We start from the raw sequence: 144,179 nt of genomic DNA on the forward strand, positions 1-144,179 counted from the left end.
TTGTCATGGCTGTGACAGCAGTCTCTGGTATGTGTTGATACTGTCTGTATTATACTAATATTACAGCTGGAGCCAATGATTGCCCACATGCTCTAGTCCTTCAGGCAGTTGTTTAGACACAGCATGCGTATGTCATCTGTGATGTCCATCACTTAACTAATCAGCAGAAAGGGCCTAGTAGACACATCTGATGTACTGAACTGATCAATGGACCTGAGATATATGTCATGTCACACATTTCAACAAAGTGAGATGCCACATGTATCATACACTGGTCTACCCATTTGGTGATATAGCTGTTCATGGCCTCATATGACAATGTTGATTGAATGTCTCAGTGTGGATTTCTGTCAAATGCCTTGACCTTGTCAAGTTCCACAAGATGATATTGTTGACATCATGCATGCCCTCGATGACCTCTTTGAGGACATCTATCAGATGTAATGGACCTGATGTAGCAGTAACAACTCACACAGCTCTGTTGCACACACACCTGGAATATTACTAGTTTACATGTAGAGGATCTCCATAATGACATGTTAGTCTACCTCACAGTTGAGGAGAGTCAGGATGTCCCTATACATGCATGCATCAGGTGCTGTCTCTTCAACTCAGGTGAATACATGTTGGTGTACACCCTTGTATGGAAGGGAACATAGGCCATGTGGAGGGTGTGGTGAGCTGTGTATTCAACCGTATTAGGAAGGTGTATGTGCTGGGTCTACCATAGGTGATTGGTGATATTGTCACAGCACATGGATTCCATGTGATAGGCATGAATGGAGGTAAGACTGTGTATACTGCTTATTGTGATCTGACCTACAGTTTTGACACAAGCACAGACGCAGGTATCATTAAGGAAACCCCCAAGCTGAGGACTAAACCTTACATCAGTTGATGGTTAAACAACTGGTTCACTGACACACTACAGCATGTGAAAGTTGGTGAATCAACCTGTACCAGCAGAGGTGTCATTATTAGCAAACCCCAGGGACCTGTACTTGGCCCTTCACTGTTTGAACCATATTTCTCGACAGTCCAGGCTAAAATATATGGCCCTTGGCTTACCAGGTTTGCTGATTCTTGCATATTGTGTATTGTCATTTTCTCCTTAACATGATGACAGTGTATTGTAGTATTTAACTGTATAACAACTATTACCTGTATGTTAGTAGTCTAGTAATCTCCTGGAGCTTATCTCCCCGGGACTCTACTGAAAATGGATATAAATCCAGTTAGACTATCCCGGTCAACAAATGTAAAATAAAAATAAATAAAAATAAATAAAATCACTGAGTCCACCAATGGTGATGGCATAGTACAGGAGGCACTAACACACACAACTGAATGGTGACAAAGGTACATGATGTACAAATAAATGCAGAAATGCTTGTTTGTAATGTTGTCCATCTGAAAAGTGAAGTTCCATGTCAATTGCAGCATTGACAACCATCATGCTATGCAAAAACCCAGTGATGCAAGCACTGGGAACACATTTAGTTTGCCAGTCTGAACTTTGACCTGAAGTGTTCACACTTGTATTGAAAGCCTATGTTGTGCACACCATAAGTCATGCCATCATACTGAGATGTTAGGATTTTAAGATAGCACTGTAGTCAAACCTCATTACAGCACTAATATAGTATAATGTCCAATTTTACAAGTCATCACCAGATACATATAGCAGCTAGCGAAACCACAGGGCTTTTTCAGCAAGATAACACAGAGCCTACACACCATGCCATGATGTATGTGGAGAGATTAAAAGGCATGTCACTGTAAACTTTTTTGTATACAATGAGGTGACTTCTGCTGGCCCCTAGGTCAGTCTCTGACCCTGCCCTGGTGGGAGTACTGCATATCCAAAAATGTGATATAGCTGATGATAGCAATAGTGTCTATTAAGGCGAAGATGACAGTGTCCCACATGCTGGTGTAAAATGCTCTATGTAATGTCAAGCAACAGCTCACACACACAATTGACTGGAGTGAGAATAGAACCCCTACCTATCTAAGTACACAGGCTACAGAACACAGTAATTGATGAAAGTGACACAGCACAAGTCTGATTTAAACATCAGTGCAGGTGAACGTATAGTAGATGACATCAGCAGGCCATGTGGGAGACAAGAGGTCTATATGAAATGGATGTGTAGGCATGAGCAAGTATCAAAATACTGGCAATCCATGTAATTGGAGAAGTAACTGTAGGATATTCCCGTCTCCTCTTCTGTCTAGATGCATACACACACACACACACACACACACACACACACACACACACACACACACACACACACACACACACACACGCACACACTCTACTGCAGTGAGAACAAAACCCCTACCTAACCACATAGACTACAGAACACAGTATGTTGCATAAGTGACACAGCACAAGTCTGATTTATACAAGACTGCAGATGAACTTATAGCAGATGACATCATCAGGCCATGTGGGGGACAACAGGTTGTAAGGCATGCATAGGCACATAACTTCATAGGTTCATATGTGGCTACTAGCCTAATAGTACTACAGTGTTTAGAAGTGCAGTTGTGTACAAATACAAGTACCCTTACTGATTATAGTTGGATGGTCGTTTTTAGCAGAACATGTTTGTGAGCAGCACCAACTGGCCCTCTCCATGAGGGACATATGTGGCAGCCCACAGGTGTTCTGTTTATGTCACAGGCTAATTTGTGAATGCCGTGGCAAATTATAGTTGCCCCATTTGAATTGAAGATGCCCACCATATCCAGAAGTGCAGGGTCTGAGACTGCTCTGCAGGGCAGCCATACATCACCTCTCAGCAGCCTGCATGCTACTGAGTACAGTGACAGGTTATGTCAGTATTTCCATGTATGTCATATTTGTATGCCTGGGAGTCTCCCAGGCACAGTCCTGTGATCTCTCCAATTGCTGCAGGTGTCTGTTGAACTAGAGAGAGATGTGAACATTGGACTCCATTAAAGGTGTGATAAGGATGGAGTATATCAGAGGTATGACTACCTCAATCTTGGATGTGATGTCCATATGTATGATGTCTACAATGCTGATTGTGTGTGTCACTACTATGGGCACATAGTGATGAAAGTGTAGATTGCTATCAACATGTGTGCCTAAGTCTCACAACGCTGCTTTTGAGATGAGGGGGGTGCTATGTATATCATAATTAGCAGGAGTGCATCACTAACAAAGTTGACAAAGAGTCATTATATACTTAAAATTCAGTCAATGAGTTTGTACCAATCATCAGTCTGGGACAGCCCCAACTGTAATATATTACCGTAATTGGGGAACTCTATATGTGTGTGTCCAGTTAACAGTTATCTGCAGACTTGGTAAACCACGCACCATCTATTGTTGCCTGTACTTCCAGGAAGTACCTCCCAAACAGTTGTGGGGCCAGCACAGATCACTGTGGTATTCCATTGGTGAGTGTGCTAGTGGTGGAGGTGCAGACCCAACTTTGAGAGTGTGCATTCTGTTGTTGAACCAGTTGGTTACCCATCTAGTACTGTATGCCCTAATTCCCAGATGAGAGATCTTCACTATGAGAAATGACTGGGGGATACTGTCAAAGGCCATGAATAACTCAGCATAGGCAGTATGTCCTGTTATCACTCATCCAGGTCTTTGTGATCAGTATCCAAGAAGTCCCCAAGGGTCAATAAGCAAGATCTACTTTTGGCAAAAACAAAATGGGAAGGGCCATGTCTGCTGAAGGTCTTCTCTGTCCCTCTGGATATGATCTATGTTGATTCCTGCAGTAGCCTTGCAGATAAGGCTTTTTAGGTGTATGGGTCAGTAGCTGTAGTTCTGCATGTTACCAGAATGATGTGCATTGCATAGCATGCAACACTTGATATTACATTTTGCAGTGTGGTTGATATATGTGTTGAAAAAGTACTGAGACCCCAGGGTTGTAGTGCTTTATGGGGTGCTGACACATAGATGTATTTTAAATATATGACTTACAGTTAGATAGGGGCGTCAGTTTCTAATGTTTCTACATGTAATTTCATGTCATACAAAGGAAATTGACAGTAAACAGCAGAAATACACCATAATATATACATTTACATGGTGCATTGAGCAGCACGTCTGTGCAACAGTGCACACGCATGCAAGATACACATGTTTGTGTGTGGCTAAGCAGTGTGTAAATGTGAGATGCAGTACTAAAGTCTGACAATTAGTATTGAGTCTAGAAAATACACCTGCTGCTTAACCCACTCTGTGGCAGTACATGTTTCTGGGACAATGGTTCTAGGTTCAAATACAGGTGTATCTAATACTTTAAAATACTTTCTATTACAGATTGTTAATGGAATGACATGAATTGTTCATACAAGATGTGTTGCTGAGTGTTGGCATACCACAGTGGGGTTAAGCAGCCTTGTCTGGGGGGGAACCACATCTATTTGCCACCATTCACCATTGGTGTGCAATGCGCACCTCCATGTAAACATGGAGCCCAAAAAGGGAAGGGATCCATTGCTTCTCTAGCATTGCTAAAGTCTGAAAGGCCAGATGGCACAGGGTTTGAATACAGCGGTATCTATCACTTTAAGTACTTTCCTATTACTACCAGTGCTGATTGGTGCATGATGAGCACCATTGCATGAAAACACATTAAAGAAAAGAAAAAGGGGAAGAAAGGACAATGGTGAAATGGGGAGCAAGCAGGGGAAGAACAAATAGAAAGCTCTGCAGGAATGTGCAGGAGGTAGGTAGGAAACAACCATAGCTATCCAATTCTTCAACAGAAAAATTGATAGTGGATGCAGAATATTAGGTGAATTTACACTGTTGCCTCCAGAAAGAGGCAGGTGACCAAAACACAATCAAATTGTATAGACAATTGGAATGAATAAAGTGTGTTAAAAAGACACGTGTGAAATGGAAAATGGAAAGCTATGTATGGGTCAATTTTTTTTTTTTTTTTTTTTTTTGTGGAACAGGTGCCCATTTTCTTTTTTTTTTTTTTTTTTTTTTTTTGGGGCAGAGAGAAAGAGAGAGAGAGAGACAGAGAGAGGAATGTTGGGGAAAGTACATAGGTATGTCTGGGTATGGTAAGTTGGGTAGGTGAGAAAGCAATTGTAGGCTGACAAGACAATAAAAACAAAATTAGGTATCCTTGCAGTCAAAAAACCAAAGAATAACACCGATCACCACTTAAAACAATAATACACTGCTTTATTAAAAATGATTAAGCGCTTTTGTCCATGCAAATATAGACATCATCAGAATCAAACTAATTAGAGAAGGGATAGACTTATATACACAACCAGGAAGTCAATTGCAAACAATTAAACAATAAATTTTGAACTCATAAATATAAAGGGACAAAATCATTCACTATAAAAAAATTGCTAAAATAATCTCCATATAAAACATTATAAAACCTTCATAAAAATACAACTATAGTAAATATATAAATCTTGAAACTAAAATATGTTGAAGGGAAATGTTGTCATTGATACCTGGGGGATGTGAGGCATTCAACAAAAGTTGGCACTTAATTTCTTTTTCTTCCAAAAGAACCTTAAATTCACCCCCTCTGTGATGCTTATTTATTTGTTATAAAATAGCAAATTAAAAGCCTACACAACTAGGGCTATTAATAAGGTGTTTAGCCAGGGCATTATTTGCATTTTGCTTGTTAATCTGTTACAAATGCTCATAAATTCTACTCAGAAGAACTCTATCAGTTTTCCCACATAAAATGCTGGTCAATCAGAGCATTTGGCTAAATATACCACGTTCTTGGATAAACAATTACAGTTTTTAAAAAACACCCTAGTTCTGGTAATTCCCCAGGATTCACCAAACTTCTGTGCAGGAATAGCCTATTCCTGCATGGAAGGGACTACATGGGAGCAGCATGACAGTGCTCCATGCATATGCATGAAGGCACGCTGTCATGCTGCAATACATACACGGAAATGTGCACAAGTGCAGGGGGCATGTCTGAGAGAAGTGCACACCAGAATTGCTGTACGGCAATGTAAAAAGAGCAAGATCGCTCTTTTCACAGAATGTAAACCCCCAACAGGAGAACTCCCCAGAGAATGTCCAGATTCCTGCCATATACGGCCATGAAATAAATAAGTGGCCACTGCCAAAGTAGTGGGATATCATTAAAGAATGAAGTTAGAAAAATAATGACAGAACTAAGTTTTAGACAGCATACCCTTCAGAAAATGCATGTGAACACAAAACCTGTTATTCTAAGAACTGTCTAAGTTTGTAAGAGCAATATTTAAAAAGTGTCCGTTTTTTTTTTTTTTTTTTTTTCACATCATCAGGAAAGTTTAAGCATAGCTGCGTGGGTGTGACCATTGCTTAGCTATGCTTAGGCCAGCTTAAATGACCTAAGAAGTTAAATAGCAATAGACAGCCACCATAAACAGTAATGAAATAGTGTAGTGCTTAGAACATATGTTTCACATGTAGTCAGTTAGGGTTCTAGCTCCACTGCAGTCAACTCTATTTTGCATGTGAAATCACCACAAATGTAATATTTTAGTATATTTATTTAGTAAGTAACTTATATTTCCCAACCAGAGCAGTGTATTAGGGCCAGATGTGAGGTGTCAGTGTACTGAAGTTGTGAATCCCCCCCACATAAACACAAGTGTCCCATACATGCAGTTAAACAAAATGTAATATGTCAGAAAAGCACATAGGGGGATGTTATGGAAGGTCATCATACATATCATAAGCTAGGCTAAATGATGAATGAAACCCACCATCATGATAGTCCAAAAAAATGAAAGGTAAATAATGCTATGTTATGCTCAGCTAAGCTGAGACACTGTAAGCATTGCTGAAATGTAAATGCTAAGCAGTAAGTACTATAGCTAAGTATATGTGTGCACTGGTAAGCTGTGCTCAGCACCTGCCCCTTTAAGCACTGCCAACCTTAGCTAAGCAGGTTTGCCCATAGCTTAGCTTAGCGCTGCATATTCAAAACCATCCAATCAAGACAAAGGGTGGGAAATCGGTCATATTTAAACCCCACAGGTGGGAATACAGCTCATAATTGGTTGCAGCTTCCCACTGTAGGCAGTATGGCAGGTGTTGGAGAGGTCATGCGCATTTGGGTGCCGTGCTGGGGCATACAGGAGTCCAAGGTCATGGTAGGACTCCTGGTAAAAAAAACACGATGTGAGACTGCTGCAGGACCAGTACCAGGGCTCTCAATATAAACCGGAAGCCTGAGACTGTCTCGCCCATGATCTCACCAGTGACACTGGTATCCCCCAGACTGGTGAGCAGGTCTGACACCACTATGATGACTTGAAGTGGAGGAAGAGGGAGCCCTTGGATGAGTGGGTCCAAGAAGCAAGACAGAGTGATGTCCCAGCAGTGTATAAGTATTCATAGCAATAACTGTTTACCAAAGTCCAGCCTGTGTATGTGATGGATAGGTATGCCTAAATGTTTCTCTATTTCCACTCCAGCTGTGGCTGAGCAGGCTATGAATCAGGAAGCCCATGTCAGTAGGTTGCAAAGGCTGTGTCATGAGGCTGGTGAGAAACAATCCAGCTTGTACTAGTCATACCAAATAAATATAAAGGAGTAAAATGTCACCTGGCACTATACAAAATGTGTGTGGTTTGTACTGAATATACCAGACAATATGACAGTAATAGTCCCATAAAGGTCATATTTAAATAAAACTGTAACTGCCTGGCAATAAAGTTCTAAATCCTGTACTGGTTGTGTTTACTCAGGTATTGTATGGCTTGACATGTTGCATTCACCAAGATCTGATATCTGAATAGTAATGTTGTGGCAACCACTGTTACCCACACTGTGCTACATAAAAAATATGTCTAGGAATATCTGTATAAGAATGTTGTAATTACAAGGTCAGATTGTACAACCAAGAGAGACTTAGATAGAAAACACTGAAAAAAAAGTGACAGCAGTTTCTCAATAGCTCACTCTGATGAAACACAAATTGTTGTATTTTTAGCAGACACAGCCATGGTTCGAATCCTGGGAGTGGTAGTAAGCTGTATGCATAATTTTAACTAGGAATCAGGAAATATGTGTAGAAACAGTCAGGTAGTGTTAACAAACATTCCCCCCACAGGTCTAGCAGGTAAGAGAAGTAGAACATACCTGTAAGACGGTTGAAGTATACACTGTGTACAAACATACCACTATCCAAACCAAAGCCATACGGTATTGTAATAATACCTGTAGAGTAATGATTAGAGCAATGGTCATTAAAGTTGTGAGTACTGCAATGATATACAAGTTGTTAATTGAGATCCCCCCATCATATCTGCAACAATAATCTAAACACACAAATCAATGGGTATGTTTTACACCAAATCTACTGTTGGGACATATGTCCTATTGTTCAACAAATATTGAAATGTGTTTCTATTAATGTTCCATGTTGAAACACTATCATTGGTGCCCTGTCGCTATCATCGTAAGCTGCATGCCGTTATAATGGCCACTGTGGTTCCATATATGAATGTGTTCTGTTTGCTATGCAACTGTTCTGTAGTTTTGGGTTAATGGGAATATCTATGCATGCTGTATAACTAATCCTGGATTGTGTTGACTATTACTAATCCACATATGTTCTAAAACTGCAACACCATAGCACGTTTGGGAAGGCCGGTTCCAGCAGACCCACCTCTCCCACCTCATCTGGCCATGGCACCAGGCCACAGCATGTCTAGGACCCACCCTGAGACCTCCTTGTCTGCTGGTCCTGCACCACCTTCATGTGGAACTGCCTCAGGGGATGGGGCTCATCCCCCACTGGGAGCTGGCATGGACAGGATACTGTCACCCAAAGCCAGGTCCAGGGATTGGTGCGTAGGGAGCTCCAAAAGGAGTTTGAAGATCAGGTACACCAGCTAGAGGACCACGTGGTACAATTAGAGGGTTAGCCTGCCCCTCCTGCTCAGCCCCCAGCACATCCACTTTTAGGGCCATGAAGGTGCAGTGGTGACTGCCCATGGGTGGGGACCTCAGTCCCAATGTTTCCATTTGGGGGGTCATGGGCTTCTGATTTCCAAACACCCCTCGCTATCCAAGTTGTTTACTTCCCACATGTGTCATATACTGCCCGTGTATGTTGTCTTGTCAGTCTTGTCTGTCTTCCTACCCAATCTACTTCCCCAAATGTGCATACTATCTTTCCCCAACATCCCACTCTCACCTTAAAAAAAGGGCAATTTGTTCCCAAACAAAATCTCGCCCCATATATAGCTGTCCATTTCACACGTGTCCATGTAATCTGGTCTAATTGGCATCACAACACATTATTGTTATCCTCACCCCTCTCTCAGGGATTTGAGTATCCAAATTTATCTCCAAATTCAGTATATATGCACAGCTGTTGCTGCAGAACCAATAGACAGCTATGGACCTTCCCTACACCCATCTTGCACATCCCTAGCTATCTGTTATATTGTTTTACCCTCTTCATGCCCCCTTTTTCACGACTTTCCTATCGCCCCTTTTTTCTTTTCCTTTTAAGAAATTAGCACCGGGGTAAGTGGGAGTAAGCAGTAGTAAGCAGGACTAAGCCTGTTTGCACAGTGCTAAGCTCTGCGTACACAGATTAAGCACTTTTAAAGGCTAACTGTCTGTAAGCATATTTAACCAGAAGTTAGCATTGCTCGCCACTGCGCAAACCCACTTACAACTGCTTAAAAGTGCCTTAATCACTCTGTATCCAACAGCCCTTGTTCTGCCCAGCAACAAAATGATCAGCCTTTGTAAGCTTTGAACCCAGAACCCTGGGCACGCACCATAGCCATAGCAAGTTACCACTAAGCCATCTGAGCTGTAGCCTAGAGGGATGATTTCTCCAACATAGCATGTAGAACAGTCAGTCTGTCATAGGGAATGTGCAGTGTGGAAGCACTAAACATTCAAATGATATATTTACACACGCACACACACACACACTTATATATATATATATATATATATATATATATATATATATATATATATATATATATATATATATATATATATATATATATATATATATATATATATATATATATATATATATATATATATATATATATATATATAAATATATATATATATATATATATATATATATTATATATACACATACATATATAAATATATAAATACTTATAGATATAGATAGAGTATATATAGAGAGTGCACAGGATATCAAACAGGCATCATTCCTACAGTTACCACCTTCTCAAAAGGCCAGAGTCTCTGATTCTTTCCTAGAAATGAGAATTATTGCATTATGACATATACATACACTCAATGCAAAGGACATAACACCACACCTTTTGCATAAATATAAATGTTTATTTGTGTACAATTTACATTGTGTATGACATTTCGTATAGCATGTAGGTGTTTGAAATACAAAATAACTGATTAATGCAACTATCAAAGTAAACATATGATACATTAATGTTCAAAATACAAGATACTCTGCTATCTTGGGCAAAGCCTTCATGAAGTACAACAGTAAAAACTTACACATGCCTTGAAGACAATAATCAATCAACATTTAAGTACAGATTTAGTTCAACAGCCTCTGATTATACTCTGTAGATAACCCCCCTAGAGGTAAAAGTATCAAGTGTTACAATGTAAATGGATCCTTTACATAACAATGTTTAACTTCAAGCTGTACTATCACACTGACAAACAGAACTGTGTGCAAAACAGTAAGCTCTAACCCACCACTGCCCCCATGATGAAATGTATGAAAATGTACAGCATATAACTTTATGTTTCTGAATAGTAATATTCCTCATATGTTCTAACAGCCTAAGTTGAAGACATTTAATACCCCTCCCACATAAATATCTTACAAGGGCATATAACAGCATCATATATACACTGACCTCCTGAGTGTATAGGGTCACACATGTTGTCCAGCTCTAGCCCTCATATATATATATATATATATATATATATATATATATATATATATATATGGCCCCTATCCCACAACATGTGTGGGAGTCCACACCATCACTGGAATGATAGCAGGAATGTCAGCACTAAATAATGATAGACATTATACTTATCAACCTCTTACTGCAAGACTTCTGGACAAAGCCTGATATATAAGTGGAGGACAGAGGACAAAACACAGGGCCATTGTTGAAATAGTGCTGTAGTAAACTGTAAAAGTTGCTGGTGTTACAGGATTAATTGCAAGATACCTTTTCTGAGGAATGTGATGTCAGAAACTCAAATGGATGTTGGCATGTACTGATAGCAAGCAAAAGAGACAATGCCACTGATTTGTCAAGGAGAACACCTGTGTGGGGAACAGACAAAACATAACAGCCAAACCTCTGGCAATCATGTGGATAGCTCCACAGTTGAGAGCTATGCAGACAGACTGTATTCCATACAAAACTAGCATGTACACACAAACCTTGTAAATCAATCAGTATTCAAAGCATATAACAGCAATACTCACACTCTTTTCCTATGTCTGGAACCTTATACAAACATGTAGTTGGCCTGCGTCCACAAGTCTTGTTGTAAGAGGTATTCCTACCTACTGTCTGTAACACTGCTGCCCCCCACACATGAAGAATGTCTTCCATGCAGGCAAGGTAAAGGGACAACGCTTACATGATATAGTAATTTATATTAGTGAGTTGCTATGACATTGGCTATTGGAAGAACTACACAGTTGCCTGCATGCAATTAGCAAGTGGGGAATACCAACTGGTGCAGAGGCCATCACCTGATTAGGAGCATCACCTGCAAAAACCATGCTGCAACCTATTCAAACCAGCTTGATCCCCATAGTGGAGAGAGAGAGGAAAAAAAGAAAGAAAGAAGAAACAAACATAATACTAAAAAAGAAAAAAAACAAACAAAAAAGGAATACATCAACAGGAACACAGTAGAAAACATAATACTACAATAGGTATGTGAAACATGTAAACATGTAATTGAATGTAGTACTCAGTCTGTAATAATGGGAGAGATGAATTTGAAAGATTTATATGTGTCATCAAGACTTGCTGTAATGATGTCCTGCTGAACAACTGCTACGGACATAGCATCTGGCTCTCTCTGCAGTGGGCCATACCTGTCAACTGTGCAGATCTTCACAAAAAGTCAAGATTTACCCATCATAGTGTTTGGTCTGTTCCTCCTAACATCTATATGAGTCTGGCAAATAGCTGGAAATGGAAGTCATTACGTAATGACAAACACTTGAGATCCAGACCCCACCACCATCAAAACAGTCATGGTAATGCAAAATGTATTATGCTACAAAATTCATAGGTTTGTAACAGGCATATTTAAGATCTGTCCATATATATCCCCCTAATGTAAGACTTTGTCCACATGTTATGCTCCAAGAGGTGGATAGGTCGGGTCACAGCTAAGGAGCCTGACTCACCCTGTGAAAGCACAGCTCACATATGGCAACCACTACAATGTCTGTCAAAGAGTCGCGACTGTACCACTGCTAGGCCAGTTAATGGGATGTTGCCCATATCCATATGTTACCTGTGAATGAGTATTATACATGTTTGTATTGTAAATCTGAGATACCTATATAGAGCATGTGCATAGTAAAGTACTGTTGCAGATGTGTGTGTTAAACTGCATGTGATATATTGAATTAATAACATTAAACTGTACAGTGTTCTGCTGGACAATATTCACAGTTGCGACTGATATATGCAGTTACATACACATATACTCGTGTTATGTCAGCAATATTGATTTCCCTGTTGTCACCCATTGATGTGGACCATTGCCCAGAAGGCCTGGTATAACAGGTTGAGACATATGACTGAGCTGCAAGACTGTATATACAGTGTGCTATACTGACATAGAACACTAATGTATACCAGGTATCCCTTGAGCATGTGTATGTATATGTATGTTCAGCTGAAAGGCACAAAAGTAATAACATGGGTCACACAGTCTGGAAAATAGGTTGTGAATGTTGCACATGTGTATAATATCAGTGTCACTGCATACAACAAAATAAAATGTGTACAGCTACTGATTGTTGCAATGCCATGACACTGATATTGGTACTACAATAGGCATGATTATCAGGTAGTAATCAGAGATGTGTACAACTGTGTTATGACCCACTGTCCATGCTTACCATTAACAGCTATATCAACACCCATATACACTGGATATCCAAAGTGTACACACCCCTGTTGGAATGCCAGGATTGTGTGTTGTATGCCAGTGAGACCACCACAGAAAGTCATTTCAAAATGCTTCTCACCTCAAATGTGACCGATAACCTGTACAATTCCATTGAAAAGGAAACAAAGCTGTTTCATGGAAGGTGAGCAGCCATTGCCAAGTGAAGATGTGACATGATGTTAGAGTACAAACCAAGACAAATGGATGTTGTAATCATCTCAGCAGGTGTATACACAATATATCAGTTTAATGGTGTGCACACACATTTACCTGGCTTACTGTACTGAGTATTAGTTCCCATACGTGTCTACAGGTCAAATTGTTATGTTTTCTATTGAATTGAGCAAGCTATAGGTCATATTATAGGTGGGGATTGTGTTGACATGAGCTTTTGTGGGGTCATGTTTCAATTTTACAACTACCAGGCATTGTAACAGGGGTGTGTACACTTTAGATCCACTGTAGCTATATGGAATCAGCAGTACCTGACCTGTACAACCAGCCTCCACCAATGATAGAGTAATCCCCCTTGGTGGACAGCAGCAATACACAAAGCACATAATAAGTTGCTATAGTGGCTGTACAGGGACACATAGGTGCAGACTACAACTTGGAAGCAAGTCCATCTCTATCTGAGCAAGCATGTAGGTTCACAGATGACTTCCTTTAAGGCTGAGTATGACTATAAATGTGACATATCCACACCACCAAGGCCAATTGCAACAATGTCTCCACATATGTAGTCAGTCTCAGAGGCAGTAACACAATTCAACCTGTACTGGGGTAAAGCACACCTCATGCACACATGCCATGAATACAGGCAACCTGCATCAGACAGTTAGGAGGGAACAGTGCCACTCTGTCCACAACATTTGTGCAGGGGGATATGCACATAATCCACACCTCTTCCCACATCAATGGTGAGCATGTACATAATGTCGATTGATGGCAACAATAGCAAGTCTCCATGGGGCATGAGAACATCACAGTCTGCCTCCTACATGAACCCAGGCATGTGCTCACAGCTCCAACACACACTACAGTCAAACAACATAGACTTGTCAACATCCACACACCATCCACATGGAAGATGGCAACTATCATCCTTCTACACAGAAATGAATGGAGATTAGTGGATTATGCCATTAAGTGTACAACATTGGGGTAACTAAACAGGTCAGGGCCAGGAGTGTAATGCAAGATGCCAAAGCCATGATAGCTTACAGTGTTATGGTATAGTGTGGATGAGTTGCAAGCAATATGTGCAAGTGGACAACCATATGAAGTCCTGTTGCCATTTATCCTGTTTATGTCTTCCAGGTAATATGCAACCTCGAGGGCTCCCTTCCTTCACCGACATGGAGAATGAGACCATTATACAACATCTCATACAACATCAAAGCATCTTATTCAGCCACAGGGTCCAAGATCTGCAGGAGAGGAACCCCCCTGTGGAATGAGCTCATCCACAGGGTAAATGATGTCGGACTGCACAACCAAAATAATTGGCAAGTGCGGCATCATTGCACAGACCTCATCCACCATGCCCGTCAGCATGCTGCTGCCATTGTGAGAGACCAGCTAGCCACAGATGGGGGTCAGACCATCCATCCCCCACTGACACATGCTGAGAGGCTCCTCGCCAGCCTTGGAGCACCCGCCCGCCAGACACGCCAACAAGCTGAAGACAGCATTGTGGAGGTGGGTGCCACCCACACAATAGATGAGGAGCATGCAGGTGAGGCTACAGTGCAAATTACTAGAACACTGTTGCTTATCCATTTGCATCTGTAATGTATCTACATGCATATGTCAGATAGAATAGTCTGTTGATGGTGTGTAGTAATGCACAGATATGCATAATCCCTAGTGTTGGGGTTTGTACTGTTGATGTGCTGATATGCTGCTTCCACCCTGTACCAAAGCCACAGGTGTGGCTACTGACATTACCTCTCTCACACAACTATTTAGGTCCCTCTGGTATACAAGTGGGACAGCAGCATGTAGCTGGTAAGTATGGCGTTGTTATGTTCAGGTTTGTCAATGCACCGGCCATGTTAAGGCCATGTTATTTGTCATGCACACATTTAACTACCCATAATGCTTGCTGTACATGTTCATTTATGTTATTTTTAACTGCACTGCATCACAGTGGTCACCATGATGGCATATCTGAAAGGTATGTGTGAGTATTGCAGTATACCACACAACCTGTCAGTGCCAGATGTGTGGACAGAGATAAACAAAATGGTGGGACAAATGGCCTACAGTAGGGACATGTATTAAACATTACCCTTATACAGTGGATACAGCAGTGTATACACCAATATTACAATGGCAACTGCTCCTGATATATACAACAGCAGACCACAATAACACATTCCACACCTTTTACAACCTGTAATGTGATCCTAACATGAACAATGAATGTGTAATATAGAAACTTAGGAAAACAAATATGGGGAATACAAACCTTACAAAACAATGGAAGCATATGTGTGTGCACACTCCAAATAACATATTGTGGAGGCAGCTTGTGATGTACTGACAGCATTAACTCTTCTTTAGTACACACCTGCCATCAAGTACAGGGCCTCAATGTCACACCAAGTAATGGTCTGCAGTCCAATAAGTATGTCCATGACATTTGCCCAGTTGCCTGCAACACAGGCAGCCATGGCTTGCACACATCTTTACAAACCATGAAATGGATCCCATATCTGAGAGGTAGCAATCAGGAGTGAGAAAAGTAACCTTACCTCACCATTGCATATACCATGGCAAACAGTGCAGACAGTCATCTATGGATGTATGTGATATGGGACAACAGTGATGTAGAAAATAAACAGATGCCCATCCAAACCAGATGACAACACATGCTGCAAACTGGTCATGGGCACTTCCCAGAGACATGCAGCAACACTAAGGGAGTTGCAGGAATGTCTACCAAGTACTGCTTGTGCAGTACATGTGTTGACAATCGCCTGGATTCAGCATAAGTGTGGCCTATGGGTTAGGGTAATCAGACAAAAGATTTGTCCCACATTAAACATCATCCAGGGCTCTGTACAGGTAACATAAGCATAAAATCAAGTATCCCAAAGGCATGTGTTGCAATGTGTGATGGTGTCATGAGACCAAGGCTCAAACCTACAGACAGTATCCATAAAGATATGTGTGGTGTACAAACAACACCTCACTCCACCTCATGGCCACCATCCTCACCATTTAGCTTGCTGGTGCCAGGGTTGCTGCTCATTAGCTGGTATTAGGCCGGTAGACATGGTGGTTGGAATTTAGAACACTGCAAACTAACACTCATGTGTGGCCCATAGTTGTCAGGCATCTGCAATAAGGCTGAGGATGGGGAGGGGTGTCAACTTGGAACACAACAGTGAACTGAAGCATACATCCAAAGCTAGCTAAGAATGTCTGTATCTGAACACAGTCAGGTTTATGAATTGTTCCAGATGTAACCCAAACTCTACAGCAGTAGTGAAGCCACTGTGTGATGTCCAAGGGCTGTGCACATGAGCTGACCTTGCAATCTGGCAGAGTTGGGGGACATTTGTACAGCAAACAGACCACATAATGCCAAGTGAAGAAGGGCCATGCTTGTATACCTCTTCCAAAAATAGTGACTAATGTAGTTCACTTAACAGGTGCTTCAACAAATCATTGTGTTAAGAGTATACACACTTATACAACCCACATAGTGTATGGATCTCATTCAGCATCTCCACGACTAACACATTTGTTTGATACTGCATTGGCTTGCACAGGTCATATGTCACATATCAGGTGTGTGTAATGTTAACAAATGCAGTATTGTGGGCCCATTGCATATCATAGAAGAGCCTGGTATGTCAGCAAGGGTGGTACACTCCTCATATACACATTAAGCTTTGAAGGTTGTCGGTGTAACTGGATATTATTGCACATACATGCACTGCTGATGATGAGCTCTGCAAATCAAAGGTCAGGCATAAACGATTGACATCAGTCCACATATCATCCCAGTTATGTGTCAGACAAACACATAAGGGCTGTGAGCAACAGAGCAAACATAACTGCCAGACATCTACACATTCAGCAATGGTCTGTATACATGTGAGGTATGTTGCACAGTAAATGCCGGTGTGCTGTACAGGTGCACAGCAATAATGTGTACATGGGTGCATTGTGTTCCAGGGGAAGGGGCATCATCTACTAGCACAAGTCATGCATCACAGAGATGTATAATGTTGGTAACAAGGATGACGAATGGCTGAAGTGCATGCTGTTGAGTGCCATATGTCATGCATGTTGACTGTTGGGTAATGTGAGGTCTGCGATGTACCTTTGTGCCACCTCACCTGTAAGTGTGTGTGTGTGTGTGTGTGTGTGTGTGTGTGTGTGTGTGTGTGTGTGTGTGTGTGTGTATGGGTGTGTAGAAGTAAGCCATAATGTACAGGTCTTAATTTATTTTATTTTATTTATTTATTTATTTTATTTTACATTTGTTAACCGGGATGGTCCGACTGGATACTTGTCCATTTTCAGCGGAGTCCCGGGGAGAAAAGCTCCAAGTTACCTATACAAATTACAAAATTACAAATAGTAGGAACATAGGCCTAAGTTATAGGCATTACAAAATAGATAATCCAGTAAATTGAGGTTACATACAAGCTTATTGTAGACATAGTACATGCATCCATCCATGAGGCCTGAGGCATACTTTTCAATTAAATGTCATAGTTAAGATAACATATTACCTTGGATTTAAGAAATTTTTATTTACACAAGTTTAATTTACATTTCTTGTTTGCCCCTCGCAGGTGGCGAGGTGGGTCAGGGTCCCTCCTGCAGGCAAACTGATGTTAGTGTCCATAAAGACTCTAACAATGATGATAGGCATAGTGAGGCACAGGCAGGGTTGTCAGGGGCTGAATCTGTGCCATTGGTTGGCATCCCACTTTTATCCACCACATCCCCACACACAGTCACAATGCCCACACATACCCCATCACCAGTGACCATAGATGAGGGACAGTTGGCAGGTGGTGACATGGGACAAAAAAATGTGGTGACTATGGCAAGTGTATCTGTACACAGCAGCCATAGCCAGATGACTAGTGAGGTTTCACACAGGCAGATGTACAGGGGTGCCATAGGAAGGCTGCTGGACATCATGCCCCTGGCAGAAGTGCCAAAGCAGGTGTCACCAGACACATGTTTTGGCCCATTATGGAGGCACAGGCACATATGGAATGTTACACCAGAAATAGTCTGAGGCTCCAGAGGGCTACTCTTCCGGCTGTATGTGACTACAAAGACAAAAATGTATATACCAAAAAACTGCAAAGGAAAGGCTCAAAGCACACAACAATACAGCAACAAAGAAGCAGAGCCAGACCACCACTACTGTGCAGGATGACAACAATAATACTCCAATAAAATACAAAGAATCTTTAATGAAGAGCTCAAAGTAAGTGCATTCACAACCTCTGTGATCGCTTCATCAGACTACATCAAAACCAGCAATTGCTCTGCTTAAATGCATGTGTCAATTAACACCATATACATTAATCAAATCATTAAAAGGACAGTACATAAAAACGATGTATAATAAACAATGTATAGAAATAATATTATATAAAAAGTGTATAAAGCATGTTAAATAGCTAATAACTGCCTTGACTACATCTGTGATCATGCAGATGCCCGCTGTTAATTTGCAGAGGTCATGGATAGACAGTAGCATGAGATGGTGGGAAGCTGGCCTGTGGTGTCTGTGGTAGAGCATGTGGTGGAATTAGGGTGTCAGCCATATGGACGTAGGTCAACAACACCAAAAGGTGGGGGTCTACGTGGATGTGCAACACCTCATGGCTGCTCTTGTAGTGGCAGTACCAGCACCAGCACTGTAGGGGGGTGCTGTCAACACCACAATGCAGCAGGCCACATGCAAGTGGTCCTTGCCAGTCCCAAAATGGACGGGGATCCAACGGACAACTGTCATCATCAGGGGAGAGTACCATATATTTGCCTCTACCTGGTGGTGCCCATGCAACCCCTGGCAGGCACAGTTCCCGTGTCCGTGGACAGACACGGTGAACTTTTCACCCTGCCATGTATGGTCCACAGCTGTACAACATATCTCTGTATAGAACTGTGTGCATATATACACACACACACACACACACACACACACACACACACACACACACACACACACACACACACACACACACATCACCAACACAGCTAGTGCACCTCCATACCTACACACACTTCACATCTGCACAGGCCATTTAATAAAGAACCCCCTGACCCACACATAGGATGTCAACCAAATGGCTCAGCCTAGGGCTCTGGCAAACCCACACCACACCCTGTGCATATGATGATACTTGTGCCACATCCCTGTCATCCATACCATTGATGCAGGGACATGCTAACATGGTTCTGATACAGAGGGTGAATGTACTAAATTTTAGCAATATACTGCTGTTTAATGTGTTATCAGCTGCAATATTTAATGCTTACATGTTAGTGTGTGTGTAGCTGTCCACCCATGATGCATTATAGCTGCTATTAACACTGATTGATTGTGGTCTCAATAATGTATTCTATTTGTGTTCTAGGTGTCTGTGTGTCAGGAGGACATTGATCTGCTGTTCTTTCCTACAAGGGGTGTGGTACTGTGGTAACACATTGAATGTGTCATACCCCGGGTACAGCTGAATACAAGTAACATGTCTGTATAACAGTTACTGCATGTGCTACATGGCTGATAGGTATGAGGGGTGTATAAAGGTGAATGCATGGTTGCAGATGTATGCAGAACTTCTACAGTGGACAATGGTAAGTGTACTGGGTGGTACACACCAAATGTTTGTGAATAACAGACACAAAGAGGCTTTTGTGTTGATGTAATACACAGAGTATACTGTTCACACGGATGTACTTCATTTTGCCGAGAACTCATTTTGGCATATGTAAGTCCACCAAAACCAAATTGCCAAAACATCACATTAGTAAATAATCATTCCGCCACATTTAATGTTATTGAAAATGGTACTGGCAGTGTATATGTCCTTTTCCCCAGTGTAGTGCAATCCTGGAGGTGGTACACATAGGTGTGCTGCGGCACAGAACCACACATAGTGTGATTAACAACTACTTAAGCTCTTAACATGAACTGTACAGTATAACAGCACAGTAAGCGGGGGGATACACACAACAATAACCCCAAATGTGGGTGGCTGTGCTCACAACAACCACACCCAACAATATATACCGACTCCAGTATTGCTGTACAGCTGTACAGTGGGGAAGAGGCATTTACACATCCACTACTAGTTTTGATGGAATGCATTTCCACAAGATGATTGTTTTGAAATGTTACCTTTTGCCAGTTAGTTCTCGGACAACTGATCTCCTGGGAAATATATTTTCTGCAAACTGAAGTAGATCCCTTCACAAACACACACACTTACCTGGCATCACTGAGATTGCAACCCCTTCATAGGTACGTCTTGCTACTAATGTGTTTGGCCTTAATTGCACACACCACAGAGCTTGTAGGGTGAGGTGTGTCCCGAGCTTCATGTAAAGTGAACAACAGCACCAGGCCTTGTACAGTCTGGTAATAGGGATGTACTAGGTGTTAATGGACAATAAATAGTATAACATACTGCCATATACACATTGACAAACACATGCAGTCACAGACACATTTGGAAGTCCTGGATTTAGCAGTTCTGACTACCTTGTCAGTGAGTCCATACTGTTACAGAGTTCTTGCACACAGCACATGCATCATTGGGCTGAAGAGTGTCATCAGTTACCTGTATGGTTGATGGTGAGAGCAGTCCTCATACAGTGGACCTTAGGACATGTACTGGGGGTACCATGGTGTAAAGACAGTATTCCATGCACCCGCACCTCACATTGGATATTGTACCAACTGAAACCCGTGATAATGCTCTAACATACCCACAACCACACATTTACCAGGAATGCAATACAAACCCTTCTCTATCTAATTATTGCTATTACAGGGATGTGCATTTATTGCGCACACCACAGGAATAGTAGGGTGAGGGTTTTGTCATGGGGTGTCCTAATGTTAGCAACATCACCATCCCTTATAATATATGGCAAGGCTTAGTGTATTTGGAGAATGTGGCCTCAGAATGCTAACTCCTAGTAATATGCATGCACACACATACACACACACACACACACACACACACACACACACACACACACACACACACACACACACACACACACACACACACACACACACACACACACACACACACACACACACACACACACACACACACACACACACACACACACACACACATGTCAGGACTCAGAGGGTAATCTATGCCTATCTACCCATTTGTTGAACACTGTTATGCTGGTACTGAAAGCTACAGGTAGCCCATAGGGTGAAGAGTGTCACAAGGTACATTCAATGTGAATTACAGCAGCAGCCTTTTCGAAGTATAGTGATGGTGGGTGTAGTGGGTGAGAAGGCCCTCAGAGTATTTTCAACTACAAGTTTATAAACACACAAACCCTGTTATATTCAGAACTACACACTGACACATTTGTCAGTACTGAGGACCATAGGTGCAGGTGTTCCTAGGTGTGTACCAGGCTAATGTCCATGGAGAGATGAGAAGAGTAGGGCATGTGAGTACACTGGTATCATGCCACCTGACATTTGTCAGCAGGACATTGATCAATTAATGCCACTTGTGTGATCCTCAGCATGACAGTCACATTCAACATCCACTCATCTGGCTTTCTCTTGAAGAGTGCCAGTGAGGTGCTAAAATTGACATGTATATAACATATATTGCATAACATGGCCAGTGTCTGGATTAGGGACCTGTACTCAAACATGTTCTGTTGACTGTGGTAGTCTGGTTGATGTATCCATGGCATGTGGTGTGTACAGAGTGGGGTTTCCTAGCTGTGGCATTCATAACACAACTGGACAGATATGTCAGTGTCAGTCAATCATCGATTGCCTGTAAGCAGCCAAGATGAATACCTGACATCTGCACATCTGTACAGAGGACAGACAAAAAGTAGATAGCCAACAGGTTATCCATTAGGATGAATGTTGTGAAAGACAGACGTCTGAAACAGAGAGGTATGCCATTACTACATATCAGCAGTCCTCAATGATATGTCCTAAAAATATAGTAGTCTACAGTTAATCACAACATATCAGATCATTATCCAATAGGAGATACATAAAAGCATACAAGTCAAGCACCAAGAACACGATAGTCAGTACTCAGATCCCAGCTTTGCATGCAAGGGTATATGGTTCGACTACTACAATCTGCAATCAACTCTTATTTGGAAAGGCACTGTTAAAGGTAGTCACGTAATGAGACAATACATGCACGTGTGACTGCATATGACTTGGGATACTACCCAAGTATGTAACACATACAAAGAGAAAAGATTGTGGTACTACCCATGTGTACTCAGGTGTCCCATACGTATACTCACACCCCTTGCTACTGCAATGACATCACATAGAAGCATGTTATGTACATGGAATTAGATACACTTATTAAAGATGTTATTACCCTGCTATTTGATCAGAATGGAATGTGATCATTGGTTACTAGGGCTGGGCTTTGCTTAGCAGGTTTAGGCATTGCTTAAATGTAAATAGTATGCAGATTTGCACACTGGTAAGGAAAGCCTACATGGTGTAAGTGTGCAGCCATTTAACTGTACATTAGCAGCGCTGACCATTGTGCAAATCCACTTAAAGCTGCTTTAAAGTGCCTTAATCACCTTGACTCCATCAGCTCTTGTTCTGCCCAGCAACAAAATGAATAACCCATGCAGGACTTGAACCCAGGATCCTGTACACTATAGTAACAGCACTTGCCACTAAACCAGCAGAACTGCAAGAATGTCTCTTGTTTTTCAAATATATCATTCAGTACACGTACTGAATAGTCGTGAGCAACTGCTTTGATTACTACAATTGTCCACTACTTGTTAGTGGAAATAGTATGGTATCAGTCATGTGTTCACATCTAAATATACACATATCAGATAAATACATCTGAGAAGGAATATACAATACTCATCTTCACACATAAAAAGGATATATATATATATATATATATATATATATATATATATATATATATATATATCTATATAGTTATACATGCACACATAAATATTTATATATATATATATATATATATATATATATATATATATATATATATGTATTTGTATATGTATAACATTTATTAAATTTATTTTGGTGAACTAGTGGATGTCAGGGCTATTTGGATTTTATTATGACACAGTCTACTGTTTTAGAGAATGGCTCTACGAATCGATCTTTGCATGGCTTACTTCTAAGGAAGAATCCACTAATGGAACTTCTGAATTTAGCGGACGCTGCAAGAGTAAGTCACACAAATAAGACGTCTGAAAGGGATGACTTTTGTACTATGATTCAGACCTTGGAGAACAAAGTTAAAGTTTTAAAAGGCTGCAATGGCATTGTTTTAGTTTCCATGCATATTTGGACTTGGGTATTGTGCCAGGGGGGTTGCGGGTTTTAAATATGCCCCCTTATGGCAATACATACCCTGAATTGTTGAAACAATGGCAGGAATTAAATATAATCCTAGGCCTGGACTACATGCACCTTATGAATGATTTTTTCACTTCTAAGGAGAGTGAACTGTGTGTGGAAATTAGTACTTTAGAGAAGCAACTTGGGAATTCATCTGTATTCAATAAGAATATATCCCTATTTGATGCTATGCTAGGGAGATTAAATGACTATGATAAGCAGTTGGAGAACACTAAAAGGAAGATGTTACAGCATGATATTAATGATTTTAGTAGTAGTCATATTTTTTATTGGCCAGAACGTTCACTGAATAATAATTCTGCTTCTACTAATTTTCAAAACATGAGAGGCTTGATGTATGATTTAGACACTTTCAAGCTGCTAAACAATCAGCAGTCATCTTTAGTAGGAAGTGGATCCCTAGTGGAGCGTCTGTCTTCTGAAAACCAATTAGAAGGGGGCAGAGATGTTGTAGAAATGCCCCTGATGGTATCACAATCAGGAGAGCCTTCGGTGAAACCTGTGACAGATTCACAAATATCCCTAATGAAAGAAAATCTACAAAATAAGAGTGCAACGAGTAGTTCAAGTTCTTCACCTTCTTTTTTAGAAGAGAATCAGTGTGTGAGGACCAACTTAACCAAAAAAAATGCCAACTCAGGGATGCGACACATCAAGACAGCATTCCAAGTCTCGAGGCAGGGTGAGGAATGGTCCAGCAACCAGGAGCAGGACTGCCAAGTTACAGTAAGTGCTCCTGATCATCAAAATGTTTTTAATATGACTCCAGAATGCTCTTTAATTGTACACTTATCAGATTATTGACTTTCTGATGCTGAGACATCTTTATTGTCTCGAGGGATCAAATTTGTACCTGCGGCAACTGATGATTTAGTGAATACTATCATGGACTTAAACCTCTTGTCATGCAATTTGAATTTAAAGAACATTTTTAAGGACAGTAAGACTTCTGTAAATAGTCAACTTAAAAGAAGTAGTACGTTTATTCCTATTAGTGACCCTGTTAACGCATTTACTAATATATGTGAGAAACAAATCCATGATTTTTATAATAAGGGTGTATTTAAGAAGTCATATAACTTAACTACTGAAGAGTCAGATGCTCTCAAGTCATTGCAAAGTAATGATGAAATAATGATTAGGAGGCAGACAAAGGGGAGCTATTGTGCTAATGAATACATGTGAATATTTGCAAACTATGAATGAATTGCTTTTAGATAAACTTTTAAACTGATCAGTAGTAAAGAAGTGGATGACATGATTAGTAGAATCAATATGTCTATCTATGATTTACAAATAATGAATGACACAGATATTGACACTTTTCATTTCTTGAGTGTTCCATGCCCAACCATTCCTGTGTTATATGGTCTCCCTAAAATACACAAATCCCTCCATAGACCACTGATGAGGTTTATAGTCTCTGGGAGGAGATGAGTGACAGTGCCGTTATCAGTCTACCTACAGGATACACTAAAAAGTTTCTTGTAATATATACCTAGATATGTAAAAGATACTGGTGACTTTTTAAGCCAGTTACATGGTCGGTATACTAACAACACCCATGGCTGTTTCCTGTTAGTCACTTTGGATGTAAAATCCCTTTTTACAGTCATTCCCAATAGGTATGGCTTTGAATGTGTAAGGGAAATTTTGCAGGAATATGGTTGTTGCTCTGCCAGATGAATTGAAACTCTCTGTGAATTATTAGAACTGGTATTGGAGAATAATATCTTTGCCTTTAATAAACAGGTATACCATCAGATATCAGGAACAGCTATGGGAACTGCAGTGGCCAATACATATGCCAATTTAGCATTAGGTAAATGGGAACAAGTGTATATATATATATATATATATATATATATATATATATATATATATATATATATATATATATATATATAGTGAAACTAATGTGCATGCATCTAACATTTTATTTTACAAATGTTTGGTGGATGATATTTTTTTGATTTGACATGGCAGTGATGAAGAATTGCATAACTTCTTTATTTGTTTGAATAATACAGTTGAATTTTTAAAATTTGAAATGACCTTTTCTGGTTCTTATATAAATTTCTTGGATGTTAGGCTGCAACTGACAAATTCTGGATTAGAAACTTGTATATATAAAAAAGATGTTCAAGTGAATAAGTATTTACATAAGAGCAGCATGCATGCAAGGATAACTTTTAAAGGTATTGTTAAAAGTCAATACCTATGGGCTAGTAAGCTGAATACGAAAATGGATGTCTGTGAGCTACAAATGCAGGAAATGACAAATCATTGTTTAGAAAGAGGTTATAATCTTGATAAGCTAGAAACAGTAAGTAATGATTTGACACAACTGAGAGATACAAGGACCAGACCTTATTTTTCTAATCATGAGGGTGCCTCTTTTGCTACTCATGATTTGGGTTCCACTCAACCCTTGAGGTACCTGATGACTTTTAGTAGGGCTAGTGAACCAGTGGAAATGATTATTAGAAGTAATTGGGTCATTCTAAAGGCCATACCTGGCCATGAAAAATGGCTCCCAAATAGGCCTCTATTTACATATTGTAATAGTGATAATTTGAAAAAACTTTTATGTGATAAGGATTTTACGCTTAACAATAAATGTGTTCCTGTGTTTAATAGAAAAGGAACTTTTCCGTGTCACAACTGCTCATGTTGCTCCAGCGTTAATCAAGCCACTGAATTTATCCATCCCACTAGTAGTAGGAAATATACCTTTAGTTGTACTGCCACATGTAATACATCTTCTATTATATATCTGGCCAATTGCCAGAAATGTGCAAGCTTCTATATTGGAAAATCCATGAGAAGGCTACGGGATAGGAGTATAGAAAATAGGTCAGATATACATAGGGGAATTCTTACAAACTCGTTGGCCCAACATATCCAAGAAAATGATGAGACTCATCAATTTTATTTTAGGGTTATACGCATCATATATCAAAATCTGAGACGTGGTGATGTAGGGAATAGAGTGGATACAAAGGAGTACGAATGGATTGCCTGTCTACAAGCAAACAAATATCCAGGCTTAAATAAAGAAGTTACATTAAAGCCAGTTTTGAAAATAAAACAGCAAAAAGTGAAAGAAGTCTATTGATATATCATAAAATACAACTGTATCCACTGTTCTTTTAAATAAATGTAAAGATGTGTATATAATTTTAAATAACTGTGGTCTTTTTTTTAAAAAGACTTAATTGCTGCATTTTAATTGACTATTATTTGATAGGTTTGACTGTGTCATGAGATGTATTAATTATTTGTATTTAAGACTACTGTTTTTAAATGATTTTTGTAAGACACTGAAGAAGGATAGTATCTCCGAAAGCTTTGTTGTTTCATTAAAGTACCTGACGTTGTGGAGCTCTGCTTGTTTTTTATTCCTGAAGCTGTTTATTCTGCAGCTCTATACTTTACCATTTTTGTTCACCTTCTTCGGAGATATGTATAACATATGCCCATAACATGTAGTGGAGTCATACCTCAGCACCATAACTCTCAACCTCTTAGTGCAAGGGAACATACTGTACATATTGCAGTTATAAATGTAGAATGTTGCTACAGTAACAGGGGTTGTGTCAACATACATGTTGTGAAGGAAGGCTCTCCTGAACCTGATATGTATGCCATCAGTTACTGACAGACATCATAAACTCATCATAGTGAAGTACCACACAGATAACAGTAATGATCCTGTGGAATAGAGTAGATATATGAGCAATAAATGAGGACAGTCTGAAACAATCTGGTCAGTCGAGAGGTGTACACAAAACACCTTAGTGCAAGAAATGTGGACCAAGCTTGACAAAGGGGATTTTAAAGCCATAAAATTGGGGCTATATCACAAATACTGGAGTAGATAGGCTCACACAGTTGATGTATTCACACCCTCCTGTCTGTCCTAACATATATTAACTGGAGGAGCACAGGTCCCAAGACAACATACTTCCCACTAGTCAGTGACATACATCTTTACAGCATCCCACTGCTTTGTCAGTAATACACAACATGTATGGTGGCCAGGCAACAGCACATCTGACAAATATCTGGACATAGCATCACACTAGGGTATATACACTGAGCTGCTAGGTATGTCACCAAGCCCTCTCTAAACTACAGGCAGACTGCCACAACACTATCCCTATTTTCATTTTTAATTTCTCCAAGTTTTTTGGGTTTCTAATACCATGACAGGAATGGACCCCATTCCTAAGTCAAAGTATGATTAAAGTTCATGAAATTAGCATTGTTTCACTCTTTGATGTTAGCCAAAAGTGCTCCTCGCAGCACCTGCAATGTACCCAGTAATGACTCCTTCTGCAATTCGTACGGTGTTACATGAATTGGTAACATATCTAAATACGACTGTAAATTCTTTTTTATAAGACCAGTTGCTCCTACTACTATTGGAACTGTCTGGGTATCTTTCTTCCACATGGCTCTTGTTACTGCCTGCAGATCGAGGTATTTTATGACTTTGTGTCTCTCTGTACGCAAGACACTGTAGTTACTAGGTGTGGCGATTTCAATGATCAATGCTATTTTGTCTTCTTTTCTTGGACAACTATATCCAGTTTTCTAGCATCTGTCTTTTGGACTGTTGGTATTGGGTGATCCCATGTGATGTAAACTTCATCATTTTCTATGATTTTCTGTGGCTCATGTTTCCAGTCTTTTTCAGCAACTTCGATACCATAATGATTGCACAATCTCTAGTGTAACAATCTCACTACATTATTATGCCTCTCAGTACACAGTCCCTCTGCCATTAGAGAGTCACAACCAGCAATAAGGTGCATGCCTGTTTCCAATTTGGTTTCACAAAACCTACACATGTCTGTTTCTCCCACATGTTCAATGGACTTAGTAAACCAGCATGTACGTAGCCCACTGTCTTGGGCTGCCAATATTAACCTTTCATTTACTGATGTAAATTCACCTCTCCTTAACCATTCCTGTGTTCGTTCTTGATCAACATGAAGCTCTTTCAGACGTTTTCTATACTTGCAACTATATTTATGTTTTTTCCATATTTCTTGCCTTCTCACCTGGTCCTTCACCTTATATTCTTTCTTTTGTTTTTTAGCACATTCAGTTGCTGCCTGGTTTTTATCCACTTCTGGTTTGATTTCCATTCCTGCCTGACGTCGACATGCTTCTGCTAAATTAAGCAGAGATGTCATCTTAGATTTATTCTCCTCATGTTTCAAAACTTTCACCACATTTGGATCTTGTGAGGTCAGTAGATATGTGTGGAGTCCCACGACTACAGACCTACACATGTAATCAATTTCAAGGAGGCCCATCCCTCCTTCAGAACAGGGAATATATAATCTTGGTATACACTGATTTTTAAAAATCATTTGGTGAGTATGGAGCATCCTTCTTGTTTTAATATCCAATCATCTAACACTTTTGGGGGTGAGTCAATCACTCCAAAATTATAAGTTAGGACAGGAAGAGCAAATTGATTTGTAGCTTGGATCTTGTTCCTAGGTGTCAATGCTGTTTTCAGGATTAATTTAAGTCTTCTAAAGTACTCCTTACTAAGCTTTATTCACATTTGTTCATGTTTTATTGCTGGTCCTTCATAAATTCCCAAGTATTTATACACCCTCTCTTGCTCAAGTTCTTTTATATCACATTATTGTCCCAAAATGATGTTTTCCTGGTACTGCAATTTTCCTTTTTTAAAGGTTGCTTTTGCACATTTATCAAGACTAAATGACATTTCAATGGGGAAATACACTTGTAATTGCAAATTTAGCAATCACTACAGGCATGTAACAGCATGGAGTAACAGACACTGTTGTGAAAGTGCATACCCACAACCAATCTCAACACAGTCAAAGTCACATAATGGTAAGCCTAATTAATAGTACAGTATATGGACTGTGTGAACAAAATCCATCATCATATTTGCCACTCACACACTAACCCTACATATACTGGCCCAATTCACCATGTAGTTTGATGCCTGACTGTGGTATGGGATATGTCTCGGTCTGGCCCTACAAACATATAAGCTGATAGGGTACTAGAAACTAGGGCAGTATGCAACGTCAGATAGAACAAGACCAAGAACACTGACATCTATCCCAGTATGTACACAAACCAAGTAACATATTCACAATACACTGCTACACAATACTGCCACTCTGTCAACAATCACCATTAGTACACAGACATCAGTATTGTACAGACTACAACAGAATGCCCAGGTTTTGTCATCAAATATAAGGCTTCCTATACATAACATGTCTGGCAAGCTGATATATCACTGGCTTGATATCAGGAATGATGTCAGTAAATAATGATATACTGTACATATCTACCTCTTACTGCATGGCATATGGACAAAGGGTGACAGACTTGGGGGACAGAGGCACAAACACAGGGTCACTATTGACATATTTTTGTTATAAACTGAGAAAACTGCTGGTGCAACAGGGTTTGTTATGACATGTCTCTTCTGAGGGATATGAAGTCAGTAACACACATGGATGTCACCATTTACTGACTGCAATCATCAGAGTATGCTACTGCATTTATAAAGACAGGCAATGTGTGAGTAATACACCAAATCTGGCCAGTCTGCAGATAGCCCTACAGGTGTGAGTTTTGTCAACTACATAACACTGTCATGCCAGACTTTACATCATGCAGGACAGCCATATCCACACAAACCCTGTTAAACCAACATTACTTCATACGTATAACAGTAATACTTACATTCTGTCCCCATGTCTGGAACATCCCCCTCCAATTTTTTGGCCTGTCTCCACAGTGTTTGTTGTAAGAGGTATTTCCAACTACCCTCTGTGATGATGTTTGTCAGACACCCACATGAAGTCCTACTCACAGTGAAGGAAAAGGGCCAACACCCTCATGAAGTGCTTAGTTATAAGAGTGTGTTTCCATGCAGTTGGCTATAGGAATGATACCACAGCTGTTCCACATGAAATTAGCAAGTGGGGGATTCCAATTCATGCACAGGCCATCAGCTGATCATGAGCATTACCTACAAAAGTCAAGCTGCTGTTTGTGCAGAACAGATGTATTTTTCAATATCTACCAGAGAGGGGGAGAGAGAGAGAGAGACAGAAAGAAAGAAAGAAAGAAAGAAAGAAAGAAAGAAAGAAAGAAAGAAAGAAAGAAAGAAAGAAAGAAAGAAAGAAAGAAAGAAAGAAAGAAAGAGAGAGAAAGAGCGAAGCGTGTTTGTGTATGATCTGTGGGTGGAGAGTGGTCTCTGAGTATTGTAAGGGTTGCCTACATTGTTCACTAATTCATACTGCCACATAGTCATTGCACATGTCAGTAGACATTTATGGCTGTGGATTATCTACACCAACCTCTACAGTGTTTGTAACTGTTGGCCTTGTAATGTGGACATTGGGACATATAGGTCCTCAATATAATAATGTAGCAAAACCCGCACCGCAATGGATCCTGTTTTTATACAATCACACCAATACCCCCTCAGGTTACTAATGACAGACACAGACACAGATACACACACACACACACACACACACACACACACACACACACACACACACACACACACACACACACACAAACACACTTGCCACTACTGAGTTCCGTACCCCTACCGAGCTACGAATTGCTTCAAAAGTGTTATGCATTTATCACAAGCACCATGGAGCTTATATGTTGGAGAGCTGTCAAAAGGAATCTTTGAAGGTGAGTGACATCAGCAGCAGTGCTAAAAGAGGGGTAAGGGGAGAGTAGTAAGTGTGAATGTCCACAAAATCAGGTGTCATCAATGACACACACACTCTCTCACACAAACACAGTTTCACAGTTGCCATCTCTGGGATTAGAGCTCCTACCTAACTGATATGTTTCACTATGGTATTAGACAGTTATCACAAGCGCCACTGAGCTTATATGTTGGAGAGCTGTCCTAAGGTATCTCTGAAGGTGAGTGACAACAGCAGCAGTGCTAAAGGAGGGGTAAGGGAAGAGTAGTAAGTGTGAATCTTCATAAAATCAGGCATCAACAAAGACACTCACACTCTCTTACACAAACACACACTGTTTCACAGTTGCCATGTGTGAGATTAGAACTTCCACCTAACTAGTATGCTAAACTACAGTTTTACACAATTATTTGGGCCACCAATGTACTGCAGTGTATTTGTCACCTTGTCTAGTACTGCCTAGTATGTTGACACCAGTATTTATTATGGATTTCATGCTGCCCATTAGGGGTCCACTACTTGCTGCCATCCCATTCAGCCACCCGATTCCCTTACATGCTCATGTCCATACCACAGATACAACTATCTGAACATCCTACTCCATTCAGTAATTAATAGGAAGGGTGACTTACCTTGTGGCTGGGCAAATATTGAGGATGGCGCTGGAGGGCTGACTATGTCAGATGCACATAGTATACACCCTATACATGGTAAAACAAAGGTAGTTTCATGTTTGGCATCCCTTTTACTGTATGTGCAAGTCAGAGAGAGGTGTCATTCCCTGGGTCCCTTCCATGTAAGTGTATGTCCTATGCATTGCCTCTTTGCCAAGGCCTGGGCATACTGGGCATGCCTCCTTCTGCCTACATGGGCAGGTTCAGGTAGTTCCTCCTCCATGTCACTCTGTGCCTGTGATGGCCTTGGCAATGGTGAGGGGCTGTGTGGCCTTGCTCCATGCTGTTCCTGCTGCAGCTGCTTCTACAGGATCATATTGTGTAGCATGACACATACTATGAACATCTGTGTACATGTAGCTGGAGAGTACTGCAAGGCTCCACCAGATATTTTCAGGCAGTGGAACTGTGACTTAAGCATCCCAAACTCATGCTCCATTATGATTTTGGTTTGTGTGTGTGCCTCATTATGGAGTTCTTGTTCACATGTGTGTGCATTTCTGAGGGGTGTCATCAGCCACGGCTCCAGTGAGTAGCCAGCATCCCTCACTAGGTAGCCATATGGGATACCCCCACTGGCAGATGACTGGCTCAGCTGTGTCATATGCCAGATGTGGGAGTCGTGATAGCTTGCAGGGCTGCCAGCACACACATTCAACATAATGCTCTGGACATCGCATATGACCTGGCAGTTGATGGAGGGGTAGCCCTTACAGTTTATGTAGATCCTACCCTGCTCACCAGGTTGTGCTTTGATGTGTATGTGCATGCAGTCTATAGCACCCACTACCTCAGGGTATTCTGCTATTTGGTGGAAGAGACACATATTTCTGGTCAACGCCTCATGGGTGTTGAAATATATGTGCTCACCGGCATATGCTGACATGGCATCCAGGAACTGATGGAGTACCCTGGTTGCTGATGCCTGTGAGATCCCCATGATATCCCCCGTTGCACTTTGGAAGGTACATATTGCTAGTATTCGTAAGCCTACACATACCTTGGTATCCACTGGGATAGGTTCCCCTCTGTTGGTTCTGTGTGTGAGGCATTGCCTGCACAGCTCAACAATTTGCTGTAGTATGTCCCTGTCCACCCTATAGCACTCCACTATCTCCAGCTCATGTAGCCCCTGGTAGGTGAATCTGGGTCTGTACACTCTTCTCCTCTTCCTCACTGAGAGATGGCCATCAGCATTTACATCCTCACCACCCTCAGCCTCTTGCACATATTGATGTATGAGAGCAACAGCAGCCACTAACATTTTGTTAGTTTTGTCAGGTAAAATTTCCCCGTCTGTGTACACCGGTGGTGTAGAGTTTGTGGGAAAAAGCAGAATGAAAGGTGTTTGCATACTTTATATTAGTGTGCTGGGCTGTTGCCTATGTAATTGGCTGATTCTGATACATTTCACCTGCCAGCTATGCTAGTTCTCCTTGATTTCAATCTTACTGCTGTTTTCCCTTCCCATTGCCTTGCTTGTAAGCTCTGATGCACACGACACATACCCAGTGCTCAGATGTGAACATTGCTGCTATTTCCTGCTTTTTTTTTTTTTTGTTGTTGATATGCATGCTGGTGCATGGTGCACACACCTGCTTAGGCAATGTAAGCACTGCTAGGCAGCCTCAGGCACATCCCCTTCCTTAGCTTTGCTTAGCTAAGGGCAAACACAGGCCACAGAGCTCCAATAAGCTTATAGCATGCATGACACACCCCCTTATGAGGCCATCCACCTCTTATACTTATACAATGGTGTTGCTGCACCTACACGGTTGGGTGCAAACTAATACTGAGAGGAAATCTGTGATTCAGTATCAATCCCCTCATTTACATAAACCAGAATGCTAATTCATGGTTACCACACTCACACTGAGCCTTCCCCCTTAGTAAGCACTATTCCCTGGTATTGGTGTCTTATGCATGCCATTGACTATTATGGCAAAATGCTGATTTGGGTATAAAAGCTTATTTCCCCTTTTTTTCTTATTTTAGTGGCAATCCCATTCGCACACTACTGCTTTACGCTTAAACGGCCGAGATCAGCCAAAAAAAAAAAATAAACTTGTTATTTTATAAAATTGCAACTATTTTTCATGCCAATGGCCATATATTTGGCCATTGGCATACCTATTACATTGAATACATGCTTTCTTTTGAGCTGCCATGCCTCCATTTAGTAATTTGCAGAATTGTATTTGGTTAGTAACCGAATACATTTTTGCAGGTTACACTAATCCTGCACAGATGCCTGCCTGCTTCCTGGATTGCTCATTCACCTCATTTGCATGGTTTTCACCAGCAAATGAGGTAATTAGCATATGGCAGTGGTGCCTGTGTGGGAATAGTGTAGGCGCACTTTTTCATGTCTCAGGGTTTTTTTCTGGATTGCTCGTCATCCATATTGCGTGCAGCAGCTCTGACACTATTCAGGCACTCCATGCAGAGCTTGCTGAATCTGAGGGATTGCCTACAAAACCCACAACTCTTTGTGCCACCCAAATGTGAACTTGACCCTACCTTCGAGGCTCTATCTCTTTCAAAATTTGTCTTTAAATTGGTCCCTGTTTTAAGAATGAAAGAAGGACTAGTGCCTAAAACCTGATAAATACTGGGTTACCTCTTAACATTCTCCAGTTATTCAAAAATATATTCTTTATATCACAAAAATGGGAACCATACTCAATCATAAGTGCTCTCTCATAATTTTTAACATTGTGAGTTATATCACTCTGTACCATACCCAACTAGGGTTTATACTTAATACCCCATTGTGATATAACATAACTCTTCACTTCATTGGCTATAGTAACCGGGTAACCTCTCTTTAAAAACATGTTGCCAATGAGGCCTAGTTCACTTTTAACGTCCTTTAAATGTGAAGTAATTTTTGTGGCCCTAATACACTGTCTTTTGATAATACTTTTTTTCTACTTGAAGGGATGACAATTTTAATATTGTAAATAACAGTTGCTAAAAGTTGGTTTCTATAAATATTCGATTTGAAGCCACACTCAGTATGTGAAATCAAAGTATCCAGATAGTGGATATTGTCCTTACTTATACCATACATAAACTTTAGAAGAAAAGACGTTTGGTTTAAATAATCCATAAATTCCATAATATTCTTTTCCAAACCAGTCCACAAAATAAATATGTCATCTAAAAATCTCACAATACAGTTTAATATATTTAAAAAATTACTTCCAAAAATAAAGTGGATTCCCATTCAAGCATAACTAATTTTGTAATAATGAGGGCGCAAGAGGCCCCCATAGCCACTCCTTTAATTTGTTTGTAATATTCCCCTTCATAAAAAAATAAATAAATAAAATAAAATTGTTTTTCAAAACAAGGGCCAGACGTTCTTGGAAGAAATTTATTTTGTCACCATATAATGTAAAATATGTGGTCATACTGTTAAAAAACTACTCTAAACCATCATTTTAAGGAATAGAAGTAAATAAATCAATAACATCCACTGTGAGGAAAATCAAATCCCTTGGCTACATTAGTTAGACATTCCAGAGAATCCCAGGAATCCACTAATAAATGTTCCACTTTAGAATATATTGGTTTTAAGCATCTATCCACAAATACCCCTAAGGAGTATGTCTTAGATCCCCATCCAGAAACAATAGGATGAAATGCGGGCTTTCAAACATTTTTGCGGATCTTATGGATGACAAAAATGGTAGCTATAACAAGTTTCTTTACTGCTAGAAATGTATTCATCATAAGTTAATCTTTGTTCAAGATAATACTTATACAAAAAGGAATCAATCCTATTAAATGCTATATTGATTTCATTTAATGATACTGGAACATAAGTTCCTACATCCTTTAAAATGTCCATCATAACTTTATAATAATCAAAAGAATCATATAAAATGATCCCACCCTCCCTTGTCAGGCTTCATAATATGGATGGAACAATTGTTCCTTAATTCCTCAAATAACCTCCTTTCATTCTTAGTTAAATTAAACTTGTTCATGCTCTTATTTTTATATATAACCTGTAAGGTATATAAATCATCTATAATAGCCTTTTCTAAAACAGCCAGGGTGGGATGTAGGGGGTTTGACCTTTTTTTTTTTTCTTGAAACCTGAACTATTTGTACTACATTCATCATTTTCTTATCTTTAAAAAAATATGGTCAAGTTCAGTTTCCTTGTTGGTCGGACTTTGGGTACCTTTTCACCTATTTTTATTTGGTAGGGAAACAAGACAAACAAGGCAAGACACAGGGACAGTGATGGACACAAGAAGTCAGTGGACACCACGGATGGGGTAAGGGTCAGGACATACAGGACCCTTGGTTGCCAAGCTGGATGACAATGAGAATCAATTCCTTACCCACTGGACTGTCATGACTGTCACCTCACTCCACCACTAGCTGGAACACTTGATGTCTGCTTCTCCTCCTCTTGGTCCTACTTAAAATGAGAGAGAGCACCCACTATCCAGCATAGCTGTGCACAACAGTACGGTGCACAACCCTATAAACCATCCCTGGCAGTTCAGCATGGGTGATAAACTCATTACCAAAACTGTGACTGCTCCTAGAAGGAACCACTGGCCTATCCTCTAGGGCAGAACTACCTGAGGGTGCAGGTAGTGAAGGGGTAGCAGTGGTGGTGCTGCTACATTAGCTCCCAAACATGCTGGATAACTATGCCGGGGCTGGTGGAGTGGGGTCAGCTGGATCCTGTTAGGCAGGCATACCCCTCTGTGCTGTGGAGCATTTCTTGATGTGGTACATATCGATGACATGGACACATTATGACAACACATAATAAAACAAACAAAAAAAAAACACACACACAAAAAAAAAAACATAGAGAGATAAGGGTTGGGATGAGAGAAAAACAAGAGATGATTACCTTCATATGTAACATACAAGGCATAAATACAATTACTTGACTCTATTATCTTAACCTTTACTCTTAATACTACCACCCCCTAACAAATAATGTATTACTTTTTTAAGACTAGCAGCTCCTAACAGATGCACACTATACTACAGATTGCATCAAGTACTCCTTTACATGTGCATATATTGCACATATGCATGTTCCAACAAATTATAGCAGGGCATATGTGCCACTGGTATAGAGTTTTTACTTTAAACCTTCAAGTTACACATAACTGAAGAATTAACAGTTATTGTATAGTTGGAAAGTGGGGTATTTGAACCCACCACCTCTGACTAATATTATACTCTTGATTTGTGCTACAGACTAATGCATGTATACTTGCTTTTACAGTTGGAATATGTGTGTTCAATTTGATACAACTGTATAAAATACCAAACAAGCTATCTTTGTGCTACAGACTAATGCATGCATCCTTGTTTTTATAGTTGAAATATGCATGCTCAATGTGATATAACTGTATAAAATACAAAACATGCTATGTTTAATGTTTAATGCTACAATAACAGTAGTCTTCTGCTGCATACATACCACATGCCACCCTTATCCTTGCCAATCTAGTGGCAGGTGTCCTAATACTGCACTCCCTTTCTATGGCAACTGTGGAAAAACAGAAATGAACACCATTATGAATACTGGCCTTGCCTATATATAGCTTTTAAGACTTACAAGTACTCTATGTAGTTGATGCACATCTGCGGGATGCCTTGCATCCTATATTCCTTGATCCAGGCATTGAAGGTACCACCCTTCCTCTTCCAGAAGTCACTATAGTGAAGCCTATACTGGTCACCAGTATGGGGGAATACTGGTGGCACTGGTTAGCATGGGCAGAACTATCATAAGCCTCGGACTTAAACTGCGTCCAAGAATAGTCCTCCATAGCAGTCTGGCACTGTGGTGTTTCACTAGGAGTCCAACAAAAATCATGGACTCCTGGACACCCATCTCCAAGCCCTAAATCTCCAACTCTCTCCATGAATGCCTGCATGTCTACCATGGACCAAGAGCAATGGAGACTGATGGTTTCCTGCCAATTTCTAGTTATTGCATTTACTGGGAGTGTGCACACTGTTGGAAAATGTTGCGCATCAGTTACCATCACTCACTGCCAAGCAATGTGTTTGTGCCATGGTAAGCAGTGCACAACAAGGTTATTTGAAGTACAGGCACAAGAAGGTTGAAAAACACTTTTCTGTGTTGCAGTTCATTGCTAAAGCTTGCACATACTGTACTAGAACCCAGGACCAGCTGAACTCCGGCCCTGCAATTTGAACCTGCTGCCACAGGATTAGTTACATGACATTCCCCATGTTAATATTCATTGTTAAGTTCTCATTGTTAACCGCAAGATAATGTCACTTACTGGGTTTGGTCGATGCCCAGTAGTATTAATTGAACGCATCCCTTTTCTATCCTGTCTGCTTCTTGTGTGGTCCAGTTTGAGCACTGCTGGATTTCGTACAAATGAGATAAGCACAGATAAACCTAACATGCAATTTGTTTTCCATTTCCTGTCTTTGTACCGAGCAGAGCAGCATGCAAACAGTGGAACATAAATAACAAAATAAATATAAACAAAATATAAAAAAAAAACAGAGAGAAAAAGATTGAACCCAGTACCATCTGGGCCCCAAAAGGAAAGTATCAATGCATTAACACATGCTGCCACAGGGTCAGTTAAGTAGCAGGTATGTTTCATAGACTCAGTGTTAACTGTCAGAATTTAGCAATGCGGCTCAGGTTTGTGCACTGCTTAGCTATGGGAAAATATGTGTATCTTTGCTAATTGTACTATGCAAAATTACATATTATGAAGTATTGTTGCCCATTTCTTGTGTATGACATGACATTACATGTGGAAACATTAAACAATGAAGGCCCTGTCTTACAATATGTCACATATTTACAATACGCCATGTGTTACCCCCTCCAAGCAGTGCAACCCTGGTGTCTCAATACTTTTTCCACACATATATCACCTATACTACAGCAAGTAATATCAAATGTTGTGTTATATGCAATGCACATCAATCTGGTAACATTCAGAACTACAACTATTCACCCATAAGCCTAACAAGGCTTATCTCCAAGACTAGGGAAGAGATCACATGGATCTTATCCAAAAGTGACTGTCAACACCCTTGAGTCGACCCATGTTGTGTTTGTCAAAGATAGATCTTGCCTATTGAACATCGTGGACTTCTTTGATATTGACCCCAAACACCTGGATGACAGATAACAAGGCATACTGCCTATTTTCAGTTAATCAAGGCCTTTGACAATATCCCCCATTCATGTCTCATTGTGAAATAGTCCCATCTGGGAATTAAGCCATACAGTACTAGCTGGATAACCAACTGGCTCACCAACAGAACACACACTCTCAAAATTGGGGACTGCCCCCCCCAGTCACTTACCAATGGAATACACCATGGATCTGTGCTTGGCCCTAAACTGTGTGCTAACTACTTCCCTGAAGCATATGCAATGGTAGGTGGCATTCAGTTTATCACATTTGCAGATGACTGTTAATTGGACACATAAATATTCCCCTCAATGATAGTAACATATTACAGAAGGGACTGACAACGACAAATGATTGGTACCAAACACACAGACTGAACCTTACAGCAAACAATGCCTCACTGTCCCTTTTGGCAATGAAGTAACCCTGATAATTATGATATACATAGCACCCCTCTCAGCTGAAACACAGTGTTGTGAGATTTGTGAACACATGTTCATAGCAATCTACACTTTCATCACTATGTGTCCATGGTGGTGAGGCACACACTCTGCATTGTGCACATCATACATATGGACATCACATCCAAGACCAGGGTAGTCATACCTCAGCTATACTGTACCCTTATCACCCCAATAATGGAGTACAATGCTCACATCTCTCTATAGCTCAACAGACACCTGCAGCAATTGGGAAGAACACAGGGTTGTGCTTGGGAGACTCCCAGGTCTACAAATATGGCATACATGGAAAGGCTGACATACCTGTCACTGTACTTGGTATCATGTAGGCTGCTGAGAGGTGATCTATGGCTGCCCTGTAGAGCAGTTTCAGACCCTGCCCTTCTGGAAATGATGGCCATCTGCAGTTCAAATAGGACAGCTATAATTTGCCCCAGGGTTCTCAACCTAGGCGATGACATAAACAGCACATGCTGGGGAGACAGATATTTCCCACAGTGATTCACACTCCTCTGTAACAGGTTCACACTATGTGTGAAGCAGTGCTCCTCAATGACCCTATTCAAGCGCAGCCTTCACTACTGATTGGTTGATTGTAAAGTCACCTCTGGGGTGGCACCTATATCCCTCATAGGCAGACCCAATTGCTGCACTCACAAAATTGCTCTGCTAACAATGATCATCTAAATATGATTAATAAGCGTAATTGTGTTTCTACACATAGGCTTTGCTTGCCTTATGTAAACTGACAACCATGTACTCTTAAAACTTACAAATACAATATGTGAGAGATGCAACTATACAATGAATTTAGAATAAATGCTCTCTCAGGCAACAACAAACCAGATATCAAACAGGTTTTCAGCACACACACTTCACCTCCTCAACAAATCAAGTGCACAACACATGACCCCACATAAGCAGTGGTATTCCTTAGAAGCTATCCAAAAGAGCAGAGACCGTGCCATTGCAAACCTTCTGCACACATTACAGTCCCAGGGGAACCCGATAAACATAAAAAAAATATAATTCTGTCACCTATTAAGGCCTTAAGGCAAAACACCTGAAAACCAAATGTCTTGGTCATAGGCACATCAATATTGAGACACACAGATGTCCCCCTTTCAATGTTGTACACGGAGAAAGTCACGATTAGCTGCCTGTCAGGTGCCAGTATCTGCAAAGTCATGCAAGCACTTAAGTTTCTCAACAACAAGCACAGTTACACCTCTGTTGTATTCCACATTGGAGTAAATGACTTCAGACATACCTCACTGGATATATGAAGAGAGATATGACTGAGCTGTCAAATTATGTGTTCCAGACAGTTATATCCATAGCCCTAAGTGGCATTCTACCTTCACCCAGGATGATGCCTCAATACAAACAAAAAAAAAATTTGACTTCAACAATTGGCTTAGCTACTGGTGTCAATCCATTGGGATCCAGTATTTGTCACCTTGGGATGATATGGCCAACAGGCCTCACTCTTTGCCAGGGATGGTCTTCAACTGTCACCCCTTGCCTTTCGGTTTCTGGTAAAGGTACTTGCCTCCCCCACAAGGCCTTTTTAGGTATTGTCATAAGAACAAAATTCCTGACATAAACATATTCTCAAAGGACAAGTTCGAACTTATGCTGCTTAATACTAGGATTCTAAATCAGAAACTACACTCAGTTGAGGCACTACTTGGGAAGATGTCGATGTTTGTGTAGTCACAGAGACATGGTTTAGGGCCACAGAGACTATTCCAGCCATGAAGGCCTATGATGCGTTACATGCATTCAGGCCACAAAATGAATGTGAAAGGACCAAAGGAGGAGGTGTATCCATCTTCATAAAAGACAAATAAACCTCAAGACTGGTTAAGCAGTACAACTTCCTAGAGTTACTCCAAGTCTAAATAACTGTAGGAAAGACCACCCTCCACATCATTGTCACATACAGGTCCACCAACATGAACCATAAAAACCACACAGTGCATTCCTGGACCTACTTTACTCACTCATAATAAAGTCAAACATGCTAGCCATCGGTGACTTTAACTATCCTTCCATCGATTGGGATACATGTATGAGCTCAAACACACTTCCCCTAATGTTCCTGCACTTTGTAAACACAAATGTTCTGGAACAGTAAGTCCACACCCCCACAAGCAGCTCAAATGTACTTGCCCTAGCACTCACCAACATAGGTGATCACTATACCACCTCATGTGTGACACCCTCCCTGGTAAGGTCTGACCATAAATCAGTCACATTCAATGTAACAATCATACCTGACCCTCCCTCAGAATCCAAAAGGTTGAAATGTTTCTCTAAAGCAAACTATAGTAACTAAGCAATGGTATAAATAGTTTTAAAATTCCTGACACCACCGACAGTAAAGACTCCTATAAGGAGGTGTACACAAATAACCTGAATAAACACCTTTACAAATGTGTAGTCTTAGCTGTACCAGAATGGATCAAAACTTGCTCACAAAAAACAAGCTTCTTGGTGAACATCTTGCATAAATAGATTATACAACTAAAGAAATAAACTTATGTACAGGAATTAGAGGGAGCAGTCTCAACAGAAGACCCCCCCCCCATAGCTTGAACAAGCAAATTAGACATCTTGTAAGTCCTCTAAAGCTAATTGTTAAACTAAATTAGCATCCATAGCTATGGATAATCACAAGGCATTCTTTAGCTATGTCTGTAATGTAAAATGGAAAGTCCAGCTTTGCACCAAATTCATAGTTGACATTGCCACTCATACCGAACTTGAGGACACAACCAACTTGTTAGCAGACAGGTTTGGCAAACATTTCACACCCTTGTCTCCACCAGTCATACCCCAAAGCATTCCTGTCACCAGTTCTCTACCTATTATCTTCAAAGTACAGGTCATAACCACACTAGACAAGGATAAAAACACAGCCTCTATGGGGACAGGATAACATCCTAGGCTGTTTGCTAACTAGTGTAAACCCAACTGTCTCACCAACAGAATGCATACAGTCATAGTTGGGAATTCCACCTCTACCAGCAGACCTGTTACCAATGGTGTTCTACAAGGATCTGTGCAGGGCCTCCTACTGTTTGGAATCTATTTCCCAGAAATTCAGGTGATAACAGATGTCCCATGGCTCACCAAGTTCATTGACAATTGCAAACTGTGTGCAATTATTGAATCCCCAGACGATGTCAACATATTACAAAATGGACTGACATACATAAATGATTGTTGCAAAAGCCACAGACTTAAACTTAACCCCAAAAAATGCACTTTTATCCCATTCGTCAATGAAGAAGGCCCTGCATCCCTAACTTCCACCCAGTGGTGAAAGATTTGGAAATGCATGTTGATAGTAGCCTCAACTTTGATCATCATATGCCCACAGTGGTAAGGTAGCCCTTTTATGTTGCAGACCTCATAAGTATAGCATCAAAGACTAAGGATGTTATCAATCCACTGTACTCATCCCTCATCAGACCAATAATAGAGTACAATGCTCCCTTTTCCATATACCTCACCAGACACCTGCAGAGACCTAAGAGGTTGCTCACCAAGATAATCCAGGAACTTCAACACAGGACCTACATGGGCAGACTGAGGGCCCTGGCACTGTGCTCTGTATTGTATAGACTGCTGAGACACAACTTGTGCCTGGCCTACAGAGCACTCTCAAACCCCGCATTAATGGAAATGCTTCACCTCTGAAAATCAAATGGAACAAATCTCATTCACTGTAAGGACCTTAACCTAACCTGCAACATCAATAGGACATGCTGGAGAGACAGATTTGTCTCACAGATATTGCCACTCCTATGGAACAAACTCATAATTTACCTGAAACTAAGTCCCTCAATGACCCTATTTAAGTGTAACTTGGACAATTTTTCTGAGAAATTATAAATTTACCATGGGGTTTCACCTATGTCACTCTTAGACAGTGGCAACCAGTGCTGGTCATGGATACGCAAATATAGACTACATATCTTGGTCTATAACAGAACAATAGTACAGCTTGGCCAGACTTGAAAACACCCTAGGGACATTAGCCTAGTAACCTCCTATGAACCTAGGGCCATTATGGTAGTAGCCTCGTATGACCCTATGATACTATGAACCTATGCAGGAATGCCAACATCTTGTCTCACACATGGCCTACTGATGTCCTGTACTATAAGTTCAGCTGCAGTCTTGCAAAAGTCAGACTTCTGCTATGGTGTTTGTGTTAAGTACTGTGTTGTGAAGTCTGTGTACTTAGGTAGAGATTCTAGTCTCATTGCAATCAAGTGCATGTGTGCATTTATGTGTTTGAGCTCTTGTCTGACATTACAGAGAGCCTTTTAACGCAGCATGTGGGGCACTGTTATTACTATATTCTCAACAGACAATGTTGATGTCACCAGCTATACCAGATTTGGAATATGCAGTCATACCACCAGGGCATGGTCACTGGGTTGGAGGCCAGGCAGACACCACCTCATCCTATACCTGACAATTTACAATGACATGTCTTTTAATCTATCCACATACATCATGGCATGGTTTGTAGGGCATGTGTTATCTTGCTGAGAATGCCCTATGTCTCTCCAACTGCTGCATGTGTCTGTTGAGGAACATGCAAAAGAGAACAGTATACTGTATTATTGTTCTGATGTGATTTGATTACAGTGCTGTCATGCAGTCCTAAGATCTGAATATGATGGCATGACTTATGATGTGCACCATATCTTTATACTGGAAAATCCTTAAAGAGAGAAGTTAGAAAGCAAAGATACATATTGCAGTTTCTGACTTCACGACCCTTACAAGCGCATTCACTATAAAGTTGTGAAATTGTGGTGCTTTCAATTGTATAATTTGCCAAGGCCATTATAAGTCAGAGGTACAATTACCAATTCAACACCACAAATGTAGATATACTATGCACTAACATAGCTATGCACCCTGAGCATCAGACACAAAACTTTTGTATCCGTGAATCCAAAAGATAGAAACAGGTATATGGCACAGTTATCATCACTTGCACAGGGTGTTGTGTGGGGGTGCAGAAGGCCTAGGCTGACACAAAAGTTCAGTGAGTGCATGTGAGTAAGAAAGGGAAGCAGGCAGACTGAACTATGTAATGTGTGTGTGTGGGTGTGTGTGTGTGTGTGTGTGTGTGTGTGTGTGTGTGTGTGTGTGTGTGTGTGTGTGTGTGTGTGTGTGTGTGTGTGTGTGTTCATAGGTTCATAGGTAGGTACTGGGCTATCTGCCTGAAGGCATATATTAGCCCAGCCATATTGTGCGGTATTCACCGCCCCTTTGGTTAGTTCCCTAGGCCCTTGATCTAGCAGCTAGTACCATTGGCCCCTATCTAGTATAGCTGTTGGTATGATCCCTGGTGTGAACTTTCTTTTACCCATCCACTTGTCAAGGTTCCTCTTGAAGAGTAATAGTGAGGGGCTCTGTCTTATGTAGATTGGGACCTTGTTCCATAGCAAGGGAAGTCTTTGTGAAGGGAATCTATCCCTCCAGCATGTTCTATTCATTGTTGTGCTGAGGTTTATATCCTTAGAGCGTGTAGCTTGATGAGATTTTGTTTTGCTAAGATGGAGCATGTTCAACAGTTCTGGGTTGGACATGACTCTGTATGTTAGACAGAGATCGCCTCTGAGAAGGTGGTATGCAACAGAGAAAAGCCTTAGTTTTTTTTAATCGTGCTGCGTAGGGCAACTGTCTGAGGCCAGTAATCCTCTTAGTGAGGTACCTCTGTGGTCTCCCCAGCTGCTGGAGATGCCTAGCCAGGTACATTCCAACTGGTGCATTGTACTCAATAATGGGTCTGATGAGGGAAGAGTAGAGGGGCACCACTACATCCTTAGATCTTGATGCGAACCCTTTTGTGATCAGATGGGTCACATAGAAGGATTTTCTATCCACCTTGGCAACATGGTTATCAAAGGCAAGCTGACTATCTACTTGAGTCCCTAGATCCCTTATTACTTCTTCAGATTTCAGGGGGTTACCTCCTATGTGGTAGTTCGCGGGTACTCTATTTTTTCCAAAGGGTGTTTCTACACATTTTTTAGCATTTAGCTTGAGACCATGGCTTTGACACCATGCATCAGTCTCATTAAGGCCCTTCTGGAGGATATACATGTCAGCCAGAGACTCTATTATAGCACCCAGTTTGCAGTCGTCCTCAAACTTGGTCAGCCACAGCCCTTCAGTGCTTGCCTGTACTTCTGAGAAGTATATGCCAAACAGGAGGGGCCCCAGGACAGAGCCCTGAGGCACACAGCTGATTACCGGTCTGGATTCGGACATAGATCCCGCTAATCTTACTTTGTGGGATCTGTCTGAGAGCCAGTTTGCGATCCATCTTGTGACGTAAGGGTTTATGCCCAGGTTGGTGAGTTTATCAATAATACCCGAATGGGGAATGGTGTCAAATGCTTTAGCAAGGTCAAGGTAAGCTGTGTGTACCTCCTTTCCCTTATCTATAGCCTGAGTAACTGTCTTAAAGAAGTCCACCAGGTTCAAGAGGCATGATCTGTCCTTGACGAAGCCGAACTGTGTGGGGTCAAGTGTTTGGAGGTTCCCAATCTCTCCATTTATGAGTTCCATAATGATTCGCTCCATTGCCTTACAGATCAGACTGGTCAGGCTTATTGGTCGGTAGTTCCCAGGGTCAGTTGTGGGCCCACCCTTGTGCAGCGGAACCACCGTTGCTGTGCGCCACTCTATGGGCACATATCCTGTCGAGAGGCTGAGACTGAACAGGGTATTCAGATGCGGGGTTAATTCATTTTGGAGCTCGAGTATGACACAGCCCGGGACACCATCTGGTCCCATGGAGGCTGTGTTTTTAGCTTTAGATAGAGCCTTATTAGCCAACGTATCAGTAATAATTGGAGTTACACAATCCCCTAGATTAGTAATAGGCCCTGTAGGTGGTGGTGGTGGGGGGGGGGTTTGCACTGAACCTATCAGCCAAGATGTTGGCAACGTCAGTGGGGTCAGTGTATTTTTTTCCATTTTGTACTAGCTCAGAACAGACCTGAGCGTTGCCATTTAGGTTTTTGACGTAACCATAGAAGGCCTTATGGTTAACCTTGGCATCCTTGGTAACCTTCTTTTCGGGAGCCCTCAATTTCTTACTAATGCTGATCAGGGATGATTTTTCTACTTGAGATTTGGCCTTTTTTTGTATAAGTCTCCTCCTTTTATTGTATAGTTTGCTTATGGCCGGGGTCCACCAGACTGGTTTCTTCTTGCTTGAGGAAGGAGTCTTGGTTTTATTTGGGATAGCATGGTCCATGTAATCCTGAAGATGTATATAAAGTGCCTTGGTGTAGGATTCTGCATCCTGGATATCATTATCCTTCTTCAAGGGAATAGTGAAACGTTCCACTTCTGATGCAAGTAGTTTGAAGTTTGCTTTGGAAAGGTTTTTTACAATGTTTTTTTTTGACTGGGGGAGGTGGAGGGGTGAGGACATCCGGGGTTATCAGTTTGTGGTCTGATCTGACCAGAGAGGGAGTGATAACGGGTGTGGTACAATGGGCGCCCATATTTGTGATGACTAAATACAATATGTTGTCCCCTCTAGTGGGAGAACACACCAGTTGTTCAAGGGCATTTGAATTTATAAATTCTATGAACCACTGGGCACCCAGTCTATACCAGGGTAGTTGAAATTACCCAAAATTATGGTGTTGGGTAGGACCTTTATATTTTCCAATGCCTCAAGGAATGCTGAGTGAGCATCTTGGGACATGGTGGGCGATCTATAACAGGCTATGACTTGAAATGTGGTTTTGCCTGCTGATAGTTGTGCATGGATGATCTTTGGGGCATCATGCCATGTCACTAGCCTGGAGATGTGGGTATCCTGTGTGTGTGTATGTGCATGTGTGTGTGTGTGTCTGTCTGTAGCGGTCCTCCAGGTGAAATTGGAGTGTGAGTGTCTACCTGAACACAGCCAACCTCAGTGTTAGTTCTACATCTTGGTATGTCAGACAGGTGTGAGTCGTGCATGATAGAGGTGGGAGTTCATTGTTCTCACCCTGGATTACAAGACCAAACTTTGCTAGGAGTTGCAGTAGCACCTCCACACCTAAGGTCAGATGCAGTGCTGTTACCTGAATGTGACTGATGTCTGCTGGATGAGCTCCCTTCATGGGAATGTCCAGGACCATGACCCCCTGGGGTGGGAGGTTGGCATAAGGGGTGGGAGGTTGGCATAATGGTTAAGGTGTTTGCCTTACAAGCACAAGGTGCAGGGTTTGATTCTCACATTGGTTAATGGCAAAGCTTAAAATGTCCTACAAGGGCAGTTAGCCTAGTACTAAGCTATGAACCTTAGAATCTATGAACCCTGGCCTGCCACACCTGGGTGTGGACAGAGCACTCACTGATAGAGCTGTGGAAGTATTACCACTACAGGAGCATGATCGGGCATGGCCACATTGGCTATCAGCAGATGTTGTTGCTGACCTACACTGACAAGGATGCCATTACCCTCCAGCAGACTTTCCATCACAGACACTCTTCGACCCATCACAGACACCCCCCATTCCTATGTATCGTTTAGCTGATCCATTGAAATGGCAACAAGGCTGAGCCAGTCACACATGTCAGACTGTGCCACATCTACAACCCTGTCTGAGGCACCTTTCTGAATGTGTCTGTGCCTCCATGATGGCCCTAAATATATTTTGAGTGACACAGGAAGAGATACCTTCACCAGGTGGAGGGAGGGACAGAAGGCCCCCTTCGACCACTCTTATCAACCATCCTACATGGTACCTCACCCACACTTTGGCTACAGCCAGAGTCAACATGCACTGAACACACAGTAGCCACACTTCCCTAATCAATGTCTTCACCCTCCACCTGTCCAATAGGTGTGGTCTCAGTGGACTGGGTATGTGTAGGCCTACTTGCTCTGTCTCATGAAAATGCAGAGGATGGCTGGATGTCAACCTCTGTGTCAGATTCAACCTCTGCACCCCTTGACTGCACCTCATTTTCGCCACCATCATTGTCAGAATCTGCTGATACACTGATATCAGGTGGCACAGGGCCCAAACTCCCACTGTCATGATCACCTGTGATTAAAAACCAAGAAAAGCAAGAATAAATTAATACCTGCACTACTATGGAGTAATATATGCTAACAAATTAACAGTGCTGCCACTATTACAGACAGTACAGCAATACACACAACAGGCCTTGAGATCAACTTCACACACTAACATATTTCTTTAAACTGGTCAAGAGTACTGACTTAAAAATGTTTAGCTTACCATCTGCAGAAGACATATTCCTCTGTAGTCCTGATGGCTATAGAAGAAGTTAAGCAAGAGGTAAGGGCAACATCATCACAATTAACAATAACACAGGGGGTAATACATTTACCCCTTAATGGACATATAAAGTACACTTTCATCAAGGACATTGCTAATAACTCCAACCTAAGCTTATAACTGTAACAATCATCACCCCCCCAAAAAAAAAATAAATAAATGTAACACAGAATTATGTTTTTGATTTTAATTGTTTTACTATACAACAGTATTCAACTGTAGAGATACCAACGTTTATATGGAAGCTGTTCCTGGGACATGCTTGCTGTCTGTGAAAGTGTGGCTCCAAAACCCAGGACAGGCTGTACTATAGACTCCTGTGAGCTATCACATTTCTGGATAATGAACAAGAACTGTTCATTGTCTGTTAATGGTTGTCGCCTGGTAGCCATCTGATTATGACCCACAGCAGCTGCTCTCTTCCTTGCAGATGTGATCAGCTCAGTGGTCCTGTGGCACACCTGCCCATATTTTCTGCCGTGGCCACCCACAACATTCAAATCATTCAACAGCTAATGCCATATTTGCATACTGCGTCCCATATCTCCCCATCCCCTTTCCAATTAAAAAAGACCCCTGTTCCCTAAAGGCATCTACTAACAGGAGGTTATCACCATTAGTGAAGGAGGGTCTATGGGGATTTACATGCCTGGGTGGCATAATCATAAGTGTCCTAGAATATAATAGAAGGATAATACACATAAGTATCACATAACTACAAAATAACTGTTTTCAGATGAAACTAAAAAGCAAGACACTCAATAATGCCCACTGGAGAAACATCAAACAGTCTAGAGATGTGAAATATGAACATCAGACAAGATGCAAAACAAGCAGAGTAACAATAGCAATATATCGTTGTGGCATAACAGTAACTCATCTTTTGCCCCCCCCCCAAAAAAAAAAAAAATAACAGTCTATCCTTGTTTCTGGCATAACAGTAAGTCACCTTTACTACCCCTAAAGAACAGACTATCCTTGTTTGTGCCATGATGGAAACTCCACTTTGCACCCCCCAACAAAAAATGGTCTATCCTTGTTTGTACCATGACAGTAACTCCACTTTGGTCCCCCCACAAAAAATAGTCTATCCTTGTTTGTGCCATAACAGTAACTCAGCTTTGCTGTCACTGCCCAAAACAACAAATGGATGACATATTTTGTTAACAAGCCATCTCTGAAATGCTAAAAGTGCTATCAAAGGAACTGTCCCTGAAACTTTTTTACATATTTATCACTGAGCATTACATTTTCACATATTGCCAATCACATATACCTGTGAAAAGGCTTGTCAAACATGCGAATACCATCAGTACACTTGAAAGTAATGCATACAAATGAAAGTGTAAAAGGCTTTGCTTCAGATTTTCTTAAATACATTCCAGCATATGCAGTATGTAGCTGACAAAAAGCAAGCATACATTCTGAAGTTCAGTAATCCTCAATACAGATATATCCTGAAGAACAAGCATTTTTGCAGTCTAGCAAACATATACAAATCTCCTCAACATCAGTTTGGCTAGCTATACATTTGCCTTTTTATAATGGGGCAGATTATTAATGGAGCGCATCTGTCTTTGTGTTTCATAGATGCTAATTACAACATAAGCAGCTAAACTGCATGCTAATCAACCAGTCTGTTGGAGCTATTCAACAAGTTTTAAAGCATCCATGCAGACTCCATTCTGTTTTTTCCTGCAGATTTCAAAACTTTTGGAGGACAGACACAGAAAGTCTACACAGACAGAATGTTAGGGGCTGCTGCTACTTTAATCCATTTGTATCTGCTAGAGGCTGAAGCCAGTGCTGCTCCTGCTGCTGCCAATAGGCCTAGGTTGAGAAGGAGAGGAGTGTTCAGGCCACGTTTAACTTATCACGATCTACATGACTATGAAATTTTAGAGTGCTACAGAGTGGACAGGGACACACTCCAGGAACTCTGCAACCTCTGGCCCCCTCAACACAGAGCCAGAGCCAGCAGAGGGGAACCCATCCCAGTAGAAATTAAGGTCTGTGTTGCCCTTAGAATCTTAACTACAGGTACCGTTCAGCGACCAACAAGGTGCATGCTGGGGGTGTCAAAGTTATCAGCATCCAGTATCCTCCACCAGTTCCTGGATACTATGCTCCAACATGCCAATGAGCACATATATTTTCTCCATAGTTTTGGGGAGAGGGCCAGAAATATGCTACAGTTCTACAAGGTATCACACTACGCTGAAGTACTGGGTGCCAAAGATTGCACTCATGTAGAAATGAAGGCACCACCTGGGGAACAGGGTAGACTCTACATTAACAGAAAGGGCTACCACTCTATCAACTGCCAAGTAATGTGTAATGCAAAGGGAATCATCTTGAACATGTGTGCTGGCAACCCTGGCAGTTACCACAACTCACATATCTGACACACCTCCCAACTGTACCAGATGTTTGCTTGGCGGGATGCAGTTTAAGCAATTGAACCTTGGCTGATGACACCCATCAGAAATGCACACACACCCATGGAAGAAAGCCATAATGAGTCACATGCTCAAACAAGAAATGTCATAGAGCTTGTGTCTGGGCTGCTGAAGTCATGTTTCTGGTGCCTAGATACATCTAGGAGAACCCTGCAGTACAATACTCGGACATGTACCAAATTCTTCACAGTATGTGTCATACTACACAATATAATCCTGAGGAAACAGCTGCAGCAGGATCAGCAAGGGGATGAGCTACACATCCCACCACCAATGCCAATGTCACCACAGCAAGAGTCAGACGTGGAATCAGAGGGGGAACCACCAGCTGCTGTGGGTGCAGCCAGAAATATTTGTGCTCAGTATGCCCTTGCATTGGCTAAGAGACAATGCATAGCACACTCACTCACCACCTAGGGGCCTAAAACATTCCTCCTTCTCACGTACATATAGTAACATACCAGGCAACTCATGCAAGCTTTACCTCCCTATGTATTGGCTGTGTACTGCTTGCATCAGACAGACTCAGCCCTAAGCTAACATTGTGGCAGCTGCTGCATTTACAAGTTAAGTCCTGAACCTGGAGTGTATTGTTTAATAATATTATGGCATATACTTGTATGTCATCACTTGGTACAGTAACCAAGTAACAGGTGGGAGATTTATACAGAAATTACCTTAACATGTGACAGCAGATGCTTATTTGACTTGTATGTGTCCGTTAGTAAGTAGAATGTCTCAGGCATCAATGATTCACACAGTCATACCTCTCCAAAGTACTGATGATCAATGCATGCCCTCAAGTGTAACACCATACATTGTACTGGAAAATTATTAAAGACAGAAGTTAGAAAGTAATGAAGCAAACTGCAGTTTATGACTTCACAACCTTTGTAAGATCAAACAACAAGCAGGATGTAAAACAAAGAGAGTAACAAGAACGACATAGAGCAGTCGGTGCTTGTTTGTGCCATCCAACCTGCCCTTCAGTTGTAGACAATCGTATATCATATTATTTCCAGTTAGTATCCTCACACATTTTAAGGACAATTATATAGAATAACTTACATACTGCATTTCTCAGAATATTGGTCAGATAACTGATGAATGACCAAGAAACACAGAAAGGTAAGACAGAGGTATATTTGCAAGCAATACTCATAACAGAATGTGTGATCACTAAGTGCACTACATCTAAATATAATAAATGTAATAAATGTACAGATAACAGTTTATGGTTTGATATCAGTGTACATTCTGTTGTAGTTGCTTGTGTGAAGAATGACTTCAGTTCTTTGCTGCAAAGCAATTTGAGTTGCAAAGAGGGATAAGACACCCATCCTGTGTTCTGAATGTGCATTGGAGTGAGAGTTCTAATCCAGACCTATGTATAAATATGTCATGTACTAAGATGTTGTATTGTGCATGTCATAGATTGCTTTTCCTCATTTCAGGTATTTCTCCCTTTTTTAGTTTATTTGTTGCTTTTGCCAGTGTCTGTGTAATTTGCCACTTAGTGCAAACGGATATGACTGTGCTTATCTCACAGCAGTGTGCACACTAGACCACCCAGGAAGCAGACAGTACCCAGACAGCCAAAAATAGAAAACAGATGCATTCAATTAATACTACTGGGCATTATGCAAACCTGGCAGTTAGTGAGAACTTAACAATGAATACTAAGATGGAGAATGTCATGTAACTAAACCTGTGGCAGCAGGTGTTAAGTGCAAGGATGGAGTTCAGATGGTCCTGGGTTGTAATATAGTACGTGCAAACTTTGTTTTACTGTTGTGACATTGCAGCTTATAGCAATAAACTCAACATAGACAAGTGCTTTTTCAACCTGCTTGTGGCAACAGGTGCAATTGTAGGACTGCCATACACATGCTCCTGGGTTCGAATAGAGCATATTCCATGCACTTTTAATGCTGTTCCACTTTCCATTATAGTCACTTTCAATTATAACACTTGACATATAGTGTAGCTGATAGTAATTTTTGTATGTATGAGGGCTATTGTGTCAGTTGTTTATTTATTTATTTATGCATTGCCGAATTATTATCAAATGTATGACTGGGTATACTGTGTACTATGTTCCTGTAAGTATATTTCTGATATCTTGACTGGCATGACCTTTACATTTGACTAACACACTTACACAACTGCCTGTATATCAAATTATCTTGAAATTGCATTGCTTGCCACTGTTGCTCATCGCTTACCAATGTGAATTGGTGCTAGGGGGTGTACACCACCGAGCACTGTGTTTTCACAATGGTAAAGCGATATGCAACATTTTCAAACAGTGTGCACACTACCAGTATATTGGGAAATAACTGGAAATTGGACAGAAAACATCAGTTTCCATTGCTGTTGATCTGTGGTAGACATGCCAGGCATTCATGGAGAGGATGTGAGATTTGGGGATTAAAGATGGGATGTTGAGGAGTCCAAGATTTTTGTTGGACTCCTAGTGAAATACCACAGGGCCATACTGGTGCCGTGGGATTATTCTGAGACAGTGGGATTATTCTGAGACCCAGTTTAAGACAGAGGCTTGGGATAGTCTCGCCCGAGCTGTAACCAGTGCCACTGGTATCTCCCGCACTGGTGAAATTTATAGACATCACTACAGTGACCTCCAGAGAAGGAAGAGGGGTACCTTTGATGCTTGGATTGAGGAAATTAGGATGAAGGACATCCCACAGATGTGTAAGTATCAACAACATAGAATACCTGTAAGTCTTAAAACCTGAATATAGGCAAGACCAGTATTCCCAATGATATTCTGTTCTGTTTTGAATTTGTCCACAACTGCCATAGAAAGGGAGTGCAATGTTAGAACCCACGCCACTAGATTGATGAGGAGGAGGGAGGAATGTGGTCTGTATGCAGCAGAAGAGCAGTGTTATTGTAGCATTAAAAGTTAAAGATAGCTTACTTGGTATTTTATACAGTTGTATCAAATTGAGCATGCATATCTCAACTGTAAAAGCAAGTATGCATGCATTAGTCCATAGCACAAACCAAGAGGACAATATTAAAATTTAGTCAGAGGTGGTGAGTTCAAGTACTATACTTTCCAACTATATAATAATTGTTAATTCTTTAATTATGTGTAACTTAAAGGTTTAAAGTAAAAGTACCAAGGGCACACATGCCCTGCTGTAAACTGTAGTCTGAATAATTGGAACACACATGTGTGCAATATATGCACATGTAAAGGAGCACTTGCTGCAATATGTAGTATAGTGTGCATCTGTTAGGAGATGCTAGTCTTAAAAGTAATAAGTTATCTGTTAGGAGGTGGTAGCCTTAAGATTAAAGGTTAAGATAATACAGTCAAATAATTGTATTAATGCATTTTATGTTACATATAAATGTATTAATCTTATCTCTTTTTTCTCTCACCCCAGCCCTTATCTCTCTTTTATTCTTGTTGTTTTATTTTGTTATATGTCATCAAAATAAGTCCATGTCATCCATGTGTACCACATCACAAAATGCTCCACAGCACAGTAGGGTATGCCTGCCTCACAGAATCCACCTGCCACCAGTCCACCACCCCTGTCACTATTGCCCAGCACATTTGAGAGCCAACCTGGCAGCACCATCTCTGCTGCCCCTGCACTACCTGCCCCCCTCAGGTAGTTCTGCCCTGGAGGATAGGCCAGTAGTTCTCTCCAGGAGCAGTGACATGGGTGGTGAGTTTATCACCTGGGCTGAACTGCAAGGGATGGTGCATAGGGTTGTGTACCACACTGTTGGTGCATGCCTAGGCCAGATGGAGAGGCTGCTCTTCCTCATTTTACATAGGATGAGTAGGAGGAGAAAGAGATGCTGATTGCTGTAGCCAGTGGTGGAGTGAGGTGACAGTAATGACAGTCTTGTGGGTGAGGACTCAATTCTCACTGTCAACCAGCTTGATGTCCATGTGTCCTGGATATCCACACCCTCATCCCATCCATGATGTTCACTGACCTCTTGTGTCTTGTCTTGTTTATCTTATCTGTCTGCAATTGCATCATTGCCTACCCAACTTACTAGACCCAGACATACCTACTTCCCTTCCCCAACTACAAAAATGGCACCTTTCTCACAAAAAAATAATCATCCCATACATAGCTCTCCATTTTGCATGTGTCTTCTTGACACACCTGTTTCAATCCAGTTTGCTATATAACTTGATTGTGTTGTGGTCAACCCTCTCTCTGGAGGCGACAGTCCAAATCCCCCTAATATTCTGCACATAGTATCAGTTTTTACTGTTCAAGAAATGGATAGCTATGGTTCTTTCCTACCTCCTGCATGTCTGTCATTCCTGTATTTCTTCTCATTTGTTCTTCCCCCTACTTGCTCCCCATTTCACCACTGTCCTATCTTCTCCATTTTATTTTCTTTAATGCATTTTTATGCAGTGGTGCACATCATGCACCAATGTGCACCAACAGTAATAGGACAGTACTTAAAAGTGTTAAACATAGCTGTATTTGACCCTGTACCATCTGGCCCCAAAATGTAATGTATCCTTGCATTAAGTGTATTAACACCTGCTGCCACAGAAACAGTTAAGTAGTAAGTATATTCCACAGACTCGATACTAAATGTTAGACTTTATCAATGCTGGAGAAGCAATGGATCCCTTCACTTTTTGGGGTCTATGTTTGCGCAGAGATGCACTTCACACACCAAGGGTAGTGGCAGCAAACAGGTGTGGTTAAACCTATGCACTTCTACTTAACACTGCTGCAGTATGCCAACACACAGAAACACATCTCATATAAACAATTCATGTTATTGCATCATCACTCTGCAATGAAAAGTATTTTAAAGTATTAGAAACAACTGCATTTGAACCCAATACCATCTATCCCAAAAAAATAAATACATCAATGCATTAACACATGCTGCCACAGAATCAGTTAAGTAGCAGGTGTATTTCCTAGACTCAATACTTATTGTCAAACTTTAGCAATGCTGACACTAAATGATTAAATGGCATTCCCTTATTTATTAATATTTCTTAAGTTCTCCCTTGCGCCCATCGCGCAATGCCAGGCAAACAAGATAAGCATAGAAAAACTTCCATTCATTCCTCTGTTTCCTGCAATTGCATGAAGTGCAGCATCATACAAACACTGGGAAAAATATAATAAAAAATGACAGATAAAACACAATTTGCCAACAACTGAAGAGGAGGTTGGATGCTAATTAAACATAACCTGTGAATTGTGTACTGCTTACTTGCATTTCCAACCTTGACAGGTGTACATGTAACACTTTGGAAGTCTAATCTGACACACCCACTTGATGTAAGCATTCACAGTTGACACTCAGTAAACACAAACACGGAGGCAGTGCCTGCACTATGCTTACATTCCTACACAGATTCAATTTTTTTGGGATTCAGCAATTTTAATGAGTTCACACCTCATTTACATCTTCACCATGCTGGCAGCTCTGAATCTATACCAAAAGGCAACCATGTAGCTAGGGAAACTGAAGGGGAGCCCATTTCTTTATGTGTTGAACACAGAAGAGAGAATATTACTTTGAGATATATCTGCACAGAGGAGTATTGATTTTTACATGATATGCTTGCATTTCATCAGCTACAGATTGCATATGCAGACATGTAACTATAAATAAATTTTTATATTTATTTGGATTAGCACACACATTTGCACTTTATTTTTCTGCATTACGTACAAGTGTACTGTTCATTTGGGGTGGGGGAGCAAAGCTGCATGTCTGTCATGGCAAAAAAAGGATTATGTTGCTATTGTTACTCTCCTTTTGTTCTATCCAGCCTGTTCTGTACAAATCTCAAAACTTTTAATGCTTATTGTGTCTGCATAGACTCCTTTCCATGGTTGTATTTCAAAAGTTTTAGAATTCACGGGGAATACCAGCACAGAGTCTACAGGGTTGGTTTATAGCTTGTTGAATAGCTCCACTGTGTTAGATTAGTTAATTAGCGTGTTATTCAGCTAATTAGCATGGTGCAGTGTTTACCTTTGTTTGTATGGGGGCCTGCTCTGCTACACGGCACTTACTGGATTTAAAAGTTGTCACGCCTGTATGCAGTGGAAAATGACGGTGTAGGCTTTATTGAATCCTTGTGCTAGTTTCTGAAATTTAGAAGCACTGATATTGAATATATGGATGTAAAAAAGATGGAAAAGAATATCAGTCTGTTTTTGATGTAAAACATGTTATGATGAAAGGAGCATTTGGAATGATGACTGTGACTGGGAAGCAGAGGATAACACTGAAAACTGTACATAATACTATTGCTCACTTAGTTTGTACTGTAAAAAAATTTATAGGGGTTTTACTTTATGAGGCCAGCTTAACTTGTTTTTTGTTTTTTTCTCTTTTTTTTCATTTGGTAGAATTACACTACTTGATAAATGTTTGTCCTTTCAAAAGATGCATTTAATGTGGGGATAAAGAGCATGCAATTAAGTAGTATATATTGAATTGCACTAAAAGTGGCAATGAAGGACATGTTTGATTGTCAAGGGCAGCAGGATCTTTATGCTGCAATGCAAGGGCTGTCAAAAAGTACTCAAATAGGGCCACCTAAAGAAGACACGTGAGGGTTCTTCTGAGATAGAAAAACAAAGCAAAATTAATGTACAAGGCCTATATTGCAGAAAAAACATCTGACAATCATTAAATAATGCTTTAGAAGAATTTGAAGGGAGGTACTAGACAATAGACAGGACCCTGCAGAAAATGAGGAAAGGGGAGCCTTAACACTAAGTATTTTTATAGATTGTTACTTCATAAATATGAATATTCAGCAGAAAAACACAGTCAAGATAATCTAAGGAGAGAAAGGGATATTTGTGAAAATAAAGAGTACAGATATTACTGTAGGCAGATATATTTTTAAAGAAAAAAAAAAGATGTGGTATTACCTGTTTTAGGTGGGTGGTTTAAGAAGCATGAAAATACTCTGGTTTGTTTAATGACACTGAGAAAGAAAGAAAGAGAGAAAGAAGGAACGAAAGAAAGAAAGTGAGAGAAAGAAAGAGAGAAAAATAAAGCGAAAGTAAAAATATGACTATTTTAACAAAATATATGAAGAAGATATATGAATGCAAGGAAAGTAATGAGTTAAGATACTGGCATTTAGAAAAGATAGATGTACATTTAAAAAAATATATATCATCAAGAGAATTTAATTAAATATGCTTGAAATGGGTTCACTTAGTTTTTTTATATTTCAATGGCTGATATGCAAAACATTTATTTTTGATGTCTTGAATCGATAACTCACATCAGTAATTCTTAAGGATTACATAGTATACATTTATATATATATATATATATATATATATATATATATATATTTTTTTTTTTTTTTTATTTAATGGAAAATGGGTGATAAATGGGATGTGAAAAACTCAAGACCCATCACTTTATGTAATACAGATTACAGAATCTAGATGAAGGTTCTACAGGTTAAAATAAGAAAAGGTATTAGGTAATATTTGATGACAGAAGTGTATGGTTTGACAGGTAAAGAAACAAATGAACATTTATTGTTATTTAAGCATGTAGTGTATAAAATACAGACACAAAGTGAATGGGTATTTTTGGTATATGATAAAGCAAAAGTCTTTGATAACATACAGCTAAGGCTATCATGGGAAATATGGCAGAATGGCTTTGGTATTAAGACTTGGGGATTGATACATACTCTGTACAGTAAGTCAGCTGTCTCACTGTTAAAAATGGCTGGGAATGTACTGACATAAACATGTGGAGTGGAGTTAGGCAGGGATGTCCATTCAGCAGAGTTATTTTTGTTAGTGATGAATGCAGTAAATACATGTGGATGTTAAATTTTAGGGGGGGGGGCTTTTTTTTGTGAATGCCTTAAACCTCTTGCATCAGAGGCCTCATGGGATATATGAAAATCACCCTTTAAAGATATCAGGTGTTTCTGCTAAATGGCAATTCTGAATGTCCATGACTTTTTCTTTTACTTTCATTTTTAAGTCTATTTATGGACAATTTCAGGCCATTAAAGCCAAACCCCTCTAGCTGTAGCATGCATGTTTCTGCCTTCTTATGACATCATCAACACAGCATAAGATGAATGTTTGACCTTTGGAAACATAGGGTGGGGTTTGTCTTTAATAGCCTAAAATTATCCACAAATAGACTTAAAAATGAAAGTAAAAGAAAAAGTCATGGACATTCAGAATTGTGAATACCTGACATCTTTAAAGGGTGATTTGCATATATCCCATGAGCCCTCTGATGCAAGAGGTTTAAGGTGTCACACAGTTAGAAGTCCAGCTTTGCTAGATTTTCTTTTTGTGTTTTTTAACCAGTTGGTTATCTGTGTGACCTTTTTACTCTTTGTTTTGTTTTTTTTTTTTTTTTGTGAATGCAGATCATTTAATGTTAGTTTCCCAAAATAAACAGTTATTGACATATCTATTTAAGGGAATGGAAAGCAATTTAGGGAAAGTAGGATTACAAACAAATAAGGGAAATGTAAATGGTTTAGAACAGATAATGGAATGCCAGATATAAAATCTACTGTATCAGAAATAGATGCTTTACATCTTACTTTTGGTGGACAAGAAAATGTTCAGAGACAATGAGAAGATGTGATTTCAGAAATAAAATACACAGCTTTTGGAAACCATTCAAAATGTCATTTAGGAAGAAAGTTTATTTCATAAATGGGGCCCTTAATAGGACTAGCAAGTTACATAACTTTTTTTAGTTTGACTAAGGAAAGAGAAAAAGAAATATCAGATTGTTTTCTTTTTTTTCCCTATGGGGATCCCAATTAATCCTGTCAGGAGAAATACTGTTTCTAATGAAGTAATGAAAGTGGGTTACATTGAATTCCTCCAGGATTTTTTTTAAACATACTTCCAAATGTATTATGTGTTATAAAGCATTAAAAATAGAGACAAAAATTTGTTGGGTACATTTTTTTATTTAACAGAATTTTTTCTTTTTGGGATAGTTATTAAAAAGAAAAGGGGTAAGATTCAATTGGGAAAGAGGAATGTAGGACTTTCAGAACAGGATGCATCAGGGTAAATTAAGTTTGCATGGCTTGCTGGCTGGTAGAAAACTGCAGTATTCAAATAATTATGGAACCTTTCTGTTATAAATATGGATTTATTAAGGGAAAGAAGAAAATGGAATAAGAAAGAGAACAATCAGATATTGAGGGATATCAGAATGCTCTGACTTTTTGTGGTGCATACTTTTACTAAAAGTACCCAATAAACAAAATATGACAAAGGTAATGTCATAGGCAAGGATGTAAAGTAGAAGAAGATGACATGCATTATAAAAATATACACAAGTTCAAAATTGTTGGGGGATGCTACACAAGGAATTACCATTTTTGGAAATAAAATATGTATCAGTAGCTATTATAAGATTTAGAGACCAAGAGGTTCCATGGGACGCATATGTAGAAAAAATAGCTAGATTAAAAATTTCCTGCTATTTGGTTCTTATGGTTACCAAGATGCTGAGAAGTATTACATAATAAAAATGTGTTTTCTGACTGAAGTTTTACGTAAACTAAAATTTCAGTTGTGGACAAAAGAGTGGGGGATGAATTATTCTTTATTGTTCATTTTTTTCCTGTATTTGTTTTTAAGTTTTATAAGCTGGGGTGTCTTTTTTAAAAATTAACAACTGTTATTTATTTATTTATTTTTTGTTTTCAATACAGAATCCTTATTGTACATATTTCATTTTTCCATTGTAAATATGTAAATTGCAGAGTTTTTGTAACTTTTGTATAAAAATTAAAGAACCCTACTCTTTTTGACAAGAACTTTGTGATCTGTAGAATCCACCTGCACTACAACTAACTCAGGCAGATGGGGTCTTGGTTTAACATTTCATCTGAAGGATAGCATCCTCCTTGGTATTCAAAAACTAATCTACCTACCTGGTGCAGTAATAGCACCCACAGCCTTCTGCACAAATGATGGATATGCTGCCTGTTGAACCACTGAGACTGCAACATCTACAGTGACTGATTGAGGAGATTTCGTCAGTGTCCTGTCCAAAAAGTTTCCTTTTCTGGAAAAATTTGCATGATTATTTTTCAGGTGAAATACAAATGCAGTTCAATTATGTTGTACACCTGTATTGCATTACTTATCCTGGAAGGAAGTTATATAACTGCCCTTCTCAGAAACGGAATATAATGCATCGTATTAGTCTGAGATATTCTAGTGGTCATGTAGGCTTATCTGTAGTGACTGTTAACATGGGTTATATCTCTGAAAAATTTGACATTTTTATTTTTTTACGTGTAATATTTATTTATTGCAAAACAAGTGAAAGTTTTCATTTACAAATTCCATGTATGTTCTGCTTTTAGGTACAGAAGTAGTAGATCAGCTGCTTCTCAAATTTCTCAGCACAGCTTTATAATTTCTAGTAGAGATAAACTGATGTAACATTTGCCTGAGTTGTGGTAGATCAGGAAGGTATAAAAGATCCTTTAACAATAATTGGCAGGTTTTCTACAATGTGTTGGCCAAATGTGAGTTAGTTTGTATGAATACCATCTCAGATTTGCCCTGAAAATAGTCCATTCTTACAGGAGTAATCCAGTTATCAACAAATAAATACCTTTTTTCAAGGAAGGCATTGGTAGAGTAGTTAGTATAGTGACTCCATTGTAATTAGCTCTCTAAGCCAGTTGACAGGTAATGTGACTTACATGTGAAATCATCACATCTTCCATGTGTCTGTGGGGACTTTTTCCAGGTGCTATGATTTCCTCCCATCTCCTGACGTTATAAAGTAGATGAATCAATGGCTCCTCCATCTGCTTGTAACTAAGTGGACTTGTGTGTATGTGCATATTCTTGTGAGCGCGCACGCGTGTGTGTGTATGTGTGTGTGTCCATTTTGTGATTGGCCAGCTCCCCATCTAAGGTAAGTTTCTGTTATTTCTAGCCACTGATTGCTGTGACAATTTCATGCCCCCACAGACTCTAAATTGGATTAAGAAGATAACTGGAAAAAAAATAATATTTCATTTTTCTATCCAAACAGTTTATACTCATTAAGCAATCACCTTCATGCATAAATAAACACTGATTTAAGTTCTTAATTTATAACAGCAAATTATAATTATGATTTTATGTAATATGACTTTGCCCTCATTAGAACAATGAAAATATGTAAGTTTGTTGTGAACTGAATCTTAAAACATGTATAATAGGTATGCTGTGAAAATAGAATAACAAGGTAACAACTCTAATATCCAAAACATGTTTTGTGCTTTTGTGTTGTTTATAAATATCAGAAAATGGTAGCTTTTGCACGTTTTATATGCAAACTCTGCAGGCAGAATATTATTTTTTTAGGATTCGCCTCTTTGACTATAAAGAACTCACAGAAAATTTTCACAAAGAAAACCTGTATAACATTTTTTCATGCATTCATTTCCCCATTTCTTCCCACCCATACATACAGTTACATTCGACCTGATAAGTCAAGGATTGATAATTGAGAATTAATAGCATTCTACTCAAAATTTCACCTTCACTCAAAAATAATCACTTTCTGTGTGAGTACACCTCTTAGTATTTATGATCAAAAGGATGGCATTTTCAACAAATTAATGCATTTCTATTTGTTTTATACACACATGAAAGCATACACACACACACACACACACACACACACACACACACACACACACACACACACACACACAAAAAACTAAATTTTTAAGCCAGTTTGATGATCATATTCTCTCACATTCATCCTGTATAAAGGCTAGACCGCTAATGTTTAACTGTGAAGAAATCAAATAAATAATTGAAGCAGCAATGTATTTCTGTTTTTTTTGTCATATACACTTATGATCAAAAGGATGGCATTTTCACCAAATCATTGCATTTCTATTTGTTTTACACACACATGAAAGCATACACACACACACACACACACACACACACACACACACACACACACACACACACACACACACACACACATACACACAAATATACACTTGTTCACACACATACACCACATGCATACATCATCATCACCTTTTTCCCATTTTCTACAAGGGGTTGGGGTATAGTGTCAATTGTCGTAATCTCTCTCACTATTCAATTCCACTCTCCTGTATTTTTCTCTCACACAATCCATCTATTTCTTTGTTGTGTACCTTTGTTTCCTCTTGCCTTTTTCTGTGTCCCAAATCTTCTTCACCAGATTTGTATTCTGCTTTTCACCACTTGTGTCCAAACCACCGTAATCTGTTCTCCTTGACCTTTTCTGCACTTAGAGCTACTTTGACTTTTGCATATGTCCTCATTTCTTCATCTGTCCCACAGTGTGCATTCTACCACCCATTGCAGGTACTTCATCTCCATCACCTCTAGCTTCTTCAACTGCTCTGGCTTTACTGCCCAAGTTTCTGTACCAAACAGTAGTACCAGTCACACCACTGTTTCATACACTTTCATTTTCAGCTTCTTTGACATTCTGTCATATACCACACGACACTGTGCCAGTTCACTGTAACCCATCTAGCTCTAGCTTTGACCTCCTCATATCATGGTCATAGGATCATAGGAAGTTACTAAGTTAATGACCCTAGGGCCCTTACAAGCCTTGCCAAGTTTTACCCTTATTTCCACAATCAGCACCTATCACCCCTGTCCATGAGGGACAAAGGTGGAACCACTAGGATAAATTTACGGTTACCCATCCAATCATCCAGATTGCATTTGAAGAGGGCCAATGAGGTGCTCTGCTTGAATTGAAGTGAGAGTTTGTTCCAAAGTGTGGTAACTTCTGGGTGAGAAATCTGTCCCTCCAACAGGGTCTGTTAATGTCACATACCATTTTAAGGCCATTAGATGGAGTAACCTGTGTACAATTTTGGTCTATATTATATAGATGAAAAATCAATGTGTTGAATGTTCACATGAGCATAAATGCAGAAATTCAAAATCCCCGCTAAATATATATTCCAACTCCAAGATCGCACTACAGTGAGGAAAGGCCAAATATTCCGATCCTCACTGTACTTTGACCCAAAAAAATAAACATCGACTTCCTGCATTTATGCTCATGTGAGCATTCGACATTTTGACTTTTCGTCAATCTAAAATAGACTCTACAGTTTGGACTTATAGATATATAACATTTCCAATAAAGCAGGGTCTAAGCTTGCTTTATATGCAAGACAAAGATTGCCTCTGAGTAGTCTGTATGAAACAGAATAAAGTGACAGTGGTTTCAGATGATCCTCATAGGACAGATGCTGAAGACCTTGAATTTTTCTTGTGAGGAACCTTTGTGGTCTCCCCAGTTGCTGCAGTTGCTTGGAAAGGTACGTACCAAAGGGGGCATTTTACTTAATTATTGGACTGATAAGGGAAGAGTGTATCATCTGCACACAGCAAATTTGTTGACCTATCCCCTCCAACCTGTTTGCCAATATAGTTTGTAACCAGTGTGAGCAGCAGTGGGCTCAGAACTGAAACCTGATAAACATCCACTCCCACTGGGAACCCCTAAGTGAGGTCGAACACTGTTTGCACTTGAGTCATTGGATCCTTGTACATAGACTGCACAAAGTCTACCAATCTTCCTGGGACTTTAAAGTAGCACAGGACTGTCCAAATCAGCTTTCTTGAGACCTTGTCATGTGTTTTTTTACAAGTTTAGGAATGCCCAGTTGGACTCCATCTTTTTCTCTAGTTTATTCTCAAATATCTGTCACATTGCAAGCATCAGGTCAGTTGTGCTGCATCCTGATCTGAATCCAAGCTGTTCATCTCTATTCTTACTTTCTACTACTCTGCATATTCATTTCTTAATCACCCTCTTCAGAACTTTCATGTAGCGTGATAGGAGTTTGATACCTCTGTACTGCCTACAGTTGTGAATGTCCCCTTTATTCTTGAACACTAGCACTAGTATGCTTATTCTCCATTCATCTGGGATACACCTTTCTCTCCACACTGCTATGAGTACTCACAGGAACTGTTTCTCCCCTGTCTCATGCAACATCTTTATCATGGCTGCTGTAACCTCGTGTGAGCCTGCTGCTTTCCCTGACTTCATTTTCCTTAATGTTAGTCTTACTTTTTTCTATGGTGACTCCTTTTCTTCTCTCATCATAGGCTGTGTCTGAGGAAGTACAGCTTCTGTGTGGTTTTCCTCATTCAGAAGCTGCTGGAAGAACTCCTTACATCTGCCTTTGATGCTCTCTGGACTGGTGAGTAGGTTGTTTCTGGCATCCCTTATGACGGGCGTTTAACTGTTATATTTATCTCTCTGTCGTTGTCCTTCTACTGACTCACTTTCCAGAAGCTTGCCTCTAATGTCTTGTTCTTTGTTATTGCAGCTTCTTTCTTAGCCTCTTTGTTAGCTGCTTTGTTAGCTGGTTTTCCTTTCTAGCCTGCTCTGTCTTTACTGTATCCCACTTTTTCCTGTATTTCTTCTTTCTTTTTGATGACTTCCTTGACTTCTGCATTCCACCACCAGCTTTACTTATGTACCTTATTTCCATACCTGGCTCAGCTACATATCTTTTCAGTAGTCCTCAGACATGCTGTTTTGAGGTGCTGCTAATCATCTTCAACTCCACCAATTTCCTCTTCTTGAGATGCTAGAGTCCTCAGAGCTAGAGCTTCAGCTGTAGTGCTTTCTCGCAAGTGAACTTCCGGGTCTTCAGTCTGGTCTCTGTTGACCTTGAGCTTTCTCTTACAACTGCTTCCAGCTGATTATGCCAACTGGTGGATTATGCTGTACACTGACTGTTTCACTGGGGATGACTTTGCAATCACTGATTCTACCACAGTGCCCTTTTCTTGCTAGGAGGAAGTCAATCGGAGTTGCATGTTGACCACTCTTATATGTTAACTTGTGACTGCCTGTTTTTATGAACAATGTGTTGGCTACTATCAAGCTGATTGCTAGACAAAAGTCTAGAATGGCTTCTCCTTTTTTTATTCCTGTTGCCTCACTCATGTGGACCCAGGTAGTCCTCATATCCGGTTCTGTCTGTCCCAATATGTACATTCAGGTTACCCATTATCAACACCAATTTGTGTTTTCCTGCTTTATCTAATAAGTCCTGCAACTGCTGTCTGAATGCACTGTTTTCCTGACTATCACAACCCTGCTGTGAGGCATAGGCTGAGATTATGAATACTGCCCTATCATTCGGCTGGAGTCTGATTGCTATGAGTCTGTCACTAATGCTGATTATACCCTTCACTGCCTTCTGAAGCCTCTCCCTTATTGCAATTCCTATACCATTTTCTAGTCTGTCATCGTCCAGAGTAGTAGACTTTGGATTCCAAGCCAAGTGACTTGCTGAACTGCCCTTACATCTTGTTTTGGTGATACATAAGATGTTCAGACTTCTCTTTAGCATCATGCCATTCACTTCCAAACCTCATCCTGTCAGTGAAGCTGCACTGAGTGTAGCAATTCTTAGTTTATGTTTGGCAGGTCGATTGATTTTACATCCAGATTTCACTCAGCAGAGCTATTCCATGTAACTCAAGCTAGGCAACTGGACACTAGCCAGCCAGTAACTTATTGACCCACAGCAGGCACACACTGGCCAATAGAGGCACATACACCCATCCCAACATTAGCATGAGTCCTTGGCATAGGCTGGAGTAAGCCATGTCCTCATACTGCTTATCACCGGCAACTTTCCATGCCCATTTGTCAACATTAATCAATACGACTGACTCACCTAGAACCATATTTTACACACTTGCTTGGCTAGCGCTGCATTTCCAGAGGTGAGGCTTGAACCTGTGCATGGCAGGCAGGGTTGCCAACATGCATGCATTACTTATAAAAAGCTTCTTTCAATAAATAAAATGCTACCTATCCTCCATATTAGATATTATCTGACTTTGTACACCTCTGCTGACTGACTGTAATGTCTTATCCCCTGGCAAGCGTAACAATTTCTATTTTTTAATATTGGCAACTCATCCCTGACTGTGAAAAAATGAAAAAAAAAATAATGGATTGCTGCAGTTATGATGTGTGATCTTAAGCTTGACTAAAGGATTATTTGGTGTCCTGAAGTACTTTTCTATTTCCATGTCCTGAAGACATGAGCATCAATTCAATTTCACAGTATATTAAGGTATGCTGCAATAAATACTAACAAGCACAAAATTAGTTCTATTTGCTTATTTATTATCTGACCTTAGCTTACATAATAACAGGGCAGGGATTAGCTATCCAGAGTCTCTTTCTATATAACAGCAAAGGAAGTAAGGCAACATAGATTCATAGGTTCATAGGTAGGTACTAGGCTATTGGCCCTAGGGCCTATATAAACCTAGCCAAAATGTACCCTGGTTTTCACCATCCAAGAAAATTATTTTCCTGTGCCACTGTTGAGCAGAGCCACAGAAGTGATCCCCGGGGTGAATTTCCAATCTCCTATCCAATCATCAAGATTTTTCTTGAAGAGTGCTAATGAGGAGCTTTGTTTGATATAGATAGGTAGTTTGTTCCAGAGTATGGGAAGTCTCTGGGATAGGAATCTATCTCTCCAGCATGTTCTGTTTATTGTGGTGACAAGTTTAGGTCCCTAGAGCATGTAGCTCAGAGGGATTGGGATTTCTTTAAGTGGAGCATGTCCAAAAGCTCTGGGTTTGACATAGCTTTGTATGTTAGGCAGAGATCGCCTCTGAGTAGGAGATATGCAACGGAGTAAAGCTCCAGTTTTTTGAGACGGTCTGCGTAGGGCATCTCTTTGAGGCCAGTAATCCCCTTTGTGAGGTATTTCTGCAGCCTTTCCAGTTGTTGTAGATGTCTTGTGAGGTACATACCAAAAGGGGCATTGTACTCTATAATGGGTCTAATGAGTGATGAGTAGAGGGGAACAATGACCTCTTTTTTCCTGGATGAGAAACATTTTGTGATGAGGTGTGCCATGTAGAAGGATTTCCCGACTACTGTGGTGATGTGATTATCAAAGGAGAGACTACTGTTCACCTGTGTCCCAAGGTCTCCTATCACACTTTCGGTGTTAAGTAGACTACCACCTATGTGGTAGTTCATGGGTACAGAGTTTATACCAAAGGGGATGATAATGCACTTTTTGGCATTGAGCTTGAGGCCATGGCTTTGACACCAGACATCTGTCTCAGCAAGGCCCTTTTGTAGGATGTCCACATCTTTTGGAGTTTTGATTATGGCTCCTAGTTTGCAGTCACCTGCAAACTTCATTAGCCAAAGACCTTCTGTGTTAGCCTGTACATCAGAGAAGTAGATACCAAACAGGAGAGGACCCAGGACTGAACCCTGTGGTGCTCCACTTGTCACTGGTCTGAAGTTGGATTTGGAGTCTGCTACTTTCACAGTGTGGGTTTTGTCAGTGAGCCAGCTGGCAACCATCTTGTGACATAGGGATTTATACCTAGTTTAGTGAGTTTATCTATAATTCCAGAGTGGGGGATGGTGTCAAAAGCCTTGGCGAGATCTAGATAGACTGTGTGAACCACCTTACCCTCATCTACAGCTTTGGTGACTGCTTCAAAGAAGTCTATCAGGTTTAGGAGACATGATCTGCCTTTTGCAAACCCAAACTGGGTGGGGTCCTGAGTTTGGAGATTACCAGTGTCATTGTTTATAAGTTCCATGATGATACATTCCAAAGCCTTGCAGACCAGGCTCGTCAGGCTAATGGGGAGGTAGTTTCCGGGGTCCATGGTGGCTCCCCCCTTTTTGGAGTGTGATAACCATCACTGTGCACCATTCAGTGGGCACATAGCCTGAGGTGAGGCTATAATTGAACAAGGTACTTAGGTGGGGTGCCAGTTCGTTCTGTAGTTCATGTAGAATGCAGCCTGGGATGTTGTCAGGTCCCATGGATGCTGTGTTCTTGGCTTTGCAGAGTGTGTTTTTTTCCTGTGCAGCCGTGATTACAGGAACTTTGCATTCTTCCGGTATAGAGATGGGCCCTTTAGGGGATGAGAGGGGGGTAAAGTTAGCCAGGATGTCGGCAATATCAGTTGGTTCTGTATATTTAGTGCCATTGTGCTGTAACTCAGAGCAGATCTGAGTGTTGCCATTGAGATTCTTGACATAGCTATAGAATGCTTTGTGGTTGTCATTAGAGTCAGTGGCTATTTTGTTTTCATAACTAGCTTTGGAGGATTTTATGAGGGATCTCAGCTTCTTACTAAGGCTGACCAGGGAGTTTCTCCAATCATGGTATTTTACTCTTTTTTGCAACAGTTTCTTTCTTCTGTTGTAGAGTTTGTTTATGGCAGGGGACCACTGAATTGGCTTCCTTTATTTTGGAGGATAGCATCTTGGTTCTGTTAGGGATTGCATGATCCATGCACTTGTGTAAGTGCTTATAAAGTGCATTTGTGTAGGATTCAGCAGCCATACCTTTATTGTCCGTCAGCATGGGTGTCGTGAAGTTTGCCACTTCTGTCTTAAGAAGTGTGAAGTTGGCTTTGGAGAAATGTTTTACGGTGGTTTCCCTAATGGGGGTTGGGGGAGGGATGTGGATGTCTAGGGTGATTAGCTTGTGGTTGGATCTGACCAATGAGGAATTGACCTCTGGTGTGGAGCACCGGTTGCCCATGTTGGTAATAACCAGGTCTAGGATATTGCTGCCCCTGGTGGGGGTGTGGATAAGTTGATCCAAGGCATTGGAATTTATGAATTCCAGAAAACGTTGAGCACAAGAGTTGGTACATGAGTAGTCTTCCCATTTAATGGTGGGGTAGTTGAAATCACCCATTATTAGGGTGTTAGGTTGTACCCTAATATTTTCCAGTGTATCAAGAAATGAGGAGTGGGAATCCTGGGGCATGGTGGGGGATCTGTATCAAGCTACAATTTGGATTGTGGTCTAGCCCAGAGTTAGTTGCACTTGGATAATCTCGGATGCATTATGCTGAGCAACTAGCCTGGAGGCGTGGATATCCTTAATGAATATGGACACTCCTCTGCCTTTAGTGTTTTAGTCCAGGTTAGGTGGCCGAAAGGTGTGGTATGAATTATATCCTGGTAATGCAGGGGTACTCTCTGGAGCCTTGAACCAGGTCTCTGTCACTGCACATATGTCAATGTTCTCTGTTTTTAGGAGTGCCTCAAGTGAGTGCATTTTGAGGTTTAGACTTCTAGCATTGAGTAGCAATACCCTCAGATTCTGCTTGCTTGTGCCTGTTACGGTGGTGAATTTGTCATTTGAACCTTGCCTAAAAAAGACACTATAAGGGTGGCTAGAGCCTTAGCCTGTATCCGGAATCCCAGGGGTAACAGGTGCAAGTCATCTCTGGCAAAACATTGTGGTTTTTCGATCATGTCATCCCATGCAGACTGATACTGGACCCCTTTAGAATGACACCAGAAGCTTAGCCAATTGTTGAAGTCAATCATTTGTCCTTGTACTGTGGTATCATTCTGGGTGATGGCAGGATGCTACTCAGGGCTAGGGACATACCTGCCTGGGCTACAAGATCGGACAGTTCCTCCATGTCCCTTTTCATGTAGTCCAGGGAGGTACGTTTCAGGTCATTCACACCAACATGGACAATGACAGAGTCATATTTGTACTTGTTGTGTAGTGACTTGAGTGCATGCATTATGTGGCGGATCCTGGCACCCGACAGGCAGCTGACAGTAACTTTATCCTTGTTTAGCCTGGTGAGTGGAACATCAGTGTGCCTGACTATAGAGTCACCTATGACTAGAGTGTTGGGTATGTTGTTATGCCTTATGGGCTGTGGTTGATATATATATATATATATATATATATATATATATATATATATATATATATATATATATATATATATATATATGTGTGTGTGTGTGTGTGTGTGTGTGTGTGCGTGTGTGTGTGTGCATATATATATATATATATATATATATATATATATATATATATATAGAGAGAGAGAGACTAGATACATGGCAGTGCTAAAGCATATGGTTTACTTTCCCCATTGCAAACATAGCATGACAATTCTGTGAATAGCACATGAGTGCATATTAACTTATGGTGCAGGTTGTTACAGTTGCAGCCCTGACTCACCTGTGAACAGATATGTAGACATATTGTGGTGAATAAGAACTTGTCATATGCATGTCAGTGTTCAACATGGAAATGTGCCTGCAATTCCTAATCTGATACATGATCTACAGACACTCAGACAATTGTCACAGCCCATCTTTTTCAGCAAAGCCACTGTGGGATATTAGGATCTGCATGCTTCATGTCATATGTGTATGTGGCTTCTCATAATATTTCAGTTTCATGAATGGTGAAATGTCTCATCTGTTGCCAGTCTCTTCAACCCATGACAAGACTTGTATACCCGTGAGTTACACATGTCAGCCACTGTGTAAGTGCATAACTGTCCTTAGTGGTCATTACGTCCCAACACTGTCCCATTCTTTCATTTGGTGGCCGCATACCAGTCTGGTACCATGCCACAGTGAGTGGTGAAGGCATCACTATAGTGAACTGCAATGGTAAAACACAGGCCAGCTTCACCAGTAGGAGAGACAGGGGGTAGTAAGAATTTGCAGCCTTATTTTTTGTTGTCTTTTTTGACAGGTTTACAATGTTTATAGGTTCATAGGTAGGTACTAGGCTATCTGCCCAAAGGCATTTATAAGCTTAGCCAGAATGTGTTGGCTTTCGCCGCCCCCTTAGATTAGCTCCCTGTACCTCTGTCCAGCAGAGCCACTGAAGTGATCCCCAGGGTAAACTTTCTGTTTCCCATCCAATTGTCAAGGTTACTTTTGAAGAGTGTTAGCAAGGAGTTCTGCCTAATGTAGGTTGGAATCTTGTTCCATAGCATGGGAAGTCTCTGGGACAAGAATCTATCCCTCCAGCATGTCCTATTTACTGTTGTGGTGAAGTTTAAATCCCTAGAGCATGTGACTTGAGGGGATAAGGTTTTCTTTAGGTGGAGCATGTCCATCAATTCTGGGTTTGACATGGCCTTGTATGTCAGGCAGAGATCACCTCTGAGTAGGCGGTATGCAACTGAGTACAGCTGGAGTTTCTTCAGTCAAGCTGCTTAGGGCATCTGTTTGAGACCAGTGATCATCTTGATGAGGTACTCCTGTGGTCTTTCCAGCTGTTGCTGGTGTCTTGTAAGGTACATCCCAAATGGGACATTGTACTCTATGATGGATCTGATGAGTGATAAGTAGAGGTGCACAATGATCTCTTTTGATCTGGATGTGAAACCTTTTGTGATTAGGTGGGCCACATAGAAGGATTGTCTAACCACTTTGGCAATGTGATTATCAAAGGTGAGATTACTATCTACTTGGGTCCCCAGATCCCTAATTATGTCTTCCATATTTAGGGGACTACCACCTATGTGGTAGTTTATGATTATGCACTTTTTGGCATTTAGCTTGAGGCCATGATTTTGACACCAGGTATCCATCTCAGTGAGACCCTTTTGGAGGATGTCTGTGTCAGCCGGAGAGTCAATTATAGCCCTTAGTATGCAGTTGTCTGCATACTTGGTCAGCCATAGTCCTCCTGTACTTGCCTGTACCTCTGAGAAATATATGCCCAACAGGAGGGGTCCTAGGACTGAGCCCTGGGGAATGCCACTTGTAACCGGTTTAGAGTCGGACCTAGCTCCCGCAACTCTCACCATGTTGGTTCTGTCCGTGAGCCAGTTGGCAACCCATCTTGTGATGTAGGGGTTTATGTTCAGGCTGGTGAGCTTGTCTATAATACCAGAATAGGGAATGGTGTTGAAGGCCTTAGCGAGGTCTAGGTAGGCTGTGTGTACCACCATTCCCTTGTCTATAGCCTTGGTAACTGTCTCAAAGAAGTCCACCAGGTTTAGGAGGCATGATCTGCCCTTAACAAAGCTGAACTGGGTAGAGTCCAGTGTTTGGAGGTTCTCAATGTCTTTGTTAATGAGTTCCATGATAATGCGCTCCATAGCCTTGCAGACCAAGCTAGTCAGGCTTATAGGGCATTAGCTCCCGGGGTCTGTTGTGGCTCCACCTTTGTAGAGTGGAATAACCGTTGCTGTGCGCCACTCTATGGGTACGTAGCCTGTGGAGAGGCTGAGTTTGAACAGTGTGTTTAGGTGAGGGGTTAGTTCGTCTTTGAGCTCATGTAGGATGCAGCCTGAGACACCGTCCAGTCCCATTGATGTTGTGTTTTTGCCTTTGGAGAGGGCTGATTTAACCTGAGTGTCTGTGATTTCAGGGACTCTACATTCTTCTGGTATGGTTATGAGCCCTTTTGGAGGTGAGAGGGGGGTGACGTTTGAGCTAAACCTGTCTGCCAGGATGCACCAACTCCGAGCAGATCTGAGCATTGCCACTTAGATTCTTGACATAGCTAAAGAATGTCTTGTGGTTATCTTTGGAGTCCTTGGCAATTTTTCTTTCAAAGCTCGCCTTGGATGATTTTATGAGGGATCATAGTTTCTTGCTGATACTGATCAGGGATATCTTCCCTTCTTGGGATTTTGCTCTTTTCTGTACTAGTTTCCTCCTTCTATTGTATAGCTTGTTTATGGCAGGAGTCCACCATACTGGTTTTCTTTTTTGGAGGAGTGAGTCTTGGTTTTGCTTGGGATGGCATGATCCATGCATTCTTGTAGGTGCCCATAGAATGCATTAGTAAAGTAATTTGCAGCTTGGACAGCTTTATCCTTCAGCATGGGAGCTTTGAAACTTTCCACCTCGGTCTTAAGTAACGTGAAGTTTGCTTTTGAAAAGTTTTTCACAGTGGTTTCCTTGTCCGGGGGTGAGGGCGGAATGTGGATATCCAAAGTGATTTGTTTATGGTCAGATCTAACCAGCGAGGGGTTGACCTTCGGTGTGAAACACCAGTCGCCCAAGTTGGTGATGACCAGGTCCAATATGTTGTCACCTCTGGTGGGAGTGTTGACCAGTTGAACCAAGGTGTTTGAGTTTATAAATTCTAGGAAATGTTGGGCAAGGGAGTTAGTACTTGAGTAGTTTTCCCAGTTAATATTTGGGTAATTGAAATCACCCAATATTAGGCTGTTTGGTAGGACCTTTATGTTTCCAGTGTTTCCAGAAATGCGGAATGGGCGTCCTGGGACATGGTGGGTGATCTGTAGCAAGCTACAATTTGAATTGCAGTTTTGCCCATTGTTGGTTGCACGTGGATGATCTCTGAAGCATCCTGTTGCACCACTAACCTGGAGGTGTGGGTATCCTTGATGAATATGGATACGCCCCCACCTTTTGCATTTCAGTTTGGGTTCTGTGGCCGAAATGTATGGTATGAGGTGTAGCCTGATAGTGCTGAGGTGCTCTCTGGAGCCTTAAACCAGGTTTCTGTTTGCACATATATCAATTTTCTCCATACTGAGGAGTGCCTCGAGTGCGTGCATTTTGAGGTTTAGACTTTTGGCATTGAGTAGCATTACCCTCAGTTTTTTGTTACTTGTGCTATTTCTGACAGTGGGTTTGTCTTTTGAGCCTTGTCTAAAAAAGGCACTATGGGGGTGGCAAGAGCCTTGGTCAGTATTTGAAAGCCTAAGGATGACAGGTGCAAGCCATCTCTAACGAAGCAGCATGGCTTGCCGAGCATGTCATCCCAGGTGGACAGACACTGGATCCCCTTTGAATGACAGCAGAAACTTTGCCAATTGTTGAAATCGAGAATTTTTTCTTTATACCGTGGTATCATTTTTGGTGAGGGCAGAATGCTACTCAGGATCAGGGTCATACCAGCCTGGGCTACATGATCAGAGTGCTTTTCCATGTCTCTTTTCATGTAGTCCAGGGAGGTATAACTCAGGTCATTCACACCAACAGAGACAATGACAGAGTACTGAATTCTCCCTACTTCCTTTTACAGCAGTAATAAATAGTAAATAAATAGATAGTAATAATAAATAGTAAATAAATAAATAAGTAAATAATATATATATATATATATATATATATATATATATATATATATATATATATATATATATATATATATACATACATATATATATATATCTATATCTATGTCCTTTTTTGAGCATCTGTTATCTAAAGTGCTTTCAGTTCCATCATATCTAAGTCAGTAGAATGGGTCCATCGCATGGGTCCCAGGAAAAAAAGGCAAATCATTGTCTAGCCATAAATGATTGCCTTTAGCTTATCTCACATGAGAGAAGCTTAAGTAAGAAACTACTTTTTAAAGAAAAAATCTATTCTTGAGACCAGTTATGCCCATCAGATACTTATGGATAAGGATTCTTGGCACAATTATTAAGCTATTTTGCATGACCTTTTCAAAGGAGCCCAGCCATAGACATGCTTCACAATCTGTAAAAGGAAAATCATAGTCAGACATTTTCTCAGTGTCTTCAGCTTCTACAGACAAAACTTACTGGAATACAGAAGGGCTCAATAAGCTGGGTAAAAGTGCTTTGGAGGGGCAAATAACATGAGGATTCAATAATATAGGATGCTGCATCTGATTTCTTTTTTCTTGGACTCACAGACTATAATATTGTTGTGCTTCATTACACAAATTATCAAGTATCTACTTCTAAGTAATGAGTATACTAATGCAGTTGTACGTATGCGCGTTCATTACATTGACCTACAGTATTCATCTCCTTAAAAATCTGTTGTATGCAATCCTTTAATAATGATTGGTGTTTGCACTGCTATATTATCACTTTATATTTCTTAGAAGGGACTTCAAAAACCAAGTGGCAAACAAAACTGTACTTGATGTATGAGTGTGATGTTAAAAAGTGAATGATGTCCTGTTTTTCTCCTCCTTGTTTTCCCTTGTGCTCTAGCTGGCGAGATTTAACTCAAGGTGAGAAACTAATGTTTTTCTTCAATTATTTAGGAGCTGGTGGGGTGCACCTTTTCTTATCACTATTTTATTGTGCTTGTTTGGTGCCAAAGGAGATCTTTTGATCTGTAGCCTGGGTGCAGGGGGGGGGGGTCTTTGGTCCTTGGTATATCACCACATTTAAGCTCTTGAGTTATGACTAATACCCACAATGCACATGGGTTGGGTCATAACTCTACATGGCCTTTGATGAAAGCACTTTTAGATACTATCAATCTTTTTTTTCTTGGAGTATAGAGGGACCTTACACACTATTAGGCAAGCTATGATTCTGCAAAAGCTCAAACAAGAAAGGGTACATATAGCATGTTTGCATGAGACTAAATTAAAAAGGCTAATACATTTAAATCTAACTAGTATCCTCTTGGAATTGACAATCATATGCCAAGGGGAGGCAAACTAGGGGTTATTTTTCTCTTCCACCAATTAACAGTTTAGATTGTCCAGATATAAGGCAACGGTAGTGATAGGTGGTTAATTTGTGAGGGAACTATTGCTGGGGAACCCTGCCTCCTTGGCAATACTTATACACCTAGCTCAGATGATACTGGCTTTTTTACTGACTGTTTAGAAGTTTGTTAAGATTTTGTTAAATGAATATCTTTAGCTTATTGGCAGGAGACTTTATCTGGTGCTAGATGAGTGCATGGACCAGTTAAAAAGAATACCATATAAAAAGTCAGGAGGTCCTAAAAAATTGGACATATCAGGATGTTTGGATGGATATATGGAGTGAATTTCATCCAACTGAAAAGCCCCAGCTGAGAATCAAACTGGAGAACATTTTGCTGTGAGGCAACAATGCTACCACTGCACAACTGTGCCTTAAGACTATGGACATAGATTAATACAATATGGAAGGAAGGCTACAAGTTGGCTATATGGGGGAGGGCACATAATGGATATAGAAGGGATCGGGAGTAGGAGGAAGAACAGAGGAGGCCATTTGTATTCCAAAATTGAACTACTTAAACAAGTTCAGCAATGGATAGTAGAAGGAGGGGAGAAAGAATGACTCAAAAATTTGTTTTAGAATGGAAGCTGCTGTTTTGAAGACCTTGAAAGTGAAAGTGAAATGTATGTGTAAGGACAATGTAGAACTGACACCAATGCATCTTTAGTATCACAATCCTTGTTTTTCATGTATATGCTGCTTTGAATTTTTTCTGTAAACCAGTTGTTGATTGTTTACTTATTTTTGAAAATGATAATCTGTAGAACATGTTGAGCTTTTCGCCCCAGGCCTCCGCTGAAAAAAGGCTCCTTAGCTCAGTCAGACAAACCCAGTAAATAAATATAAACTAAATAAATAAATAAATAAAATAATTTGTTAAAAGTGATGTGGTGGAACTGATTACACAAGGTACGGAGACTCAGGATAGATTCTGGACCTATTTTGCTACCCTGTATAACACAATGTGTGATTGGCCCATAATTGACAGTTCCTGTTAGGCAACACAAATGCTTACGTTCTCACCATCAGAGAAGGACACCTTGAGTTGTCCCTTTTCTTGCTCAATGGTCCCCTTGGCTCTCTCTAGACATCACCCTCATAAGGCCCTGGTATTGACGGCTTTTCAGCTGAATTCTATAAACGGGTAGGGAAGAATTAGTTTGGATATTAAAAAATGTGTTCAACCAGGAAATTCTAATTAACAACTGGGCACTGATTTCAGTCAAGTACTCATTGCTCTTAAACCCAAACTCATATAAGGCATTCCTCATCGGAGTGATTTTAGGCCCATTTCCCTAATTAATGTTGGTTTAAAAATATTTAAGATTCCTGTCACTAGTTTGGATGTTGTCCTTCCACACATAAACAGAAAAGCTAAGAATGGACTTTGTAAAGAGAAGAGGGGTGGTGGATAAATAGTGGATAATGAGTACTTTTTTTTTAATGTTTTAAGGAGGCCAGCTACATGGCTGGGATCCTACTTTCTGATATTAACAAGACATTTGATTCTGTAGAGTGGGAATTTTCTTTAGTCAAAGTTCTCCAATAGTGGATCGGAAGGTTATATTCTTTGCCTACCTTTAGAAAGATGTTCAAGCGGTGCCTGTCAGGTCTTAGAACTATCAATAAAAAGGTGCCAAGTAAAGCTGCCCATTCACTCTAGCCCTATTTATACTGGTTATTGAAAAAATGACCTATAGAATCAGAGCTGTATTAGATGCCTAAACTCCGATGGATGGCTCAATTAATATTTTTCTTATGTTTACAGATGACTGTGTTTTATGCATTTTACTAATCGCAAACCTACTTGTTGCTTTAGCAAAGCTCATGGATATTTTCCATTCTCTTGGTAAAGCTTCTGACTTATTCAAATCAGCCATTTTAAAAGGAGACAGGACAATTCAAGGTTCTGAAAATTTCTCTATTAAGGCTACATCTGAAACTACATATTTAGGCTTACAAATAAGGAATACCTTCCTCAACACAATGTAAATAAATTGCCATAACTCTGTGGCCAAGATCAGAAACTCTTATGTTTCAATCATTGTTAGGGAAGTTTAAGGTTATCCAAGTCATGCTTTTACTGTACGTATTATATGTAACGAGAAACATCCCCTTTACCCAGATATATCCATATCTTGAGGTCACCACAACCTTATTGATAATACAGTCCTAGGGAATAGGGAAAGAAGACTTTCAGCCTTACTGGAACATCTCCCCCATTTTTATAGGGGTTTAGGTATTCCTCAGCTGGAGAGTTATATCCTGGCTTTCCAAATTAACTTTGCTAAATGCCATTCATAAAATGAAGAATCGGGAGCAATGCTGTGATTTTGTGTCTGTGAGTCTAATATTAATAAACTGTATGTAATTGGTCTGAAAATTTTCTGCAGAAGGACTCAAACTGGGAAATTTAGTATAGGGAAGAGGATCTAATAACTTAATATGGAATCATCCTGACATTATTAAAACTATAGCCACCAGCACCAGAGATACATGTTAGATAAAGGAATTATTAAATGGATGCATGTTATTTTTTCCCCAAATGGCCAAGACTAGAAGAATTTTGAGGTCCTAGTTTCATAACTTAATTTACATACTGGCATCTAAAACATCTTTGGACCAAACATATTTATTTGCCAGGAAAGAAAGGCAAGGTCTATCTGTGGGACAAAAGGAAAAAATGTGAAATAGGAAGCCCAGGAATGATCTACAAAGACCTATAGCTACATAAGACTGAATAACTTAGAAGTTTCACTAGTCATAGAGAGAAAAGTCAAGAGAATGTTCTTTTCTGTAAAGGCAAGGGGATCAGATTTGGAAGGCACCTGAGAAATTGACTGTATGGCCCAAGTATCGTGATCAACTAAGAATGATATATAGATGGGACTAAACATGGCTTAGACAACAAAAGGTGGGAATAACAAAAGCCAGCAAATGCTGCAGATATGGTCAGCAAAGAGCAGACAGTCTTCACATGTTTTATAGCTATCCTAGAATCCAACCATATCAACATGTTAAAGGCTATCTTTGGTCAAATCCTTACTTTGCGCTAGGAGTTCTGGATATTTGGTATGTTTCTGAGTGATACATGTTTTGACAAAGGAGGTCTAGATGTCTTTTAGGTACTATCAAGTGTTCTTAAGCTTTTTTGTTCTATACATTGGAAAAGAAGTTATACAGTTTCAGAGGAATGTCTAAATAATTTCCTGAAACATCCTTTGGGCAAGGTTATATATTTATTTACACCTGCTGGTAGCCTCAGTAATATCCCCCACAGTGGAGAAGATGTGTGAGAGTTACAGTTGCACTGCATAATTATTCCCTGTGTGCATGCTACTGTAAAACTGTTGTAAGGCTGCTCTCTTTTCCTTTGTGTATATCTCAGTAATCAATGTAGGGATAATTTTCTCTTCCTGAATTTTTCATTTTTTATCCTGCATAATGAGATGAACTGTTATTCTTTACATACTATGTATATGTGGGTCCCCTTCAGTTTGCCAACATTCCAGAATGCCGACAATCATATGGCCGACACCATATGGTCGACATTCAGAATGCCGACAATGCAGAACCGGCATCTCACTATAGTGCGGAATGGAAAGATTTTAATTCCTGCACTGTAGTGCGATCTCTGAGTTGGTATATTAACGTTACAGGGTGTGTGGGGCAGAGCCCCCCTGCTAACAGTTGAAAGGAAATTTTATTTTCCTTTTCTATGGACCTCTCACAATGTCGGCATTCTGAATATTGATCATATGGTGTCGGCCATATGATTGTCGGGATTCTGGAATGTCGGCGTTGTGTAGGGGATCCGTATATGCATATATATATACATACTCCCAACATAAGAACAAACACTCCACATGTAATCCAGCACTATAAACTCAATGCCATACAAAAAATCCTTGATTCAGCATAAATCCACAATGTACCACAATGATCCACGATAATCCATCGTCGTTTTATTCCAAAATATAATATATTCACAAAAAATGTTCAAACAGTGACAAAAGACTGCACAAATCAGTGCTGCTGTCTGAACCAGGCCTCTTACTCTGAAATCACTGGCTGGGAACAGCACTGCTTTCTGCTGTCTTCTGTCACTGTTTGAACATTTTTGTGGATATATTTTGGAATAAAATGACGATGGATTATCGTGGATCATTGTGGTACATTGTGGAGCTGTGGCTGATGACACCCATCAGAAATGCACACACACCTGAACAAGAACTCTATAATAAGGCACACGCACAAACCACAATCATAACAGAGAGTATGTTTGGGATGCTCAAGTCATGGTTCCACTGCCTGGAAATATCTGGTGGAGCCTTGCAGGACTCTGCAGCTACATGTTAGCAAATGTTCATTGTATGTGCCACGCTACACAATATGATCTTGCGGAAACAGCTGCAGCAGGAACAGCATGGGGCAAAGCCACACAGCCTCCCACCATTGCCAAGGCCATCACAGGCACAGAGGGGCTCAGAAGAGGAACAACCTGAGCCTGCCCATGTAGGCAGAAGGCGGCATGCCCAGAATGCCCAGGCTTTGTCAAAGAGGCAATGCATAGCACATACACTGACATGGTAGGGACCCAGGGAATTACATTTCTCTCTGACTCGCACATACAGTAAAAAGAATGCCAAACATGACACTACCTGTGCTTTACCATGTATAGAGAGTGTACTATGTGCATCCGACATAGTCAGCCCTCCAGCACCATCCTCAATATTGGCACAGCCACAAGGTAAGTCACTCTTCCTATCAATTGCTGAATGGAGTAGTATGTTCTGATAGTTGTATCCATGGTATGGACATGAGCATGCAAGGGAATCAGGTGGCTGAAGATAGTGGACACCTATATGGGCAGCATGAAATCCATAACAAATACTGGTGTCAACATACAAGGCAGTACTAGACAAGGTGACAAATCCCACTGCAGTACATGCGGTGGCCCAAATGTGTGTCCATAGGACACACACACATGCATGTCAGTGAGGCTCACATACCCAACAACAGCCTCAGCCAGCAGGATAGGTGTAGATGACCATAAAGAAAGGCTGGGCTAAGGCCTCCAATTGATGGCAATGGTGAACAGCCCCCCCCCCCTCCAGACCTATACAGACACAGGTCTGGCAATTGTATGTTAGTTCTGAAAGGTAAGAAGTCTCAAACTGAAATGTAGGTCAATAAAACCTACAATCTGTACTCTACTGATATGCCTCCAGTCTGCATGATAGGTCAGAATTCAAAATTAAATGGAAGCCAACAGAGTACCTGAAATACCAGTACAGTCAAAGCAAATGTTTAAAGTCATCAAGTGTGCCCCCCCACCCCCCCACAATCCTATGTAGAAATGAAGTAACATGTACGTGTGGGTTTAATAACAGTGGAGCACAGATTACCTGAGCTGGCCAAATTTACAGGATAGATTGCTGCATGTGTACAATATGCAGGGGTCCATATGTTAGGCTGCTGTGTGTTCAATTTTGTCTGGAAGTGGTCATCATGTAGGCATGGAGGGTTTTGTCTCAGTGGCCTATGGCCAGTACTGTTGATGACAGTGCCATGTTTTGACATCTGCATTGCCAACCAAAATGCAGCTCAGCAATACCCATGCCAGCAGTCGTCTATACTCACTGTCCAGATGTCAATATCTGTTACTGTCTGAAAGATGGACATACCATGAATGTGGGCCCTGACATACACACAGTACACAGGTGGAAGTACACTAGACAGAGTACATAAAATGTAACTGTCAACTGCACACACCTTTCAAATTGTACATACAGCTTAGCAGCACATTAGTTGTCTGTGTAATATGGAATGCTGATGTAGTCTGGCCAATCAGTGGCAGACCACAATAGGCACAGTTATGAAGTAATTAGAGACTGCCTATGTCCCTGCACAAGGCAGCATAAGGGGAATGTCACAGGTATATCTTTGAGTTAGCTGCAAGAAGCTTCCATATCACATATGCACTCAGCTCACTCCACCATCAGCCACAGGTTTATCACAGGTCATATCCTTGCTGTTGAGCATGAGTACAGTATGATCCCACTTCTGTATGGGAATACCCACAGAATGCAGCATGCTGAAAACATGTCCCATGCAGGTGTGTCCCTAGCTGTAAGCAGCACCCTGCCAGCATCCAGACCAATGGATTAATATGAACAGGAACTATTACCATTAACATTTACCTTGTCACCCCAAGGGGATCCCATGGCTTACAGCCTGGGAATGCAGGAGTGACAGAATGCACTGGCCTACTCCAGATGGCCTGCATCACTACCAAATGGCCTACACTCTTCTGTCAAAGGCCTGTCCCTCATCCGTAGTGCCAGTATATGTTATCTCATGGTGTCCCAACTAACAGCATAACACAGTCAACAGAACACAAATGCAAGGCCATGTTGACGAATCCCAGTAGCATGCCCACCATGTCTTACTCCATGAACTGTGGGCCATCCCCTAAATGTCACTGGGATGAAAGGACAACTATAGGGATACTTCTCAGATATCACTCACATAATGTTAGGAAGAAGATAGAATAACAGAGTGGGGGGTGTAGAAGCATGGATGTCATGGAGTGTGTGAAGTCTAAAACTCTGATGTGTGCCCATACTTACCCCTGCCTGCAAACCCAGTAATGGGTGGCTACAAACCTGCTTGTAAACCACAATGTGAAGGGGAAGTGACCAGATATATGAGCCCTGCCTCTGGGTAACCTGGGTGAATCTGTAAAGCTGAGAGGTATGGCCACAGCAGGATATGGCCATTCTGTTATGTCAATATATGTGCAAGAAGGGGATCCTCAGCCACCACATTACCAAGGTGCTGGACCATTTACAAAGACCCATCAGCAAGTGTCTGCACCTACCCCTCCAGAATGGCATGAGTGTGCAAGAATATGTAGGCTGCAGAACACAATACTGGACACAGCTTCATTTATCTTGTATTTCCCAGGAAATGACTGTGAGCAAATAAGTATATCTGTCAGTAGTTGATGGCATAATATATCACAGTGTAAAACTTTACATATGTCTGAATATCTCTGCTAACTCCAACCATGTAACACAATCAGCAGACACAATAGTTATAGTCTCCCACTATCTGCCGCCCATTGTGACTCTATATTATCAACCTATCTACAGATATCCTGCAGAAACAGGTTGCTAGCTGTAAGTGTAGAACACCAAACCCTGGACTGGAGTACAACCTACCTGGAATGGATTCACACACTCAATACAGAAGGTCATACTGGGCATGCTCCTACACTTAGAGAAATGAAGCCCATGTCTGACAACATAGTGGACTATACATATCTGTCAGTCGCAGATGTCTTTGCACACACAACACATTGTACACCATTCATGCTTTGCACACACATTGGACAGGAATATTCACACATATCCCAGGCCAACACACTATAATATGTCAAACATACACAGAGAGATATGGGAAAGTGAGAGACAGACAGTGACAGAGAGATTTCCATCATGAGGCCTGTCCCACCCACCACACATCCAAATGGTTGATATCACATGATGTGCTGATGTCAATCACTGTAGACATTGCTTTTAGTAGCCCTCAGCCCTATAGTGTCTGTGGTGCTTTTATTACTGTGTAACACGATAGTACAAATCAGTATTCATCTAGCATTTGTATACCCAGTCCTGTCAAATGGAAAGTTGTGTGTGACTGTGTGTGTGTGTGTGTGTGTGTGTGTGTGTGTGTGTGTGTGTGTGTGTGTGTGTGTGTGTGTGTGTGTGTGTGTGTGCATGTGTGTGTGTGTTTCCAGAGGAATGGTTTATGGCCTATTCACACACACTGCACTTCGCATTGCCCATGTTAGCACTCCTGCTGATGTCAGTCACCTTAAAATAACCCTCTGACCACCTCTCAGCCCTATAAGCTGCATGGTGCTTGCCAGAAGTGTGTAATACTGTTTTGTATAAAACAAGTTGGGTAGGGGTTCTAATCCCAGACATGGCAGCTATGAAACTCTGTGTGTGTGGGGAGATGAATGTTTTTGAGGCCATTTACAGTCACTACACCTTCCATTGCCCTACTCCAGCATGCCTGCTGATGTCAGTCACCTTGAAAAAACCCTTTGGACAAATACAAGCCCCATAAGCTCTGTGGCACTCACTATAACTGCATAATGTTATAGTGTAGCATACTATTTAGATAGGAGTTCTAATCCCAGACATGGCAACTGTAAAACTGTGTGTGTGTATGTGTGTGTGTGTGTGTGCCATTGATGAAACCTGATTTTATGGACATTTACACTTACTACTCTCCCCTTACTCCTCCATTAGCAATGCTACTGATGTTAGTCACCTTCAAAGATACCTGTGGAGAGCTCTCCCCCATGTAATCTCTGTGGCACTTGTGATAACTGCGTAATACTGTATTGTAGCATACTAGATAGCAAGGAGTTCTAATCCCTGAGATGGCAACTGTGAAACTGTGTGTATTTGTGTGAGAGAGAGTGTGTGTGTCTTTGATAATACCTGATTGTATGGACATTGACACTTACTACTCTCCACTTACCCCTTCTTTAGCACTACTGTTGATGTTAGTCACCTTCAAAGATACCTTGGCACAGCTCTTCAGCATGTAAGCTCCATGGCACTTACCATAAATGTGGAACAATGTAGTAGCAGTAACTACATAGGTATGGGTTTAAATCTCATCCATGGCAAGTGTTTGTGTGTGTACATATGTATGTCTGTACCTCAAAGATTTTGGTCCCATTTACACCCAGTACACATCTCAGAGCCTGCTTTAACAGTCCTACAGATATCAACCACCTTAGAAGTACCTCTTGCCAATGCTAAACCATAAAAGGTCAGTGGTGCATGTGGTAAATGTGTAACACAATGGTCTGTAAAGATTGTTAGATAGAGGTTTGAACCTCACCCTTGGCAAATGCAAATGTGTGTGTAGGGTAAATTTATTTTTCAGAGCTCTCATCCACTACATCACCTAATGCCAGTATTTACAAGGACTGGTGATGTTCCTCACCTTAGAATTACCTTGGGACAGCATCCATCCTATAAGCTCCATGGCACATGCGATAAATGCGGTACACTATAGTAGCAATACATAACTAGGTAAGGGGTTGAATCTCAGTACTGGCAAGTGAATGTGTATGTCTGTCATCAATATCCTGTGTGGAGGTTGCTGTGATTGTGTAATAACAGGATCCATTGTGTGGTGGGTTTTGCTAAATTATTATGTTGAGAACCTAGTATATGTCACAATGTCCACCTTACAAGGACAACAGATGTCAAACACTGGAGAGGTTGGTGTAGACAATCCATAGCCCAACATGTGACATTATGGATTGGTGAACAATATAGGCAACCCTTCTATTACTCAGAGAACACTCTCCACCCACGTCTCATACACAAACACACTTGGCTAGGCAACAACCACTGTATTGGTAGATCCCTACATATTGCCTCACAGATAGTAACCACAGTGTGATTGCAGTGGATTACATACCTGTTAACCACAACAGTGCCACTGACATCAGAAAGTACTTTGATGGAAGGCGTGGCCAAGGATGAACACAGGATAGCAGCAGATTTCTTCAGCTCCACCAATTTCATTACATTGACAGGAATTAATTACTTAAAAAATTAATTCTTGAAGTAATTTTCTTTCTAAATATGTTTGTTTTATATAGTTCTTGAACTATATCTAAAAAAGAAAGGAAATCTTAATAATATTCCTGTCAGAAATTACTTTGGAAATTTTCCTGTCAGTTTATCAGTCTGAAATGAGTTCCAGTAAGACAAATTCTCAAGACTCCAGCATCAAGAAAGAACTTCAGTCTCTGATAATTATAGTCCAGCAACTTACTGCTAAGATGGATAAAATGGATACTAAAATAGACACTTTCATAAAAAAACTACAAAACAAATAGACTTGTTACATATGGACCTGTAACAACAGAAGATCCAGATGACAGGCATAGAAGAAGCTGTGAATGACATGGAAAATAAAATACAAGAAGAGGAAATCAACATTGAGTTTCTGCTGAAACAAAATACACATTTACAAACAAAGCTGGATGACCTGGAAAATAGATCTAGGCGCAATAACATTAGGATTTTTGGACTGCCAGAAAATATTGAAGGTAACAATATTACTTCTTTTTAACAACATGGCTCCTAAAACTTTAGATTTACCAGAAGCATTCTCTTTTGGTATCGAAGAGCACATAGATCTATAGCTAATACTAACTCTAACAAAAACTATCCTAGATCAGTTATAGTTAGATTTCTATCATCTTTTGATAAAGAGATGGTTCTTAAATCTGCTTGGGCTAAAGCTCCTGTTAAGTTTAATGAGACAACTGTGCGTTTTGACAATGACTATTCTTCCATGGTAATTGCTAAAAGAAAAGTTTTTCTGCCACTAATAAGGGAGCTTAAAAAGCACAGTTTAAAACATACCTTCTGTTTCCTGCCAAGCTTAAAATCTTCCTTCCTGATGGTCCTAAGGTCTTCAATGATTTAGACTCTGCTTTACTGTTTGTCAAAGAAAAAAGGATTTTGGATAAAATAGAAGAAATGGAATGGGCTAGTTCTTCATTAAAGAGATTGGCAACTGAAGCTTCCTGGAAGACTTCAGAGAAGAAGAAGAGACTAAAAAACAAATGATTTGTTATGTTTTTTTTCTCTCTCATCATTTTAGTTCATTATTAATCTTTTTGAATATAGTTCAGGCATTTCCAGAAAGCCACAAATATTTTGGAAAAGATTTAATCAAAGTTATTCTCTATGTGCAAAGAAATGTTTTGTTTCATAACCAGTCAAAATGCCTGAGGATTTAATGGCAGGCTGTGACTGATTTGTTTTTCTTTCTGAAAAAGTAAGGTTAGTAATTTGATACATTTTTTATCTTTATCTTTTTTTTCCTTCTTCTTTTATTATTTTCTTTGTTTAAACAATGACATTCTATTTAGATTATGTAGTGGGTAAAGGGTGGGGGAGGGCAGGGAGAGAACAGTAATGAAAATATCATTAATAGAATAATAACATATTTATTTCTTGTAAAAGTTTATAAGTTCTTCAAATGCTATTTCTAATTATACTTTCTTGATTATACTGCTTATGCTTGTTTGTAAATAATCTGTCATGCTTTAACTAATAATAATCAGAACTAAATAAGAGTAAATAATATGTTTTATTTTTAACTCTATTAATATAAACAGTAAGTAACATTCCATTGTATATACTTCTTACAGCTTTCTCTTACATTTTTTATTTCTGCCTCACTCCCTTTTATTTTCTACTCTTTTTCTTTTCTTTATTAATATATAGAAATGCTTTTGACTGTGTGGGCACAGTGAATAATAGGATTTGTATGAAAATTGAGTTGGGAGAAGAATGCTGAGTTTTATTGCTTGTTGGTAATTTTGAGTTTAATTTCACTTGCATAGAGGCTGTGATGATCTGTGGAATACATTGTGGAGGTTCTGTCATGTTTAGATGCATTTACACTGCTAAATGAATGTTTGTCACTAGTTTTTAATAAGTTTCCGCCAAAATGTTAAGAGAGACAATCTGGGATGTGGGCTGTCTTATGCACAATGTCCTTGAGTTACCTCAGAATCTTCAAATCACAGAATTCTCACAGAGAAACTGAAAGCAGTTAGTATAAACATTGACAAGGTTATCACACTGACACACCACAGATTCAGGAAAAATACTCTGTTCATAAAATATGTCAGTTATAATGAGTTTAAATGATGTCGTTTCTTGTAGTAAGTAAATGTCTTATTTTAGAAGGCATAAAAATGAAACATTTATTTAAATGTTTTTGAAAATCTACTTAACAGCAGCATAATAATCTGTGTTAAAATTTGTGTTCCAAACATATACTTTACTATAACTCATTTAATTCATCTGATTGACAAACATAAATAATCTTATAACTCTATTCTGGAAGAAATGTCATGTGATATATTTTAAAGCAGTAGGTTAGCATGATTGTAAAATCTGGTTACCAATATGTGTTTGCTGTGCATTATTTTGTATAAAGCAGACAGATTTATTCTAGGGACAGCAAGTAGGATAGTGCTCTACAAAGACACAACTCAGTGACATCAGATATATATATATATATATATATATATATATATATATGTGTGTGTGTGTGTGTGTGTGTGTGTGTGTGTGTGTGTGTGTGTGTGTGTGTGTGTGTGTGTATCTATGTGTGTGTGTGTGTGTGTGAGTGTGATGGCTTTTTTTTCTGAGAATCTGCATAACTATCCAATATGATTTATAATAATTTCTATGAATACAATATTTTACTCTATTGACAAAATGAATGTTTGCCACAAGTTTTAATAAGTTTCCCGCCAAAATGTTAAGGGAGACAATCTGGGATGTGGGCTGTCTCATGCACAGTGTCCATGAGTTTCCTCAGAAGCTTCACTCACAGAATTTTCACAGAGAAACTGAAAGCAGTTAGTATAAACATTGACAAGGTTATCACACTGACACACCACAGATACAGGAAAAATACTCTATTCATAAAATGTGTCAGTTATGATGAGTTTAGATGATGTAGTTTCTTGTAGCAAGTAAATATCTTATTTTAGAAGGCATAGAAAATGAAACATTTATTTAAATGTTTTTGAAAATCTACTTAACAGTAGCATAATAATCTGTGTTAAAAACTTGTGTCCCAAACATATACTTTACTATAACTCATTTAATTCATCTGATTGACAAGCATAAATAATCTTATAACTCTATTCTGGAAGAAATGTCATGTGATATATTTTAAAGCAGTAGGTTAGCATGATTGTAAAATCTGGTTACTAATATGTGTTTGCTGTGCATTATTTTGTATAAAGCAGACAGATTTATTCTAGGGACAGCAAGTAGGAAAGTGCTCTACAAAGACACAACTCATTGAGATCAGATATATATATATATATATGTGTGTGTGTGTGTGTGTGTGTGTGTGTGTGTGTGTGTGTGTGTGTGTGTGTGTGTGTGTGTGTGTGTGTATGTATGTATATATGTATGTGTGTGTGTGTGTGTGTGTGTGTGTGTGTGTGTGTGTGTGTGTGTGTGTGTGTGTGTATGTGTGTGTGTGTATATGTATGTGTGTGTGTCTGTGTTTATGTGTGTGATGGCTTTTTTTTTTAGGTAATAACGCAGGTGTTTCTGAGAATCTGCATAACTATGCAATATGATTTATAATAATTTTTATGAATACAATATTTTACTCTATTGACAATAATGAGTTTAAATAAATGCTCATATACAAACAATTCAAGATTTTTTTGGAAGCTGTTGATAGAATTCACATGACAGAAAATAGATGCATCTTAATGCATGTAATGTCTGAGTCATATTAGCCAAAGTTTTTGATTTAAATGAATGTTAGAACATAATTTTCTCTCCTCTTGATTTCTAACATTAAGATTATTTGAATGCTATTAGAATACAAGTGTTATATATTACATAGATCTATATAATAGTATGAACAGTTTTAAAAAAAAAAAAAAAAAAAAAGTTTATTTTAGTTTATATGATGCTGTTTTACCAAATGTGTAGTTTTGTCTTGATAGATAATTGAATTGAAAACTGTTAACCTCAGTTAAATATAACTAGTATTAAATTGATAAGGTGGTAGCTGAGGTACTGCTGCTTAGGGTAGGGGTTAACTTGAGTAGTAAATACTGCTCTAAGTTGGAGTTTTCAACTCCAGGCGGGATGCAAGGTTTAATCCTTACATTATTTTCACTTGTTCATTGTTATATGTATATAGTTTTGACATCCACAATATATTTTGTACACTCATTGTCACTACAAACAAAATTGAATCCTATACAAAATCCCATAAGAGATTTAATAAATACAGCTATATTTAAAGGTACACCTAAAAGAGGAGATGTAACATTATTTATCTTGTTATTTGTTATTTCGATCATAAGATTCTTGAGTTTTAAAAATGCCAAATGACATCTTTAAAAGGAATTTCTTTAAACATTAATGGATTGAATAATCTGTGTAAAAGGGCAAGCCTAATAAGATACATTAATCTACACAAGGCCAATCTAGTCTTCCTGCAAGAAACCCATCTCTTGAAAAAAGATATTGATAAACTAGCCACTAATAAGTATACAGTATTGGTTAGTTCAGAGCACACTCAGAAAAAAGAGGAGTGGCTATTTTATGGAATAAAAGTATGCCCATTCCTAAAACCATTAAGTCTTATCAGGATGACAAAGGAATGTTTTGTATGGTTACAATACAAATTAATGGGAAGACTTACACTTTAATTAATGTATATTGGATACCTGAATTGGTATTAATACAGTGAAACATCATATTGATAAGATCATATCATTCTCTGTAGGGGATATTATTTTAGCTGGTGATTTTAATTGTATACTACATGAAAGTGATACTACCACTATAAAGAAAAGAAGAATTTCATCTAATGCAAAACATTTAAATGATTTTGCTAATTCTTATCATTTGAATGATATTAATAATCAGATAGAGTCAAAATCATTACCATACACCTTTTTTCTAACAGATACAAAACTTATTCAAAAATAGATAGGGTCTTTATTTCTAACCAGATGGTAACAGATTTAATTAATTCCAAAATCATTTCATGTCCTATATCTGATCATAACTCAATTGTTTTTGAATTCATGATAAAAATACTCATAATGTTCAGATCAAAAGGATACCAGCATACTTAACTCAGCTAAAAGACTATAAAGAATATATACTTTCAGAAGTACAACATTTTCTAGACATAAATAATACTCCTGAAGTCTCCATTGTCTATGTTTGGGATGCCTTAAAATCATATCTATATGGACAAAGTATCAGATGGTATAATAACAAAAGGAAATCTTGGGATAAGGAATTGTTAGATATTCAAAGTAAACTAGACTCTTATAAACATAATAATAAAGAAAATATTATGGACAAGAAAGTTATTGAAGAAATAAACAAACTAAATGAGAAATACAAAGAAATTTTAACTCATAAAGTTAAAATAACTTTAGAGAATACAAGTTTTGTCTTATTCAATAAGCCCCAAATACTTACATAGACTTAAAAATAAAACAAAAGATTGAATAAACAAAACCATATCAAAGAAATCTTTTCTCTAAGGAAAAGAAGAATGTTTCTAGTATACCAGAAATACTGGATGAATTTAGAAATCACTTTCACAAGATTAACCATAACAACATTAACATGGAACCTAAAGATAAAATAAAGGAGTTTATAACCACAAACATGAATAAAAAGCTTAATAAACAACAGATTAAACTATTGGACAAGAGTATTTCATATACAGAAGTTATTACACAAATAAATAAGCTTAAATCAAACAAAGCACCGGGTAATGATGGTATTATACCAGAGATATATAAAATCCTTTCTAAAACTACATATTCATTAATACATAAGGTTTTTATTCTGGCCCAAACTGAGTTAATAACCCCCATCTTGGCAATATACATTTATTTCACCAATTTTAAAACCTAATAAAGATCCAACTAGATGTTCTTCATATCGACCCATCTCATTACTTAATGTTGATTATAAAATGTTTATGAGTATTTTTGCTGATAGATTGAAGACAATTATCCGGCATTATAGACATAGATCAGACGGGCTTCATTGTAAATAGAAATACTTTTGATAATATAAGAAGAACTTTAACATTAATTGATTTTGCAAATAGGAAAAAGAAAGATTTAACACTTATTAGTCTTGATATAGGTTCAGCATTTGATTCAGTAAGTTGGGACTATTTGTTTACCTTACTGAAATGCACAAATTTCTCTGATGCATTTGTAAATTTAATTGAGCATTTATACAAAGGAACGCTGGCTTATATTAAGGTAGGAACATATATTTCACAAGAAATACCCATTCTTAAAGGTACAAAGCAAGGATGTCCACTTTCTCCACTATTATTCACTTTAGTAATGGAGCCTTGGGCTAATTTGATTAGAAACAGTACTGACATAGAGGGTTTTGAAATAGAAGAAAATACAACATCAAAAATTCAACTTTTTGCAGATGATGTTCTAATTACATCAGCAGGATCTAATTCTTCTATGCAGTCTTTATTTGATAAAATGATGAATTTTAAAAGTATTTCTGGTTTAATATTCAATGAAGAAAAAACTAAAATAGTACCTATATATACACGAAACAATACTCTCATTAGTGATTTTACTAAATATGTACCCAACTCAGGTCAGATAACTTATTTAGGTATAATACTATCTAAAGATATTAAATCTATTATATATAATAACTATAATACCTGTTTTCTTAATATACAAAATCTTTTTAATACCTGGAATAATATGTTTTTTACTATGGAGGAGAGACTTACAATTATTAAAATGATAATATTCCCCAAGATTTTATACTTAATACAATCAATAATACTTTCACCTACAAAAATAACTATCAAGAAACTGAATACACTAATGTTAAATTTCTTATGGGCACCTAATAGACCTAGGATTGCATTAAAGAAACATACTAATAGCTGGTCTCAAGGGGGTATTTCTTTTCCAGACTTTAATTTATATATTATCTCTTCTGTTATAAAAGTTATTACTTTATTAATATATCGGTCATATGTCGCAAAATGGAAAGATTATTGGGAGCTAATTAGTATGCACTTCATGAAAATCTCCTTAACACATAAAAATATGATTATAAATAACTCCATGTTGTGGTTGCTAAAGGAATTTTGTACTTCACCTATTACACCTAAACATATGGTCTGTTACCCATTAAATATTATTATTAGTTATCGTAACTTTATATTCATGCACCCTAAGTATAGGGAATGGAATTTTATTGTATTCCTATAATTTATACTCAGGGTATGCTTATGTCATCTACTTCTGAAGGAGCTCATTTAGCTATAGATAATAATCTAAAGTACTGGTATCAGCTGATATCTGATAATAAAGTTAAAAATCTAGATTTCTTAAAACAAGAATTTGATCTAAGAGAAACTTGCTGGTTAGAGGTTCAGATCTTTAGACAACATCTCATTGATAGAATAGATCTAATGTCTATAACAGTTAAAGAATCTATTCCAAAACGGATTGATTACTTGATAATAAATTTACAGCATAAAGTTTCTGATAAAGGTAAACTTTCATATATACATAAAATTATCAGACAAGAAACTTTTTACAATGTAGATTCATACTGGAATTATTTCACCTCTATTAATGGGGACCCACCAACTCAACAAGATAAACAATATATATTGGAATCTGCTTATAGAACTACATCTTCCATTGTCTGGAGACTTTATACATGGACATTTTTACATAGATCTTTTATACACCTTTGATGATGAATAAAATTAATAATAAAGATAATCTATGTAAGAGATGTAATGTAGAAATTAATGCTGACTGGGCTCATATGTTTTATGACTGTATGAAGTTGAAAGAATACTGGAAGTCAATTAATGAATTTTTGCAGGCTCTTTTATAGATAATTTCATTATTTCTAAGTGTCTTATATTATTCAACACACCTGTACCTCAATGTGTTAAAAGATTAAGCTTCCCTTGTTATGGTCTATCCTAGCAGTGGCTAGGAAAATAATAACTAGAAATTGGATTTCAGATACACCTCCTTCATTCAATGAATTTAAAAATGTTATGAATATAATGTGTCATATGGAAATAAGCACAATTAGAATGAGAACAAGTAGAAAAACATCACATTTTATTGTATGGGATAATTTACAAAATTTGTTAAAAAAATTCTAATTTCAATAGCACAGTATTTTAGTTTAATTAATTGATCTGATTGTAGTGGATGTCTTTGTAAATACTTTAGTTGTTTTGTTGAATATTATAATAATACCTATTTTAATTATTTGTATAAAATTGTTATGATATTTCTCTTATATGTTAAAACAATAAACTTGTTTTGAAAAAAAAGAAAGTACTTTGATGTGTTACATCTCCTAACTGAGTGTGTGTTATTCAGCAAGTAAAAGGACATGGCACCCTGTTCCATGCCCTCAGTAGGCAAATAAATGTGTACAGTGGCCCTTTTGCTATGTTCCCCACTGGACGCCTGCAAAAACTGTAGAGTCTGCAAACATAACCCACAAAGGGAATACCATGCCTTATACGCATGCCCTGTATGGATAGACACCAATAACTCCACTGAATACCCACATCATGCTGTCAATGTATGTACAACACAACCTCAGTTACATGGCCAGGTCTCACCAAATGAGGTCAGGAATGCTACATCAGAAGACAACAATCTGTCCACACAATATATGCCCCAGAGACCTCAAGTAAACTTTCACACATCAAAGAACATGTGTGTGGGACAGGTGCACAACCCAGACACTGTCCATATTATGTAATATAGATCACATACATGGGAAGCAGTGCACATCACTGGCCACCCACAATAGTAATCCAGATGAGTGGATGGTGAATACAATACCCACCCTTGGGGATCACTCCAGGGACTACACCCCTGAGCCACAATGGGGATTATTTTCATGTGGACTGAAGCCAAGGTATTTCCTTGGCATAGTCTTGTAAAGCCTTCAGGCCCATTCACCTACTACACACCTGTGAAGCAATGAACCTATGGATCTCAGTACTGGCAAATCTGTGTTTGTGTGTGTGTGTGTGTGTGTGTGTGTGTGTGTGTGTGTGTGTGTGTGTGTGTGTGTGTGTGTGTGTGTGTGTGGAGATGAATGATTTTGAAGCCACTCACACTCACTATACCTCCCATCGCCCCACTTTAGCAAGCCTGCTGATGTCAGTCACCTTGAAATAACCCTTTGACCATGTTTCTGCCCTGTAAGCTCTGTGGCTCTTGTAATAACTGCGTAATACTATAATTTAGCAAGCTAGTTAAGTAGGTGTTCTACTCCTGATCTTGCCAATTGTGATAATGTGTGTGTTTCTATGAGATAATGTGCATGTATGTCTTTGTTAATACCTGATTTTGTGGACATTCACACTTACTACACTTCCCTTACTCCTCCTTTACCACTACTGCTGATGTCACTCACCTTCAAAGATACCTTTGTACAACTCTTCAACATGTAAGCTGCATGGTGCACGCAATAACTGTGTTACATTGTAATAACAAAACATAGTCAGGAAGGGATTTGAAACTCAGTACTGATAAGTGTGTTTTTGTGTGTGCGCGTCATCAGTATCCTGTGTGGGTGTTGGGGGGATTGTGTAATGACAGGATCCATTGCAGTGTGGGTTTGCTACATCATTATATTGAGGACCTATATGTCTCAATGTCCACATTACAAGGCCAACAGTTTTCAAACACTGTAGAGGTTGTTGTAGACAATCCACAGCCATAAATGTGTATAGCCATGTGCAATTACTATGTGACAGTATGGATTAGTAAACAACATAGGCAACAGTTATAATACCTAGATACCACTCTCCACACATGGATCATATTTATTTTATTTTATTTTATTTATTTTATTTTATTTTACATTTGTTAACTGGGGGTGTTTGACTGAGCCGAAAAGGCCCTTTTTCAGCAGAGGCCCGGGGAGAAAAGCTCCACAAACAAAAATTACAGACACATTTAGTTATTTAGACATGATCAGTATACACACAAATTACAGGAGACATGTTTTACAGTGGTATGCAGCACATAAACAGTTACAGTGTAGAGAACAAACAAAATATTAATTTTAAAAATAAAAGAAATTAATAGATTTGTGGCATACAGCTGAAATTTGGAACATAGGTAGAATACATACATAGTACACAGGTACAGTACATACATTGTAGATTAGCCAGTGTTTGTGAGTAAGATTGAAAACTATTATCAAGTGCTCTAGATTTTGTATGTATGTGTTATCTGCTTTCACTAGCCTGGGGAGCAATCATGGCACTGCCACCTTTCCTTGAGATGTTGCCTGATGAGGTCTTTAAAGGAGGCTTTGGATGATGTGTTTTGAATGTTTGTAGGGACAGAGTTCCATTTTTTAGCCACTGAACTACTATATAGTGCATCTCCAAAGCTATTGTAGCTGTTGGTGACTTCTAGTAGTAGTTTGCTTGATGATCTAAGAGACCTTTTGGCTGAGTGATGTTGTACTAGGTTTTTGAGGGCAGGACACTTATTGGGGAGGTAATAGATAGAATGACAGAGGCAGAGCTGATTGTAGGTTAGGAGGTTGGGCAGTTCAAGCCAGTGGAGCTGTCTCAAAGCAGTACAGTTATGAGTTCTATATGAACAATTTGCAGCAAAGCAGGCAATTCTGTTATAGCAGGCTTCCATTTTGCTTAGTTTAGTTTTGTTGAGATTAGTCAGAATGGGAGATGCATAGAGTAGGGTGGATAGAAGTTGGGAGTGAGCAATGGCTGATCTTGTGTTGTTGGTAAGAAATGGTTTGATACAGTAGAGCGACCCCAGTTTGGCATGTACTTTTTTAATAGTTAAGTTGAGATGACTATCAAATTTTAGGTGGGAGTCTATGGTTATTCCCAATAGCTTAGCCTGTGCCACTGGAGCAATTGGAGTAGCATTAGTGGAGTAGATAGTGAATTGACTTAGTGTTTTTGTTAGAACTGGTTATAATCATAAGCTGAGTTTTCTTTGGATTGAGGATAAGTTGGGCTTTAGTAAGGTAGTTTTCAACATCAGAGAATGCTAGTTGAGTTGTTTGCAGGAGGGTGGCAATGTTTTGTGCAGCACAGATTAAGGTAGTGTCATCTGCATACTGAATTATAGATGCATGCTGTGTGGAGGTATAGAGGTCATTTGTGAAGACTGTGAATAGTAGTGGTCCTAAGATAGAACCCTGTGGGACTCCTATAGTTATGGACAAGCACGCTTAGCACTTACTCCCTTCCTTTCTTACTTTCTCTCTGTCTCTCTCTCTCTCTCCCTGTCTGGTTGATATGGAAAAGTACATCTGTTTTGCATAGGTAGCAGCTTGACTTTTGTAGGTAATGCTCATGATCAGCTGATGACCTGTGCACAAATTGGAATCCCCCACTTGCTAATTGAATGTGGAACAGCTGTGGTATCATTCCTATGGTGAATTGCATAGAAACATCCTATAACTAAGCACTTCATGTAGGTTTTGTCCCTTTTCCTTCACTGTGAGCAGGACTTCATGTGGTTGTCTGACAAATAGCATCACAGAGGGTAGTTGGAAATACCTCTTACAACATACACTGTGAAGACAGGCCAACAAACAAAAGGGGGATGTTCCAGACATGGGGACAGAATGTAAGTATTGCTGTTCTACATTTGAAGTAATGTTGGTTTAACAGGATTTGTGTGGATATGGCTGTTCTACATGATTTAAAGTCTGGCAAGACAGTGTTATGTGGTTAAGGAAACTCCCACCTGTAGGGCTATCTGCAGACTGGCCAGAGATTTGAGTCTTAGATGTGGTGTGTTACTCACACATTTCCTATCTTTAGAAATACAGTAGCATACTCTGATGATTGCAGTCAGTACATGGTGACATCCATGTGTGTTACTGACATCATATCCCTCAGAAGAGTTATGTCACAACAAACCCTGTTGCACCAGGAATTTTCTCAGTTTATCACAACAATATATCAATATTGACCCTGTGTGTGTGCCTCTCTCCCCCAAGTCTGTCACCCTTTGTCCATATGTCATGCAGTAAGAAGTGGATATGTACAGTATATCATTATTTACTGACATCATTCCTGATAACATAACAAGCCAGTGATATATCAGACTGCTAGACATGTTATGTATAGTAGGCCTTATATTTGAGGGCAAAACCTGGACATTCTGTTGTAGTCTGTACAGTAGTGAGATCAGTGTACTTATGGTGATTGTTGACAGAGTGTCAATATTGTGTAGCAGCATATTGTGAATACATTACTTGGCCTGTGTACAGACTGTGGTAGATGTCAGTGTTCTTGGTCCTGTTCTATCTGATGTTGCATGCTGCTCCAGTTTCTGGTACCCTATCAGCATATATGTTTGTAGGGCCAGACTGAGACATGTCCCATACCACAGTCAGGCATCAGACTACACTGTGAATTGGGCCAGTATATGCAGGGTTAGTGTGTGAGTGGAAAATATGAAGATGGTTTTCTTCACACAATCCATATACTATACTATTAATTAGGCTTACCAAAATGGGACTGTGACTGTGTTAAGATTGGCTGTGGGTGTGCACTTTCACAATGGTGTCTGTTACTCCATGCTGTTACATGCCTGTAGTGTCTGCTATATTTGCAAGAACATGTGTATTCTCCTATAGGAAACTGGGGTCAGTGTTGAGGCAGTCTGCCTGTAGTTTATACAGTGCTTTGTGACATGCCTAGCACCTCAGTGTTTTTACCTGATGTGATGTTATGTCCAGATATTTGTCAGATGTACTGTTGCCTGGCCACCATATGTGTTGTGTATTTCTGAAAAGGCAGTGGGATGCTGTGAAGATGTATGTCACTAACTAGTGAGAAGTATGTGGGCTTGGGACCTCTGCTCCTCCAGTTAATATGTGTTAGGACAGACAGGAGGGTGTGAATGCATCAACTGTGTGAGCTTATCTATTGCAGTATTTGTGTGATATCCCCATTTTCATGGCTGTAAACATCCCCTTTGTCAGGCTTGGTCCACACGTCTTGCACTAAGGAGTTCTGTGTATACCTCTGGACTGGCCAGATTGTTTCAGACTGTCAACATTTACTGGTCATATTTCTGCTATTTTCCACATGATCATTACTGTGATTTGTGCAGTACTTCACTATGATGATTTTATGATGTCTGTCAGTAACTGATGGTGTACATGTCAGGATCAAAAGTGACTTCCTACACAGCATGTCTGTTGACACAACCCCTGTTACTGTAGCAACATTGTATGTTTATACCTGTAATACTTACATTACATTCCCTTGCACTAAGAGGTTGTGACTCATGGTGTTGAGGTATGACTCCACCATATGTTATATATACATACATATATATATATATATATAGATATATATATATATATATATATATATATATATATATATATATATATATATATATATATATATATATATATATACATATATATATATATATATATATATATATATATGTATAGATATAGATATATGTATACACACACACACACATATATATATATATATATATATATGTATATATATATATTTATATATATATATATATATATATATATATATATATATATATATATATATATATGTGTGTGTGTGTGTGTGTGTGTGTATGTACATGTATACATATAGCTACACATATATATATATATATATATATATATATATATATATATATATATATATATATATATATATATATATATATATATATATATATATATATATATATATATATATATATATATATATATATATATATATATATATATATATATCCATATCCTTGCTATGTGTAAACATGAGTGTTATATACCTTCCCAGATGTATCCCATCATATTTATCTGATATGTGTGATATAAAAACATGACTGATTCAACACTATTTTCATTTACAAGAACTAAATTGTAGTAGACAAAGCAGTTGTTCACTACTATTCAGTATATGTAATGAATGATATATTTGAAAAAAACAACAGCCATCTTCATAGCTCAGATGGCTTAGTGGTTGGCTGCTGTCACAATAGTGTACTACACAATAGTCCTGGGTTCATGGCCTGAAAGAGTTGTTTATTTTGTTATTAGGCAGAACAAGGACTGTTGGATACAGAGTGGTTAAGGCAATTTTGAGCAGCTTTAAACAGGTTTGTGCAGATTTGCGCAATGGTAAGTGGTGCTAACATATGGTTAAATGAATAGGCGCTTACACCATGTAGGCTTCACTTACCAGTGTGCAAAAGTGCTTAGCAATTACTTTTAAGCAATGCTTACACCTGCTAAGCATAGCTCAGCCCTGATAACCAGTGATCACATTCCAGTCTGATAAAATAACAGGGTAATGACATCTTTAATAAGTGTATTTAATTCCACATACATAACATGCTTATTTCTGCTGTCATTGCAGTAGCAAGGAGTGTGAGTATACACCTGCTAAGCATAGCTCAGCCCTGATAACCAGTGATCACATTCCAGTCTGATAAAATAGCAGGGTAATGACATCTTTAATAAGTGTATTTAATTCCACGTACATAACATGCTTCTTTGTGCTGTCATTACAGTAGCAAGGAGTGTGAGTATACACCTGCTACGCATAGCTCAGCCCTGATAACCAGTGATCACATTCCAGTCTGATAAAATAGCAGGGTAATGACATCTTTAATAAGTGTATTTAATTCCATGTACATAACATGCTTCTTTGTGCTGTCATTACAGTAGCAAGGAGTGTGAGTATACTGTATGGGACATCTGAGTATACATTGCTAGTACAACAATCTTTTCTGTTTGCATGTGTTTCATACATGGATAGTATCCCCGGTTATATGCAGCCACACTTGCATGTATTGTATCATTACATTTCTACTTTTAACAGTGCTTTTTCAAGTAAGAGCAGATTGCCAATTGTAGTACTGGAACCATACATCCCTGCATGCAAAGCTGGACTCTGAGTACTGACTTTCATGTTCTTTGTGTGTGTGCTGTATGTTATTAAGTATCTCCTATTGGATATTGATCTGATATGTGGATATTAACTGTAGACTACTATGTGTTTAGGACATGTCATTGAGGGCTGCTGTCATGTAGCAATAGCATACCTATCAGTGTCAGATGTCTATCTGTCAAAATATTCATCCTAATGCATAACCTTTTGGCTAGCTGATTTCTTTATGTCCTCTGTACACATGTCAGGTAGCCATTTTGGCTGCTTACAGGCAATCTATGATTGACTGACACTGACATGTCTGCCCAGCTGTGTTATGAATGCCACAGCTAGGAAACCCCACCCAGCATACACCACATACCATGGATACCTCAAACAGACTACCGCAGTCAACAGAACATGCTTGGGTACAGGTCTCTAACCCAAGCAGTGGCCATATTATGTAATATATGTTGCATACATGTCAACTGGAGCACTTAATTGGACCTCTGCAAGAGAAAACCAGATGAGTAGATGTTGAATTTAACTGTCACCCTGGGGATCACTCAAGTGGCATCAGTTGATAGATGGCATAGGTTAGAGAATAAAAAATACCAATGGCTTTTACGTTTACAAGCTGAACATCTACCAGGTTTAAATCAGATGGTTTCAGTTAAACCTGTTTTAAAATTAAAACAGATGAATATCTAATATAAAATATAATTATGTAGAAGTTTTGAGCTATTTTTATTTTTTATGTATGCATAGGTATATATACATTTTACCAACATTTTTTATTAACATGTTTCTTTAAGAGTTGATTATTATTGTTAATTATTTATAGTGGTTGTGTGATATGATTAATTGGTATGTGTATACAAATTGTTGATTTTTTGGTGAATGTTATTAAGCTCTGAGGAAGGGTACTTGATATCTGAAAGCTCTGCTGTTTTTATTAAACATACTGCTGCTCTCCATTGGTGTTAGCTGTTTTGTTGGGATTTGCTACTTGTTTTACTGCTACACCTTTACCCTGAGGAGTCTTTTGGTTGTGCTTTACATCCTGGGGATCACTCAAGTGGCATTGGTTGATAGATGGCCTGCTGACAAATGTCAGGTGGCATGATACCAGTGTACTCACATGCCCTACTCTTCTCATTTCTCCATGGACATTAGCCTGGTACACACCTAGGAACACCTGCACCTATGGATCCCAGTACTGAAAAATGTGTCAGTGTGCATTACTAAGAATAACAGTGTCTGTGTGTTTGTAAACTTGTAGTTGACAATACTCTGAGGGCCTTCTCACCCACTACACCCCCAATTGGCATACTAAGAAATGGCTGCTGCTGTAATTGACGTTAAATGTACCTTGTTACACTCTTCACCCTATAGACTACCCAGAACTTGTGGTACCAGCATAACACTGTTATACAAATGGGTATACAGGCATGAGTTACCCTCTGAGTCTTGGCAAGTGTATGTGTGTGAGTGTACATATTTGTAGGAGACAGCATACTAAGGCCACATTCTCCAAATATGATACACCTTGCCATACATTATACGGGATAGTGATGTTGCTGACATTAGGAGAGCTATGACAAACCCTCACACTACTATCCCTGTGACATGTGCAATAAATGCATATCCCTGTAGTAGCACTGATTAGATAGACAAGGGTTGCATTGCAGCCCTGGTCAATGTGTGATTGTATTTATGTCAGAGGATTATCATGGGTGTCAGTGAGTACAATATCCATTGTGGGGTGTGGGTGCTGGGTATACTGTCTTTACACCATGGTACCCCCAGTACATGTCCCAAGGTCCACTGTATGAGGACAGCTGTCACCATCAACCATACAGGTAACTGATTACACTATCCAGCCCAATGACGCATGTACTGTGTGCAAAATCTCTGTAACAGAATGGACTCACTGACAAGGTAGTTAGCACTGCTAAAGCCAGGTCTGTCAAATGTGTCAATGACTGTATGTGTTTGTTAATGTGTATATGGCAGTATGTCATACTATGTACTGTTCATTAACACCCAGTACATTCCCTATTACCATACTGTACAAGGATTGGTGATGTTCTTCACTTAACAGGAAACTCGGGACACACCTGACCCTTAAAGCTCTGTGGTATGTGCAATTAAAGCCAAACACATTAGTAACAATAATTACCTAGGAAGGAGGTTCTACTGGCAGTGTTGCTAAGTAAGTGTGTGTATATGTGAAGGGATCTACTTCAGTTTGCAGAAAATATATGTCTCAGGAGATCATTTGTCCGAGAGCTAACTGGCTAAAGGTAACATTTCAAAGCAATCATCTTGTGGAAATACATTCAAGGTAAACTAGTAGTGGATAAGTACATGCCCTCTTCTTCACTGTACAGCTTTACAGTGATAGAGGAGTTGGTATATATACATGGGTGTGGTTGTTGTGGCCACAGGCACCCACACTTGGGTTATTGTTGTGAGTTTCCCCCCCGCTTAGTGAGCTGTTATATTGTACAGTTTATGTTAACAGGTTAAGTAGTTGATAATCACACTATGTGTGGTTCTACACTAACCCACACCCTCCAAAGTGGGGGGCTGTGCCACCCACACCAGCATACCTATGGTTATCAACTCCAGGAGTGCACTACATTGAGGAAGAGGACATATAACCTGCCAGTATCATTGTCAATTACATTGAACTGGCAAACTGATTATTTCATGATGTGATGTTTTGGCAATTTGGTCTGGGTGGAATTACATAGGCCAAAATTAGTTCACTGCAAAATGAAGTACATCCATGTGAACAGTATTCTCTGTGTATTGCATCAACACCAAAGCCTCTGTTTTTGTTTGTTATTCATGGACATTTGGTGTGTGCCACCCAGTACACTTACAATTGTCCACTGTAGAAGAGCTGCTGACATCAGCCAGCATGCACTCACCTGTATACACCCCTCAGTCCGATCAGCCATGTGGCACATGCAGTAACCGTTATTCAGACCTGTTACCTGTGTTCAGCTGTACCTGGGATACACCCCTTGTAGGACATGTTAGCAGACCACATTCCTGCGGACACATAGACACCTAGAACACAAACAGAATACATTATGGAGACCACAATCAGTCAGTGTTAATAACATATTTAATACATCATGGCTGGACGGCTAGACATCCTGATGTGTAAGCATTAATCATTCCAGCTGAAAACATGTTAAACAGCATTACATTTCTAAACCTTAGGATATTCACCCTGTGCATCAGAACCATATCAGCATGTCCCTACATCAATGGTATGGATGACAAGGATATGGCACAGGTATCGTCATATGCACAGGGTGTGTTGCGGGTTTGACAGAGGCCTAGGCTGAGCTGTTTGGTTTACATTATGTGTGTGGGTTAGGGGGTACTTTATAAAATGGGCTATGCAGATGTGGTGTGTGTAGGTATGGAGGTGCCCTAGCTGTACTGGTGAAGAGTGTGTGTGTATGTATGCACACATGTCTGCCATGTGGCTGCCCTATACAGTGGTTTGTTGGACAGCTGCAGAGCATACATGGCAGGGTGTTCACTGTCTCTAGCCATGGACACAGGAACTGTGCCTGCCAGTGGTTTTGCAGGCACTACCAGGGAGAGCCCAGATATGTTACACTCCCCTGATGATGACAATTGTACACTGGATCCTTGTCCCTGTTGGGACTGGACAGGACGATGTGCCCATGGCCTGCTGCATTGTGGTGTGGACAGCAACCCCCTGCAGTGCTGGTGCTTGTACTGCTACTACAGGAGAGGCTGTGAGTTGTTGCACATCAACATATACCTCCACCTGTTGATGTTGCTGACCTACGTCCATTTGGCCACCCCCCTACTTCCACCACATGCTCTACCACAGATGCCACCACATGGTCGAGGATTCTCACCATCTCACCCAACCGTCTATCCAGGACCTCTGCAAAATAACGGTGGGCACCTGCAAGATCACAGATGTTATCAATTACAGCAGAATGAGTAGCCCTCTGGAGCCTCAGGCTCTGCCTGGTGCAACATTCCATACATGCCTGTGCCTCCATGATGTCCCAAAACATGTGTCTGGTGACAGCTGCTGTGGCACTCCTGCCAGGGGCATGATGGCCAGCAGCCCTCCTACAAGCACCCCTGTACATCTGCCTGTGTGCTTCCTCACTAGTGAACTGGCTATGGCTGCTGTGTACTGACACACTTGCCATAGTCCCCACACTGTCCTGTGCCATGCCACCACCCGTCAACTGTCCATCATCTAAGGCCACTGGTGATGGGGTATGTATGGGAATTGAGACTGTGTGCAGGGATGGGTTGGATAAAAGTGGGATATCAACTGATGGCACAGCTTCAGCCTCTGACATCCCTGCCTGTGCCTCACCATACCTATCATCATTGTCAGAGTCTGTATGGACACTAACATCAGTTTGCCTGCAGGAGGGACCCTGACCCACCTCTCCAACTGTGAGGGACAAGAAAAAATGTAATTTAAGACCTGTACATTATGGTTTACCTGTACACACACACACACACACACACACACACACACACACACACACACACACACACACACACACACACACACACACACACACACTTACAGGTGAGGTGGCACAAAGATACATCACAGACCTCACATTACCCAACAGTCGACATGCATGACATATGGCACTCAACAGCATGCACTTCAGCCATTCGTCATCCTTGTAACCAACATTATACATCTCTGTGATGCATGACTTGTGCTAGTAGGTGATGCCCCTTCCCCTGGAACACACTGCACCCATGTACACAGTATTGCTGTGTACCTGTACAGCACACTGGCATGTACTGTGCACCATACCTCATGAGTGTACACACCACTGGTGAATGTGTATATGTGTTTTAGTTATGTTTGCTCTGTTGCTCACAGCCCCTATGTGTTTGTATGACACATACCTGGGATGATATGAGGAATGATGTCAATAGTTAATGCCTGACCTCTGATTTGCAGATCTCATCATCAGTAGTGCATGTGTGAGCAATAAAATCTGAATACACTGACAGCCTTAAAAGCTTAATGTGGATATGAGGAGTGTACACACCCTTGTTAACATGCCAGCCTCTTCCATGATATGTAATGGGACCATGATACTGCATATGTTAACATTACACATACCTGATATGTGACATATGACCTGTACAATCCAATGCAGTATCAAATAAATGTGTTAGTCATGCAGATGCTGAATGAGATGCATACAATATGTGGATTGCATAAGTGTGCACACCCTTAACACAATGGTTTGTTGCAGCACCTGTTAAGTGAACTACAGCTACAGCAGTCACTATTCCTGGAAGGGGTATACTAGCATGGCCCATCTTCACTTGCCATTATTTAGTCACTCCACCCTACAAATGTCCCCCAACTCTGCCAAATTGCAAGGTCAGCTCATGTGCACAGCCATTAGAGGTCACACAGTGCCTTCACTATTGCTGTAGAGTCAGGGTTATGTCTGGCACAATTCATGACCTTGACTGTGTTCAGATACAGCCATTCTTAGTGAGCTTTGGATGTATGCTTCAGTTCATTGTTGTGTTTCAGGATGACACCCCTCCCCATCCTCAGCCTTATTGCAGATGCTTGACAACTATGGTCCACACATGAGTGTTATTATGCAGTGTTCCAAATTCCGAATGCCATGTCTACTGGCCTAGTTCCTGCTACTGAACAGCTAACCTAAAGGTGTACACTGGAACCAGCAAGGTAAAAATGGGGATGGTGGCCCCGAGGTGGAGTGATGTGTTGCTTGTGCACCACATGTATCTTTATGAATACTGTCTGCAGGTTTCAGTCTTGGTCTCATGACACCATTACACATTGCAACACATGTCTTTGGGAGACCTCATGTTATGCATATTCTACCTCTGGAGAGCCCTGGAGGATTTTTCCTGTGGAACAACTCTTCCATCTGATTACCGTAACCCATAGGCCACAATTATGCAGATTCCAGGTGATTGTCAACACAGGTACTGCACAGGCAGTACTTGCTAGACATCCCTGCAAGTCCCTCAGTGTTGCTGCATGTTTCTGGGCAGCTTCCATTACCAGTTTGCAACATGTGTCGTCATCTGTTTTGGATGGGCATCTGTTTATTTTCTACATTAACGTTGTCCCATACTTCATACACATATACATGACTATCTGCACTGTTTGCCATTGTATATGCAATGGTGAGGTAAGGCTACTTTTCCCACTCCTGAATGCTAACTTTCAGATATGGGATCCATTTCATAGTTTGTAAGATGTGTGCAAGCCACAGCTGCCTCTGATGCAGGTGAGTGGCAAATGTCATGGACATACTTCTTGGACAGCAGACCATTACTTGGTGTGACATTGAGGCCCTGTACTTGATGGAAGGTATCTACTCAAGGAGAATGAATGCTGTCAGTACCTCACAAGCTGCTTCCACAATATGTTATTTGGAGTGTGTGCACACATATGCTTCCAGTGTTTGTTAAGGTATGCATTCCCTATATTTGTTGTCCTAACATAGGATTCCATATTACACATTCCATGCTTATGTTAGGATCACATTACAGGTTGTAAAAGGTGTGGAATGTGGTATTGTAATTTGCCGTTGTTTATATCAGGAACAGTTGCCATTGTAATAGTGGTGTATACACTGTTGTAGCCACTGTATAAGGGTAATGTTTCAGATATGTCCCTACTGTAGGCCATTTGTCCCACCATTATGTTAATCTCTGCCCACACATCTTGTACTGACAGGTTGTTAGGTATACTGCAGAACTCTTACATACCCTTCAGATATGCCATCATGGTGACCACTGTGATGCAGTGCAGTTAACAGCAACAATAAGTGAACATGTACGGCATGCATTATGGGTAGGTATGTTAATTGTGTGCATGGCAAATAGAATGGCCATAACATGGCTGGTGTATTGGCAAACCTGAACAAAACATCTCCATACTCACCAGTTACAGGCTGCTACTCCAGTTGTATACCAGAGGGACCTAACTAGTTGTGTGAGAGACATAATGTCAGTAACCACACCTGTGGCATTGGGACAGGGTAGGAGCAGTATTTCAGCACATCAACACTACAAATCCACAATACTTGAGATTATGCACATCTGTCCATTACTACACAGCAGCAACAGGCTATCTTATCTGACATATGCATGTAGATACTTTATAGATGAAAATGGATAAGCAACAGTGGTCTACTAATGTGCTCTGGGGCCTTAACTGCATGCTCCACTTCTATTGTGTGGGTGGCACCCCCCTCCACAATGCTGTCTTCAGCTTGCTGGCTTGGCTGGTGGGCAGGTGTCCCAAGGCTGGTGAGGAACTCCTCAGCATGTGTCAGTGTGGGCTGGATGGCATGACCCCCACCTGTGGCTATCTGGTCCCTCTTAACTGCATCAGCACGGTGATGAACATGGCGGATCAGATCAGTGCAGCAATGTGGCACCTGCACATAATTACGGTTGTACAGGCTGACATCGTTCACCCTGTGGATGAGCTCATTCTACAGGATGATCCTCTCCTGCAGATCCTGGGCCCTGTGCCCAAAGAGAATGGCATGATGGACTATGAAGAACTGGATTATAGCATCATTTTCCAGGGGTGTGTATGCAGGCAGACATTCCCAGGACATTGTGCCAGGAATAAATAAACAGGAAAAAAAGTCAGAGGATCTCATACAGTTGTCCACGTGCACATCAACAGTGGGTATTACTTGCCAGACTATACCATAACACTGTAAGCTATCATGGCTTCTACATCTTGCATTACAATCCTGGCCCTGCCCTGTCCAGTTCCCCCAATGTTGGACACTTAATGGCATAATCCACTACACACCATTCATTTCTGTGTAGAGGGATGACAGTGGCCATCTTCCATGTGGATGGTGTGTGGATGGTGGCAAGAGTGTGTTTGACTGCAGTGTGTGATGGGACTGTGAGAACATGCCTGTGTTCATGTAGGAGGCAAACTGTGATGTTCTCATGCCCCATGGGGACTTGTTATTGTTGCCATCAGTCGGCATTATGTCTATGCTCACCACTGATGTGGGCAGGAGTGTGAGTGATGTGTATATCCCTCTGTACTACTGTTGTGGGCAGGGTGCCACTGTTCCCACTTATCCTGTCTGATGCAGGTTGCCTGTATCCATAGCATGTGTGTATGAGGTGTGCTTTATCCCCAGTATAGGTTGACTTGTGTTATTGGCTCTGAGACTGCGTACATATGTGTAGACATGGTTGAAATTGGCCTTGGTGATTTTCATATGTCTGATTTCTAGTCATAATCAGCTTTATAGGATGTCACCTGTGAACCTACATGCTTGCTCAGATCGAGGTGCATCTGCTTTCAAGTTGTGGTTTGCATGTGTGTGTCCCTGTACAGCCACTATAGCAACCTATTATGTGCTTTTTGTCTTGCTGGTGTCTACCAAGGGGGATTACTCTATTGTTGGTGGATGATGGTTGTACAGGTAAGGTACTGCTGATTCCATATAGCTACAGTGGATATGAAATGTACACACCCCTGTTACAATGCTTGGCACTTGTGCAATTGGAACATGACCCTACAAAAGCACTTGTTAACACAATCCCCACCTGTGATGTGTCCTATAGCCTGCTCAGTTCACTAGGGAACATAACAACCTGTCCTGTGGAAACATATATGTTCATAGGTTTATAGGTGTGTACTAGGCTAATGGCCCTGGAGCCTTTACAAGCCTAGCCCATATGATTACACTGGCATTGTGCCATTCGACCTTAGTTCCCAGTGCCACTGTCGAGTAAAGACACTGGAGTGATCTCTGTGGTGAATTTTCTATTTCCTATCTACTCATCAAGATTTCTCTTGAAGAGGGCCAGTGAAGTGCTCTACTTGACATGTATGGGAAGTATTTTCCATAGCATGGGCAGTATCTAGGTTATGAACCTATCCCTCCAGCATATGGGAAGTAATACTCAGTACAGTAAGCCAGTTGAATGTGTGTGCACACCCTTACACTGATATGTTGTGTAAACACCTACTGAGATGATTACAGCATCCATGTGTCTTTATTTGTACTCTAACATCATATCACATCTTCACTTGGCAATGGTTGCTCACCTTCCATGAAATAGCTTTGTTTCTTTTTCAATAGAATTGTACAGGTCACATTTGAGGAGAGAAAAGTTTTGACATGACTTTCTGTGGTCTCACTGGCATACAGCGCACACAGACCTGGCATTCCAACAGGGGTGTGTACACTTTGATAACCAGTGTATATGAGTGCTGGTATAGCTGTTAGTGGTAGGCATGGACAGAGGGTCATAATATAGTTGTACACTTCTCTGATTACTACGTGATAAGCATGTCTATGTAGTACCCATATCAGTGTCATTGCAATGTAAAAATCAGTAGCTGTACACATTTTATTTTTTTGTATGGAGTGACAGTGGTATTACACATCTGCAACATGCACATCCTATTTTCTGGACTGCTTGTGAACCACGTTATTACTTTTGTGCCTTTCAGCTGAACATACACATAAATACACATGCTCAAGGGATACCTGGTACACATTTGTGTTCTATGTCATTATGGCACACTGTATTTACAGTCTTGCAGCTCAATCATATGTCTCAAGCTGTTATACCAGGACTTCTGGTCATTGGTCCATCTCACTGGGTGACAGCACAGGGAAGTCAGTTTTGATAACGCATCAATATAGCTGCCATAACACAAGCATATGTGTAAGTGACTACAGATATCTGTCACAACTGTGAACTTTGTCCAGAAGAACACTGTACAGTTGAATGTTATTAATTTAATATATCACATGCAGTTTAATACACACATCTATAACAGTGCTGTACTATGCTCATGCCCTATATAGGTATCCTAGATTTACAACACAAACATGTAGAATACTCATATTTACAGGTAACATATGGATATGGGCAACATCACATTAACTGGCCTAGCAGTGGCACAGACACACCTGTTTGACAGACACTCTAGTGGTTGCCATATGTGAGCTGTCCTTTCCCAGGTTGTGTCAGGCTCCTCAGCTGTGACGCAACCTATTCATCTCTTAGAACATCACATGTGGACAAAGGCTAACATTAGGGGGGATATATAGGGACAGATCATAGATATGCCTATTATAAACCAATGAAGTTTGTGCATGATACATTTCACATTACCATGACTGTTCCGAAGGTGGTGGGGTTTGAAACTCACGTGTCTGTCATGACTTCATTACTTCAACCTTCAGCTATTTGCCAAAGTAATATAGATGTTTGGAGGAACAGAACAAACACTATTATGGCTAAATCTTGACAGTCTGTGCTGATCTGCACAGTTGACAGGTATGGCCCACTGCAGAAAGAGCCAGATGCTATGTCCATTGCATTTCTTCAGCAGAACATCATTACAGCAAGTATTGATGGCAGATATACATCTTTCATAATCATCTATCCCATTTTTACAGACCAGTTACTACATTCAATTACATGTTTACATGTTGCACATACCTGGTTTATCTTCATGTTCCTTCTGTGTACAGGATATCTTCCTGTTTCATAATTTGAGGTTTTGTTTATTTTATTTTTTATTTTTTTTGGTGTGTGTGTGCGTGTGTGTGTGTGTGTGTGTGTGTGTGTGTGTGTGTGTGTGTGTGTGTGTGTGTGTGTGTATGTGTGTGTGTGTACATCTCTCTCTCTTTCTCTCTGTCTCTACTACTGGGATCGAGCTTGTTAGACTAGGTTGAAGCATGGCTTTTGTAAGTGATGCTCATGTTCAGGTGATGACCTCTGCACCAGTTGCTGTTCCCCACTTGCTAATTGCATGCAGGCAGCTGTGTAGGTCTTCCAATAGCCAATGTCATAGCAACCCACTCCTATAAATAACTACATCATGTGGGTGTTGTCCCTTTACCTTTCCTGTATGGATGGCATCCTTCCTGTGTGTGGGGAGCGGTGTTACAGACAGCAGGTAGCTATACCTCTTAAAACAGGACTTGTAGACACAGGCCAACTACATGTTTGTATAAGGTTCCAGATCTAGGGACAGTATGTGAGTATTGCTGTTATATGCATTGAATACTGCTAGTTTTACAGGGTTTGTGTGTGCATGCAAGTTTTGCATGGAATGCAGTCTGTCTGTATAGCTCTCAACTGTGGGCCTATCCACATGATGGCCAGAGGATTGGCTGTTATGTTTTGTCTGTTCCTCACATAGATGTTGTCCCTGACATATCAGTGGCATGTTCTCCGTTAGATGCTATCAGTAAATGGCAACATCCATTTATGTTTCTGACTTCATATTCCTCAGTAAGGGTATGTTGCAACCAATCCTGTAATACCAGCAACTTTCATAGTGTATGACAGAAATATTTCAAATATGGCCCTGTGTTTTAGCCTCTGTCCTCCACCTATATGCCAGGCTTTGTCCAGATGTCATGCAGTAAGAGGTTGATAGGTAATGGTCTATCATTATTTAGTGCTGACATTCCTGCTGTCATTCCAGTGATGCTGTGGACTCCCACAAAAGTTGTGGGGTAGGGTCCTTATATATGAGGGCTACAGCTGGATAAAACATGTGATACCCTGTACAGTCTGGAGGTCAGTGTATGGGGAACACTGTTATATGCCTTCTAAGACATTTTATGGGGGGGGGGGTTATTAAATGTTTTTAACCTAGGCTGTTACAACACGTGATGGATATCAGTAATAAGAAACATTAAGGTATATGGCTGTACATTTTCATATGTTTCACCATTGGAATAGTGGTGGGCTAGAGCTTACTGTCTTGCATAGAGTTCTGTTTGTCAGTGTGATAGTGATGTTTTAAGTTAAGCATTGTTATGTAATGGATACATTTACATTGTGACAACTGATACTTCTCTCTCTAGGGGTTTGAGTACAGTGTAATTGGAGGCTTTTGAACTACATCTGTAATTAAGTATTGACTGATTCTTATCTTCAAGGCAAGTGTATTTTTCACTGTTGTACTACTTGAAGGCTTTAGCCTAGACAGCAAAGTAAGTTATGTTTTGCAGATTACTGTATCATATGTTTTCTTTGAGAGCTGCATTAATCACTTATTATGTATTTCAAACACTTAAATGCTATAATAAATGGCATAAACAAATGAAATAGTACACAAATAAACATTTATGTATATGCAAACTGTGTGTGGTGTCATTTCCTTTGCATTTCGTGTGGGTATATGTGTCATGCAATAATTCTCATTTGTAGGAAAGAATCAGACACTGGCCATTTGAAAAGGTGGAGGTGGCAACTGTAGGAATAATGGCTGTTTGATATGATGTGCACCTGCTTACACAGCATCAAATTGGGGATTGTAGAATAAGAATGGCCAAAGTATGTGCTTAATGAAATTGAGTATGTGAAAATCTGTATGCATTGAGATGAACTTTGTACTGCAAACTCTGAGTAAACTGTGAATAGTGGAAAAGTACTGAAAAACAGGAGCCTGCTTGAAAGCAGGAAATGTGCCTTATATGAAAGTGTATCCAATTTTCTTTCTCTGCCTAGATATGTAGTAATGTGAACTGCTTAAAGCTTATGGGTAAACCACTGATTGGTTAATTGTCGTTTGTACTAATTTTAATTGATTAATTTAATAAAATTTAAATTTTAATTGGTCTAGTTTATATTTTTGTACTGTCAGCAGTATCACCAGCATATAAGCTTATGCATTCCTTTGTTCAGTGAGTCTCCCTGGTACTTTCCATGAGGCTCCCACATGCGTGCAATAAATACCACTGAAGAGGAAGAAGTGTCTTGTCTTCATTTAAGGTAAAATGTTAAATGCAACTATTGGTGCAGTTTACTCGGATCTGAATTGACAACAGCTGCAGCAGTTGGGGATTGAACGAAATACTGCTAGTGAAAGGGCCCATGACAGAATTTTCTGTTCTGGCAGTGCTTCTTTCATTTGCTGTACTTGCCTGCTTTAAAAATTTTGTATTGATAATTTTATAGAAATGTAATAATTCCTCTCATTCAGTTGTTTTGAGGTAAGTGGCATGCATTTTTTTTTCTGCTATTGATTGTGCAGTATGAGAGTGGTTTAAAATGAAAAACTGGTGACATAAGAGTGAAAGGAGATACGACAGTGAGGAAAATGACATTTACAAAATGTCACAGCTACATCTGTAAAATACAGAATAGCTTATTGTGTGGAAATGGGAGCGAGTGTGGGAACCATAAAAGAGCCAGAAAGAGGTACACCAGTTGGTTATATGTATTTGCGTGTGTCCCGGGACAGTTGTATGTTTATAAGTAGGTGAGTCGCCCTCACTGAGGGTGATGGTAAACTCACCTTTCCAGAAAATGGTAGTTTTCATAAAAATATTTTGCTTAATCTCCAAGGAAAGTTAAGAAAAAAAGGGAGAAGAATACCAGGGTTGTAATGGGCAGCATTTAATGATTGGATGACAGAGGCGAAAGAAAGAGAAAAGGATTCGGTTATTAGTAGTCTAAAAGATAATCAGCTGAAATTAAAAGAGCAATTGAGGGAATTACAACAAACTGCTAGTAATTTAGATGTAGTAAATGGTAAATGCTTAAAGGACCCACCTTTTAAGGGGCTTTATCCTGTAAAGGAATTAGCTAAATTGCAGATAACTGAATCATCAGAAGATGATAATGCCTGTCTCCCCCCACCACCGACTGCACCACCAATTGCACCCCCACAGTATCAACCCCCCCTCACACAACAAGGAGCAGAAACACAGCAGCTAGATTCCACAACTAAATACTCCATCCCTAGAGAGAGAGAACAAGCTGCGGACAGTTAGTCTAGTGAATCTGATCCAGAAACAAGCGATAGACAAAGGGGACCAAGAACTCATAGTAAGACTCATAAATAAGCAAAAGCTGTAATGTATTTTGGAGCTAAACCCTATTATAAAGGAAAAGGGAAGCGGCATTTACACCGACAAAGGCATTTTGGCCAGTTCACCACTATAATTGACAGTGGGGATGGGTATTTTGGGCCAGATAAATTTAATCCAGATTCAGGATCGTAGTCGTCAAACGACGACAGATTGTTACTTTTGAAGGAGGTACCTAACCCAGCTCATGCTAGAAGTGCACAGGAACCACTGACCATTGTAGTACCTAGGGCATGGTTGGCGGTTGATTTTCAAGCCATTACCAAATCATTACTGCCTATTAGTACTAATCCAGCTAAGTTCCAGCGTGTGCTGGTGGGACATATTTGTTTACAAAATCCTATGATAGAAGAAGTCAGGGCAGTTCTTCAGTACACCATACCGGCTGATCTGATGAAATGGATTTGGGACCATGCTAATGTCCCTACTCCAATTCCAAAACATGATGCACAAGGAGATAATGGGTTTGAAGCTGTAAGACAGCATATAGTAGATGCTATTACTTTAATAGTTCCACCCACACCCTACTGGTCCAAAATCAAGTCAGTTCTTCAAAAAGAAGCTGAACCTGTGGATGAGTATTTAAACCATCTCACTGAAGCCTTTGAGGCTTATTCTGATTACCCAGAACCCACCAAAGGGCCGGCATAGAGCAGATTGTCGGCTGCTTTCATAGATGAGTTACGCCCACAAGTATGGGATAAGCTAAAGGAAGTATGTTTAAACTGGCCTAGTCTTGGATTGCATGAATTAGTTGCACAAGTGCAATACCTCTCCGACCACTTAGCACAGGAAAAAAAGGATGTACAGGAAAAATTGGTTAAAGCGCAGATTCAGATGTGTACTGCCTTCGGGCAGCGTGGACGGGGAGGACAAGGATGGGGAAGAGGGAGAGGTGGATGCCAAGGGGCTGGAAACCAAAATAGACACAACTGGCAGGAAAATTGATCAGCCCCACCCCAAAGCTATAATAATCAGACAGAGTGTTTCAACTGTGGCCAAGTAGGCCATTGGAGAAATGAATGTCCATATCTGGCTGAGCAACCTGCCCCCCCCCCCCACTGATATGTCACCTCAGTGGAATTCTAATTGGACTCCATCCAATTGGCATCCATCACAATGAAGGCTCCCTGAACAAAGACAACAGCAGTTGTGCCCTTTCATTCCTGTGGATCAAGATGGACCACATGTTATGTTACTTGTCAAAAATAAACCATACCCATTTTTGATTGACACTATAGCAACCAAATCCATGTTAGCTGGCGAGGCAGCAATAAATGTCCTTCTCTCCAATAACATAACTACCGGGGTAGGTGTCTCTGGCATTCCTATTGAATATTCTGAAACTGTCCCAGTCCCAGTAACTTTAGGACCTTTACAAGACCATCATGCATTTTTAGTAAGACCCTCAGCACCTTTAAATTTATTGGGAAGAGATTTGCTCTGTAAGATGGGAGCATCCATTGTCTGCACTGCTGAAGGAGTATATTTACAAGTGCCTTCAGATAAACAAGATAGTATTTTGGCTGCTTTAGATGAAACTGTCACTCTGCAAACAATGTGTATGAGTCTGACCTCGATAAAAATAAGCATTTAAATTCATTACCCCCTTACCTATGGACCACTCATGATAATGATGTTGGGTTTCTGATTTCAGCCACTCCTATAAAAATAACCTTAAATCCAGAGCAAAGTTACCTCAGGTACCACAGTACCCTTTGACGGTAGAGGCTACATCTGGTATTGCCCCGTCATTTCTGCCTTGGTACAACAAGGAATTATAGTACTTACAACAAGTCCATATAATACTGCAATTCTATTGGTAAAGAAGCCTGGTAAACAAGCTGGCAGATTTGTGCAAGACTTGTGGGAAGTCAATAAAGCTGTCTTGCCTGTTTTTCCAATTGTACCAAACCCAGCTACGATTTTAAGCTGTATCCCACCTACAGCATGTTGTTTTATGGTTATAGATATCTTATCAGCTTTCTTCTCTATCCCAGTACATTCAGATAGTCAGTATTTGTTTGCATTCACTTATAAAGGCCAACAGTATACTTGGACCTGACTACCCCAAGGATATGTAGAATCTCCAACCCTATTCTCTAGAGAGATACACAGACAACTGCAGGATTTACAGCTACCACCACGTTCAGTATTGGTCCAATACGTAGACGATATTATTATAGCTTCACAAGATACCAAGTCTTGTATAGAGGACTCACTTTTAGTTTTAAAGTTTTTAGCTGAACGAGGTTTTAAGGTAAATAAATCTAAACTGCAGTTCTGTCAAGAAAAGGTACAATACCTAGGACACATAATTTCTATGGGTTCACGTCAAATACTTCCAAGTAGAATTACCTCCATTCAGACTGCCCCCCTGCCCTGTAACTCAGAGACAACTCAGGGGATTCCTCAGCCTAGCAGGTTATTTTGTTATTTTTAAGAAATTTTGGCCCCTCTGTTACAGCTTCTAAAAAAGGAGGTCACGGACCCTCTGCGTTGGCCCCCTGAACATGAAAACATCTTTCAGGCTATTAAAACAACACTGATAAACCCACCTGCCCTGGGGCTCCCAGATTATTCTAAACCCTTTGTTTTCTTCTGTTGTGAAATAAATAAAACTGCCCTGGGCCTGCTGGTGCAAGCGCGCACGGGAGGCTATCGACCTATAGCATATTACAGCACTCAGTTAGACCCTGTTGCTTCTGGCTATCCACCCTGTTTACAAGCAGTGGCAGCTGCTGCTGTTTTGATTGATATGGCAGCACCACTAACCTTAGGACATGACACTATACTAGCAGTACCTCATGCGGTACAAGTGTTACTTTTAAAAACAAAAACACAGAATCTTTCTAATGCTCGCCTCACTAAATATGAGTTAAGTTTATTAAGTAATCCCGCTATTCACATTGCCCACCACTAAACCCTGCTTCATTGATTCCAACTAGTGATGAGGGCAAACCACATGACTGTGTGCTTGTAGTTAACACTGTTCTTTCTCCTAGATTAGATTTGCAAGATGTTCCTTTGCTTAATCCTGATTTAGTTCTTTTTGCAGATGGGTCCTGTTTACGAAATAATCTTGGTGAACTCCAGGCTGCATAGTCCGTCTGCTCGCCATCTGAGGTTTTACAAACTGGACAACTACCACCTAACACTTCTGCACAAGCCACGGAATTAGTGGCACTTTTGCATGCATGTAAAATGGTGAAAGACAGATCTGTTACTATTTATACTGATTCACGTTATGCCCATGGTGTTGTTCATGATTTTGGTACCCTGTGGAAGGAAAGGAGGTTTTTGACATCCTCTGGGGCACCAATTAAAAATTACCTGTATATTGGTCACCTCTTACAGGATTTATTATTACCTTTCAAAATTGCTGTTGTCAAGTGTGAAGCTCACCAGTCTAATGACTCCCTAGTAGCTATGGGAAATAATTTGGCTGACTGGGCTGCCAAGCAGGCTGCTCTTTCACATACTGTTTAGGGACAATTTCTGCAGCCTATCTTACAAACGATTACTTTTGACACTACCATTTTGAAAGCTTTACAAAGTAAAGCATAGGAATCAGAAAGAAAAACATGGCTGACCCACAGTTGTTTCCAACACTCTGATTCAATTTGGCAGCATCCTGATGGCAGATTAATTTGCCCTATAACTATGTTAAATTCTCTTATACAAGCATATCATTTGCCAGCTCATGTAGGGTACAAGCATTAATCAAACAAATCCAGAAGGATTGGTTTGCCCCAGGACTTTCTGCTTCTGTACAACATTTTTTGAGCATGTGCAACATTTGCTTACAGCATAACATTTTAAAAGGCACTCTGGCTCCCGCTCAACCAGTGTCAAAACTAATAGGACCATTTTGTGCTTTACAGTGGACCTTTATTGAACTCCCACTTTGTACTCATTTTAAATATGTTTTGACTATTGTTGATATTTTTTCAGGGTGGTTAGAATCCCACCCATGTGCTAATAACTATGGTATTTCAGTTGCAAAAAAATTGTGTTATGTATTGATACCTCGTTTTGGTATTCCTTGTCGAATATACTCTAACCGTGAAACGTATTTTACTGCTAAGTTAGTTGAATCATTGTGTACAATGCTAGGCATTACTTTGAAATTTCATTGTCCATATAGACCACAGGCATCAGGTATTATTGAACGCATGAATCAGACATTAAAAACTAGACTTGCTAAAGTCACTACAGAAACAGGCTTAACTTGCCTTACCACTAGCCTTACTTTCGATGCAAGCACAACCGCATCCTAGTAAGGGTCTTTCTCCACATGAAATTCTCATGGGTTGCCCTCTGCATATGCCCATGACACCACCACCACCATTTTCTGAATATGATGCATTTGATAATGATATACTTTTGTACTGCAAATCTCTTGTTTCCTTCCTACAGTTTCATCACTGACAAGTAGCAGCTGCTCAACATCTTCCAGATCCTTTTCTGTCATCTGCACTACAACCTGGCGATTGGGTTTATGTTGTCTTTCTCTAGAAAAACAGCGCTCCAGCTGCACTGGAAGGAGCCTTTCCTGGTTCTCCTGACAACGTCATCTGCTGTGTGACTGCAAGGATCTCCAACTTGGATCCACATTTCACACATCAAAAAAGTTGTGCTGTCTGAAGACCAACAGCCTTTACCGTTTTCAACTCCAGATTCTCCTCCCATTGCTACTCATACTCGAAGTAGAACTGTTCCAGTACCTGATGATGCCTAACATTTATCCTTTTGGAAAACTTCAAAATCCTGTTGCTACGCAGCTTCAACAGCCATTTCCACAAAACTATTGGAGAGCCATTTTGGTGATCATTCTTGTTGTACTGTTATTTTTAATGTGGCCATTTTTATTTCCTGCTCCATCGACGTACCACACCACGTGAGCTATTTGGCATCCACCTTTCAACACCTACCAAGTCATCAAATATGTTTATGCTTCTACATTCAATGTCTCTAACTGTTGGATCTGCACTGCCATTCCCTCCGTACATAGGGGATGGTCATTGGCTGCGACTGCACTAAGTATCATTGATACATGGACTAGCTTACTCGATAACACTGCTAACATTACATCCAGTAAATCTATTGCATTACAACATTCTCTCCGTTGCAATGGCACTCTGTGTTTCCAACAAAATTACCCAAATCAACATCATTGGACTCGAAAAATGGGACAAAGTATTTGCAACATGACAATCGAATACCAGTGCAATTATACAGAAGGAAAATGCATAGCCTCAGGCTGTCAAGTTTCATTTGATGCCATTCAGCCAACATTGAGAAATGTCTCATTACTTGGTTCTCGCAATATTGTATTTCCTGCCATATTCCATGGCATAACTATGGGCAGTGACCATTCTTCAAACATTACCACCATGGTGCAGGACTGTTATTTTATATGCGGAAGAAAGGCCTATACATGGCTACTGGAAAACTGGTCTGGTAGCTGTTTCTTAGGTTATTTAGTCCCAGCCATCCAACATACATCTGCTTTACCTCAAGGAAAAATTTGGAACGTTCAAGAGGTTAAAAAGCCTGCCAATCCGGTAGGCCAAATTGACGCTTCATGGATTTATCATCATGACTTAGCTCATGCTGGCACCAAAGGACTATCTCATATGGACTTGGATGATGATGGCATATCGTGGGCTGGTATAATTCTAGCATACGGAGTAGTAAAATCAATCTGGGAATTGAGAAAACTGTCTAATTTGCTTGAAGTATTAAGCAATGCCCCATTTTCTGCTTTAGAACTAGTGACTGATGAACTGACTGCTATGAGAGCTGTAGTCCTCCAAAACCGTATGGCTCTCGATTTCAACTTAGCGGCAAAAGGCAGAACTTGCGCTTTAATCCAGGAGGAGTGCTGTACATTTATTCCTGACAATTAGCACAGAATTGAAAGTCATCTCGAACTCATTCAGAGAGTCTCCGAACTCTCTAAGGCCAAGGAGGCTGATAACTCAATGTGGGCATGGTTAACCAACCTGTTCTCAGGTTGGGAAGGTGGACTATTGAAGTTAATTTTATTAATCGTAGTAGTAGCTCTTATTGTTTTTCTTGTTGTGTTTTTAATCAAAGCATTGATTTTGAAATTAATGCCTTTTAAGACTACCAAAAAGGTGCCAAAGTTTTATATGCCTGCAGTTATGAATATGGATGATGAAATAAAAATGTAGAAATTGCAGTAGAGTTATGGTTAGCTACCCAGACCACCTTTAATACAATAGAAAACTGGCTTTCTGAACATCGTCTGATCCTAAATCCCAAAAAAACTAAAATGCTGTTATTTTCACCAACACGTAGGTCTACTGCTTTCACCATTACCATAAAATCAAATGATGGCACAATAATCTCCCCTGACCCATCTACAAAACTATTAGGTGTCATCATAGACAATAATCTCAAATTTGACCTACATGTTAACCAAACTATCAAAACCATCAATAAAAAACTAGGGTCACTTTACAGAATAAAAGCCTTCCTAACCCCTCCAGCTAAAATTGTCATAGCTCGCTCTCACCTTCTTTCAACCCTTCTGTATGCATCCCCTCTACTCTCAAATTTGAAAAAAGACTGTCCTTAACAAACTCTCAATTTGCTACAACCACATTGCCAGGTTTGCCACTGGGCTGCCTTTTAGGACACATCATTGCATCAATCTAAATCAGCTTGGTTGGCTTGAACTACCTAGCCTAATCCAGTATAACCAACTGATTATGGCCTATAAAATCCTCTATAATCCGGGACAATACTCCTGCACTTAAAAATATTATCACCCCCTATAACAATCCTAGACCACTTCGATCCTCTAACAAACTACTAATTCAGACTAGCAAAATTAATAACACAGCCGGTGATTCTCTCTTTGCAAACTCTGTAAGTAGATCCTGGAACTCTCTTCCAGCTGATATTACCTTACTTTCCACCTTAGGTCAATTTAAAACTACACTCAAACAACATTTGTCACTTAACTGGCTATGTCAATGTATCAAGCCTGGCTAACTCGAATGTGTAAAAATCTGTTAACCAGTTTACTGTGTAATTTAATTTAATCCTGACTTGTGCTCAGGACTAACTGTAACCTGTGGAACTTGTTTAACTTGCTTACTTATGTAATCTCTGTAAATAGTCTGTTTGTAATATGTAATGCTGGTATTATGCAATGCTTTATCTGCTTAGCCTTGGAGCTTTTCTCCCCGGGCCTCCGCTGAAAATGGACATGCATCCAGTTGGACTATCCCGGTCAACAAATGTAAAATAAAATAAAAATAAATAAATAAATGTGTGACAATGTTGAAGGAACTAGCCACATGGTTATATTAGACTTAGGGCAAATGTATGATAGACTAAATGGTGATGCTTACACGGCATCAAATGGGGGATTGTAGAATATAAATGGCCAAAGTATGTGCTTAAGGAAATTGAGTATGTGAAAATCTGTATGCATTGAGATGAACTTTGTACTGCGACCTCTGAGTAAACTGTGAATAGTGGAAAAGTACTGAAAAACAGGAGCCTGCTTGAAAGCAGGAAATGTGCCTTATATGGAAGTGTATCCAATTTTCTTTCTCTGCCTAGAGATGTAGTAATGTGAACTGCTTTAAGTCTATGGGTAAACCACTGATTGGTTAATTGCCTTTTATACTAATTTAATTGGTCTAGTTTATATTTTTGTACTGTCAGCAGTATCACCAGCATATAAGCTTATACATTCTTTTGTTCAGGGAGACTCCCTCTTACTTTCCATGAGGCTCCCACACGTGTGTAATAAATACCACTGAAAGAGAGGAAGAAGTGTCTTGTCTTCTTTTAAGGTAAAATGTTAAATGCAACATCAGATAGAGGTGCACTTGCTTCCAAGTTGTGGTTTGCATGTATGTGTCCCTGTTCAGCCGCTATAGCAACCTATTATATGCTTTGTGTCTTGCTGATGTCCACCAAGGGGGAATTACTCTATTGTTGGTGGATGATGGTTGTACAGGTAAGGTACTGCTGATTCCATATAGCTACAGTGGATATGAAATGTACACACCCCTGTTACAATGCATGGTACTTGTGCAATTGGAACATGACCCCAGAAAAGCACTTGTCAACACAATCCCCAACTGTGATGTGTCCTATAGCCTGCTCAGTTCAATAGCAAACATAACAACCTGTCCTGTGGAAACGTATAGGTTCATAGGTTTATAGGTGTGTACTAGGCTAATGGCCCTGGAGCCTTTACAAGCCTAGCCCATAGGATTACACTGGCATCCTGCCACTCGACCTTAGTTCCCAGTGTCACTGTTGAGTAAAGACACTGGAGTGATCCCTGTGGTGAATTTTCTATTTCCCATCTACTCATCAAGATTTCTCTTGAAGAGGGCCAGTGAAGTGCTCTACTTGATATTTATGGGAAGTATTTTCCATAGCATGGGTAGTCTCGGTTATGAAACTATCCATCCAACATATGTGAAGTAATACTCATTACAGTAAGCCAGTTGAATGTGTGTGCACACCCTTACACTGATATGTTGTGTAAACACCTGCTGAGATGATTACAGCATCCATTTGTCTTTGTTTGTACTCTAACATCATACCACATCTTCACTTGGCAATGGCTGCTCACCTTCCAAGTAACAGCTTTGTTTCTTTTTCAATAGAATTGTACAGGTCACATTTGAGGTGAGAAATGTTTTGACATGACTTCCTGCAGTCTCACTGGCATACATTGCACACAGACCTGGCATTCCAACAGGGGTGTGTACACTTTGATATCCAGTGTATATGAGTGCTGGTATAGCAGCTAGTGGTAGGCATGGACAGAGGGTCATAATACAGTTGTACACTTCTCTGATTACTACGTGATAAACATGCCTATGTAGTACCCATATCAGTGTCATGGCAATGCAAAAATCAGTAGCTGTACACATTTCATTTTTTTGTATGCAGTGACAGTGATATTACATACACGTGCAACATGCACATCCTATTATCTGGACTGCTTGTGAACCACATTATTACTTCTGTGCATTTCAACTGAACATACGCATACATACACATGCTCAAGGGATACCTGGTACACATTTGTGTTCTATGTCATTATGGCACACTGTATTTACAGTCTTGCAGCTCAATCATATGTCTCAAGCTGTTATACCAGGACTTCTGGTCATTGGTCCATCTCACTGGGTGACAACACTGGGAAGTCAGTTTTGATAACGCATCAATATAGCTGCCATAACACAAGTATATGTGTAAGTGACTGCAGATATCTATCACAACTGTGAACTTTGTCCAGAAGAAAATTGTACAGTTGAATGTTATTAATTCAATATATCACATGCAGTTTAACACACACATCTGCAACCGTGCTTTACTATGCTCATGTCCTATATAAGTATCCTAGATTTACAATACAAACATGTAGAATACTCATATTCACAGGTAACATATGGATATGGGCAACATCCCATTAACTGGCCTAGCAGTGGCACAGACACAACTGTTTGACAGACACTCTAGTGGTTGCCATATGTGAGCTGTCCTTTCCCAAGTTGTATCAGGCTCCTCAGCTGTGACCCAACCTATTCATTTCTTAGAGCATCACATGTGGACAAAGCTTGACATTGGGGGGGGGGTATATAGGGACAGATCATAGATATGCCTATTATAAACCTATGAAGTTTGTGCGTGATACATTTCACATTACCATGACTGTTCTGAAGGTGGTGGGGTCTGAAACCCATGTGTCTGTCATGACCTCATTACTTCAACCTTCAGCTATTTGCCAGAGTAATATAGATATTTGGAGGAACAGAACAAACACTATGATGGCTAAATCTTGACAGTTTGTGCAGATCTGCACAGTTGACAGGTATGGCCCACTGCAGACAGAGCCAGATTCTATGTCCATTGCATTTCTTCAGCAGGACATCATTACAGCAAGTATTGATGGCAGATATACATATTTCATAATCATCTATCCCATTTTTACAGGCCAATTACTACATTCAATTACATGTTTACATGTTGCACATACCTGGTTTATCTTCAGGTTCCTTCTGTGTACAGGATGTCTTCCTGTTTCGTAATGTGAGGCTTTGTTTATTTTATTATTTTGTGTGTGTGTGTGTGTGTGTGTGTGTGTGTGTGTGTGTGTGTGTGTGTGTGTGTGTGTGCATCTCTCTCTCTCGCTCTCTCTCTCTCTCTCTCTCTCTCTCGCTCTCTCTCTCCACTACTGGGATTGAGCTTGTTTGACTAGGTTGAAGCATGGCTTTTGTAAGTGATGCTCATGTTCAGGTGATGACCTCTGCACCAATTGCTGTTCCCCACTTGCTAATTGCATGCAGGCAGCTGTGTAGGTCTTCCAATAGCCAATGTCATAGCAGCCCACTCCTATAAATAACTACATCATGTGGGTGTTGTCCATTTACCTTTCCTGTATGGAAGGCATCCTTCCTGTGTGTGGGCAGTGGTGTTACAGACAGCAGGTAGCTATACCTCTCAGAAACAGGACTTGTGGACACAGGTCAACTACATGTTTGTATAAGGTTCCAGATCTAGGGACAGTATGTGAGTATTGCTGTTATATGCATTGAATACTGCTAGTTTTACAGGGTTTGTGTGTGCATGCAAGTTTTGCATGGAATGCAGTCTGTCTGCATAGATCTCAACTGTGGGCCTATTCACATGATGGCCAGAGGACTGGCTGTTATGTTTTGTCTGTTTCCCACACAGATGTTGTCCCTGACATATGAGTGGCATTCTCTCCGTTAGATGCTATCAGAAAATGGTAACATTCATTTATGTTTCTGACTTCATATTCCTGAGTAAGGGAATGTTGCAACCAATCCTGTAATACCAGCAACTTTCACAGTGTATGAAGCAATATTTCAAATATGGCCCTGTGTTTCAGCCTCTGTCCTCCACCTATATGCCAGGCTTGGTCTAGATATCATGCAGTAAGAGGTTGATAGGTAATGGTCTATCATTATTTATTGCTGACATTCCTGCTATCATTCCAGTGATGCTGTGGACTCCCACAAAAGTTGTGGGGTAGGGTCCATATATATGAGGGCTGCAGCTGGACAAAACATGTGTTACCCTGTACAGTCTGGAGGTCAGTGTATGAAGAACACTGTTATATGCCCTTCTAAGACATTTTATGAGGGAGGGTTATTAAATGTTTTAAACCTGGGCTGTTACAACACATAAGGGATATCAGTAATAAGAAACATTAAGGTATATGGCTGTACATTTTCATATGTTTCACCATTGGAATAGTGGTGGGCTAGAGCTTACTGTCTTACATGCAGTTCTGTTTGTCAATGTGATAGTGATGTTTTAAGTTAAGCATTGTTATGTAATGGATACATTTACATTGTGACAACTGATACTTTTCCCTCTAAGGGGTTGAGTACAGAGTGTAATTGGAGGCTTTTGAACTACATCTGTAATCAAGTGTTGACTGATTCTTATCTTCACGGCAAGTGTATTTTTCACTGTTGTACTCCTTGAAGGCTTTAGACTAGACAGCAAAGTAAGTTATGTTTTGCAGATTACTGTATCATATGTTTTCTTTGAGAGTTGCATTAATCACTTATTGTGTATTTCAAACACCTAAATGCTATAAGAAATAGCATAAACAAATGAAATAGTACACAAATAAGCATTTATGTGTATGCAAACTGTGTGTGGTGTCATGTCATTTGCATTGTGTGTGGGTATATGTTTCATGCAATTATTCTCATTTGTAGGAAAGAATCAGACACTGGCCATTTGAAAGGGTGGAGGTGGCAACTGTAGGAATAATGGCTGTTTGACATGCTGTGCATCCTCTATATATACTCTATTTATATATATCTATAAGTATTTACATATTTATATATTATATATGCATGTATATATATATATATATATATATATATATATATATATATATATATACACAGATAGATGTGTGTATATGTATATGTATCTATATATATGTATATATATATATATATATATGTATATATATATATATATATATATATATACACACACACACACACACACATATATATATATATATATATATATATATATATGTGTGTGTGTGTGTGTGTGTGTGTGTGTATGTGTGTGTACGTATCATTAGAATGTTTAGTGCTTCCATGTTGTACATTCCCTATGGTAGACTGTTCTGGATGATATGTTAGAGAAATCATCCCAACATCTTACAGTTGAGATGGCTTACTAGTAACTTGTTGTGGCTATGTTGTGTAGGGTTCTGGGTTCAAGACTTGCAAGTGCTGGTTATTTTGTTGCAAGGCAGAACAGTTCATCTGTAGAGGATGGGATAATGGCAATAATTACAAGAGATCCGTATTTTGTGCCCCTTCACCCCCATTTACAGTGCCTTTGGTCAGATGTTTTGCAGTGAGAGGTTCAGAGTGTGGATCTGATGTCCGATGCACTATATATATATATATATATATATATATATATATATATATATATATATATATATATATATATATATATATATATATATATATATATATATATATGTATATATATATATATATATATATATATATATATATATATATATATATATATATATATATATATATATATATATATATATAGACATGCAAGCATATATATATACATGTATGTCTACATATATACATACGGATCACCTTTAACACACCGAACGTTCAGTACACCGTCAACAAAGATCCCACAACCAATTCACAGACATTCCCACTCACCAACAGTGCAATAAACCGAACTACCACACACCAGCATTAACATCACCGACAAACAAATGTGTAATTGTTCATATCAGAATGAGGAACACAGCAGTTGCACACAAACCTGCATAAAAGTACCATCATTAACTAATAGATAGTGGAGATCACGCATAACATAGCCAAACAATGTGTTCAAATTCTCACTAAGATGTCCAAAATAATGAATGGAGAACAAATAACTTATATTGCAACATATCCAACTCCACACCTACCTTGGGTTAAATGACATTTCCTGAGAACCCTACCTATAGTCTGCAACAGTGCCTTCCTATCTGGTATATTGTGGACAGTAACCATGGATGTGGAGGCTAATGCATCTTCCACAATAGAGCATGGCAACTAGTCCTGGTTCTAGTAACGCTATCTCTGCCATTATCATGTCATGGGTTTTGGACGGTGAATATGGTACACCTATACTTTTAAACAAAGCTCTTTTCATTGTCAGCCAATCAGCTGTCGGTAATGTGTGGTGTCGGCGTATTACATTGTCAGTGAAGCAGTTGTGAAATCTTTGTTGTCGGTGTACTGAACGTTCGGTGTATTAAAGGTGATCCATACATATATATATATATGTATATATATATATATATATATATATATATATATATATATATATATAGGGTCTATATTATTTTTTTGAAAGTTTCAAACATCGAACACCATATGGTCGACACTATATGAGCAATGTTTGAAATTTCGAAAATATAATAAAAAAATAAAACTAAAAAACTATACTTACCTAAATGCTGTAGGCAGGGGGGCAAGCCCCCCTGCACCCCCCATACCCCCACTACTTAAATATTCCTACTCCGAGATTGCACTGCATTGAAGTAAAGGGAATCTCTTCCCTATGGCGATTTCAGTGTTACACGCGAGGCGTTTCGACATTTCGACCAATTGGGTTCGCTCAATACGTGTTCACCATTTACAATTTTCGATCACCAGATAGGAACCCATATATACATACATGTATATATATATATATATATATATATATATATATATATATATATATATATATATTACATACATACATATACATATATAAATACATTTTCCCTGTTGTTGAATGACTGTACTGCATGATATGTTTTAGAAAACGTTACACATATCTACAGCTCAAATGGTTTAGTGTTAACTGGCTGTGGCTATGGTGTGCAGGGTCCTAGGTTTGAGATTTGCAAGGGCTGATTATTTTGTTGCTGGGCAGAACAAGGGCTGTTGGATACAGAGTGATTAAGGCACATTTAAGCAGTTGTAAGTGTGTTTATGTGGGTTTGAGTGGCAGCAAGCAATGTAACTTCCAGTTAAATATGCTTACAGAGAGTTAGCCTGAAAAGTGCTTAATCTGTGTAGGCACTGCTTAGTGCCATGCAAACAGGCTTAATCTCACTTACTACTGCTTAAAATTGATTACTCCCGCTTACCCCTGAGCTAATTTCTTTAAAAGAAAAGAAAAAAGGGGTGATAGGAAAGTGGTGAAAAAGGGAGCACAAAGAGGGAAAGACAATAGGGAAAGTAACTAGGGATGTGCAGGACGGGTATAGGAAAGGTCCATAGCTGTCCATTTCTTTTACAGCAACAGCTGTGCATATATACTGTATTTGGAGGTATAATTGGACACTCAAGCCCCTGAGAGAGGGGCGGTGAGGACAACAATAATGTGTTGTGATGCCAGTTAGACCAGATTACATGTGTCCAGTGGACACATGTGCAAAATGGACAGCTATGTATGGGACGGAAAATTTTTTTCGGAACAGATTGCAATTTTTTTTAAGGTAAGAGTGGGATGATGGGGAAGGATAGTAGGTATATTTGGTGGGGTAGGTTGGGTAGAAAGACAGACAAGACAGATAAGATGGCATACAGGGGCAGTATATGACACATGTGGGGGGGTAAACACCTTGGATGGGGAGGGGTGTTTGGAAATTGGAAACCCATCAGCCCCCAAATGGAAACAGTGGGACTGATGTCCACACCCATGAGCAGTCATCACTGCACCTTCACAGAGCTGAAGGTGGCTGTGCTGGGCACTGAACAGGAGGGGCAGGCTGACCCTCTAAATGTGCCACGTGGCCCTCAAGCTGGCATAGCAGATATCCAAACTCCCTTCGAAGCTCGCTACACACCAATCCCCAGACCTAACTTTAGGTGACAGTATCCTGTCTGCGCCCACTCCCGGGGAGGGTGAGCCCCATCTTCTGAGGCAGTTCCACCCGAAGGTGGTTCAGGACCAGTGGACAAGGAGGTCCCAGGGTGGGTCCCAAATGTGCTGGGGCTCAGTGCCATGGCCAGATGAGGTGGGAGAGGTGGATTCTCTGGGACCGGCCTTCCCAAACATGCTATGGTGTTGCAGTTTTAGAACATATGTGGGTTAGTAATCATCAGCACAATCCAGGATTAGTTATAACAGCATGCATAGATATTCACATTAACCCAAAATGCCAGATTTGGAACAATTGCATAGCAAACAGAACACATGCATATATGGAACCACAGTGGCCATTACAACAGCATGCAGGTTACATTGATAGCAACAGGCCACCAATGATAGTATTTCAACATGGAACATTAATAGAAACACATTTCAATATTTGTTGAACAATATGACATATGTCCCAACAGTAGGTTTGGTGTAAACATACCCATTGATTTGTGTGTTTAGTTTATTGTTGCAGATATGGTGCAGGGGAGAGAGAGAGAGAGAGATGTCAATTAACAACTTATATATCCTTGCAGTGCTCACAACTTTAATGATCATTGCTCTAATCATTACTCTACAGTATTATTACAATACCCTATGGCCTTGGTTTGGACAGTGGTATGTTTGTGTACAGTGTATACTTTAACTGTCTTATAGCTAAATTCTACTTCTCTTGCCTGGTAGACCTGTGGAGGGAATGTTTGTTAACACAACCTGACTGTTTATACACATATTCCCAGATTCCTAGTTGTAATTATGCACATACCTCTCAGTCTCTTAATGCACAACATCTGGACAAAGCTTGACATCATGGAGGTACAAAGAGGGACATATTTTAAATATTGCTCTTATAAACTTTTAGAGAGTTGCTAGAGTACCATGGTTTGTTTTAATATACATTTTCTGAAGGATTTGAAGTCAGACACTCAAATGTATGCCATGTTGGTGACTACAATCCTGAGATCATCCCACTGATTTGCCAGGAAAAAGAGAGGAACAGGCCAAAAATATGAGCCAAATATCTCGACATTCTGGGGAAATCTGTACACTTGAGAGGTATGATTATGCTTCCAGCTTACTACCACTCCCAGGATTCAAACCATGGCTGTGTCTGCTAAAAATACAACAATTTTTGTTTCATCAGAGTGAGCTATTAAACACTAGTGTCTGTTCCTTCAGTGTTTTCTTTCTAAGTCTCTCTTGGTTGTACAGTCTGACCTTGTAATTACAATAGTCTTATACAGACATTCCTACTCATATTTTTATGTAGCACTGTGTGAGAAACAGTGGTTGATACAACAGTACTATTCTGATATCAGATGTTGGTGACTGCTACGTGTCAGGCCATACAATACCAGAGTAAACACGGGTTTACTTCAGAAAGTCGAAAACGCAAACTCTCGAATGCTCACATGAGCGAATAATCAAAAACTCAAAAGTGGTATTTTGGGATAGCAGTACAGTGAAAATCGGAATATTTGCCGTTTCCTCACTGTAGTGCGATCTCGGACTAGGAATATATATTTAGCGGGGGGTGTGGGGGGCACAGCCCCCCACATCACCAATTTTGAGGTTTTGATTATTCACTCATGTGAGCGTTCGAGAGTTTGCATTTTTGGTTTTATTACATAGACCCAGTAAACACTACCAGTCCAGGATTTAAAACTTTATTGCCAGGCAGTTACAGTTTTCTTATCTGAAAGACCTGTGGGGGAATGTTTGTTAACACTGCCTGACTGTTTCTACACATATTCCCAGATTCCTAATTAATATTATGCACATACCTTTCTACGCATATTCCCAGATTCCTAGTTAATATTATGCACATACCTCTCAGTCTCTTAATGCACGCACTCTGGACAAAACTTGACAACATGGCGGTACAAATAGCAACATATTTTGAATATTGCTCTTATAAACTTGGAGATTTGCTAGAGTAACAGGATTTGTTTTACTATAAATTTTCTGAAGGATTTAAGGTCTGAAAATCAAATGTATGTCATTATTTAGTGACTACAATTCTGAGATCATCCCAGTGATTTGTCAGGGAGACAGAGGAACAGGCCAAAAATATATGCCAATTATCTGGACATTCTGTGAAAATCTGTACAGTTAAGAGATATGATATGCATACAACTTACTACCACTCCCAGGATTCGAACCATGGCTATGTACACTAAAAATACAATTGGTGATATGCCCAGGAAAAAAAAAATTAATCACCTTCTGTGGCTGCCAAGATGGCACCTCCTCCACCATGCCTCTTGCCTCCTGCTCTTACCTCAAGTACTGATCTCCACCATCAGTATAGGGACCATAATGCTAATGTCTGCTAAAGGTTAGGGGCACTCAACAGAGGGATATGAGGTACAATAATCAGTATGAATGAGAATGAATGGGCTTGTAGGCTTGACAGACTTACAGGAGTAAAACTGATGGTTTACATGTATGAGGGAAAATTGATTCACTTTATAATCTCGAAGTACTGAAATATGGAATTTCAGTATTTCGAGACTATAAAGCTGAACTTCCGAAATAATGAAACCCCATAAGCACGAATCCGGAAATGTTGAATTTGCAGTTGTGGTGGTGTGCTACGTGCCATGAGCTGTACTGTGTGCCTGATTTATGGTTTGGTATGTGGATATGGTTGAAGATTCAGGTAAGTGAATACTTTTTTAAAGGTTTTGGGTAGGGATTTGACTGCATGTGAATGTGTTCGGAAGCTGTAGGTGTAGGTTAGGGTAGGTAGGTAAGAGTATGAGTGTGTAATTGTTGAAAGTGGTGGTGTTTGTACATTACTGATGTTTGTGTGTGAGGGGACTGTAGAGTGTGTAGTGGTGAGTTTACAGCTTTTTCTGTTTGGTGCAACCTCGGAGTTAGTATATATAAGTAGTGGGGGTGTGGGGGTGCAGGGGGGCTTCCACCCCCTGCTTAGATGTAGGGTAGGTTTATTTATTTGTATTGTTGTGTTTGTGTGTATTTTGTTTGTTTATTGTAATGTGAGGAGGTTGATGTATGTGTTTTTTGTGTGGTGTATGGTGTGTTTACATTTGCTGTTTTGACTTTCGTGGTTTTGGGGTTTCGGTGTTTTGTTTTTTTGGCTTTACAGTCTTGAAATACTGAAATTTGATATTTCAGTATTTCAGAATAATAAAGTGAATCCATTTAAATGTATACCTATCTGCTTCTACATATATATATATATATATATATATATATATATATATATATATATATACATATATATATATATATATATATATATAGATATATAAATATAGGTCTACCTGAAAATGCCAACATTTCTAAACGCCGATGAAGAGAACACCAACACCAGAAGATTGACAATGGAGAAGACCGACAGTTGAGAATCCCGATGCTGAAAACACTGACATGTTAAGGTAAATGTGCAATAGGGACAGACTTCAGGGTCGGTGTGTGGGTAAGGTAAGTATGTGATAGTGATGGATGTTAGGGTAGGGTGCGGGTCAGGTAAGTGTGCCATAGTGACGGACTTTAGGTTTAGGGGTGGGTTACGTGAGTTAGGGTTAGGGTGCAGGTAAGGTAAGTGTGCGATAGTGACAGAGTTAAGGGTTGGGGCGGATTAAGTGAGTTAGGGTTAGGGTGTGGATAAGGTAAGTGTACGATAGTGACAGACTTAAGGGTTAGGGGAGGATTAAGTGAGTTAGGGTTAGGGTGCGGGTAAGGTAAGTGCGCAATAGTGACGGACCTTAGAGTTAGGGTTTGGCTTAAGGTTAGTGCATAGATAGTTGTGTATGTAAGGTTTAGTGTAGGTTTGTAAGGTTTTTGGTGTGCTTGTGTTGTTTGTGGTTTGTCGGGCATGTGAAGTTTCATGTTTTTGAACTTTCTTTTTTTCGGTTTTGTTGTGTCGGTGTTTTGGCATGTCGGTGTTATCAGGTAGACCCAGATATATATATATATATATATATATATATATATATATATATATATATATATATATATATATATGTATATATATATATATATATATATATATATATATATATATATATATATATATGGGTGTGTGTGTGTGTGTGTGTGTGTGTGTGTGTGTGTGTGTGTGTGTGTGTATTATGCATGTTTTACATGCCAGAATGAGAAAATCGTATATTTCCAGTAAAATAAAATTTAATTATTGTTCCTGGCTACAGTATTTCTTTCCTACCATATCATAATATCACATAGGCATGATTATAAGTGAACTGACAATGTTCAGATTGCTCCTAGGTAAGTGTGCTGGATGCAGGCTGATGTGCATTTCAAACAGTGCACTAGCATCATTTTCATAAATATTTCTGTATTATACCAATTTCCTGCAAAATCAGGCTTCCCAGTCCTTCTGGCCTTGAACTGCATGTATGTGATAGTCAAAATGGATGAATAAATAAAGACATGAATGGATTGTTGCAAAATTTCTTTAAGAAATCTTTGCGTATACTTTAAATAGACTACTATGAAAGTTAATCATTGCAAGACATAACATAACTATAGGACTAAATACAGCACAGAAAGTCATGATTGTCATTTGGAGGCATGTACTCAGTATTCCGATATTTGATAAAATATCAGTTGTAATTAAAAAAGAATTGTGAAAGAGGGTCTTTGAGTAAGATCTTTCTTTACTTCCACCATGCTTCATTCTGTTTCATGCAGAATGTAGTTTGTAGCTTTGGAGTGGAATATAATACTACAAGCTTGCCATACAAGTATGCAATTGATAGAAAACACAGGACATGGGCAAACAGAGTAGAGTCTGTTTCGATTATGTTAATTAATGTGGGAGCAAAGAATTTACCCTGAGGCATATCCTGATGAATGTTTCAATAATTAAAACCATGGAAGAACAAAAGGAATGATTTGCACCTTTGTGGAGGAAATAAAGTTCAGCAATACAAAAAACAGATTATATGGAACTGTTAACAAACTACAAGAGAAATATAGGATGTATTTGCTGAAAGACAAAAGAAAATGCAATAGACATGATATTTGGGGTATGTGATTCCAAGCAGAATTTGAAGACAATATCAAGTGACTGTGGGAAATAGATGGGTTGATGTCAATATGAGATGGCATTTGTATGTGTAATTTAACTGCAGCTAGTCAACATTTCCAGGCAGATAAGAGAATCAATGTGAAGTCATATGACTAAACTAAATGTAAATTACGGAAGAAGAAATGGTAACATCATTATACAAGTCACTTGTTAAGTCTCAAAGGGATCATGTGTCTCATCTTTTTTTCTCTTCCCTTTATACTTATATGCACATAACCATGGCAGGTCATATCTTGAAAATCTGTTTTATGTTCTGAATAGAAATGCTTATACGAAAAGATTGACATCATTCAATATAAATGTATTTGGGAAATGGCAAACAATGGACATATGATGAAAATTGTTATAAGGTACCAGACATAAACCTGTTAAAGCACTACCGGTGTCATGTGATTAGAAAAATGAAAGGCTAATGGGTATTGGGAAAGAGGCCTCTCTACTGGCGGTTGGTTCCTGTACAGAGGTATTGGAGCAAATTGCATTTGTTAGAGGAAGAAAACATGGATCATTCTCAGAGGAACATTGACATAACACTGATTAATTGCATATGAGGACCATATGCTTATCTGAAGAAATCAGAATAAATGGTTATAAGCTGGCCTCTGTATGTTCTTACTCTAAGTAATGAATCTGCATAACTTTATATATGGAGCTTCCATGCTGATAAACCTCTTTGGTAAGTTCCAGATGTGATCAATCAAAAACTTGCATACATATCGGTATTAAATTTATTGTGACAGTTCTCTACTGATGGCATATTTCACTCTGTGTTTATTTTCACCTGTAACCTCAATTTACATACAGTTTAGAACAATGAATGCTTTAGTGGTTCTATGCGCATATCTAAATTTCGAACTGAGATAATAAGTCACATTTGCCATCCGATTTTCTTTGTAGTGTACTTTAGTTCACGTTCTTTTTTATCTTATTTCTTTGATGTCTTCAGTTGTGTATTTTTGTCATTAACATGCCTAATGTTGCATTCTTTCATGAATTTTTGTTTCATAACTTTTTCCAGCATTAAATGGATGCCATACATCAAGAAAGATAAGGTTTGATTGAAATGGCATATCATGGCTTGTAGACATTAACATTTCATTAAGCAAATGTTCCCTTTGTTTGGCATACCCTGCTTCCATATTTAATAAAAGAATATGTGTTTGCTCCAGATGCAGCTGTAATGTTTACTGCTACTGATATTCTTGTTTGTTGTATCACGCTGCACTTTGAATGTTGTTCACTAAGTGAGCATGAAATGGTATATTTCTGGACATAATCTAAAACATTGTTGTATTCAATGAATTGACACCATCTTATTTAAAAATTGCTAATGGTAGAATTGTGTCTGTTCAACAAAGTAAGCAAAGAATTGGGAATAATATTAGAAGTAAGCAGTATACAGTCAAAATGCTGGATCAGAATGACATGCAAATCCCTTATATGGTATGGAAAATCCACTTCTGATTTTTATTCCTGGCCAAATCATTAACACTACTAAAAAAATTAAATGGCAAAATTAGCAGCAGTTAAAAAAAATAATTTCTTACCATTTAATGTTTGTCATATTAAACAAATAGACATGTTTTATATTTGATTTTTAAAATGCAATAATGTGATAGTCTAGTACAGAAAAGTAAAGATATAATATGTTAATACACTTAATTCTGTTAACCTAGGTTTGATTACCTCAATGTCCATTGATTCTGCATTCTTGGGTTTGAATCCCTCAATGTCCATTTGGCTACAGTGTGATTCTGCAGAGGTCAGTTATCCAGACAAATTCTCAGTGTTGCCTGATAAAAGAGGCTCTTGTGTTTAACAGGTTTACCTGGTTGACAAGTAAATAAAATAAACAGACATAGCTCAAGGTACAAAATTGTTTTTCTGAACAGGTTCAGCAATGCAGCCTGCTTAACAGAGAAGAATTATAAGCTGAATTATGTCTTTGTAAAAAAAAATCCCCTCAAGGCAAGTATAGGCATTTGAAACTTCCCAGTTAATTTCAGCAATTATGTTTCTTTCCTAAAGCCCCAAATTCCCATTGCAAAATCTTTCATTCTCTTAAGGTTATAACAACAATTAAATGTCATGGCTCTAGAGACTTATTATGAACTGCATTAGTGATGATATAACACAGACTACTATGTAATTATTAACTACAGACCATAGGTGACTAATATACTCTATTAAGAGCAAGACTGTGACACATTGCTCAGTTTAACATCAGGCAGCCTTTAGTGACATGATACCATATGTGAATAATATTCTGCTTAATAAGCTGCTAATAGCAATCCAAGGCTTGTGTTACACAGATGTGGTGCACCCTAGAATAGTCCTTTGTTCATTTGTTTTCTTAGCAATTATTACTGAGAGAATCTTACTTGAGCTACAGCATTTCAGTTCTTCAAAGGCTTGCTTCTAACTAATGGACCCGAAAAGAGATGTGAATGAACTAAGTGAAAGTAGTCAACATAATGTGCTTCAGTGAACATGTTTCTTGTTGGCTATGATAACAGCTTTATATCAGAAAGTTTGAATAAAAAAATACATACTTCTGCATATAAGCAGCATTCCAAATAAACAGCACACATTTTCTTCTTTTGTATTGTATAAAAACGTCTATAAGTACTAGAGAAAAGAAACACATTCAAAATCAAGAAAACTCACAGAACATAAGGTTGAAAGCTCTTATCTACCCCACTAAAATCTGAGAGAAAACAATAAATATCCACCTTAATTTATAAAGCACATCTATATAGAGAGAAAATAGAGCTGTAAAGGACATGGAGGTTATGTTATGCTTTCCAAATTACTTTTCTTAGTAACAGAATCATTTACGGCAGAAATGAGGTTCAGATTCACAAATCCAAGCTGTGTGATTTTCTTTTTGAACCATTAAGTCACTACATACCATGCAAGCAATACAACACATCATCTCACAGCCTTAATTAGCACAACCACACATTCAATGCACTCTTCATATGGTGCGGGACTGCATATGTTAATTAACAGGATATATTGCAAAAGTATGACAAAGAGATGCAGAATATAAATCAATGCCATTATTTTAAATCAAAATGTTTTAAGCAAATATTGATTACTAACTTCTAATGCAGCAGGAATAGTTTTCCAAAACTGATACGTCAGATCCTAAAGCAATCAAAATATTCTGTTTATCCTCTGGGCAGTAAAACGTGCACATTTTTTATAAACTACAACACATGACAGAACATATTCTTATTACTGAGAGATTATGTTATCCTAAAATTATTTCATAATGTATGATCTTGTTCTGCAATGAAAAACAATGATTTTCAGCTTCATTGCTGTATTTTGTAGATATAGTAAATTGACTACTATCATGTTCTAAACTTACAAAAAAGATGCATGCCATGCAATGCAACATAAAAAAATGTTATTGGTAAAACTAATATTTAAGGCAAAGCTTATTTCACAGCTCTTCTACAAATGGAGAAACTCCCATAGCAGAATAAAAAATGTTATATGTATTATGACAGTAATACATTTTGATTCCACATCTTCAGTATGTCTTAACTTGTGTTTTCTATTCTTCAGCACTTTAGCCACCTTATCACGCATAAATGAGAAAAACTCTTGATCATTAGTCCTATCATTTTTATTAGCAGACTTCCTCCAATTCAACATCAACTGAAAAAAGATATGGTTTAAATGCTAAAAATCAGAGCATGCAGCACTAAAATCTACCAGTAGCAAACACAAATCAGTGTTTCAGTTACTTTAACTTTCGAATAAGTTTATAATTTAAGAAATCATTCAAACCAGGCAGGGTAAGGACATTTAAAGGAAACTGATAATTGCATGTTTCTCCATCTTCAAAAGTGTTTCACCTGTAATACTTAAATCAAAATAATATAAAATGTAAAATAAGAACTAAAACTTTATATGTACTCTAGAATGTCTGTAAAGAAAATTATTGTACTTGCAAGATTTAATTGCATAATTATGTTTATCAATGCAGTTGCATCACAAATCAACCACATTACAGTGTATGTCGACTTTGTATGGAGAAACTCCACTTGTCGATGGGTGGAACCTTGGGCAATAAAAGCTTCAGAATTCAATCTTTGTCCACCAGTAGGTGATCCATGTGATAATCATTACAAACCCAGCAAATATTTATGATGATTGATATGATTTGCTTGTAACATAATAAAACTGGAAGGACTGTCTCAGGTAAACATATATTAGCTGTAATTAACAATGTGAAAGCATTTTTTATGTGATTATTAAATTGCATCACTGTGGAATCAATACCTAATTCTTTAAAGATCTCAGGATATGCTAGCAAAATCTGCCATTTGTTCCTAATAACATCTATAATACACTCATGATCAGCTAGTAGTTTTTGTATCTCTTCTGTAATATTCATTTAAAATTAATGGTTGAAAATATGAATCTCTCAAAGTCCTAACACTGATGATTGTTTAACATCTGAAGTTGGATATCATTTAAAACATTTCATTTCTAAAACTATTTAAAAAATCAGTTTCAGTTAACCTGCGGACTCAAAATGCCTGCTTTTCTTTTTCAGTATTTAAGGGTTTGTGCTATAATAAAGCAAAGTAGTATTATGTGCGGGTTTTTTATGACCTTTTATTATCAGTCTTGACATTGTTTCATCTTTATACACATAAACATCTAAATTGTCTATATTTTCGAGAGATTGTTCATGCTAAATGTAAAGTGTATTGGTCATGTTGTAAAGGATGTATAAGCAACAAGCCTTAGGTGCTAGATATAACATTCTTTTCATATACAATATTAAAGTATACGTTTTTAATGCAAAAAGTCTGTAACTTCTGCATTTTATTTTGATGATTAGAATTAGGTTGGCATGCCACAAATCCCATATTTTTCCAGAATATTCATAAATCAGAATGATCCCCCAGTAGTCCAGAAAACACTCTACAAACTCCAGTATTCTGTTTAGCAGCATGAACAGAATGCTGGCATTTGCAAAAATAGCAGCATTAGCCTGATTTTTTACAAAAAACCTTGCTTAAGTGATGTGGACATGTTTACAACTAGTTAAATAAAAAAATAGTCAAATGCAATGCTGAGATTAGGTTAAAAAAAGAAAAAATAGATGAAAGGAGCATGTCGTCATAACGACATATGCATTTATGTCATAAAATGGATGTGGAAGTAGGTGGAAAGGGGGCAATAGTAGATCAGGTCATGTGCGGTGCAGGGGGCGTGGCTTTGGTCTGGTGGCCATCTGGATTTTTTTACTGAAAGCAGAAAATCCATGTCATGACATCATGAAAAACTGCAGCCAAAATGCCTTACTACCTCAACTATTGACAGATTTCTGTATTTTCATGCTAAATGTATCAGTACTAGTTTTTAAGTTCCTAGAAAATCAAATTGTCAACTATTTCTTGTTAGTAGATCACCCCACATTGAAAATTACCATGTGACTGTAGGGTTGTGAAACTACAATGCAAGTAATTGGCTCCTTTACTAAAGAGGTAAGCTCTTTTAAATACCTATAGTATTTTCCAATGATATGTAAATAATTGCTCAGTACTGCCCACATCATCATTCTGTGGGTGTGGTTATAGAGAAAAATTGAGTAAATAGTGAAAATTAGAAATCAACCATCACTCTGTAATCTTCACTTTTGTACAAATTACTTGCAGTTTTAACATGAAGATTGTAATGTGAAAAGTAATTAATTGTAAAACAAAGGTGCTTCCAAAAGTAACCAATGCACTTTAATAAAAGATACAATATATTTCTAATGATTTATGAATGGATTCAATCATTTCATGATACCATTCCATAAAAAAATATCAATAAAATAACAATGCCCGATGTCATTATAGCTCTTCACTTGCAGGTATTGTTATCCTTTGCCATGATGTCATGATGAGTTCTATTACTGAACATTCACAAAACATCATTTGATATAAGCATACCCATACTGTCAATAACTAATCTCATTCTGCATATTGAAACAGCATTATTGATAAGAAGCGTATATGAATACCACCCCATACCGATACTGTTTAGAATACAACAGCAAAGTGACTCAACATCTAGTGTCATTAAAAATGTTTCACTGTTGACATACACATTTTGATCTATTAGTAAAGTCATCAGAAATTTTAACGTAAAATGGAATTGACTTTACTCCTTCAGTAAACGTAGATTTAACCGAATCTATCATTGTTTCTGTTACAGAACCAGCTGAAGCTTGTTTCCTTTGCGTGATTTTTTTACCCCTTTATTCTTTGTTGCATTATAAAGTTTTTTCCAACCTATAGGATAAAGTAAGTAGTAGATAATGATGCGTGATTTTTTCCCTTTGGAGTATTGTGTATACTTCTTTGTTTTGGTGTTGCCATGGTCTTAGCTGTTCTCAATGGGTACACTGCTCCTTTTCTGTTTTTATTAGTAGTTTAGATGTATTAATATTTGATTGTAAATCTATTCCTTATTTCAGTGGTAGTTGTTAGATGTTTTATAATGTGTTTTAGATTTTCTTTAGGTTTAGTTTTCTGTGCATTTTTCCATTAAAGCCAAATGGGAGATATTCTTTACGTTTTTAAGTTATATTAATTTATATTCATGTTTTGTCTCTGTGCTTCAGTTTAATAATGATAATAATAATAATAATAACAATAATAATAATAATAATAATAATAACAATAACAACCATAATAATAATAATAATAATAATAATAATAATAATAATAATAATAATAATAATAACAATACCCATTTGTTAACCAGGTAGGCCCATTAGGTACACACTGCCTTTTTCCGGCTGACTTCTTTCAATATGATTTGGTAATGGGCCACAGGGCCATTATTTTTTGTATTTTAGTTTTCTCTGCTGCTATAAAGTCAGTGTATCTGTGCCACGCTCAGCTCATTTTCACAGACCTGCTACCTTCTTGGCATCCTTGCCACACTCTGAGATGGTATTGATTTAATCCTGCACCATTCTTGGCAGATAAGAGCTTTATTTTATGGTTTTCACTTCATTAACTGTATTAGAGTTTTACTGCTTAATGTTTGCTTTATTTGTTGATTTTTACACATTAAAGCATTTTAAAGTTCCCTGATATTGTATTGTTTGCTGACTGCTGAAATATGCACTTTTGAGAAGCCTTCCAGGCAGTGTTACTGTGTAATTTGCTATTTTCTATTTGTTGTAGGTGTTTAATTTTTGCACTGCTATATGTCTGACCCTGCTAAAGGAATTCTACATTAAGAGGGATTAGGTCGGCATTCCAGTGGCAACAGGAGGTATTCTGATCTGCCTCTGACCTTGAGAAATACTGTTGCATTTGTTCATATTACACCGGTCCAGGAAATTTACATCTAGAGGCACAATAAGACCAAGGAGGCCATTGTTTCACTGTACTTAGCTCTCATCAGACCAGTCATTGAGTACAATGCACCCTTTGGCATGTATCTGACCAGGGTTCTACCTTAGATAAACGAAACACCACATAACCGACAAGCAGTTAACCGACACGACAACACCGAAAACTTACATCACCGACAAAGTAAATAACCGACTCTGAAAACGCCGACATTGGTATGCTAATAGCGCTTCTCGCTCCTACCACATTCCAGGTAATGTGGTAGAAGCGAGAGGCGCTATTAGCATAGCAATGTCGGCATTTTCAGAGTCGGTTATTTACGTTGTCGGTGATGTAAGTTTTCGGTGTTGTCGTGTCTTGTCGGTTATGTGGTGTTTCGTTTATCTAAGGTAGAACCCTGACCAGACACTTGCAACAGCATTTAGAGCCACAGAGATTCCTCACAAAGAGAATGCAGGTAGTAAACAAATCCTATGCACACCATCTCAAAGCCCTAAGCCTCCTACAGACTGCTGTGTGGTGATTTATGCTTAGCCTATAAGGCATTCTATGATACCACACTGATGGATCTAGTGCACAAATAAAAAGTGAACAGTATCAGAAATATCCAATCTAAGGACTTAACCTCATCTGCAACATAAACAGAACATTTTTGAAGGACAGGTATGTATCTCAAATATTATCTCTTCTCTGGAACAGGCTTCCCATCCATATGAAGTAAAGCTCTTCTCTAACCCAATTCAAATGTAACTTGGACCATTTGATGGAAAGTCACAAATTTAGTATGGTTTGGTAGCTATGTCTCTAATGGACAGGAGCAGTCTGTGACTGCTTGATATGTACAAGCTTATGTATATAACTGCAAAATTCCACGGGGTATGGATATATGTCAGCAATATTATGGTACAGGTGAGAAAGCTTTGGCTAGGCTTAAAATGGCTGTTGCGCCAATAACCTAGTAACTACCTATGAACCTTTGAACCTATGAACCTAAGTGACATGCTGCAGGATTATACAGTAGACAAATGAGGGCTGAGGGAATCAGAATCTGTACCATGGGAAAAACAGCTCTTAGCTATAACCCTCTCCACCAAGATGAAATGTGTGTGTGTGTGTGT

The sequence above is a fragment of the Protopterus annectens genome, chromosome 11.part0 (assembly GCF_019279795.1).
Source record: "Protopterus annectens isolate FY-2018-M chromosome 11.part0, PAN1.0, whole genome shotgun sequence".
Lineage (NCBI taxonomy): Eukaryota > Metazoa > Chordata > Ceratodontiformes > Protopteridae > Protopterus > Protopterus annectens.